General features: G+C 38.5%; 3 protein-coding genes across 10 annotated transcripts in view; 2 read left to right on the plus strand and 1 right to left on the minus strand.

Moving 5' to 3' along the window:
* CLDN25 (claudin 25) overlaps positions 1–2,258 on the minus strand; it is a 2,637-nt gene extending 379 nt beyond the window's left edge. Inside the window, exon 1 of the mRNA XM_007494778.3 lies at positions 1–2,258. This exon is cut by the window's left edge and continues 379 nt beyond it. Within this exon, the coding sequence (XP_007494840.1) occupies positions 1,376–2,065 (690 nt within the window). The 5' untranslated portion in view covers positions 2,066–2,258 and the 3' untranslated portion in view covers positions 1–1,375.
* Positions 2,259–33,116: 30,858 nt separating this feature from the next.
* On the plus strand, positions 33,117–100,970 carry ZW10 (zw10 kinetochore protein). The gene is made up of 16 exons (XM_007494779.3): positions 33,117–33,376; positions 50,394–50,528; positions 60,477–60,578; positions 60,736–60,813; positions 60,951–61,110; positions 63,481–63,630; positions 65,042–65,233; positions 79,244–79,407; positions 79,932–80,114; positions 81,840–82,078; positions 84,106–84,177; positions 93,722–93,891; positions 94,742–94,872; positions 96,486–96,617; positions 97,254–97,456; positions 99,524–100,970. The coding sequence occupies exons 1-16, from the start codon at positions 33,272–33,274 to the stop codon at positions 99,642–99,644; spliced, it is 2,337 nt and encodes a 778-aa protein (XP_007494841.2). The 5' UTR covers positions 33,117–33,271; the 3' UTR covers positions 99,645–100,970.
* A 33,915-nt stretch (positions 100,971–134,885) lies between these two features.
* Positions 134,886–144,179, plus strand: part of TMPRSS5 (transmembrane serine protease 5) — a 14,270-nt gene continuing 4,976 nt past the window's right edge. The window contains exons 1-8 of one of the 8 annotated variants that reach the window (XM_007494783.3): positions 136,173–136,415; positions 137,308–137,413; positions 138,884–138,991; positions 139,465–139,560; positions 139,905–140,040; positions 140,434–140,547; positions 142,925–142,968; positions 143,790–143,952. In XM_007494783.3, coding sequence (XP_007494845.2) covers positions 136,395–136,415; positions 137,308–137,413; positions 138,884–138,991; positions 139,465–139,560; positions 139,905–140,040; positions 140,434–140,547; positions 142,925–142,968; positions 143,790–143,952 — 788 coding nt within the window. In that variant the 5' untranslated portion in view covers positions 136,173–136,394. Of the gene's footprint in view, positions 136,025–136,172; positions 136,416–137,307; positions 138,992–139,464; positions 139,561–139,904; positions 140,041–140,433; positions 140,548–142,924; positions 142,969–143,789; positions 143,953–144,179 lie in introns of those variants that run through there. The other 7 variants (XM_007494781.3, XM_007494780.3, XM_007494782.3 and 4 more) reach the window with 7 other exon arrangements.

Genomic DNA, 144,179 nt, shown 5'->3' on the forward strand with positions numbered 1-144,179 from the left:
ACAAATCTCAGCTGCTGGGGGTTAGGGAGGCAGGGTAGTGGTGATGCTGCAAACATGGGATTAGGATGAGGACTGAAAGGCCCACAGCAGGAACAGGTGAACCACCAGGCAACAAAGACCTTATTTAGGACCCAACACTAATTAGGTTTTTTTCCAAAGGTTGTCTTTTGCTGCTGTTTTTCTCAGTGCTTATTTTCCCTTAGTTGTTTTTTTTTCTATATGTAATCCATCCTGCTGCATTTCTCTAATCCTAGAGATCTGTTAAGGGGCCATTGCTGGGTAAAGAGTGATTTCAGACTTTGATTTTATCAGCTTTCTAGAGCTCACAGTTCCCGATGGGGAGGAATGCAGCAAGTCTCTGCAGCCCTCTGAATATACCCCATTGAGGATGTGGAGAAATTAGTAGTAGGGGCATGTCCTGCTATAACCCAAGAGAGAGGGTGCTGGAGTCCCCCCTGTAGAGAACATTTCCTTTTAGGATTAAGGGTTTTTTCATAGACATGGGGCACTGTTTTTTTAGTGGGGAAAAATGTATTCTCTAATAAGCTATAGCCCACAGGTTTTGAGATGATCACCAAGTTATGTTTCTAAGGAGCAGATGGTTCCCTCCATTAAACATCTCCCCCATGTCCACACTGTGGCCGTCGGCTTAAAACAGACCTTGTTGGGAAACCACTGACATCATTTAGGAGGTCCCAAGGCCTTGCTGGCAAGGTTGGACATAGTTCTGTTGAAGATAGTCTCAGCTGGTTTTTTCATACCAGAAGTGGTCTCAAAATGTAACATAAGATTTTTCTTCTTAAATGTTGAAGCAGCAAAGTCATACTTGGGTCACCACTTCAAATTGTCCATGTTTTAGGTCAAGAGCAAAGAATCACCAATTTAAAGCTAGAAGGAACCTTAGAGCTCATCTAGTTCAACACCTTCATTTTACAAGAGAGAGCTGAGGCCCAGACAAGTTGACTTATCCAAGGTAACAGGTAAAAAATGAGAGAGCTGAGATTTGACTCAGGTCTTGGAACAAATCTGAATGCAAACCCAGCATTTTCCCGCTGTACCATGCTGTCTCACTTACAACTTTAAGAGTTAGGGCAGTTTTTCTTCAAGCTCATCGAGTTATTGGGGCAATATATAACTTCCAGATTGTCTGAAGTATCTGCTTTAGTTTTGTTTTCTACAGAATCCAAAAGAGTTAATCCTTAGTAAATGAGAGAAGCACATGAACACTCCCATCATCACCACCATTACTATTCCCACCACCACCAGAATCAAGGTCAAACCAGTAAGGAGTAATGGAGAGGCAGGGATAAAAAAAAAAAAAGAGTTTTAATTCTTGCATTCTTTATGCTAGCAGGTTTTCTAATAAGATCCAGCCCTAAATTACCAGGTCTCTGTGTCTTGAAGGTGGGTGGCAGAACCTCTCTGGAATCTCAGCTGGACTCCCCGTTGGAAGGGCTAATGGACAGGCATTAGGAGGTGAAAGTGGTTCATCCTTTGCCATCCAGGCTGAGCAGATCAAGAGCAGTCCACCAACTACTAGAAAAACTCCAGCAACCCAGCCCAGAAAGAGGGCTTCTCCAAACTCCCACCGAGGCACAATTTCAGGGATGTGTTCGTCCCAGAAATCCTGGACTGTGCTGTAGGCTACCCAAGAAACAGGGAAAAGAGTTGAGGCTGCCGCCACCTCTGCTAGCACCCCAGCGAAGAATCTTAGCCACTTCTTCAGTCTCCAGCTGACTCCCTGGAGCTGGAAACAATCAGAACCAAGGCTGGAGAGGAGAAGACCTAGGAACCCCAGCCCATTGGAGGCCACCATGAGTATCCTGGATGCTCGGAACTCCTGGGGCAGAGCTAAGAAGGATTCAAAGGTCTTGCATACTATGGCCCCTTCCTCCTGGATAATACAGACCTCCCAGAGTCCCATGCTCCAGTTCTCCATTTCGTTCAATTCCAAGTTGAGATTCTTCCACAGGGGAACAGCTGTAGTGACACAGGAGCAGATCCATCCAAGGAGAGAGAGAAGCAGTGCCCCTAGCTGTATTTTTCCATTAAAATTCCAGGCCATGGTCACTCACCCCCAGAAGGGAGGGAGGGAAGGAGGGAGGAGAGGGTATTGATCTTTGGGATTTCTCTGTGCTGGCCAGCAGGGCAGGGCTCCCCAGGGGCCAGAGCAGAAAGAAGCTGTGCTCATTAACACTTGGGGAACTGCCTGGACTCAGCCTTCCAGGAAACAGCAGAGGCAGGTGGCATAAGCCTGGCAGCTTTGGGGCTAATAGGCGTGCCCAAGGTTATGGGAACAGGTTGGGGTATGAGAAGGGAGGGAATCCCACAAAACGGAAAGAAGCCAAATGGCAAGGGATAGATAGCACTGTGCATGCATTAAACTTTTAAAGGCTAAAACCTCCTTCCTCCCTATATAAATCATTTTTTAAAATCCCCAATATACCCACAACTAAATTCTCCCCACCTAAACTCTTGTCACTTTTTGGGGTATCTATTTGAGGGTGGTGAAGTACCCCCTCCTGCCCCATTCTATCACTTCCTATTTCTGTTTCTATTTGCTGCTGCTGCTTGGGCAAAGAAGCAGTCACTGAGGTAGGAGAAATTCCTCTGACCCCTGTACCTTCCCATCAGTAATCCAGCAAAGGTATATCTGAAACCTCTGAAACATCTCTGAAACAAGTATAAGTAAAAATCTGTAATTTGATGCTGAAAAAAAAGTTAGTTTGACCTGATGGGTTTTATAGATACTTAAAAAAAAGTATGACTATCTCTTTCCAACATCTCCACCCCACCACCAAAGAAAATTGTACCATGTATCAAAGTACAGTCTAGTAAAATAAATCAACACATTGTCTGTTGAAAATAAATGCCTCATTCTGAACCTATAATTCACCACCTCTCTGCTGAGAGGGGACACATACTTCACTATCAGTCCTCTGAAGTCATAGTTGATTCCTGAATTTATTACTCTTTTGAAATCCTTGAGAAGAGGGTCTGTTCCCTCCCTCCCTCCCATTTCTTTGTGTCCTCAGAACTTAGCACAGTCCCTGGCACATAGTGTTTTGTAAATGCTATTCCACTGTCACATGAGTATGGATAGCATGTAAGGTAGTATTCTTCTAGCTCATACATTGATCTTCCCTCAGTTTTTTCCCTCTATAAACTGTGATGTACAAGAAGATAAAGACAAATGCATTGGCTTAATTAGGGAAAGGGAAGAATTAAAGACAAAAGTAGATTAATTGTTATATTGATGGTACTAATATCTATGATCATAAAGATTTAGATCTTGTATGAACTTTAAAGATTCACTGAGGACAGCTAGGTGTCTCAGTAGATAGAAAACCAGTCATGGAGACAGAAGGTCCTGGATTCAAATGTGACTTCAGATGCCTCTTAGCTGTGTGACCCTGGACAACTCACTTAACCCTGATTGCCTAGCCCTTGTGTGAATTTTAAAACTATTCCACCCTAATCAGACCATTCTTTAGAAGATCTGATTTAGATATTTCCTGATCAATAACAATGGAGATACTTGGAATAACAGAATCAGGTCCTGGAAACTCTACATTTTCCACCCTACTCAATTTAACAAGATTTTGAAAGGTCTGCATCAAACTCAAGATTTCATTATCTGAGGAGATGGCCTTCAACAGACGTGCAAAAAAGGACAGACCTCTGGGCTGTCCTAAGCCAAGCTAAGCCCTCATTGGTACAGATGAGATGCAGAAAAATGATTAAAAACAGCCATATAAGGCACGTCACTTCCTGCCTCTTTCTCTTTCCCTGGAGAGACGACTCTGGCTGGCAGCATGCTAAGCATTCTGACATCTTGGAGTGTTAGGTGGTGAGTTTTTCCCTGGAGCTGATTTCAGGTTTGGGCATCTTAGCTGAGCCCCTTTGTTTTATAGTGTCCTGCTGCCTTGTGAGGTCACTTGATTCTAGTTGTTGTATTCTGGTTCTTAAAGACTGGATTTCATCCTTAGTTTTTTAGTCGTCCTTTTCCTTTTGGTCTGATTTTCTTTGGAGGTCATCTTTCATCTTCTTCACCTCATCTTTCATCTGTTTTGCCTCATATTTCATCTCCTTTGCCTCATTTTCCAGCTGGTTGATTTTGGCTTTCAAGACACTATTTTCTTGTTTTAGTTCAAGTGCCTCTGCTTCCAGATGACTTATCTTAGTTTTTAAGTTCTTTTCCCAATTGTCTTCAGCCTCTCTTAATTGTGTTTTGAATTGCATTTGGAGTTCTTCCAAAGCCTGTATTCAATTCGCTGGGATTTCTGATTTTTCCTTTGCTGATCCCTTCCCCTCTGTTTCCTTTGCTCTTTGCTCATTACCTGTGCAGGTGTCTATTGTAATTTCTTTCTTCTTTTTCTGTTGTTTGCTCGGGTTTACCCCTTCTTTGCTCCCCATATTTGTCTGTGCTCTTGCTCCTCTCATTTTTTTTTTGTTGTTTTGGGGCTGTCAGTCTCCCCTCTTGGAGCTTTGTCAGATCTCTTGGTACAGTCTCTAGGGGAGGAATGTTAGCTTCCCTGTCCTCTGGAGGCTTTTGATGGATTAAGTTCCAGGGTGACTCCTGGAAGGCTGGGCCACCAAGGCTCTCTCCAGTTCTCTCCAGCTGCTTCTCCGCTGTCTGCAATGTTCCCCAGTGCCTTTCCCTGCCTCCCTGAGCTCTGAGGAGTCCTGATGGGATTAGGTTCAACTGGATTGGTCTGGATGTGCCCCGAGGCAATGGTGAGACTGGAGCCTGATGGAGGGACCCAGCCACAGCCCTGGTCTCTCCCTGGCTTCCTCCCCACGGTCCACACTGGACAAGCTGAGCCCCTTTGGAGGTCAGACTGATTCCTTCCTCCTTCATACTCCAAACCCTTAATCCCTTATCTCCTGATCTCCCCACCTGATACTAATCCAACAGGGGGAGAGGGAGAGAAAAAATCTACTCCTTCTTTCTTCTTCTTAAATCTTCTCTACTATATCAATTAAATCACCATAAAATTTGGCAGCTGACTTGGGTATTTTATTATTTGGGTTTTTCATTAGGATTTTTTATAAATAAAACCCTTGGTGACCTAAATTAATTATACATTCAGTCTCAGCCATAATTTTACCCTTTACAGTTGCCATTCTTCTGCCTTGGAACTGATATATAATATTCTTTCTAAGACAGAAGAGAGTGGTTTAAAAAAAGGCTAACAGAGGTTAATCAATTCAATAAATATTATTATTAAATACCTATGATGTACAAGTTCACTGTGGTAGACATTAGGCATAGAGAGGCAAAAAATAAAATAGTCTGTGGTTTCAAGCTAATATTTAGGCATCTAGAATACTGCACCTAGAGCCAAGAAAATCTAAGTTTAAATTCTGCCTCATGTACTTCCTAGCTATGTGACCATGGGCAAATCACATCATCTCAGACTGCCTCAGTTTCCTAGTCTGTAAAATAGGAATAATAATTATGCCCATCTCCCAGGGTGGTTGTAAGAATCAAATGAGAATATTTGTGAAGTGCTTTGAAAACCTTACAGCACCTTATAATGCTCACTATTATTATTAGTTGTAATAGTATTAGTAGTAGTCGTCATCGTCGTCATCTAGGTGTATACAATATATACAAGTAAGTATAAACAAAATAATTACAAGATGGAGACAGCTAATAATACCTGGGGTGATCAGGAAAGGACTCTGTATGTAGAACCTGACAAATGAGCTACACTTCAAAGAAAACTAGGCATGGGCAATGAGGTGGTTCAGTGAATAGGTTCGGGCCTAGAGACAGGGGGTCCTAGGTTCAAATCTAACCTCAAACATTTCCTAGCTGTGTGACCCTAGGCAAGTAATTTAACTCCACTTGCCTAGCCCATACTACTCTTCTTGGAATCAATACTTTGTGGTGATTCTAAGAGGGAAGGTAAGAGTTTTTTTTTTTAAAGAGAAAAAAAGAAAACTAGGTATTCTGTGAAGTGGAAATGAGGAAATTCATCACAAGGGGAACCAACTACTTGTGCACTTAGCACAGAGGTGGGAAATGGGATGCTGTCTTGGAAAACAGCTCCAGGCTGGTTTGACTACAGTGGAGAAGGGAATGGGAATAATGGTAATCCCATTGGGAAGTGTGTGAATACTCTCTAGTATATTATATGAGTAATATGAAATAAGAATTGAGAGGTAGATGAGAGATGGATTCTGAAGGGCTTTAAATGCTAGGCTGAAAAGTTTATATTTTATCCTTGAAGTAATGAGAACCACTGAAGCTTTTTGTTGTTGTTCTTGTTAACTTTATTTTATTTATTTTATTTTAAACCCTTACCTTCCATCTTGGAATCAATACTGTGTATTGGTTCCAACGTAGAAAAGTGGTAAGGGCTAGGCAATGGGGGTTAAGTGACAGGATCACACAGCTAGGAAGTGTCTGAGGCCAGATTTGAACCTAGGACCTCCTGTCTCTAGGACTGGCTCTCAATCCACTGAGCTACCCAGCTAACCTATTTGTTAACTTAAAAAAAAAAAAGTTACCTTCTGTCTTAGAATCAAGAGTGTGTATTAGCTCCAAGGCAGAAGATTGGTAAAGGCTAAGAATGGGGGTTAAGCTTAGGATCATACAGGTAGGGAGTGTCTGAGGCCAGATTTTAATTCAGATCCTCCTGATTTCAGGCCTGGCATTGTCTACCCCATACTGTCTAGCTGCCCCTACCTACTAAGCTTATTGAGTAGGGGGGAATCCCCTTGAAGCTTCCTAATTTAAGAAAAATTCATAAAAATAATACAAAAGGGTTTCCTTAACCTTGGAAGATATAGAAATGGGATTAGAAAAGAGATCAAGTGAAAAAGAACCAGAGGACATCTCACTGCTACTGTGTATATCCCCAAAATGTCAAAGATGAAAGAAAAGTCTCTTATATAACAAAATATAGCAACACATTTTGTAGTTGTAAAAATCTGGAAACAAAGTAGATTTCATTGACTTGGAAATGACTAAACAAGTTGTGGTCCATGAATGTCACAGAATGTTATTGCAACATAAGAAACAGTGATGATGATGAATCAGAGAAGCATAGAAAAATTAACATGAAGGGATGCAAAGTGGAGAAACAGAACCAGGAAAATAATATAAACAAAGACTACTGTTGGAAGAAATGGAATGGGATAGAATTATTGTATAGGTAGTGAGATTGACTTTTGTAAGGAGTAAGGCCATTTCTTTGTGTGAGGCGAGGATAAGGACATGGTAACAGAAGGCACCTGAGTGATAGCAGATTAGGAATAGGGGAGAAGAGAGAATTTATGGCAAATGGCTTTAATTTTAAAAAATAAAATATAAGGGAAGGTTCTCAGCTGAGAAGGTGGGAATAACGAAAGGCAGGGAAGAACTGAAGTGATATTAAAAGGTCTAGAAGACTTGCTGTTAAGATTGGAATAGTGAGCTGATATGAGAGGTATAGAAGTTTTGCCTAGCAGCCATGAGGGCTCAGTTGAATCTATACAATATAAAATTCTGGTGGATCCAGTTAGAATTGTTGTGTGATTTTCTCTGCTTTTGATCAACAGCATGTATATATAAGTGAAGATGGTAGGTGGTGGGAATCATCCAAGACTAAGACCTCATTAAAGGAGGAAGGGAAGTGATTTGGAAGCCTGTAGACTACAGCCACCATGGTTTTAATTGAGTAGTCGATGTGGAGGAGAGGTTACTGAAAAGTGGAGAAAGAAGGAGGACATGGAAGTTGCAATAGGTAGCAAAACGTTTTTCCAACTCTACCACCTTGACCAATGGGCCAACAGGAATGAGTGGAGGAGCAGCCAATACTGGAAAGGATGGGAAAGACAGAAAGACTCTCATCAACAGGGATTCAATGATTGCCAGAAGATGGGAAGAGTGGGAGAGGAAAAGATTTAGGAAGAAAGGAAGTCTATAAAACAGGTATTCCAGAAGGCACAGTGGAGAAGGTGAGTGCCCATTCATTTTGTTGGAAGTTTGGGGAGGGATGATTGAAGGGAATGGGAATAAGTAATTGAGAGATAGGAGATAGGGAGTGAAGTTTGGCATCTGACCAACATTCAGAATTACTCGAATGCGTGATATGAGCAGGTCTGAGAATGTTCATCATTGAGTAGGGAAAGTACCACTCCTTTTTGGCTGGAGGTTGGTCAGGAGATAGCAGCCAGAAATGGAAGTTGAACCTGTACAGGAAGAGAGAGAAGTCCAGTTCCTCACCAACTTTCCTCTACTTCCCTCAAGCTTTATGCACAGCAGAAGAAGGAAAGTCATAGGAAAGGTTTTTCCTCCTAGACATGAAGGCTTTCCAAAATCCCTGTGGGAAATCTGGCTAGTAGCAGGTTGTGTCTTGCCTTAGTGTAGGTCCCTAACATTCTTCCCTGCATAAGCAGAAGATGGAAGGCATGTAGTTAAGGTCAGAGGAAGTTCTTGCTCCTCTTCTCACCTAAGACTGGTGATCAGCAGGAGGAAGTCAAATTGGGCTGGAAGTCTGCCAGACCCCTTGCTGCCTTCCCTCAAGAGATTCATGCATTTTAAAAGACTGCCTGCCCTTTGATCTAGCCATATCACTGCTGGGTTTGTACCCCAAAGAGATAACAGGGAAAATATATGTACAAAAATATTCATAGCCGTGTTCTTTGTAATGACAAAAAAACTGGAAAATGAGGGGGTGTCCGTTGATTGGGGAATGGCTGAACAAATTGTTGTATCTGATGGTGATATGATACTATTGTACTGAAAGGAATAATGAACTAAACAATTCCATGTGAACTGGAAAGACCTCCAGGAATTGATGCAGAGTGAAAGGAGCAGAACTAAGAGAATGTTGTACACAGAGACTGATACACTGGCACAATCAAACATAATGGGCTTCTCTACTAGCAGCAATGCAATGACCCAGGATAATTCTGAGGGACTTATGAGACAGAACCCTATCCATATCCAGAGAAAGAACTGTGGGAATAGAAATGCAGAAGGAAAATATATGCTTGATCACATGGTTCATTGGGGATATGATTGGGGATGTTGACTTTAAATGATCATTCTATTGCAAATATTAATGATGTGGAAATAGGTTTTGAACAATGATACATGTAAAACCCAGTGGAATTGCATGTCAGCTCTGGGAGGGTGGAGGGGAGAGGGGAGGAAAAGAATATGAATCATGTAACCATAGAAAAATATTCTAAATTAATTAAATAAAAAATGAAAAATAAAATGAGCCTACTTAAAAAAAGAGAGACTCGTGTAGCAAGAAATGGAAGGCTGTGGTTGAGGAAAGTCTCACTTAATTTGTCATCTAAATCTGGAAAAACAAAAATATAGAAGTAAAAATGTTTTTTTTAAAGAAAAATACCAGCAAAGCAAAAATAGTGTCTTAGTATCAGCAAAAGCCGAAACCACTCTGACTGTCCTTCCAAACTAATCTTTAAAAAGTGCCTCAAAATGACAGGAGTCAAAAACCAATAGCAAGACAGAGTGAGGGAGCTCTCCTGCTCAATACAACTTGTAAGTTCAACAGAAAGAGTTGATTTTCATGGGATAAAGGGGAACTCGAGGCAAAATGACACACAAGGGAGTGCTGGCTGACCATCTCCCACCTAATGCACCATGTTTCATGACTGGGCATAGACTAATTTCGGGATCCTGATATGCAGGCTACACAAACAAAAGAGAGCCACAGACCCATCGCTTGATGTCCCAACCCCAGGCTCTAACCTGTAGTGAGGGATGGAAGCCTATAGTCCACCACAATGCTGGACCACTTCAAGCCTGCACTGCTGCAGTGAAGAGCTAGCCGCAGGCAAAATAGCTCACAGCTGTAAAAATTAAAATTAGCCTCAATAATAAAAATATTATATTTTAGATTTATTAATGATCATTAGAAATCAAGGAATAAAGAGGATACAAAATAAAGACCATGTGCCCATGGCTGATTAGCCATTTCAAAATCCCTGCGCTTAGCTTACCACCTCCACCATGCTGGCTGCGAGCCCTAGAAAAAGACTCAAGAGGACTGCCCACTAGCTAATATCCTCTGTCTACAGGAAGTACATAATGACAGGAAGTCAGTGGACTCTCAGGAAATGTAGTTTTTTAGGGTAACAGATTTTCAATTACACATTCCTGCCAGATGATTATTTGTGGGGGGGCTAGTCTCCCCAATTTGATCATTTAACATAATCAACTTTTAAATTACAGTAATTTGTGAATAAAAGGGAAAAAGAATAAAACCAATGATTGCTAGGTGCATTGACAAAAAACCAGTTGGGGGCAGTCTCCTTCAGCATAAGAGTACACATACAAAACAAATTCATTCAACCCCACACAGTTCAAATCACCACATCCCAAAGTTCACTCTGGATCTTCTGGTGTAGTGTTTGTCTCTGAAGGCATCTTCATGGTGCCTTCTCCAAACAGTTCACTTTCTGGATTTGGAGAGGTAGCATGTTTCTTAAACTAAAATTACTCTCAAAAAGAATTTAAGCTTTGCATTTTAGAATAATAATACATCCCCCCCTGAAGAGGATGTTGAAAAACACAGGGATCACATAGAATTATGGCTGAGTTATGAGGTATATGAATCAATTGGCAAGAGAAATAAAAAACATCAAAAAATCCAAATAAAATAGAAAATCATTTGTGGATGAAATATAGACTATCAAAGTCTTATGTGTAAAAATTCTAAGTAAAAGAAAAATAAATATATAACATGTCCTGACAGGGCCCAACTAAAGTAATTTCTATCCCACAAGTCTGTAGGACAAAATGCAGTAATATTTCGCTTACTCATTTGCAACCAAGACTACAGGAAGTTGCCATACTATAAAAGAGAAAAGGGATTAGATTATAGGAACAAATGGAAGCCAGGATGGAGCCAGAATAATCGATGTCATGTATTTTATATAGAGTGTGTGGTACAAGGAAGACCTGCATTTAATACATGTTAAACAGCTTCAACCTCGAGTCTCACACATGATTAAGTCCTTGAACTCTTTGCGCAGAATGTCATCAATCCATGTAGGATTGGTTTGGTCTCTTTCACTTTGTGCTCTATTGGCACTATGCAAATAGTGCTTCTTTAGCACTGTGCAATGGCTATTTTTGTATTCCCTTCTCCTGGAATCAGACAGAATCATTAATCAAAGTCCCATAAATTTTTTTAAACAATCAATGGTATCATTTTTATAGTCTAAAGCTTTTTGGGTATACATTAATATTAGAACAAATGTATTTTAAACATATTACTGCAAATTCAAAAAAGTTAAAGAAAATCTTAATACTGGGGACATGTAGTTCAAATACAAAAAGGAGAGAAAAATAAAACTGAAATAGTATATTGCACATGCAAGAAAAAAACAATAATAAAAAATAAAAAAATATATAGCTTACAATCATTGACACACTGTGTCAGTTAAGAAAAGGTAGAATGCAAAGGTTTCTCACCCCCAAAACGAGATCCATTTTCTTTTCAAACTTGGCCATGGAGGGGCAGAGTCAAGATAGCGGCTTAGAAGCAACAAAAGTTCAGACCTCTGAAAAGCCTTCCTTACCAATCACAAACTGAATGCTCCTGGAAACTGAAATTCAAACTTAACAACAGGACAGAGGCAGGGAACCCTCCTTCTGGACTCAAATCAAAAGGTACACCCCCCAAAAGCCAGAATCCAAGAACACTCGGGTCTAAGGGGAAAGCAGAGGGAAGGTCCCAGGACCCCTCCCCTCCAACCCAGAGGGCTGAGCCCCCAGCAGCAGCGGGAACTTCTGGGTGGGCAAAGGTGCTAGTTTGGAGGGTCTACCTTGTGAGCAGTGGGGCGCCGAGCTCGGAGCATCCAACGTGGACAGTGGGGAGGAAGCCAGGGAGAGACTAGGGCCATGGCTGGGTCCTTCCATCTGGCTCCAGTCTCACCATTGCCTCAGGGCACATCCAGACCAATCCAGTTGAACCTAATCCCATCAGGACTCCTCAGAGCTCAGGGAGGCCTGGACCCCTCCCCCCCCCAGAGTGCAGGGCCTCCGGCAAGGACAGGAACCTCGGGGTGGGCAAAGGCACTGGGGAACCTTGTGGATAGTGGAGAAGCAGCTGGAGAGAACTGGAGAGAGCCTGGGCGGCCCAGCCTTCCAGGAGTCTTTGGCCTCAGAGCACATACAGCCCAACCCAGTTGAACTTAATCTGATCAAAAGCCTCCAGAGGACAGGGAAGCTAACATTCCTCCCCTAGAGACTGTACCAAGAGAACTGACAAAGCTCCAAGAGGGGAGACTGACAGCCCCAAAACCAAATCAAACTTGGCCAACAGGTAATGCATATTCAAGAAGTATCAAAGTCCTCAAAGTTATAATAGCCCATTTAATGACAATAGCAAACAAACCCACTATCATATTTTACATGAGTCTGCTGTATGGCATTTAAAGCTAATGGATACTTGTCACAGGTTTTTCAGGTGTAGTAAATATTTCAACCTTGGCTGAGATATTTTTAAACAAAGTAAAATTTATTTGGGTCTAGAACATTACTAAGAAATCTAGATTGTTCTGGTGGAAGTAAATTAAACTGAAGAGTTACAAATGAGAGATGCTCCCTCTTAGAAGCCATCCAAGGATACCATGCCCTGGGATCAACTTCTCAGCTCCTTTGGTATGAGACTTATGTCCCATCCATTCACATTTTTACAAATGCAGGAGGTGGGGATTATAACTGTACTTCACTTCAGCTACTAAAATGGACCCTTTAGCTCTTGTTACAAATAACTCAAGAGGTAGGCAAAATGATCAGTTGTTAAAAAAAATCTAAAATTCATGTTTTAAGAACCTTTAAAATAAATTTGAGATATTTAGCTCATTAAAATTTCTAAAGGTTGTTATATAATTGTAATTAGTTTTGATGAAATCAATCCATTATCTATGTGACAATTTACAAAGCCAAAATGGAAGAAAAAGCTGGGTTTTTTTAATGGGCTTTTACAATATTTTGTTCAGTAGTTATATAGTGATATATTCTGTTACTATAACTATAGTTATAGTAACAGAATATATCTAATAGTTAAAACACAGAAAACTAAACTGATTCAGTGTAACACAATAGTACTGAATACATTAATATATGAACTTAAAACAACAGAATTAAATCTTAAAGCAGACAATCAGCAAAATACAATAAAATACAGAGACTTTCATAAAACAATGGAATCTGAAAAGCTTAAATTTTTCACCTCCAATCTCTTTAAAGTTCCTTTCCCGGAATCTCCCATAGTGAGGAAGAACATAGGTTTGAGGAATCCCAAACTGGATGAATCTTAGAGACTGGGCAGGTCCAAATGGCAAAGGGTTGTAGGGAGATGAATTTCTCCCCTGAATCTCAGGCAAGATAAGTAAAAGGATCAGAGCACTCATAAATGGTAGAAGCTGTTTGAAATAGGCAAAGTACTGCTCTTTCATAGAGTACACCATGCTTGTAATTTACTTCCTGTTTGGAAGAGTAACTTCCTTTTTCCCTCCCCCCCCCCCCCCCGAGGTAAAATCCCCCCAGCCATGTGGAGAGGGAGTTGGGAGGCTAATCGTTGCCTAAGGAAAATACACTCCAGTTTTTGCCAGCTAGTTTGTGATTCTGAAGACACAGCTGCAGCTACCAACAGCCCAACAGGACTGGTGCTGGGGCTGGGCTGGGGCCAGAGATCAGGAGGAGGGTTCAGAAGCAGGAGCAGCTGGAGCCAGAGTTCAGGAGGAGGATTCAGGAGTAGGAGCAGGCCGTATCAGCAACAGCAATGACAGAGGCAGTGGTGAGGAACTGAGGAACATGGGCTCAAGCAGATGGGTGAGAGAAGAGGCTTATCTCTTCTTCACCAAAATTCCCCTAGCTAAAAATATCCTGGCTATTAGGGAGGGCAACCAGGAAAAAAAGTCAGGAAAGAAAAAGTCAGCAGCTCCAAAGAGAGGGTGGGTGGGGTGGGCAAAACGCCTTGGCAGGAGAAATGTGGCTTAAAATTTATCTAGGCTATCTTAAGAAGAAAACCTGAGAGTTTTTCTCATCCCTTCTGGTTGCCAAAAACTCTAAAAATTAAAATGAAATCCCAAATAATAAGATATTATATTTTAGGAACTTTATTAAATGATCATTAGAAATAAAGGAATAAAGAGGATACAAAATAAAGACCAAGTGCCCATGGCTGATTAGTCATTTTGAATTTCCTGTGCTTAGCTTACCACTGTCACCATACTGGCTGCAAGCTCAAGAAAAAGACCAAGAGGATCGCCCACTCACTAATATCCTCTGTCTACAGGATGTACATAATAGGAAGTCAGTAGGCTCTCAGGAATTGTTGTTTTTTAGGGTAACAGATTTTCAGTTACACACAGTGCTGATCTCTGCAAGCTAATAGCAGATGTAAAGATTAAAATTTAGGGGAGACTGAGGCAGGTAGAAATTAGTTTCTCTCTGCAAGGAGTATTATATTTTTAGAGGTTTATTAAAAGTTAAGGATTAAAGAAAATACAGGATAAGAAAACACGTGACCAGGCCACAGAGAGGCCTAGACACAACCTCACCTACATTATGAAAAGAGCCACGTCTGCTCCAAAATGGAAGTCCAAAATAGAGCCCTCAAAAGCCTTTGCAATCATCTTAAATATCTTCTTGATCTTGCCCACCTCAGAATTCCGTGAGATTACAAAGCATTTTGGGGAAGTGGAGCAAGGGCTTGTGGGGACTGAAGTCCAGAGTTCAAATCTCAATTTTACATTCAGGAAATAGAATCAACTAGCAGCTTTCAGAATTCCTAGCCCACAGGCAAAAAAAAAAGGCTGGGAAAATGAATAAACAGCAAAAGAAACACTCAACCCTCAAATATTTCTACAGGTGTAAAAATGGAGATTTGAACCCTAGACTTCAATCCCCAGAAGTCCTTGGTATTTCCCAGAATTCCCTATAATCTCACCTGAGTCTACACCTGGGTGAGATCACAATTAGTATTTAAACTGGCAGTAACACCTACCTCGCCCTCTTCTATGCTCTTCTATGCTCATGCTCTCTCTGCTCTTCTATTGCAATGATATAGTAAGTAAGTAAGTAAGTAAGTAAGCTTGGGGATTTTGAATTGGCTAGTCATCCCTAGGCACATGGTTTTCTATTTTATTTTTCTTTATTCTTTGATTTCTAATAATCTTTTTTTTTTTAATATATTTTATTTGATCATTTCCAAGCATTATTCGTTAAAGACATAGATCATTTTCTTTTCCTCCCCCCCACCCCCCATAGCCGACGCGTAAGTCCACTGGGCATTAGATGTTTTCTTGATTTGAACCCATTGCTTTGTTGATAGTATTTGCATTAGAGTGTTCATTTAAAGTCTATCCTCTGTCATGTCCCCTCAACCTCTGTATTCAGGCAGTTGCTTTTTCTCGGTGTTTCCACTCCCATAGTTTATCCTTTGCTTATGAATGGTGTTTTTTTTTCTCCTGGATCCCTGACAGTTGTTCAGGGACATTACACCGCCACTAATGGAGAAGTCCATTACGTTCGATGATACCACAGTGTATTAGTCTCTGTGTACAATGTTCTCCTGGTTCTGCTCCTCTCGCTCTGCATCACTTCCTGGAGGTTGTTCCAGTCTCCATGGAACTTCTCCACTTTATTATTCCTTTGAGCACAATAGTATTCCATCACCAACATATACCACAGTTTGTTCAGCCATTCCCCAATTGATGGGCATCCCCTCGTTTTCCAGTTTTGGGCCACCACAAAGAGCGCAGCTATGAATATTTTTGTACAAGTCTTTGTGTCCATTATCTCTTTGGGGTACAGACCCAGCAGTGCTATGGCTGGGTCAAAGGGTAGATATTCTTTTGTCGCCCTTTGGGCATAGTTCCAAATTGCCCTCCAGAATGGTTGGATCAGTTCACAACTCCACCAGCAATGAATTAATGTCCCTACTTTGCCACATCCCCTCCAGCATTCATTACTTTCCTTTGCTGTTATGTTAGCCAATCTGCTAGGTGTGAGGTGATACCTCAGAGTTGTTTTGATTTGCATCTCTCTGATTATAAGAGATGTAGAACACTTCTTCATGTGCTTGTTAATAGTTTTGATTTCTTTATCTGAGAACTGCCTATCCATTTCCCTTGCCCATTTATCAATTGGAGAATGGCTTGATTTTTTGTACAATTGATTTAGCTCATTATAAATATGAGTAATTAAACCTTTGTCAGAGGTTTCTATGAAGATTTTTTCCCAATTTGTTGTTTCCCTTCTGATTTTAGTTATATTGGTTTTGTTTGTACAAAAGCTTTTTAGTTTGATGTAGTCAAAATTATTTATTTTACATTTTGTGATTCTTTCTATATCTTGCTTGGTTTTAAAGCCTTTCCCCTCCCAAAGGTCTGACATGTATACTATTCTGTGTTTACCCAATTTACTTATGGTTTCCTTCTTTATGTTTAAGTCACTCACCCATTTTGAATTTATCTTGGTGTAGGGTGTGAGGTGTTGATCTATTCCTAGTCTCTCCCACACTGTCTTCCAATTTTCCCAGCAGTTTTTATCGAATAGTGGATTTTTGTCCCAAAAGCTGGGATCTTTGGGTTTATCGTATACTGTCTTGCTGAGGTCGTTTTCCCCCAGTCTATTCCACTGATCTTCCTTTCTGTTTCTTAGCCAGTACCAAATTGTTTTGATGACTGCTGCTTTGTAATATAGTTTGAGGTCTGGGACTGCAAGGCCCCCATCATATGTGTTTTTTTTCATTATTTCCCTGGATATCCTTGATCTTTTGTTCTTCCAAATGAACTTTGTTATGGTTTTTTCTAAATCAGTGAAGAAGTATTTTGGTAGTTCAATGGGTATGGCACTAAATAGATAAATAAGTTTGGGTAGGATGGTCATTTTTATTATATTGGCTTGTCCTATCCATGAGCAGTTAATGTTTTTCCAATTGTTCAAGTCTAGTTTTAGTTGTGTGGCGAGTGTTTTGTAGTTGTGTTCATATAGTTCCTGTGTTTGTCTTGGGAGATAGATTCCTAGGTATTTTATTTTGTCTAAGGTGATTTTGAATGGGATTTCTCTTTCTAGTTCTTGCTGCTGAGCTGTGTTGGAGATATATAGAAAAGCTGATGATTTATGTGGGTTTATTTTGTATCCTGCAACTTTGCTAAAGTTGTTGATTATTTCAATTAGCTTTTTGGTTGAATCTCTAGGATTCTTTAAGTAGACCATCATGTCATCCGCAAAGAGTGATAACTTGGTCTCCTCCTTGCCTATTCTGATGCCTTCAATTTCTTTATCTTCTCTAATTGCTACTGCTAGTGTTTCTAGTACAATGTCAAATAGTAGAGGTGATAATGGGCATCCTTGTTTCACTCCTGATCTTATTGGGAATGCATCTAGTTTATCCCCATTGCAGATGATATTAGCTGTTGGTTTTAGATATATACTGTTTATTATTTTTAGGAATGACCCTTCTATTCCTATGCTTTCTAGTGTTTTTAATAGGAATGGGTGTTGTATTTTATCAAAGGCTTTTTCTGCATCTATTGAGATAATCATGTGGTTCTTGCTAGTTTGCTTGTTGATGTGGTCAATTATGTGGATGGTTTTCCTAATGTTGAACCAGCCCTGCATCCCTGGTATGAATCCTACTTGATCATGGTGAATGATCCTTCTGATCACTTGCTGGAGTCTTTTTGCTAGTATCCTATTTAAAATTTTTGCATCTATATTCATTAGGGAGATTGGTCTATAGTTTTCTTTCTCTGTTTTTGACCTGCCTGGTTTTGGAATCAGTACCATGTTTGTGTCGTAAAAGGAGTTTGGTAGAACTCCCTCTTTGCTTATTATGTCAAATAGTTTGTATAGTATTGGGGTTAACTGTTCTCTGAATGTTTGATAGAATTCACAGGTGAATCCATCAGGCCCTGGGGATTTTTTCTTAGGAAGTTCTTTGATGGCTTGATGGATTTCAATTTCTGATATGGGATTATTTAAGAATTCTATTTCCTCTTCTGTTAGTCTAGGCAGTTTGTATTTTTGTATATATTCATCCATTTCTCCTAAATTGGTGTATTTATTGCCATATAATTGGGCAAAGTAATTTCTAATGATTGCCTTAATTTCCTCCTCATTGGAGGTGCTGTCCCCCTTTTCATCTTTAATGCTGTGAATTTGCTTTTCTTCCTTCCTTTTTTTAATTAGATTGACCAGTACTTTGTCTATTTTGTTTGTTTTTTCAAAGTACCAGCTTCTTGTCTTATTTATTAAATCAATAGTTCTATCACTTTCAATTTTATTAATTTCTCCCTTAATTTTTAGGATTTCTAATTTGGTTTTCTGCTGGGGGTTTTTAATTTGATCGCTTTTGAGTTTTTTCAATTGCATTTCCAATTGATTGATCTCTGCTCTCCCTTGTTTGTTAATATGAGCTTTCAGGGATATGAATTTGCCTCTGATTACCGCTTTGGCTGCATCCCAAAAGGTTTGAAAGGATGTTTCGCCATTGTCATTTTCCTTGATGAAATTATTAATTGTTTCTATGATTTCTTCTTTAGCTAAACGGTTTTGGAGTATCATATTGTTTAATTTCCAATTGGTTTTAGATTTGGTTTTCCATGTACCATTACTAATCATTATTTTTATTGCCTTGTGATCTGAGAAGGCTGCATTCATTATTTCTGCTTTTTTGCATTTGTGTGCTATGTTTCTGTGACCTAATGTATGGTCAATTTTTGTGAATGTGCCATGTGGTGCTGAGAAGAAGGTGTATTCCTTTTTATCCCTATTTATTTTTCTCCATATGTCTATTAATTCTAATTTTTCTAAGATTTCATTCACTTCTTTTACCTCTTTCTTATTTATTTTTTGATTTGATTTATCTAAATTTGATAATGGTTGGTTTAAGTCTCCCACTAGTATGGTTTTATTGTCTATTTCTTCCTTCAATTCTCCTAGTTTCTCCATTAGAAATTTGGGTGCTATATTATTTGGTGCATACATATTGATTAATGATATTTCCTCATTGTCTATAGTCCCTTTTAACAAAATATAATTACCTTCCCAATCCCTTTTGATCAGGTCTATTTTTGCATTGGCTTTATCAGATATCATGATTACCACTCCTGCCTTCTTTCTATCAGTTGAAGCCCAGAAGGTCTTACTCCATCCTTTAATTCTGACCTTGTGGGTGTCAACCCGCCTCATGTGTGTTTCTTGAAGACAACATATGGTAGGGTTTTGGATTCTAATCCATTCTGCTATTCGTCTACATTTTATGGGTGAGTTCATCCCATTCACGTTCAAAGTTATGATTGTCATTTGTGGACTCCCTGGCATTTTGATTGCCTTCCCTAATTCTAACCTTTTCTTCTTCGGCTCTACCTTTTAGTCCAGTGATTTACTTTGAATCAGTCCCCCTTGTCCCCTCCCTTGATGTTTCCCTTTTTAGTCCCTCCCTTTTTGTTCCCTCCCCCTCCCCCCTCTCTTTCCCTCCCTTTTTGTTCTCCCTCTCCCCCTCCCCCCCTTGGTTTTCCCTTCTCCTTACCCTTGTTGGGTAAGATAGAATTCAAGATCCCAATGGATCTGGATGTTTTTCCCTCTCAGAGTTGATTTCCCTGAGATTGAGGTTTAAGTAAACCCCCCCCCCCTCTCTTCCTCTCCTTCTTATAGGAGTTTTCTTCCCCTCCCCTTCCCCTGTGAATCTTTGTGTGAGAACCATTATTCTATTTGGTCTTTCTTTACCCCCTATTTATACATTACATTTTTCCCACATATTAGTATACATAGGTTGATATAAATGTAGTCCTTATAGAAGAGAGTTTGAGTAAAAGAAGATAACATTTTTCCCCTTTCCTTAATATTTACCTTTTCAGGTATTCCTTGCTCTTTGATTTTCGGTATCAAACTTTCCACAGAGCTCTGGTCTTTTCTTTGCAAAAAGTTGGAAGTCTTCTATTTTGTTGAATGCCCATACTTTCCCTTGGAAGTATATAGTCAGTTTTGCTGGGTAGCTGATTCTTGGTTGGAGACCCAGCTCTCTTGCCTTTCTGAAGATCATGTTCCATGCCTTACGATCATTCAGCGTAGAACTTGCAAGGTCTTGTGTGACCCTGATTGGCATTCCTTTATATCTAAATTGTCTTTTTCTGGCTTCCTGTAGGATTTTTTCTTTTGTTTGATAGCTTTGGAATTTGGCAATTACATTCCTGGGAGTTGTCTTTTGGGGGTTTAGTGTAGAAGGTGTTCTGTGAGCTCTGTCAGTGGATGTATTGCCCCCTTGTTCTAGAATCTCTGGGCAATTTTCTTTGATTATATCTTGTATCACCATGTCCAGTTTGGTGTTTATTTCTGGCTTTTCTGGGAGTCCAATTATTCTTAAATTTTCTCTTCTCCCCCTGTTTTCCAGATCTATCACCTTGTCGGTGAGATATTTTATGTTCTCTTCTAATTTCTTGGTGTTTTGGCTTTGCTTTATTAGTTCTTGCTTTAAAGCCTGGTTTTCTTTTACAGTTTGGTCAAACTGGTTTTGTAGATGCGTGAATTTCTTTTGCATCATTTCCCACTTTTCCTCCCAGAGGGCTTCCATCTTTTTGGTCCTTTCTGATTCAAATTCTTCATGGGTTTGTGGAGAGTTTCTATTTCCTTTGGAGGATTTTGGAGAATTTTCTTGTATATCTTCTTCTATCTGCTCTGTATTTTGTATTTTGGCTCCATAGAATGTGTCCAGAGTCGCCCCTTTCTTCTTATTTTTCTTGGTATTTTGGGGCTTCTGTGCTTCTGTGGAGTTTGTCATCTCTGAATGTGGAGGATTAGCTTTTCTTATCTCTGGTGATCCGAGGCTTTAGTCCTGGGCAGATGTTGGTTCTAAGAGCTTTCCCTGGGTTAAACTGAATGTGCCTCACTGGAACTGGAATGGAAGGGTCGGACCACGAGGCCTCACTCTCCCCCTGGCTCGATTTCCGGAAGTTGCCTTCAGAATCCCTGGCCGTGAGGCTGTTTCGTCGGCCTGCTGGGGGATGGGCTGCCGCTTCCCCAAGCTCCAAGAGCACAGACTTTCACTGAGACTTGGATAGCAGGATCCAGCCCGTGAGGCTGTCTTGCCCGCCCTGAGGGTTGCTGTTGTTTTGACCAGCTCTCTGCAGCGGAGGCCCCAGGCAGTAACTTTCACCCGGACCAACCAGCTCTTTGCAGCGGAGGCCCCAGGCAGTAACTTTCACCCGGACTGGGACTTGGGTAGAAGACCCTGAGGGTTGTTGTTCCTCAGACCCTGCTCTCTGAGCCCGGTGCGGCTGCCGCTTCCGGGAGCCTTGGACTCTGCGCTCCTACCCCTGAGGTCCGAGGGATCTCGGGTTCTGGCTTTTAAGGGGAGCCGTACCTTTTGAACCGGGTCCAGGTCCAGGAGGAGGGTTCCCAGGGTCTGTGCTGTTGATCGTTTTGAATTTCGGCGCCTTAGGAGCTTCTAGTTTGAGATCGGTCAGGAAGGGTTTTCCGGAGATCTGAACTTCAGCTTTCTCTAAGCCGCCATCTTAACCGGAAGTCCCGATTTCTAATAATCTTTAATAAACCTCAAAAAATATAATATTTCTATTACTAGAGACTAAAATTAATTTTTACACAGGGAAAAAGAGCAAAGAATGGAATCAACAAGGGATGGTGAGATCCAAGCAACCACATTCAAAACTTTTTTAAAAATGGGAATTGGTCTCAAGCTCTAGAAGAACTCAAAAGGAAATAAAAAATAAAATAGAACAGGTTGAAGAAAAATGGGAAGAAAAATAGGGAAAGAAATGAAAGTAATACAAAAATAAAAATACAAAAAATAGGTTAAGAAGCAAAATTGACTGGTGACTCTTTTTTAAACCCTTACCTTCCATCTTGGAGTCAATACTGTGTATTGGCTCCAAGGCAGAAGAGTGGTAAGGGCTAGGCAATGGGGATCAAGTGACTTGCCCAGGGTCACACAGCTGGGAAGTATCTGAGACCAGATTTGAACCTAGGACCTCCCATCTCTAGGCCTGACTTTCAATCTACTGAACTACCCAGCTGCCCCTTGACTGGTGATTCTTGCTAACGAGACTCTCATGGACTTCTGGCTGGAGATTGGAACCCTGTTGGTGGTGACCTGGATTCCATTAGAACAGCACATAGAATAGTAGGCTAGGCAACTCTGTACCTCTTTCCTACATTTCCCTCTCATTACTATTTCCTACGTTGATGTAATAAAGCTACTAAAGCTACTAACAGTTTCAGAATTTAATTTTAATTATTACAGTACTCAAAATATATATTTGGTACACACACACACACACACACACACACACACACACACATATATATATATATGTATATATATATATATATATACATACATACCAAATGGTATAACATCCAGATTTTTAAAGGAGAAACTAAAGGAGCTTAAGGAGAAAATAGATAGTAAAACTATACTAGTGGAGGATCTCAACCTTCCCCTATCAGAACTAAACAAATCGAACTAAAACATAAATAAGAAAGAAGTAAGGGAAGTGAATGACATTTTAGAAAAGTTAGAGTTAATAGATATCTGGAGAAAACTGAATAGGAATAAAGAGGAATATACTTTCAGCATATGTTACATATACAAAGACTGACCATGTGCTGGGGCATAAAAACTTCACAACCAAATGCAGAAAAGCAAAGATAATGAATGCAACTTTTTCAGATCATAATGCAATAAAATTATTATCAATAAGGGTTCATAGAGAGGCAAATTAAAAATTAATTGGAAACAAAGTAATCTAATTCTTCAAAACAGGTGGATTGAAGAACAAATCATAGGAACAATCACTGATTTCACTGAAGAGAATGACAATTAGGAGACATTGTATCAAAATTTAAGTGACACCGCCAAAGCAGTATTCAGGAGAAAATTTATATCCCTGAGTGCTCATATCAACAAAATAGAGAAAAAGCAGATCAATGAATTGGGCATGCAACTAATAAAACCTACAAAAAGAACAAATTAAAAATCCTTAGTAAACACCAAATAGGATATCCTAAAAATCAAAGGAGAAATTAATAAAATTGAAAGTCAAAGAACTATTGAACTAATAAATGAGACTAAGTGCTGGTTCTATGAAAACAAAAAGAACAAATAAAATAGATAAAATATTGGATAATTGATTTTTAAAGAGAAAGAAGAGATCAAATTACTAGTATCAAAAATGAAAAGGGTTATTTTACTTCTAAAGTCAAAGCAATTATTAGAAGCTATTTTACCCAATTATATGGCAATAAATCTAGTAATCTAGGTGAAATGGATGAATATTTACAAAAATACAAATTGCCTAGATTAACAGACGAATCAAAATACTTAAATAATTCCATCTCAGAAAAAGAAATTGAACAAGCCATCAATAAAATCCCCAGGGCCAGATGGATTCATAAGTGAATTCTATCAAATATTTAAAAAACAATTAATCCCAATTCCATACAAACTATTTGGCAAAAGAAGCAAAGGAGTCCTATCCAATTCTTTTTATGACACTAATAGGATGCTGATACTTAAGACAGGAAGAAGCCAGAGAAAGAAAATTATAGACCAATCTCCTTAATGAATATAGATGCAAAAATCTTAAATAGAATACTAGCAAAACGACTACAGCAATATATAAAAAAGATGATTCATTATGACTATGTGGGATTTATACCATGAATGAAAGGCTGGTTTAATATTAGCAAAACCATCAGCATAATTGACCATATCAATAATCAAACTAACAGCAATCATAGGATTATATGAATAGATGCAGAAAAAACCTTTGACAAAATACAACACCCTTTCCTATTGAAAACACTACAAAATATAGGAATATATTAGGGCCTTTCCTTAGAATAACAAGTATTATCTATTTAAAGCCATCAGCAAGTATCATCTGCAATAGGGATATTAGAAACCTTTCCAAAAACATCAGGAGTGAAGCAAGGATGCCCATTATCACCATTATTTAATATTGTATTAGAAATGTCAGCTTTAGCAATTAGAGAAGAAAAAGAAATGGAAGGAATTAAAAGTAGGCAATAAGGAAACTAAACTATTACTCCTTGCAGATACATGATATTATAGAATCCAAGAAAATTAACTAAAACTGGTTGAAATAATGACTAACAATAGCAAAGTTGCAGGATATAAAATAAATCATCAATTATATATATTTCCAACAAAATTCAGCAGCAAGAGTTAGAAAGAGAAACTACATTTAAAATCACTCTAGACAACATAAAATATTTGGGAATCTATTTACCAAGACAAACACAAGTATTACATGAACACAATTACAAAACACTTTTCACGGAACTATAATTAGATCTAAACAATTGGAAAACTTTAATTGCTCATGGGTAAGCTGAGTTAACATAATAAAAATGATAAAAACACACCTAACTTAATTTACTTATTCAGTGCCATACCTATCAAAATATCAAAAAAAAAATTTATAGAACCAGAAAAAAAAATAAAGTTCATCTGGAAGAACAAAAGATCAAGAATATCAAGGGAACTAATGAAAAAAAAGTGAAGGATGGTGACCTAGTAGTGTCAGATCTTAAACTATACTATAAAGCAGTAATCATCAAAACAATCTAGTACCAGCTAAGAAATAGAAGAGTAGATCAGTGGAATAGACTATAGATAAATGACCTTAGCAATCTAGCCTTTGATAAATCCAAAGATCCCAGCTTTTGGGATAAGAACTCACAATTTGACAAAAACTGCTGGGGAAATTGGAAAACAATATACCAAAATTAGGTTTAGATCAATATTTCACACCCTATACCAAGATAAGGTCAAAATGGGCATATGATTTAAACACAAAGAGTGATAAGTAAAGTAGGAGAATACACCTATTCTAGAGAAGAGAAGGATTTTTGACCACAGAAGAGATAGAGAATATTATGGGATATAAAATGAATAATTTCAATTATGTTAAATTAAAAAGTTTTTTTTTTTTAACAAACAAAACCAATGTAACCACTATCAGAAGGGAAGCAACCAACTGGGGGAAAAAATCCATAACAAATTTCTCAGATACAGGCCTAGTTTCTCAAATATATAAAGAATTAAGTCAAATTTATAAGAATCCAAATCATTTCCCAATAGATAAATGATCAAAGAACATGAACAGGCAGTTTTCAGGTGAAGAAATCAATGGAATTATTCCCAAAGGGATTTAAAAGAATGCATACCTTTTGATCCAGTAGTATCTCTACTAGGTTTGCATCCCAAAGAGATAAAAAAAAAAGCAGGAAAGTACCTGCTTGTACAAAAATATTTACAGCTGTGCTTTTTTGTAGCAAAGAATTGGAAACTAAAGGGATGTTCCTCAATTGGGGAATGATTGAACAAAATGTGGTATAGGATACTGATGCAATAATATTGTACTATTAGGAATGATGAACAAGATTATTTCATAAAGAGTTAGAAAGACCTACATGAACTGATGCTGATTGAAACATTATACATAGTAACTGAAATATTATGGAATGATGAAATGTGATACTTTGCAACTAACTGCAATACAATAATCCAGGACAATTTTGAGGGAATTATGAAAAAGAATTCTATCCACCTCTAGAGAAAAAAAACTAATTGGAGTATAAATGCAGAAGAAAACATGATTTATCACTTGCTCATTTGGGTATATGATTTGGGGTTTTGGTTTCATAAGATTATTCACTTACAAAAATAAACAATATGGAAATATGTTTCGTGTGATAATACATGTATAATCAAGATTGAATTGCTTGTCAACTCCAAGAGAGGGGAAGGAAGGAGGGGAGGAAGACAATATGAATCCTATAACTTTGGAAAACTCATGTAGAAATTTTTTATTAAAATAAAATAAAGATAAAACATTTTTTAAAAAGGAAGAAAAAAAAGACCAGCATGGTTAAATGTACTGTCAGCTCAGTATGTCTCCAGTGTAACATGATAGCTAAATTTATCAAATCAAATCAGAAAACATTTATTGGGACTGTGAGGTGGCATAATTGATAGAATGCTGGGCCTGGAGTCAGGAAGACTTATCTTCTGAGTTCAAATCTGGCCTCAGACACTTATTAGCTGTGTACCTAGGGCAAGATATTTAACTTTGTCTCTCTGTTTCCTCATCTGTAAAATGACCTGGAGAAGGAAATGGAAAACCACTTCAATATCTTTGCCAAGAAAACCTCACATGGGGTTATGAAGAGTCAGACATAGCCGAAATGACTGAACAACACTTAAATCATGTATGAGGCACTGTGGTAGATTGTGGATGTTAGGCTACATTAAGAAGGACATAATATCCAGGAATAATGGGACTGATAGTCATACTGTACTCTGCCCATGTTCAAGTTCTAGGTGTCATATTTTAAGGACAGTGACAAAGTAAAGAAGGTCAAGAACAGAGCACTTAGGATGGTTACAGAACTAGGATCAACTAAAGGAAGTGAGAATGTTTAGCTGGAGAAGAGACCTAATGCCTATCTGAATATTTGAAGGACTGTTGGGAAGGAGGGACCAATTTTATCCTTGAGTGTATAGGACAAAACTGGAAGAAATAAATTAAGGCCATAGAAGATTTTAGCCTAATATATGAAAAAAACTACCCAACATTTAAAGCTACTCACCGAGGGAATGACTTGCATCAAGAAGTTCTTGGTTTCCATTCTGGAAGGCAATTTGGAACTACACCCAAAAGGCATTAAAAGACTGTCTGCCTTTGGATCCAGCCATACCACTGCTGGTTTATGCCCCAAAGAGATAATAAGGAAAAATACTTGAACAAAAATATTTATAGCCTCACTTTTTGTGGTGGCAAAAAATTGGAAAATGAGGGAATGCCCTTCGATTGGGGAATGAATAAATTGTGGTATCTGTTGGTGATGGAATACTATTGTGCTCAAAGGAATAATAAAGTGGAGGAATTCCATGGAGACTGGAACGACCTCCAGGAAATGATGCAGAGTGAAAGGAACAGAACCAGGAGAACATTATACACAGAAACTGATACATTGTGGTACAATCGATTGTAACGTACTTCTCTACTACAGCAATGCAATGATCCAGGACAATTCTGAGGAACTTATGAGAAGAAACACTATCCACATTCAGAGGAAAAACTGTGGGAGCAGAAACACAGAAGAAAAACAACTGCTTGATCACATGGTTCATTGGGGATATGATTGGGGATGTAGATTCTAAAGGATAACTCTAGTGCAAATATTATTTATTAATATGGAACTAGGTCTTGATCAAAATCACATGTAAAACCCAGTGGAATTGCTAGTTGGCTGCAGGAGGGGTGTGTGTGGGGGGAACAGAAAATGATTCATGTAACCATGGGAAAATATTCTAAATTAATTAATTAAATAAACTTTAAAAGAAAAAAAAAGTTCTTGGTTTCCAAGTAAAGCCTGAAGGACATACTACTTATCTGGGATATTATAGAGATAATTTGGTTGGGTTAGGTAGTCTCAGAGGTCTTTTCTAATTCAGAGATTCTGGGCCTCTGTGAGATCAGATTTTAAGTATGTATTTTAAAAATATTCTTGGGTAGAGGGACTTTTTTTTTTAAGATGACCATTCTGGAAAAAGAAAATTCTATTAGATCTAGAATGCTAGCAGACCTTAGATGTCAATTGGTGCTTTTAAAAATGAAATTTAATTTTTTTAATGAACAAAAAAATCTATTTTCTCTCTTACTACTATTCTTTCTCCCCATTAAAAAAGAAAAACAAAATCTTTATAACAAATATTCATAGTCAAACAAAACAAATTTCCATATGAATCACATCCTAAAAAAATGTTTCATTTTGTGTTTGAGTCCCCTACAGTTCTTCCAGGAGGCAGCCAACATGCTTTATCATTGAGCCTCTAGGATCATTGCTTGTCATGGCATTGGGCAGTCTTTGTTCATTGTTATAGAGTAAGTTGTTCTTCTGGCTCTGCTCACTCATTTCATATAAGTCTTGGCAAGTTACTCTCAAATTGCTCTTTTTTGATGTTTCTTTTTATTATTACTATTAGTAGTAAAGACAACAACAACAACATTATTATTATTTCGGAGACTAGATTTTCCCTATCTTGTCCGGGACAGAAGTTATTGGTTCTGTGTTTTTAAAGAGAGCTAATGACATTACAAGTGATGACTTGACTTGTGTGTGACTTAAGGCAGAGTTGCACAAAATCTTCAGCCTCATTCTCTCTTCCAGAGTTATCTAAGTCCATTGGCAAGACAAAAGGCAGGACAACTGTCCATGACTGGCAATGCAGGGGATGATCTTGGCATCTTTGATGTCTGAGCAAGCTCCAAGGGCCCTATAGTGGTTGCTTCAGCCATGACCAAATTATTCTCATCTGTCCAGTCTGCCAGGGGAAGTCTTCACATGCTTGGGGTAGATATCTGCCTAACAGTCTGAGGCCTATTGGTTACCCTCAACCTGGTTGAGCCCATCTGCTGAGATGGTTTTACTGGGGTATTGCTGCTGCTCATGCCACAGCTTCTTGGAGCCACAGGTAAGAGTTAGGTGACAGGTGGACACCAAAGGTGGATGAGCAGCCCTGAAGAGGGCTCAGCAAGCCTTGCACCAGAGGTGTTAGTTCTCTCATATATCAGAAGCACAACAGCCACTCATAGGGGCAATCCCACCATTGATTGGCATAGATTCTTTGAACTGTTCCATTTCAGACCTACACAGGTCTGAAATTTGTATGCAGTCTGGGATGCTCCCTCCCCTTTGTGGTGACTCACTATATATGTTGATGTCAGACTTGGTGTAGACACCACATCAATTTTAGCACTACTGTAGTTCAGAACTCTGGAGCTCTCCACCAGCAAAAATTCCAGGCTGGTCCCAACAGATCCCTTTTTTTATTTCTTATAGCACCAAAGCATTACATTACAAAAAATAACATTCCTTTTCATTTATATACCACAATTTGTACACTCATTCTCTACTTTATAGGCACCTCCTTAGTTTTCAATTCAATTCAATTGCCACTACAAAAAAGAACTGACAAATATTTTTGTACATATGAGTCCCTTTTCTTATTGTTTGCTCTCCTTGGGGAATGGGTCTAATAATGGTATCACTGAATCAAAAGGCAGACATTTTGGTTACTTTTTTGGAAGTTCCTGTTTTCTGGGCTCAGGAAATTATACAGTTTTTAGGTAGCAGATTCTAGCTCCCCCTCCTGGTTATTTAGAAGTGCTGCTTTGTAAGTATCAGCCTATTTTAGTACAGAGCAAACCTTAGATTAAATTTTTAAAAATTACAATAATTTCAGAGCTGGAAGGGACCATAGGAGCCATCTAGTCCACCTCTCTTATTTTATGTCTGAAGAAAATGATTCCGAGACAGATGAAATGACTTTTAAAAAGTCACACAGGTTTAGTAAGTGACAGAGTCAGGATCAAAATTCCAGTTTTTTCATTCCAATTCCAGCTCCCTTCCCTTTATGCCATGACTTTGATATGAAGATGTATTCCATGATGGACCAAGTAATGGCAGGGGTAGGAAAGAAAGAAAGGCATTTAAGTCTAGACCTGGCTTTTCAAGAACATGAATCTACCCAGATTATGGTGAGTTTTTAAGGATGCCTAACCATTTCAAATCATTTATATCCATCTATCAATCACCCATTGTTGAAGAGCAGAATCTCGGAGAGGGAAGATACTTCTGAGGCTGTATAATCTAAGCCTGTATTAGGATAGAAATCACCATACCCAACGAGCAGTCATCCAGCTTTTGCTTAAAGGCCTCCAATGAGGGGCAACATATTATCTCTCAAGGCAGCCCGTTGCACTTTTGGATTGCTCTAATTGTTAGAAAATTTTTGCTTCCACTACAATTAAATTGCCTATTTAGTAATTCCACCAATTGCTCCTATAATATGCCCTCTAGGACCAAGCCAAAGATGTTTGTTTCCTCTTCTACCTGCCCTATTTCTTCTCTCCTCCATCGTCTCAGGCTCTTCATCTGTGCTCATTGACATAACTCAAGGCCTTCTACTAAACAATGTTTCAAAGCAGACTATATCATTATAGTTATACATTGGCTGAAGAGTATAGGGAATATAATATCCCACTATGTTTATTATTTGTTGACGTTTTTATTTGGTAAAATGCTCTCAAAGACTCTCCTCCAACAAGTCGTCTCCTATACATAGTCATGCCAATATTATATCAGATTATTTGAAAGATGTAGAAATGGGGGCAGCTAGGTGGCTCAGTAGATAGAAAGCCAGACCTAAAGATGGAAGGTCCTTTGTTTCAAATGTGACCTCAGACACTTCCTACCTATATAACTCTGGGGCAAGGCATTTAACCTCACTGCCTAGCTCTTACCACTCTTCTGCCTTGGAATGGAAGAAAGAAATATGTAGACACAAAATAACTGTATTACAACCCTCTAATTATTAATATTGAGCAAGACATAAAAATAAGGAAATATATTCTCTCCAAAAGTGATTGCCACTATTTTGGAGGATGTATTCTACTCATGATGTGTGATGGTAAGTCACAAAACACTATAGTCTTTAAATTTGAAGATGAGTATCATCCAAGGGTTAATATAGAGGTGCATGGAAGGAACAACCTGAAACACATTACAAATGAGAAATTAAAAAGGAGAAACAGTATTATAGATTCCATCAAAGAAATGCATGATTAAGAAAGATGGGTTTGAAGCTTGATTAAAGTGAAGGATAATCGGGGACAGTCAGCCTGTTTGCTCTATTGCTAGTTTCTCTCAATGTCAGTAGAACTTGAAGAAGGTCTTCAGCATATTGAGCAGATTCCCTATGGTGAATTTACGGTAGGATATGGATTACAAAAATCACAAAGAGTTAATAGTACTAGGCTGCCGAGGCAGAAGCTGCTTTCTGTATCTATTATGCCCCAATCTTTCACACCCATATTTTCCTCTTTCCCAGCTTTCTCTTTTTTCACTCTACCCTCTTTTTTTATTGGGCCCAAAGGAATCCCCATTTCACAGTTGTTGGTATCATCTTAAAATTGGGCATGGATTTGCTCTTATTTTATTTACTACAGAACATGAATAAGACACAAGGGACTCATAAGGATTGAAGAGGCAATACTGAAATATAAAGCACTCAAATAGTCCCTTAGAGTAGCCCAGAAGGTAGGATATTTTGTGAGAGTATTGAATAAATACCTCCAAATTCACCTCACACCGATGTCTAATCAATTCAAGGCACTAGTCAAGTTAGCAATCGGCACTTATTTAATGAGAAACAATCAACTTCATTGTGCTAAGTGCACACAAGGGCATACAAAAAAAAAAAACAAAACAAAAACCCAACAGTTCTTGCCCTCTGAGACTTCATATTTTAATGGAGGAGACAATAGGCCAACAATCATTGGTTTAAAAGAGAATGTAAAAGTGAACTTAATTCTGCTACTTTTAGTAGAACTACTTTTATTTTTATTTATTTAAAAAATTTTAAATCATATTTTGTCTTTCCTCATTTACATGTAAAATAATTTTAAAACGTTATTTATTATTTTTATTTTTAGATATAACAATATAATAAAATATGTAATATGTGTGATTTGTTATAAATATGTAATAAATTATAATAAATATGCTTATCCAAGAGAAATAAATTCTCACATTAGTTCCTCGTTCTTTTTTCCCCCCTCTCTCTCCTACTCTTCCCTCCCCAAAAAGGCAGGTAATATAATATAGGTTTGTACAAACAGGGAAATACCTATTATATGGCAATATAAGTGACCTATATCATTTAAATTTTTTTTGAGTTCCAAATTCTCTCTCTTTCCTTCCTCCCTGCCCCCCTTCTCTCTTCTTTCTCCTCCCAGAGATAGTAAGCAATCTGCTAGAGATTTTACACATGCAAACATGTAAAACATTTCCTCATATTCATCATTTTGAGGAAGAGATTTCTAAGGACAAAAAAAGAAGAAAGTGAAATATATTTTGGTCTGCATTCAGACTCTATCAAATGCCCCCCATGAACTCTTCTTAGTCCCATAGGAAAAGAAGTTCATTGCTAGCCCTCAATTACCAAACTTCCAATAAATCATGTTGGTCCTTGCTCAACTCCAAAAACCAACATTTCTGGACTTAACCCCATAAGGTCTGTGTACTTCCTTTCCCCTTCTCTTTGTGGTTTTTAACTTTAAAAGCCCCTATAGACATTCCCTTATCATAATACCTGCCTTGTCCCGAGGTTTGCATCCTCTGGTCCCATCCATTACAGACGCAATTTATAGAGACTGATTCCACTGGTTAATTTATTCTGAGTCAAAAATCTGACTTAATTAGACACCAACTCCTCTGGTCTGAGTCGGGAGTCCTGACTCCTCTGGTTTATTTGTTTTGAGTTGGGATTCCTGATTCCTCTCCTAAATCAGGAGAGGATAAAAAAAGACTGTGCACAAGAGATATAATCGCAGAAGGAAGGCAGAGGGTGTGGTAGTGGGGGGGTGGGGGGGGGAGACAGAAAAGCCCCATTGCCGAAAGATTTTAGCTGAGCTTTAAGGAAGCCAGCAGGACCAGGTGAGGAGAGAGAGCCATCGAGGCATGAGTCACTGCCAGGGAAAGGGTATGGAGTTGGGATGAACAGAAAGAAGACCTTTGTCCAATGTGGAGCTCATGAAGGGCAGTAAAGTATAAGAAGATTGGGCTGAACTTCAACAGGCAGTGTTTCTCATCATTGGAGTCTTTAAAGAAGAGGCTAGATGACCATGACTCAAAAATGCTGTCAATTGTTAAAGAGATGACTGTTTAGTAATGAGTTGAGCTAAACAACTTTTGAGGAACTTTTCAGCTCTCAGATTTTGTGAAATAATGAATATTTAATGAAAATCGACGAGGTCTTCAAGATAGATAGTTTGCTCGAGGTTTTAGGAAACAATTGCATTTGGGTATGGAATTAGCTAAATCACAATTCATTAAAAAAAAACAAACAAAAACGAAAAGGGTAGCAGGAACCGCTCAGAGATTTTAAAAAGGTTGACCAGAAAAAGCAAACGCAACGCGTCCTTTTTCTATTTGACTGCAACAGGACACCGTGGAGTACCAAAAGAGCCCCGTGGCGCGTTGCTTCTCGGGAGTTGTAGTTCATTGTCGTACCTAGACTCAGCGCGCTTTGGGAGAGGAAGACTCACTTCCCCAGCAGGCTGTGCGTGGCGACCAAGCGGCGGGACCGAGTCTGTTGCGCTGGCGCGGGAGGCAGTGGCGATCGGTGTTCCTGTCCTGGGGACTATAGTCTGGGGTCCAGGTGAGACGATGTCTTCCTTCGTGACAGAAGTTCTGGCGCATTCGGGACGCCTGGAAAAGGAAGATCTGGGCACCCGGATCGGCCGCTTGACCAGGAGGGTGGAGGAGATCAAGGTGAGGACCGGGCGGGGTAGGGTGAGGACTGATGGGACTGGGGCTGGGAGGGCTGGGGAAAAGTGCCGGTAAGGCGGGGGTAATAATGGGTGGGGAAGAGGTGAAGGTGAGGCCGGGAATGGGTGTTTGGGAGGGGAGGGGGAGAATTTAGCGAAGGTCAAGTTCAGCTAACAAGCATTTATTTAGTGCTGTTTATTCTGTATATTTCTTGCTTTGTGTTTGTTTGCTTGGTGTCTGTCGGATTGTAAATCACCTGAGGGCAGGGACTTCTACTCACTTATTCTAATTTTGCCTTCTGGATCTAGGTGGGATAAATCTCACCCCCCCTTTCAACCCACCTTTCAGATTCTTGGAAACAGCAATCATAACCTCCCTCTATTTTCTCCTTTTTTAGGCTAAACATCCCCCATTCTTTAAACAGATGTTTGGCATGGCCTTTTCTTCCAGTTCTTTCACTATTTTGATTTCCTTTCCTAAAACCTCTACTAATCCTACAGATTTGGTTTGACTAGGGCATTATTTAATAGAAAGATCATCTTTCTCATTCTGGACACTGCACTTTTTTTTTTTTTAAGCAGCCTAAATTTGTAGTAATTGTTGTAAATTTAACTTTTGGGGGCTGGTCATGCTGAAATGCCTACTCAAACTTAGCTTAGTGATCACTTAAATCCCCAGATGTTTTTCTTATGACTAGCCATGCCTCTCCCATCTTGTACTCAAGGAGCTTTTTTTTTTTAAATTAAAGTGTTGAACTTCATAACGCTGTTTTATTGGACCTATGATTTCACTGGTATAGGAAACTCCTACCAGTTAGATACTTTTTTCAGCAGCTTCTAGCCCTAAGGAGTTGTCTGGAGTGCTGAGAAGTTAAGTGACTTGCTACAAGCAGTAGGTGACAGAAGTGGAATTTCCTCCCATTTCTTTCTCACTTAGGGGCCAGCTCTCTGTTCTCTCTAGCACACTGCCTGCCTCTCTCTTAACTTTAATTTTATTAGATCTGGCCTGCCATTCTAGTGTGCTGGGAATTTTTTTGAGTTCGACTGTCTTTACCCATTGTGTTAGTTATTCCTCCCAGCTTTGTGTCAACTGTGTTTTCATCTAAGTTATTCATAAAAACATTGAATAAGACAGATCTCTTATTTAAGTTATTCTAGAAACTTCCTTCAAATTTAATATTGATCCTTTAATAACTCTTCTAGTTATTTTACCAATTCTGAATCCACCAAACTATACTGTCAACTAGACCACATATCGTTCCATCTTTTTAGGATGTACCTATATATAGGCATCTGTGCTATGTCTATACCTGTTATCTACCTACTAGCCTTGTAACCTAATTAAAAAAGAAAATGAGATTTGTTTAGCATACTTGTATTTAAGGAAACTAAGGAAGCTCATAATGATCACTGTTTCCCATTATAAATGCGTACTAGTCACCCCCTTAATAATATATTTCAAGAGTTTTGTTAGGAATTGAAGTCAGGTTCACCAGCCTATTTTTAGAAGATTCTATCCTTTTCTGCCTTAACAAAAGGCACATTTAATCATCCATAACCCTCTGGTACCTCTACTGTTTGCACTGATATTTTAAAAAATCAACAGGTACAACAAATATTTACAGTTTCTTTTGGTAATACTCTATGTACTCTACTGTATGGTTTGCCTGGGCTTATTGTCTCAAAATAGCTGTGATACTGTCTTACTATCTTTTTTGCATATGTTGGAGTTTAATTCTCTGTTTACCATTTTTTTTGGTCTCACTTGAAAGGTTCTTATTTTTTTAAACCTTTATCTTCTGTCTTAGAATCAGTACTAAGTATCTGTTTCAAGGCAGAAGATTTCTCAGTGGGGGCAGCTGGGTGGCTCAGTAGATTGAGAGTCAGGCCCAGAGATAGGTGTTCAAATTTGACCGCAGCCATTTCCTAGCTGTGTGACCCTGGGCAAGTCACTTAACCCCTATTGCCTTAAAGAAAAAAAAAAGATTTCTAAGGGCTGAGAAATTGGAGTTACATTTGCCCAGGATCACGCAGCTAGGAAGTATCTGAGTTCAGATTTGAACCTAAGGACCTATTGTCTCCACTGAACCACCTAGCCACTCCACAAGGTTATTCTTTATCAAGAAAACAAATAAAGTAAGAGTTGTATAATTGAAAATCTGTTACTCTAAAAAAGAACTACATATTGGGAGAGCCCACTGACTTCCTGCCATTATGTACTTCCTGTAGACAGCGGATAAGGGGAATGGGCATTGAGTCTCCTCCTCTCTGATGTAGAATCAGCAGTGATGGTGGTGAGTGGGGATTTTAGAAATGGCTAACCAGCCATGGGCACGTGGTTTTTATTTTATATCCTCTTTATTTTTAATGATCCTTAATAAACCTCATAAAATATTTTTATTATTAGAGATATAATTTTAGATTTTACAGTTCACAACCACTAGTTGGACGAGAACTCAATTTTTTTTTTAAGATAGCCTAGATAGGGGGCAGCTGGGTGGCTCAGTGGATTGAGAGCCAGGCCTAGAGACAGGAGGTCCTAGGTTCAAATCTGGCCTCAGACACTTCCCAACTGTGTGACCCTGGGCAAGTTATTTGACCCCCATTGCCTAGCTCTTACCACTCTTCTGCCTTGGAGCCAATACACAGTATTGACTCCAAGATGGAAGGTAAGGGTTTAAAAAAAAAAGATAGCCTAGATAATTTTTTTTAGCCACATTCCTCCTGCCAAGATTTTTCACCCACCCCACCCACCCATCTACCCTCACAAAACTGCTTCTCCTGATTCAGCTCACTCGTGCTGCTAAATTGCAGTGGCTTGCTTCTACTCCTGCTCCTGCTCCTGCTCCTGCTCCTGCTGCCTGCTCCTGCTCCTGCTGCCTACTCCTGCCTTCAGCCATCCACTCCTAACCTTCTTGACCCAGATTGCTCACCCGGCCCAGGCCCCAGCCTCAAGCCCCAGCAACTCTACTCCCCAGGCCTCCAACCCAGATCGCTTATGCAATCCTAGCCCCAGCCCCAGGACCCAGGCTGCTGGTAGCTGCCACTGTATCTTTGGAATCACAAACCAACTGGTAAAAATTGGGGTGTTCTTTCCTTAGGCAACAATTAACCTCCATGTGGCAGTGTACCTAAGGGGTGGGGGAGGGGGGTGAGGGGAAGGAAGAGACTTTTCCAAACAGGAAGATGATTACAAGCATGTAGGCCAGCCTCCTGCCTAGGAAGAGAAGGGAAAGACCTTTCCTGCTCCAGGATCCTTCTCCCTCTCCACCTCAGTCTTCAGAGGACCAAGGCCTAGCCCAAGCAGCGAGTCAGGAGCCAGAGGGAATGGTCCTTGGAAACAGCAGACCTCTAACCCAGGAGTTGGTGACATTCAAAGATGCAGCCATGGATTTCACCCTGGAGGAGTGGGGTCTGTTAGATGATTATGCTCAGAAAAAGCTGCATAAAAATGTCATGCTGGAGAATGCTCAGAACTTGCTCTCCCTAGAGCTTCTAGTTCTCAGAGAATTTTAGATCTCTCATTTTGAGCCAGAAGGGCTGAGGAACTCCTGTCCAAATGCAGAGGTCAGGTTTGATGTGAAGGAGACAAGTGCAAATCTGAAAACGACCTCATGGGAACAACTCTTCCTAGTATAGTGAATATAGGGCTAGGCTTGCTAAATGTGAAAAAATCCACACTGCAGAGAAACATTGCCAATTCAGTCAGTGCAGAAAAGCTTTCAGAATGGGTTTCAGAGCTGCTAAATATAAAAAAATATATAGTGAAGAGAAACCTTATGAGTATTATGAATGTGGTAGAGTTTTTAGTGTATACTCTCCCTGTGAAACACCAGAGAATCAACACTGAAGAGAAATCTTATGAATGTAATCATTGTGAAAGGGATTTCACACATAGGGCCTATCTTGTTATACATGAGAGAATCCACACTGGAGAGAAACCTTATGAATACTGTCAGTGTGGTAAGGCTTTCAGATGCCCTTCCAATCTTCATAACCATCAGAGAATCCACAGTGCCGAGAAACTTTATAAATGCAATCAGTATGGAAAGTTTTCAGATGGCATTCCAATCTTCATAAACATCAGAGCATCCACATTGGAGAGAAACCTTATGAATGTAATCAATGTGGAAAGGCTTTCTTTTAGATGCAACTCAACTCTTGCTGAGCATCAGAGAATCCACACTGGAGAGAAACTTTATGAATGTAATCAATGTGAAAAAACCTTTGTAAATAAATCCTGTCTTGCTGCACATTAGAGAAGCCACACTGGAGAGAAACCTTATGAATGTAATCAGTGTGGAAAGGCCTTCAGATGTAACTACAATCTCAAAATACATAAGAGAATTCACACTGGAGAGAAACCTTATGAGTACAGTCAGTGTGGAAAGACTTTCACACAACTCCATTTTACTCGTCATCAGAGAATCCACACTGGAGAGAAACCTTACTGAGTTCCTAGAATGTAGTAAAACTTAATATATATTCTTCCCTCACTGAACATCAGAGAAGCCATACTAGAGGAAAAACATTAATACCCAATATGTGAAAAATTGTTCTGCCTAAAGTCATCCCTTATTTCCTATCAGAGAGTTCACATGAAAGAAATCATCTCATTATTTAATGTGGGAATACATTCAAATGTCTTATTAGAACTTACTAGAAATCAGAAAATGCATCTTTGGAACAAGCCTTATTTGAATTCTATTTAAGAAAGTATTTAGCTAGTGTATTTTCATAGAAATCCAAGATTTCGAATTTTTTGTTCGAGAAAGATCTTCAAGGAAAAAAGCTTGCTAACTCCTAAAATCCAGAGAATGAACTGTTTTTGCAGAAAGATGCCTGAAAAAACCTACACTACATCAAGAAGATCCAGAATGAACTTTGGGGGTGGTTGATTGAACTGAAGGTTGATTGAACATTTAATTTGAATGTATACTCTTATGCCAAAAGGGGACTGCCTCCTAATTGGTTTTTGTCAATGCACCCAGCAAAACATTGGTTTTGCTGGCTCTCTCATCTATTCCCTTCTTATCTCTATTGTAGTTTCCTCTTAGAAGGTAAAATTTTGTATGCACCTGTAGTTAGATGATTTAGAGGTACAAGATGATTATGTTTAGTGATCAATTGGGGAGACTAGTCTCCCAAACATCATCAGGGGGGATTGTGAATTTTAGATTTACTCCATCCTGCTTAGTCTTTAGAATTCTAGCAACCAGGAATGTATACACCCCCACTTAAGGATTAACTGTAGGGCAGAATGGTCTGTGACCTGCGTGTGCTAGCAAGTGACAAATCAGAAACAACTGACTGATCCCCTGAGATGTCCTAAGCCAAGTTTAAGCCACCATTGGTACATGTGAGACACAGGAAGTGATGTAAAGAACTGCCTTGATATTTCACATCACTTCCTGTGAGAGAAGCTTTTGCCACTTTAGTGGCTTTTTGCGGTGGTTCTTGACTTGGAGGGCTGGAGTGTGGAGGCCTGAGACTGCTTCCCTTAGTTGACCACTTGGAGTGTTAAGCCTGAATCCTCTTTCCCTGGCTTTTGAAGGCACCAGCCTCCAAGGAGGCCCCTCATCTTGGAGGAGGCCTCATGGCTGGAAGCTGAGCTAGATTTAATCTTCTGGGAATGCCCTTTGGCTGAGGCCTCTGAACTCCTCCTGGCTCAGGCCAAGCTAGAGCAGATCTTCTACCCTCTTTCTCCCTCATTCTTAATTTCTTCCTTCTATTGTAAATAAACCACCATAAAATTCTGTTCTGACTTGAGTATTTCATTGGGATTTAGAATTTAAATCCCTGGCGACCATTAACTAATATATTCAGTCTCAACCCCAAAATTTACCCTTAACACTAGAAATCATCTGTTTACATCAGACGATTCATAGAGGAAAGAAGACTTCCGAATGTGCTCAGTCAGTACCTGCCTTTGCAGGAAGATGGGAGTCACTAGACCTTGCAGTATTCATATTGGAAAGAAACCTTATGAAAAGCAATAATTGTGGGAAGACCTTTACCTGGAACTCAGACTTGAATATACAGGGAAAATATTCCTTGAAATAAAACTGATGGAAGGCCTCTTCCCTTAATAGAAATCTCATTAGACATCACAAATTTCTTCTGTGCACAAAGTGCTAAAAATTGATTAAATCTCCCTAAAATCCCAAGTTTACTCATTATTCTTCTGTAATATTTCATGATATTCCAATACCATCATTTCTCCAGTGGTTGTCTCATTGATGGATACTGTTTATTTTTTTTTTCATGATGTTAGTTTGCCCAATTCTTGGTATAAATATTTTGGTAACTGGTGAACATTTACTTTTGTAATGATTTCTTTAGCCAGTTGGGTGGTGTAGTAGATAGAGGGCTGCCCTGAATCCAAAAGACCCAAGTCCAAATTTAATCTCTGATAATTTCTACCTGTGTGACTCAGGGCAAGCTATTTAACCTAATCCTACCTGAGTTTCTAATTCTGTGCAGTGGACTAGTACTAGCACCTATCTCCCAGGGTCAGCAAAAGGATAAAATGAGGCAATATTTGTAAAATACTTTGGCTGTATTACATCAGTATCTAAACACTAGTTATTATTATTTTCCCCAGATCATTTATCTCAGAGCAAAGTCAGAGGGCTAAAGGGTATGAATAGTTTAATCACTTTGCTTTTTATTTAAATCAATGTTCAGAGCAGTGTAGGTAAAAGCAATATATTGCAAAGGATATGGAACCGAGTTTAGAGTTGGGAAAATGGGTTCAAAATCTTTAGATGCACACTAGCTGTGTAATTACGGGTGAAGAACAATCTCTATTCCACAATTTACTCATCTCAAAAATACAGAAATTGGACTTTTTGGCCTCTGTGTTCCCTTCTGACACATAATCTGCATTCTCATCAAAAGTACATTCATATTTCTCTTTCTAAAGCCTTTTCCAGTATTGTAGTCAGGAGGCCTATAAGGACCAAATCTGAAATTATAGCAGAGAGAGATAGTCACTAAAACTTGTACCAATTACATATGTAATATACCTGTATAATATACAAATGAATCTGGTAACATTGTGGTGGACAAATCCAAAGACCTCAGTTGCCAGGGCTAGATTTTACTAATCATTACAAAATCTTGGGGAAACTGGCAAGCAGTCTGGTAGAAACTAGGTAGAAACTAGATATAATCCAACATCTGTATAGATCAGGATTAGCTCCAAATGAATACATGACTTAGATATGAAAGGCCAACTCAAAGAAATAGAAGAACCTTGGTGAATATTCATTCTGTAAATTATGAAGAGGGGAAGAGTGCATCACCATAGTGGAAAAAATCATACAAAATAAAATGGAGAATTTGTAGCACATGAAGAAACCAAGGTAGCAAAAATATAAAGGGAAGCTGTTAAGATGGGAAATTATTTGCAGTAAGTTTCTCCAATAGCGGTCTCATATTCAAAATATATAAAGAATAGATACAGATTTATATAAAAGAGCCAATCCTCAAACTTATAAAGGAAGATATTCAAGTTTTCAACAACTTAATGAAGAAAAATTGTTCCACCACTGTAATCAGTAATTCAAATCACTAATAATTGGAAAGATTTTCAGATTGGAAAAAGTAATTAAAAATGACAATCACAAATATTGGAACGAATTTACAAATCTGTGTACTGAGAAAAAATGTTCCATCACTGTTCATGTTAAAAAGAAATTCTGTGTTTCATCCTGCACTCTGAATCTTTAATCTCTTTCTCTATGTGGGCTGTTTATTTAATCTTTTTTCCTCTGGAAATAAAGTTGTTCATTGTATTGATCAGTGTTCCTAAGTCTTTATTATTCATACTATTTAATTTTTAAAAATAATTTTAAATAATAATTTCCTGACATTTTCTGATCCATGTTCTGGCCTTCTCAATGTCCCCAAGATGGTGGGTAATGTGACATATGTTGTACATGTGTTGTCATACAATGCATATTTCTAAGTTCATGTTATGACAGAATGAACATATCATTTATACTAGAGAAAAATTCATGGAGGAAATAAAGTTAAGAATGGTATGCTTCAATATGCTTCAATCTGCATCCAGACTCTCAGGTACTTCAATGGCAGTGGATAACCTTTTTTGTAATGAGTCCCTTCGGGTTGTCCTGGATCCTTACATTGCTGAATATAGCCAAGTCAGTCACAGTTGATTATGATATGTAATTACTGTTACTATCTATGTACATGATTCTCCTTATTCTGTTCACTTTGTGTCATTGTATATGTCTTTTCAGGTTTTTTTAATTGATGGTCTTATTTGTCATATCTAATGCTACAGTAGTATTACATTACAATCATGTATCACAACTTGTTCAGCCATTCTCCAATTGATGGACAACCCTTCAGTTTCTAGTTCTTTGCTTCCACAAAAAGAGCTGTTATAAGTATTTTTGTACAAGTAGCTCTTTCCCTGCTGTTTTCCCCTATCTTTGATTTCTTTGGGATACAGACCTAGTAGTATTGTGATGATTAAAATAGTGGGAGTTATAAACTGTGGCAGATAAAAAAGTGGTTGGCTTAAATTGTGACCACAAGATTTGTCCCAAGCTAGATTCTAGTGTTCAGAGAGACACTAGTTCAGCTTTGCCAGCTCCATGTCCAGAGAGAGTACTTCTGAGACCCCGAGAGAGTCCCGAGAGAGTATCCTCAGAGGGAGTTCCAGCAAGAGTTCCCTTGCTCTCAGCTTCTGATCTCCTTTTAAAGGGAATTTTCTCCTATGTCACCTCCCCTAAGTTCTCATATCTACCAATCACAGTAGACATTTTCCAAAGGACAGACCATTCTTAATTCACACCTAAGTAGGCTTAAACCTTTGATTAAGTTCACACCTGAAAAAAATCTCTGAGTAAGTTCTCACCTCTTTGCTCCTTGTAAATTCACAAGTTGCCTGATCTTTATAGGTACTTAGCACCCTTTTGTATTAGATCTAAAAATAGGCACAGCTTAAGAACTTTTGCCTTACTATAAGTATGGGTTTAAATATTTTTCATTGTTCAGCAAGGAGTTTCTTCCCCTAAAGCATGCTTAAGTAGGGGTGGAGTAGAGGTCTCACATTCCTGATCTAAGTTCCTTCATTGTTTAAAATGGGGAATGGTCTTAACCAAATCTTATGAAGTAGGGTCTGAGAATTTTTAAGATTCACAGTATCATTGAGTCAAAGGGCATGCACAGTTTGATGGCCCTTTGGACATGATTCCACATTGCTCTCCAAAATGATTATATCAATTCATAGTTCCACCAGTAATGCATTAGTGTTTCTCTAACATCCTCTCCAACATTTGTTATTTTTCTTTTTTGTCATGTTAGCCAGTCTAATAGGTATGAGGTATGAACTTTAAAAACTACTCCACCTTACTTCAACCTACTTTAGGGGAAGATAAAGTTGTAATCACCTGATTGAACAATGAAGGTACTTAGTTCTCACCATTTTATAGTGAAGCTAGAACTTTAAACTAAGTCTATTTTTAGATCTAATACAAAAAGGTGTTAAGTAACTATAAAGGTTAAATTAAGGTCAAGTAGCTCACAAAAGGTGACTTAACAAAGAAGTGTTAAGTAACTCTAAAGATATAATCAAATCAAAGAAGGTGAGAACTAAAAGTATGGGCAGTCCTGGAGAAAAAGCCTTTAATGTGATTGGTAGATGTGAAAATTTAGAGGAGACACAAGGATGAAAGGTCTATATATTTGAGATTTTTCGTCCCTCAAGGACTCTCTCTTTCCCTGATTGGCGGTAGAGAGTTAGCTGAAAGCTGAGTGCTGAGCCCTTCGACATCTTAGCGTGGCTACAAGCTATTGTCTGGTTCAGTGGTGAGTTTCTGGCTGAATTTCCTCCTTTACTTTCCAACTTTTTCGTCTCAGAAGCCTCTAATCTTCTTCAGAGACCTAGAGACGGGGAGTTTAAAACTCCCCCTGGCATAGGCCAGGTAGGAGAAATCCTATATCCTCTTTCCTTCTCCTTAAATTCCTTCCCTCTATATTAATAAATTACTATAAATTTCCAGACTGACTTGGGAATTTTATTTGGTGACCATTTAAATCTAGATATAAAGTCACAACCCTAAAATTATCTGACAGAAGCAGTACCTCAGAGTTTTAATTTGCATTTCTCTAATTCATGGTGATTTAGAGCATTTTTTCAGATGACTTAAGATAGTTTTAATTTCATATCCTTTGACCATTTGTGAATTGGGGAATGCTTTGTTTTCTTATAAATTTGAGTCCATTTTCTATATATTTGAGAAATGAGACCTTTTTCTGAGACACTTGATATAAAATTTTCCCCCCACTTTTTTGTTTCCCTTCTAATCTTGGTTGCGTTTGTGCAAAATCTTTTTAATTTAATGTAGTCCAATTTGTTTTGCATCTTATAATATTCTCTATGGCTTGTTTGGACATAAATTCTTCCCCTCTCTATAGACCTGATAGGTAAACTATTCTATACTCCCCTAATTTCTTTATAACATCCCCCTTTATTTCTAAATCATGTGTCTATTTTGATTTTACTTTGGTATATGGCATGATGTATTGGTCTGTCCCTAGTTTCTGCAATACTTTTTTCTAGTTTTCCCAGCAGTTTTTATTGAGTTCTTTCAAAAGGTTGGATCTTTGAGTTTGTCAAGCACTGGATTGACTGGTCATTTACTACTGCATGTTGAGTGCCTAATCTATTCCATTGATCCAATACTTTGTTTCTTAGCCAGTACCAGATTGTTTTGATGGTTGCCACTTTATAATACAATTTGAAATCCAGTACAGCTAAGCTACCTTTCTTCATATTTCCCCTCTACTAATTCCCTTGATATTCTTGCCCTTTTGTTCTGGATGAATTTTATTATTTTCTTTCTAGCTTTATGAAATAATTTTTGGGTAGTTTGGGATGGTACTGAATATGTATATTAATTTAGGTATTGCTGTCATTTTTTATTATATGGCTTAGCCTACCCATGAGCAATGAATGTTTTTCCAATATTTGGATCTAACTAAAAAATGTTTTGTAATTGTGATCATACAATTTTTATGTTTGTCTTGGCAGGTAGTCTTCTAAGTATTTTATATTGTCTACAGTTATTTTAATTGGGATTTCTCTTTCTATCTCTTGCTGTTAGACTTTATTGGTAGTATAGAGAAATCCTGATGTGTTTTTTATGTCTTGCAACTTGTGACAAGGAAATCACTTTAAAAGACTGATATATATTAATTTAAGGTCGCCAAGGAATTCAGCTATGTAATTCCTAAATGAAAACTCAAGTCAGCAGTCAAACTTTTATGGAGTTTTTAATTAAAAACAGGAGGAAGAAAGGTATTAGAAAGAGAGAGAGAGAGAGAGAGAGAGAGAGAGAGAGAGAGAGAGAGAGAGAGGGAGGGGAGAGAAGGGAATAGGGCTTAAATACCCCCTCTGTTTAGGCTGGGCCAAAAGGCCCAAGCCCTTAGATAGCTGAGGCAAAGAAAAGAGATCAGTCCCTATCACTCATGTGACCAAAATGGAGAAACAAATGGAGAAACAGTCTCAGGGGCCTCCACTTCCAGCCTCCTTCAGAGCAAGACTTCTCAGAGCACAACCTCTCAGAGCAAAACCTCTCGAACTCCCCCAGTCCTCAGACCCCGCTATCTTTAAGGAAACCATCTAAGTTCCCTCCCCTCAGTTCTCACATCTACCAATCACTGTCCATGTCTTCCCTGTGCCAGTGGTGGCTCTAGCTTAACCCAGGACCGCCCAGAGGTCTGTGGCTTTGCACGTCTGTTGAAGGTCATATACTCAAATAATTAAATCTTGATCCTTTGCTGCAGCCCTTCCTAAATCCTTTTACTCTGAGTAGGGTGGAGATTGTATTTTCCAAGACCTGGTTCTGTCATTCCAAGTATCTCTATTGTATTCTAAAATCAATCATGACTCAAAGAACTTCCTGTTCTATGCTTAAGCATAGGTCAAAGCCCTTTCCATTGTTCAGCAAAAGGTTTCTGTCCTAAAGCAGTCCCAAGTAGGGAGGAGAAGGATCCTCCCATGCCAAGGGGGTTCACATTCCAATAGAGTTCTTACTATAAGTAGGAAATTTTTTCCAAGTATGGAACTTTCCAATGGTGAAATTTCCAACATTCACAAGTCTAAGAAATTTCAAGGTTTACAAACTTTAATAAAGTTAATTGTTTTGTTAAAATTTTGGTTGATTCTTTATGGTTCTCTAAGTATACCATCTTATCCACAAAGAGTAATAGCTTTATTTCCTCATTACCTATTCTAATTCCTTCAATTTCTTCTCTTACTGTGGTAGCTAGCATTTCTAGTGCAATATTGAGGAGGAGTAGTGATAATGGACATCCTTGCTTCACTCCTGATGTTACTGCTTATTACAGATAATGCTTGTGTTATGGTGAAAATCACCTTTAAGATTGTTAAAATATTAATTTATGGTCACCAGGGAATTCAGCTATGTAATTCCCTAAATGAAACACTCAAGTCAGAATGGAGTTTATGGTGGTTTAATCACAACGGGAGTAAGAAAACGGAGAGGGAGAGGAGAGAGGAGGAAAGGGAAAGAGGTTAACTCAACCTTCTGGTAGAGCCAGGGAGTTTTAGGCCTGGAAGGCCAAGGTAGAGAAGGGAACCAGTCTTTGACTCATCTGACCGATCTGAAAGAAGCTGTCTGCGGGCCTCCTCCCTGCTCAAGCTCCTAGCACGAACTAGCGTCTTGCCCTGGCTACAGGAAGTGAGAGAATTCCAGAGGCTGTTCCCTACCTCACTTCCTGTGCCTCACAAGTGCCAATGGTGGCTCTAGCTTGACCTAGGACTGTCCAGAGGTCTGTCCTTTTTTGCACATGTCTGTTGAGGGCCATATTCTCAAATAATTAAATCTTGAGTTTTTGCTGCAGCTCTTCCTAATCTCTACCTGAGTAGGGTGGAGATTGCAGTTTCCAAGACCTGACTCTGTTACTCCAAGTATCTCCATTGTCATTGATCAGGAAATAGCTAAATCCCATCCTCCAAAGAATGGTCTGAACAGGGTGGAGTAGTTTTGAAATTCACACTTGCTGATAGTTTTATATAGATGCTATTTATCATTTTGAGGACTATTCCAATTATTCCATTATTTTTTAGTGTTTTTAAATAGGAATGGATGTTGTATTTTGTCAAAAGCTTTTTTTGCATCTATTGAGAATGGTTTCTCTTGTTTTTGTTATTGGTATGGTTGGTTGTGTTGATGGTTTTCCTAATATTGAACCATCCCTGCATTCCTGATGTAAAACCTATTTAGTCATAGTTTATGATTATTGTGATATAGTGCTATAATAGCTTTGCTAGTATTTTGTTTGAAATTTTGTATCAACATTCATCAGGGAGAATGATTTATAGTTTTCTTTCTCTGTTTTTTCATTTCCTGGTTTAGTTATCAACACCATATTTTTTTAGAATTCCTTCATCAGTTATTTTTCCAAATAGTTTATATAGTATTGGATTTAATTATTTGGTAGAATTCACTTGTGAATCCATTTCAGCCCTGGAGCTTTTTTATTTTTTTATTTTATTTTATTTTTTAAAAATTTATAGTATTTTATTTGATCATTTCCATGCATTATTCATTAAAGACAAAGATCATTTTCTTTTCCTCCCCCCCACCCCCCTGTAGCTGACGCGTGATTCCACTGGGTATCATATGTGTTCTTGATTTGAACCCATTGCCATGTTGTTAATATTTGCATTAGAGTGTTCGTTTAGAGTCTCTCCTCTGTCATGTCCCCTCAACCTCTGTAGTCAGGCAGTTGCTTTTCCTCGGTGTTTCTATTCCCACAGCTTGGACTCTGCTTATGGATAGTGCTTTTTCTCCTTGATCCCTGCAGATTGTTCAGGGACATTACACCGCCACTAATGGAGAAGTCCATTAAGTTCGATTATACCACAGTGTATTAGTCTCTGTGTACAATGTTCTCCTGGTTCTGCTCCTCTCGCTCTGCATCACTTCCTGGAGGTCGTTCCAGTCTCCATGGAATTCCTCCACTTTATTATTCCTTTTTGCACAATAATATTCCATCACCGACATATACCACAATTTGTTCAGCCATTCCCCAATTGATGGGCATCTCGTTTTCCACTTTTTGGCCACCACAAAGAGTGCTGGAGCTTTTTTATTTAGAGAATTCATTGATTGCTTGTTCAATTTCTTTTTCTGAGATATGATTGTTTAAGTATTTCAGTTCCTCTTTTGTTAATCTAGACAATTCATATTTCAAAAATGTTCTCTTATTTCACATATTGTCATATTTATTTGCATATAATTGGGCAAAGTAACTGGTACTAATTGCTTTAATTCCCTCTTCATTTGTGTAAATTCACCCTTTTCATTTTTTGATACTGGTAATTTGGATTTCTTCTTTTTGATCAAATTGATTAATGTTTTATCTATTGTGTGTTTTTTCTCCCATAAAACCAGGTCCTTTTCTGATTTATTAGTTCAGTGGTTTTCTTACTTTCAATTTCATTAATTTCTTCTTTGATTTTCAGGATTTCTAATTTGGAATTAGATTGAGTATTTAAGTTTGTTCTTTCTCTAGTTTCTTTTTAGTTGCATGACCAATTTTTTGATCTGCTCTTAATCTATTTTATTGATGTTAGCATTTAGAAATATACATTTTCTTTTAAGTATTACTTTTACTGTATCCTATAAGTTTTGGTATTGTCTTCTTATTGTCATTCTCTTTAATGAAATTGTTGATTGTTTCTATGATTTGTTTTTGATCCACTCATTCTTTAGGATAAGATTATTTAGTTTCCAATTACTTTTTAGTCTTTTTTTTTCTCCAGCCTTTTGCTGAATAAGTTTTATAGCGTTATGGCCTGAAAAGGGTGCATTTGATGTTTTTGCTTTTCTGCGTCTAGTTATGAGGTTTTTATGTCTTAGTATGTAAACATTGTGAAGATTCTATGTATTGCTGAGAAAAAGGTATATTCCTTTCTATTATTATTCAGTTTTCTCCAGAGGTCTGTTAAATCCAATTTTTCTGAAATTCTTTTCTTCTCCTTAATTTCTTTCTTATTTTGGTTTGATTTATCTAATTCTGAGAGGGGAAGGTTAACGTCCCTTACCAGTGTAATGTTTTTGTCTTTTGTCCTTTTGTAAACTCATGTAACTTCTCCTTAAGAATTTGGATGCTGGGGTAGTTGAGGGGCTCAGTAGATTGAGAGTCAAGTCTAGAGATGGTCTAGGCTCAAATCTGGCTTCAGACACTTCCTAGCTGTGTGATGCATAACTCTTACTATTCTTCTGCTTTAGAATCAATGATTCTAAAACAGAAGGTATGAGTTTGAAAAAAAAAAGGAATTTGGATGCTATACTTTTTGGCGCATATATATTTAATATTGATGTTACATCATCATCTATGGTTCCTTTTATTAATATATAATCTTATCTTTTAAAAAATTAGATCATATTTGCTTTGTCTGAGATCATAAATTAACATCCTCTGATTTTTCAATTTTAATTTAATTTATATTTTTTATAAAAACCCTTACCTTACTTCTTAGAATCAGTATTGTGTATTGTTTCCAAAGCAGAAGAATGGTAAGGGTTAGGCAATAGAGTTAAGTGACTTGCTCAGGATCACAGAGCTAGGAGGTATCTAAGGGCAGATTTGGACCTAGAATCTCCCATCTCTATATCTGGATTTTAATCCACTGAGCCACCTAGTTTCCCCTACTCTGTTTTTTAAAATTTTCACTGAAGCATAATAGATTTTGCTTCAGCTCTTTACCTTTACCTTTGTGTGTCTTCCTATTGTATTGTAGAATTCTGGATACTTAAATCTTTCATTACCATATTGTTATTTGTAAGGTGTTCTGGTTTGGATTCCTTTGTTTTTCATTAGTTTATATTGTCCTTCACATGTTTGTCTGTAACCCTCACAATCATCGTTCTTCTAGTACATCATATTTCATCACATTAATGGAAATGACAAAATTTTGGGGAATTTATTTTCCTTGTCTTGTTTTATTAGTTTTGTGAGTCTGAAGAAGATTAGATCAGAGTGGAAGAAAATGAATGTTAACTTAAAAATTAAAATCTAAAACCATGAATCTTATGTGCCTAAATTTGCTAATAATTATAAACACTTAAATTAATTCACTTTTGGTGAAGGCATGAAACCCCAAAAGTAAAACCTCTTGACCCAGTGACATCACTAGGATGTATGTGTATATTCCCTTAAGTCAAAGTGAAAAGAAAAGGATCCAACTGTACAAAAATATTTTTAACAGCTTCTTTTATTATGACAAAGAACTGGAAACTCAGGTGAGATCTCTAACTATAGTGCAATAGCTGAAGAAAAATTGGTATATAATTGGGATTGAGCACAAATATGCTCTCAAAGATAGACAATTTCATTGAAAACTCAAATCATCTGAACTGCAGTGACCTGAAAAATAATAAGGAAATAATTGATAACAATAATATTGCTAGAGGCTTAGAATTTTGAAAGATGTTGAAACTGATCATTTTAATGATTAACTACTATTCCAGAATATATGTAAAGAAGATCTGTGCTACCTATATACTGACCAAAAGGTGATGGATTAAAGATGTTGAATAAAGAGTATATTTGTGGTTTTGGAAAGAAAACTCATTGTTTCTGTGTCCTCTTTTCCATGAACATATGCATAATTGAAAATTGGTTTTTATTTGAGTGTGTTTAATTGAAAATAAGGCCATTTTGATATGATTCTTTTTTTAACCTCTTTTTTGCACCTTCCCCAAATGTTTAGATAAGTTCTGGGCAACATTAGGAGTCAGTGACCCTTTTGGGTAGAGCTGAGCTCCAGTGATTCCATCTTTCCCGTTTATCCCTGAAAGTTTAGCTTTGGGAGATGTTGGCCTGAAAGAGAAAGGCATAATTGATTGTCTGGCAGTCTCCAGGATGAGAGAGATTGTGATGGAAGGTAATTCTTTTAGAAATCCTAACTCCTCAGTAATCCACAATGATCTTCTCATTTTGAATTGCAGGGAGAAGTGTGCAGTATGATCAATAAGAAGTACAATGAATTCTTGCCTAGCATGCAGAGTGCCCAGGACTTGGTAACTCAGGTGGATGAACTGTGTGATGACATTGACCTGCTGAAATCCAGGGTGGAGAGTGAGGTAAGGCCAGTAAATGCACCAACTGAACACTTGGTGGTATAGTTGATAATGGGCTCAGACCAGTACTTTAGTCAGGAAAATGAATTCAGATCAACTGTGGACACTTCTGAGCTGTGCAACAAGTCTTCTGGGCAAGTCTTGTTGGCCTACCTCAGTTTCCTCAACTTCAAAAAAGGGATAAAAATAGCACCTAGCTCCCAGGGTCTCAGTATCATCTACTGAGATGATAATAATTATAAAGCACTTAGCATAGTGCCTGGCACATAGTAGGTGCTTAAATGCTTCTTCCTTCATTTAAGGACAAAAGTGCTTTTCCTGATGCATTCTCAAAGTAAGTTTGAAAATGGAATAAATAATATTTTGCTTTTATATGGTGCTTTTCTTTTGTTGTTTTTTTTAAAACCATAACTTGTCTTAGAATTGATACCAAATATTGGTTCCAAGGCAGAAGTGTGGTAAAGGCTTGGCATTGAGGGTTAAGTGTTTTGCCCAAGGTCACATGGCTAGGAAGTGCCTGAGGCCAGATTTATATCCAGGAACTCCCATTTCTCCATCTGGCTCTCCATACACTGAGTTACCTAACTGCCCCTGCCCTTGAAATAGGCAAAGAACAAGAAACTAAATAAGTAATCCCTCCTATGATATTATGTGTTTTGTGGTCAGTACTGATTTATAAAAACACAGCTCTCCAAGTTGGAAGGGACCTCAGGAAAACTAATTTGTGAATAAGAATCTCCACAACAGTGTATCCAGCAAGTGCTCAGCATTTGCTTGAAGTTCCCTTGTGAGAAAGTGCCCACTATTTCCTAAGACTGCCCACTTTATTTTTGGATAGTTCTGAGGGTTGGCAAGTTTTCCCTTAGATCTAGCCATAATCATCTTTTTTATGTGTTCATCCATTATTCCCAGTTCTACCCACTCAGATCAAGCAAAACAAGCCTAATCTTGTCTAATGCTTTAATATAGTTGTCATGTTCCCCCTTAGGGTTTATCTTTTCCATGCTAAACAACTCCATTTCCTTTCAACTAATACTCATAGTATGATTTTTAGGTCCTTCACCATCATAGTTGCCTCCTTCTGAATAATCTTTAGCTTATTAGTCAGTCTTCCAGATGTCATCTGACCAGGGCAGAATATATAGCAAGACTGTCACCTCTCTTGTTCTACATATTCTTCCTCTTTTAATGTAGCCCATGGCTTCCATAGCATACTCCTGGGGGATACCAAACTTATAGTTCAACAAAACACCCAAGTCTTTTCAGTCAAACTGCTGTGTAGCCATGGGGATTTTGTACTTGTGGAGTCCCGCCTCTCCCCTCCCTCCCCCCCTTCTGTCCCTATTCCCTTCCCCTGCCCCAAGTGTAAGATTTTATATTCATTCCATTTACTTTTCATTCTATTACACTTGGCTCCATGTCCTAGCATATCAAGATCTTTTGGGATTCTAATTCTCCCATCCAATATGTTCGCTGTCTGTCTCAGCTTAATGTTTTGTGTAAATTTGACAGACATACCCACTTAGGTCTTTATGAAAAGAATTGATAAATATTAAGTGCACCTGACAGGGTCAAGCAAAGATCCCTGGGATACTCCTCTAGATACCCTGTTCCAGGTTAACCTTGAGTCATTATTAATAAAGGTTTGGGTCCTTTGAAGGTCAGTTCAGTTAGGACCTTATGCAATCTCTGCTAAGAAAGGGAAAACTTTAGGGGTTCTGAATCCAATGAGTTATACTATTGTCTGGCTGATGACTCCCTTTTTTGTCAAAAAGATTAGCATGAATTACTTTATGAAATGCCATGTTGAAATTTAGGTAAGCAGTATTTAAAGTATTCCCCTGATCAACTAGTTGAGCAACCCTTTTCAGAAAGAAATGAGGCTAGTCCATCATGATCTGTTTTTTTTTTTTAGTTTTTAAAAACATTTTAAAACATTATTTTATTTGGTCATTTTCATACATTATTCATTGGAAACAGATCATTTACCTTTCCTCCCCCCCCTAATATTGAACCATCCTTGCATTCCTGGTATGAATCCTACCTGATCATAGTGGATAACCCTTGTGATGACTTGCTAGAGTCTTTTTGCTAGTATCCTATTTAAGATTTTTGCATCTATATTCATTAGGGAGATTGGCCTATAGTTTTCTTTCTCTGTTTTTAACCTGCCTGGTTTTGGGATCAGTACCATGTTTGTGTCGTAAAAAGAATTTGGTAGAACCCCTTCTTGGCTTATTCTGTTGAACAGTTTGTATAGTATTGGGGTTAGCTGTTCTTTGAATGTTTGATAGAATTCATTTGTGAATCCGTCTGGACCTGGGGATATTTTCTTAGGGAGTTCTTTGATGGCTTGTTCAATTTCTTTTTCTGATATGGGGTTGTTTAGGTAATTTATTTCTTCTTCTTTTAGTCTAGGCAATTTATATTTTTGTAAGTATTCATCCATATCACTTAGATTGCCATATTTTTTGCCATATAATTAGGCATAGTAGTTTTTAATGATTGCCTTGATTTCCTCTTCATTAGAGGTGAGGTCTCCCTTTTCATCTTGAATACTGTCAATTTGGTTTTTTCTTTCCTTTTTTTAATTAGACTGACTAGTACTTTGTCTATTTTATTTGTTTTTTCAAAGTACCAGCTTCTAGTCTTATTTATTAAGTCAATAGTTCTTTGACTTTCAATTTTATTAATTTCTCCTTTGATTTTTAGGATTTCTAATTTAGTCTTCATCTGAGGATTTTTAATTTGTTCACTCTTTAGTTTTTTAATTTGCATTTCCAATTCATTGACCTCTGCCCTTCTTATGATCTGTTCTTGATGAAGCTGTACTAGATCTTTGTGATGAGTACTTGGGGTATTTTTTTTTGTTGTTGTTGTTCACTAATGATACCTTTTAATAGTATTATTTACTCTTTATTTTATTTTTTTTAACCAGGAATTTCAGCAGGAATCAAAGTCAGCTTTATTTGCCTGTAGTTTGCAGATTCTGTTCTCTATTCTTTTTGAAAATATTTATTAGTCTTTCTCCCATTATTTGATATGGCTTCTATTCTCATCTTTCAGAGACTGTTGGCAGTGACTAAGTAAACACATTTGTCATTTTTTCTTAGTACCTTAGGAGGTGTTTTTTCTGGGGTTGGAGACTTGAACTTATCAAGGGCAACCAAATATTTTATCACCATAAAGTTAGCAAACATTTATTAAGTGTCTTTGTTTTATAAGGTGCTGAGCCTGACTGGGAAAACGGAGATAGAAGGAAAAATAGCCCTTTCCCTTAAGAAGCTTATATCCCAGAGTGAGAGACAGAGTACAAATACATAACTAAGAGTAAGATGACCTGAGGAGTGAGAAAGCACTCAGAAGACTGAGTGAAGCTTTGTGAATAAGGTGGTATCTGAGTTGATTCTTTTTTGGAAAATTTTATTTAATTAATTTAGGATATTTTTCCATGGTTACAAGATTCATGTTCTTTCCCTGCCCTCTCTCAACCCCCCTCCCGTAGCTGACGTGCAATTCCTCTGGGTTTTTACCCAGAGGATCAATTTCATTGATCAACACCCCTTTCTATATCATTAATATTTGCACCAGTGTGATTATTTTGAGCAAGGGTCCCCAAACTTTACACAGGGGACCAGTTCACTGTCCCTCAGACATTTGGAGGGCCGGACTATAAACACCTAACCCAAACCCTAACGCTAACTGGGCAGCAGTATACATAGTGTGGATTCCCCTCCCCCAGATCGCCTCTCACTATGCTGACATCTTCCATTGTGCAGCCACATACTCCTTTGCGTGGTGCCTCATTCTAAGGTGCCATGCAAAGGATTGTCACCAGAAGTAGTACTGTTTGTGAGTGACGCTGGGCTTTGTGGCTCTGTCACATACAGTGCTCTTCTCACTGACCACCAATAGAAGAGGTGCCCCTTCTGAAAGTGTGGTGGGGGCCAGATACATGGCCTCGGGGAGGCCACAGTTTGGGGACCCCCTATTTAGAGTCTATATCCCCAATCATATCCCTATCAACCCTTGTGATCGAGCAATTGTTTTTCTTCTGTGTTTCTATTCCCACAGTTCTTCCTCTGACTGTAGATAGCATTCTTTCTCATAAGTCTATCTGAGTTGATTCTTGAAAGCTCAGGATTAAGAAATGAAAGAAGGGAGAGGAACCCAGGCCTGGTGGAGACTCTGTGCAAAGGGATTGTGCTGAGGTCAGGGGGCAGCAGAGTTTTCCATTCTCTCTTATAACATAAAGGTTTTTTGTAATTTCCAATCCAAACATTCACCTTGGAAGAAAAAACAGAAGCAATGAATTGGTCGGCCTTGTCTTCATTCTTCATCTATGATCATTGGATGATCTTTCCAATCTAAGTAGTAATCCTATCCCTCCCTTGAGCTCCTCTTTCCTCAGTCCTGGCCCTCCTTGACCTCCTCTTTCCCCAACATTTCTTCCTTGTACTCTTTTTTGACTTTAATGTTCTTTGACAATCTCCCCTTCTTCTGTGCTTTCATACCTTTTATGTTATTTTTACATTGTTTCTTATTTGCAGCTTTTGCCTTCAGTTGTTAGGAGTGACATAAAGCATCACCTGTACCCCTAAGGTCTTCAGTTTCTTGTTCTAGACTTCAAATTTCTTTAGCAATGCTTTCTAGATTCCTTATGATATAGTATCATTTTTGCCCTAGTGAATTCCCAGAAGTAATCATCTTGTTTGACAAGTCTTGGGAGGTTCTTTGTCACACCTTAGATGTTCTGGGAAGACAAGAGGCCCTTTTCTTTATTAATTCTTGCTGCCTTGTGAGATCATTAACTTCTTGCCCAATTCTAGTCTTTAAAGACTGGTTTTCACCTATGATCTTTTGATTTTCCTTTTCGGTTCAGTCTATCTTGCTTTTCATAGCTTCCAGCAGATCAATTCTAGTCTTCAAGTTGTTTATCATTTCATTTGATTTCTGGGCATCTTTTTCCAAGTGGAAGATTCTATCTTTTAAACTGCTATTTTCTTTTTTGAACTATTTTCTACTTTTCTTGCCAAGTTTGTTCTTTCTTCCCTGGTTCTCCACCTCCATTCTGATTTCCTGGAGGGCTTATGACCAATTTTCATTTGTTTTTTTTGTTGAAAGTTTGGATGTGTTTTCTTGTTTGTTGCCCTCTGCTGTCTCTTCTGTAAATTATTGTTTTTCTCCATAGAATTTATCCAGGGTCAAATTTTTTTCTTTTTTTTCTTTTCTTTTTGGTGGTTGTAGGTTGTAGTTTTGGGGTGTTGGTGGCCATTGTTGTGTTAGTTTTTCCTTCCCTTCCTAGTCAGAAATCTGAATGAGGAGGGTAGAGCAGGTCTCTGTGTATCAAGCTAAGGAGTGATTTTTGCCCTGAGGCTATTTTTCTGCTGTGGGCAGTCCTTTTCTGCCCTATCTCTGTGCCCAAGCTCTGCATTCCTCAGCCTCCTGGGGTCCCAAGTCTCATTGCTCTTAGGGATAAATCTGTGGTGCCCTCGGCTATCCCCCAAGAACCTAGAGTTTGCCCCTTGCTTTCTCTCATTCTGATGCGGTAGGTAGAGTGGGAAGGAGTGATCAGCTCATGCTTTAGAAGGAGTAATTTTACTCTTTATAGCATGGAAATGCCCAACCCTGACCTACCTTCAAGGCTGCACCCTACAGTAGAGCCCCTTCACTCATCTGATTTTGTTTTTTGTCCTTTTGAGGTGTTTTATATTGATAGGTGGTGAGAAGACCCTTACTTCTTTTTTTTTTTTAGATTATAAGAGTTCTTTTTTTTTTTAAAATATATTTTGTTTGATCATTTCCAAGCATTATTCATTAAAGACATAGATCATTTTCTTTTCCTCCCCCCCCCACCCCCCATAGCCGACGCGTAAGTCCACTGAAGACCCTTACTTCTACTCTGCGGCCATCTTAGTCTGGACTTCCCCCTTTTCTTGTAAATAGCTTGACCAATAGCTTGCCTTTCTAGCACTCAGTAGGAAGTGTCCAACTCCCATAACTCATTTGTTTTTCTTCTGACTTTTTTTGGATTATGTCTCATCTGACCTCACCTGGGAATCCATATTATCATTCCCCAGAAGTCAAAGAGCTGCTTTCTCCTCACACAGGTCAGGGGCCTTCCCCCTCAGAAAGAGTCCTATTGCTATTACTTAGCTCCAAGTGTTCAGTGCTCCTTTCTCTTTCTCTTTCTATGTGACATTTTCTCACCCTCCATCCTCCTGATACAGGTTAAAATCCCTTTTCCATTTTGATATTGATGCCCTTATTTCATTTGTAAAAAAATCATTCTCCTTGAGAACCCAAAGAGTAGATGACAGGTATTTCTTGAGCTCCTTTACTTTTCTCTCCTAGGAAGAAGATCCAGCTGAGTTTTGAGTTTTAATTAGTAGATTAAATTGTATCTCTACTCTCCATACCTGCTATAAGTAAAGTCTACAGCCTTTTTTTTATTTTTTTATTTTTTTATTGTAGCCAGTAGCTCTGCTGGAAGACTGTGACAAATTCCCTGGGAAGGTCTTCAATTACAAGTTGTTTCTTCCACCCTAATTTTGTTGACACCTGGACAGCTACACCCAAGCTCCTTTCTCTTGTTTTAACACTAAATTATTTTATTTTTAAAACTCTTTCTTCTGAGGGGCAGCTGGTGTCTCAGTATATAGAGAGTCAGGACCTAGAGGTAGGCATCCTGGCTTCAAGTATGATCTCAGATACTTCCAAGCTGTGGGATCTTGGGCAAATCACTTAACCCCGATTCTCTAACTCTTACCATTCTTCTGCCTTGGAACCAATACATAGTATAGATTCTAAGATGGAAGGTAAGGGTTTTTAAAAAAGCTCAAACTTTCTTCTCTCTTAGAATTCATTATTGGCACTTGTGATTAAGTGACTTGCCTGGGGTCATATAGCTAGGAAGTGTCTCCTTGTGAATTTTAGATTTTCTCCACCCTGATTAAATATTTAAAATCCTAACAAACAGGAATGTCTACCTACATCCCTACTTAAGGATTAAGTGTTGAGGAAGATGGCCTATGACAGACATGTGCTAGCAAGTGACAAATAAGAAACAATTGACAAACCCCTTGGGCTGTCCTAAATCAAGATTAAGCTACCATTGGTACATGAGAGATGCAGGAAGTGATGTAAAAAACAGTCTATATATTTTGCATCACTTCCTCTCTCTGGGCACTCTCATGGAGATGTGGCTTTTACTCTGGCTGGTGTGGCTCATGGTAGCGTGCTGGGAATCTTGGCGGTTTGACAGGTTGTGGCTTGCTGGTGAGGTAACTGGGAGAAGCTCTATAGTGTAGGTTAGGTGAGGCATCTTCTCTGAGTGACCTGGGCGAGTGTTTAGGCTGATTCCTTTTTCCTTTACCTCCTAAAACACTATCCTCCTAGGAGACCCTTCATCTCAGAGGAGGCCTCATGGCTGGAAGCAGAGCTAGATTAAATCTTCTGCGGAGACCTTGTGGCTGAGTTCTCTGAACTTCCCTTGGCTTAGGCTAGGCTGGAGAAATCTTATACCCCTTTCTCTCTCTCTTCTTCCTAATTCCTTTCCTCTATGTTAATTAAAACACCATTAAATTCCCAAACTCACTTGAGTATTTTATTGGGATTTAATTTAATCCCTGGTGACCACTAGTATAATATATTCAGTCAAAACCCTCTAAATTTACCCCTTACATCCTTGAAAGTTGGATTTGAACTCAGTCCTTTCAAACTCTTGGCTCAGCATTCCATCCATTGTGCCACTTAACTGCCCTAAAAAATGAACTGAACAAATATCAGATTGGAGAGATGAAGCTAGACAGAAATTAATGTCATATTCGATTAATAAAAGCATAGAATCCTGAGTGAGGAAGGATAGTCTCTCTCTGAATAATGTGATGCTGTCCAGACCACATCACCAATATTATTCTAAGTACATGTTCATTATTTGTTTTAAACACATTTTATTTTTATTCTGAACTTACCAAATCTCAAATAAAGTGGGTATTTCCATTTATATACCAGAACGGAGAAAGAGGAATCATGTGAAGCTGCATATCTTTTATGTATAGCTTGCATTTTCTTTTAAGTATATAATAAATTCATCCTCTATCTTTCAAAACTGGCCTGCTTATCTGTTCCTTTTTCTGCATTTTTGTTCTCATCTTTTCATTTAAAAAAATGCCTTGAGGAATATGGAGATATGTATTGCATGACAGAACTGGTATAATCTGTATCAAACTATTTACTGCCTCAGGGAGGGAGGAAGGGAAGGAAAGGAAGGAGAGAAACTGAACTGCAAAGTGTCAGATAACAATTGTTAAAAATTGTTTCTACATGTAACTAAAAAAAATTAATGGTTTTAAAAAAACATGCTTTAATGATCTTTGTTTTCCCCCTTTATTACCCTTTTCCTCCCCCTACTCTTTTTGCAAAACCAAACTAACACAAAGCCCTTGAAACAAATATTTCATAGTCAAGCAAAATGATCTCAAATTGTATCTAAAAATATGTTTTTTTGCATCTTGAGTCCATTACTTCTCTGTCAAAGCAGGTACACCACATTTTGAAAATACATTGATAAATTGGAGAGTGAGTAGTAGATGAGGGCAGTCATCATGAGATAGAACTCAAAATGATGTTATAAGGGGATCCAGTGAAGTAGTTGGGGAAGAAGAGATTTCTTGGAAGTTAGGAATAGAGAGGCATGATATCTATCTTCATGTATTTGAAATGTTACCTTTTATAAAAGAAGAAAAATTTTTTTTCTTGACAGAAGAGAGATCTAGGGCCAATGGTGGGAATTACTTAAAAATGAGTTTGGGCTTAATGTGAAGTAGAACTTCTTGATAATTAGAGTTGCCCAAAATGGAATGATCTGCCTTCAGAATAGTGATTTCTTCTTCTCTGAGGGTGGGTAAGAGGAAGCTAGATAACTACCTGTCAGGGCTGTCAGAGAGTATTCATGCTTCAAGAAGGGCTTGGATTAGATGACCTCTGAAGTCCTCTTCAAGCTCTAATATTTTGTAATTCTTCGTTTATTATATAAAAATCATCAATGATCAGACTTATGACCTCGCAATACTAGAGAATTTTTAATCCTTTCAGAGATTAGTTATCCTCAGTTTTGCATAGCAGGAAATGAAACAGGTACATTTTAGAAAGATTTTTAACAATATGTGAAATGAAATTTGTTTTGGTAACTCAGCTAATTAGAAAATTGATTTAACAAGGGGCAGCTTGGGTAGCACAAGGGATAGAGTGCCAGGCCTAGAGTCAGGAGGACCTGGGTTTAAATGTGGCTTCAGATATTCCCTAACTGTATGCCTGAGCAAGTCACTTGATCCCAATTGCTTAGTCTTTGCCACTCTTCTGTTTTAGAATTGATACTAAGGCATAAGATAAAGGTTTAAAAAAATTGACTTAACAATACTTATTCAGTAAACTTTTATTAGTGCTTCAAAAGATCTGTGAATTCACTGATATATTTTCTTTATCAGTGCAATTAACTAATCTTCCATGCTTTAATAGATAATTTTGTGGATTTTTGTGGCCAAAAATAGTAATCATCTCTTGACCACATTTCTGATGATTAAATAGCTGGGCAAATCCTCTAACTTGCAGTCTAGTGGACTTCTTGAAGGCTTTCTAGTTTGCTAGGTTGGATAATTGCTTCTGCCTAGCTGGCAAAGCCTATAAGACCTCAAATTCACCAGCATACCATGATGAAACATTCAATTTACTGGTTAAAATGAGTTTTTAATAAAATATAGACTTTTCTATAATCCTTAGCACAATTCAGGTAATGTTACTGAAACACATTATCGTATCTACCTTATCAAAAGTATCAACATTAATACATTCATAAAGTTTTCATTACAAATCGGTTAAACATTTCATATGCATTGTTATACTGGTGATGGCACATTATAAAAGGAAATGTATTTTTGATATGCTAATTAGGTACAACAAGACCTTCATGTGTCCATTGCAGAATTTACACAACTGAAACAGCAGCTGGAAAGAGACACAGTTGTCCTGAGCATGCTTAAACAACTACAAGAGGTCAGTGTTCAGACTGAATTTTGTGGGGAAGTAGAGGTCTTCATTCATTTAATAAACCTCATTGTTGAGGGAGCCTTTTTGGTGTTTTGAATTCTTTCCTATAAAGCCAAAAGGGGCTAAATGCTTAGTTACTCATATAAGTTTTGTATTTTCTCAGTTTTCTACTGCCATCGAAGAATATAATTGTGCCTTATCAGAGAAGAAGTATGTTGCTGCTGCTCAACAGCTGAAAAAGGTACTAACGGGTTTCTCCAGAAAATTGGCAATAATGTCATTCTTTTTAATTTGCTTTGTTCTATCAATATAGAATGAATGTGTTAACTTCTCTGAGGCCAAACTATATATTAACAACAGCGTCTATTTCACCACCAGGCACAGAACTGCTTGAAGTTGTTAAAATCCAGGAAAGGATTTGAATTACAGATTTTCAAATCCCTCAGTGTAGAGCTCACAATCCAGAAGCAGAACATACTCTACCACCTTGGGGAAGAGTGGCAGAAGCTAGCTGTGTGGAAGCTTCCTCCATCCAAAGGTAACACTCTTCTTCTGGGGCTAGCTTTGCTTCCATTTTGCCATGAACATGTGCTCTTTGTTTTTTTTTTTAATATTAAAGGCAGTGAAACATTTACTCCATCCAAATTGTTTATTGAGTACTTGATTTGTGTTTAGCCCCTGACATTGATGGGGGTGAGGCTAGAAGGCACTGATTAGAATCAGATACTCTGGATTATAGTCCCAGCTCTACCTGCCATTTACTGGTGGTGTGACCATGGGCAGATCAGTCCTCCTCCACTCCCACCCCTTAGTTCTTAGCTTCAGGATGCTTCTTTACAGAATACAACATGTTATCCTTACTCTGCCTACTTGACAGGGTTATTGTGAGGTTAAAACGAGATAAGATAGGTGAAAATGTTTTGGACTATTAAGTATCCTATAACGTGAGTTATTGTGTGAAAGAAATTATAATCCTACATCCTTTACCCACTCTTTTTTGCCCTCCCCCTCAAAAGAGACTTACAGTGGAACTGAGCAGACTAGGCAGATCCATAAGGAAGGGTTAAGTGACCATGCAAAGGAGATTACCAATCAACAAATTAGTCAGCAAGTTTTATTGAACACTAACTCTATGCAAGGTCCTGGTTTAGGCAGTATAGACAGTAGACATACTAAGGGAATCTTTTATACAGGTAAAAGATCCCTACCAATGAGGAGCTTATTGTGTCATTTAGGAGATAATTCAGTAGGCAGTTGAAGAGCCTGGATAAGGAGTAAAAATACTGAAGACCAGAAGAGAAGGTAGAGATCACTGAGATCAAATGATACCATATATGTAAAGTACCTTTAAAACCTTAAAAGTATCATGTGATTATCAATTGTTCTTAATATTATTATAGGTTGGCTTGAGTTGGCCTTTGAAGAATGGGTAGGATATGGGCGGAGTGGAGATGGAGTGATATTCTTCCTGGGAACAATAATATATGCAAGTGCTTATTCAGAAGTAACCATAGGATCATTTAACTGGAGCTGGATGTTCCTAGATATCATCTAGTGCATACTCCACATTTTACAGATAAATTGAGGCCCAGGAAGTCTTAAGTTCATACCTTACAGGTACTTAATAGTAGAGCTGGGATTTGAATTCCTGTGATCCACTTATGTGACCTTGGACAAGTCACTCAGTCTTCTTGGCCCTTAGTTTCTTCATCTGTAAAATGACAGGGCTAGACTAAATGGCTTCTAAGGTCCTTTCTAGCTCTGAATTGATTATCCTTTGATTTAAGGAAAGAAATATTAGGAACAGAGATTGATAATAGTTTGGGCATGAGGGTCATAGCAAATCCTAGGATTTAGAGTTGGAAAGGACCTTAACAATCTTGTCCAACACATTTTACAGATGAGGAAACTGAGTCTCATCCAGAATTAGGTAGGAAGTAACAGTGCCAGGCCTTTATCACTTGTTAAAAGTAAGTTGAAAAAAAAAAGGTAAGTTGGTATGGTGTCAGATTGTGAAGTGTTTTCAGTTTGCAACTTTTTAAATAGTACTTGAGCTTTTATGGAAAATTCTTTTACATAAGAGTTTTTTCCTGTATCTAAATTATTTATGTTAAATTAAGTCACCATTTTTTAGAGAAAAGTTTACTATTTTTCTTATCATTACTTCTCCAAAATGTTTCCCATTTAGTTTGTACCAGATATTTTGAAGAGAGAGTATCTTGGTAAGTTTTTATGTCTTGTCTGCTGAGTAGGTTCATCAGAAGATGAGATGAGCTGGCTTGAATTTTTAGTAACACACCATACCAGCACAGGTTGTTTTATAGGTTATCATGATAGGGAACAACATAAAGGAGATATCAAAAACAATTGAGGCTTAGAGTTCTATTTTCTTCATTCATTGAACAACATTTATAATGTTATATGTTATATACATAGGTTCATCTTTTAGCTCTCAATTGGTATTATAAAATCCCTCTGTTTGAAATGTCAAAAATTTGGGATGTTCTGGACTGCCAAGAACAGAATGATCACCTTTGTATTTCTTGCTTTGTTTCATGGCTTTCCCTATATCTTGGACAGATCATTGCTGAACTAAAAAATAATCTCCAGTAGTGTTACTCTGAGTTTGTAACTTAGGATCCTGGAACCAGTGTTTTGCTGCTAGAAAGGTACTTAGAGTTCATTTAGAATACCTTGCTTTGGTCATTCACCTAGAGAGCTAAGAGCAGGTCTTTGACCTTTCTTCAGTACTCTTTCCATTATATTGTTCTCCTTTCTCATGGCATAGTTCTTGTCAAAAAGGAACCACATGGATACATTTTAGTCCTCTCTAGGGCATGTGAATTTGGAAGTATTTGGTGATTGTATCTATGTGACAGTTAATGATGATTTGCTTTTTCCTTTGAAGTTAGCAGCTTGGAATCTGCCTTGCAGACAGAACTTCACTTGTGTACCAAACCATCCCAGAAAGAAGATGAGACCCCGGGCCCCCCTCTCAGCTCTGTACTCTTGGCATTTGCTCTTATTGGCGAGCTGCACCCCAAACTTAAGTCCTTCAGTAAGTTGGCTTCTTTGTTTCATGTGAATGAAATCTCAGAAAGCCTTAACAGAAGAAAGAAGAAGGTGGAAACTGAAAGTGATTCTCTATGATGGGTCTGTACTGTGGATCATGGGACCCTGGGATTCATAAAGGTAGAATTGTCCTAAAGTGATTGTCTCTTTCATTGAGGCCACCTAGGTCTTTTGTCACTGGCTTCTGCAAATTGATTTTGTTGATTATCAACAGTTACACTTCAGGGGCAGTGATGTGGCTCAGTAGATAGGGTGTCAGGCCTGGAGTTGGGAGGACCTGGGTTCAAATTTGATCTCAGAAACTTCCTAGCTGTGTGATCTTAGGAAAATCACTTTACCGCAGTTGCCTAGCTCTTACCCTAAGACAGAAGGTAAGGGTTTAAGAAAAAAAAAAGTTATACTTTAATATTTCAATGTGAATGTATTAGTGTGAGTATTCCCTCTATTAATACAGATTGCTAGTCTTCCATGCTTTTTTGGACTGTTTAGTGCACTGTTGGAGCAGTAAGAGTGTGGTGGTGAGCTTCTTTGAACCTAATTAGGGCTCCCCTTTGATGCCCAATGGACAGTTCATCATGAGGCCTGAACTCGTTCATGTTGGACCTGCTAGAGCTTGTACTCTTGTAACAGTTAAATTAGTTTCTCTACTAAAAGTATTATATTTTTAGATGTTTATTAAAGATTATTAGAAATCAAGGATAAAGAAATACAAAATAGAAAAAAAACCTAGGGCTGGTAAGCCCATTCAATTTCACTTACTACATCTTGGCGTGTTCTTAGAAGCAGAAGCAGAGAGATCCAAGTAGGCATTATAGTCAGTTTAAATACAGATGCTCACACTTAGGTGAGGACTCAGGTGAGATTATAGGGCATTCTGGGAAGTGCCAAGTTCTTCTGGGGATTGAAGTCTGGGGTTTAAATCTCCATTTTTACACTCTATTAGTATAGCCTTTGTGAGAACCCAGGGTCACTTCGATGCCACTCCAATGAAGCATTGGATCTGGACCTAGGAAGACCTGAGTTCAAATCCAGGCACTTATTTAGTTGTGTGACTTTGGGCAAGTCATTTAACTTATCTGCCTCAGTTTCTTTTATAAAATGTCACCTTCCTTAAAGAGTGGTTGTGAGGAACAAAGGAGATAACATGTACAGTGCTTTTCACAAGAACTGTATATATGCTATTGTTATTATTGCACTTAAAAATCAGTAGATTGTCTAAGAAACTCCAGTAGATAGTTCCCTGTAATAATAGGGAATTATAGTAGTATTTGTATATGGTAGTACTTGTCTTCATATAATTGTAGATCTGGCTTTGGAGATGTTATCATTTTTATAAGTCTCTTTTAGTGATTTAAAAATTTCATGACTTTTAAAACTTTTTTGTATTTTATTTTTAGGCCAGTTGCTACTCAAATACATCATTAGGCCTCTGGTCTCCTATCCATCCCTCCATGCCCTTATTGATACTCATCTAGATACAGTTGTCTTTCGATTTGAATCTGTGGCAACAGACTTGGAACATTCATCTCCACCCGAGGTTTTTACAAAGATCAGGCTGGTGTTAGAAGTTCTTCAGAAGCATCTGTTGGGTATGTAACCTGGAAACATTATGTCTTTGCTTTGGAACAGTGATGCTTGGGGTCAGTCAGGTGGCACAGTGCATAGAGAACTGGACCAGGATTCAAGAAGATCTGACCTGACCTCAAACACTTACTAGCTTTATGACTCTGGGCAACTAATGAAACCTGTTTGCCTCAGTTTCCTCATCTGTACAATGGAGATAATAGCACCTATGTGTTCCTTCCCAGTAGCTCCTAGCATCATATGAATGCTAGCTATTATTGTTTCTATAGATTCCTTGTTTCTAAACTTGTACACATATCAGGAGTCTGACTGTTCAGAGGGCCTGAGAATGTGTGTAGGAAAGGGGAGGGGTGAAGGGGTGATGGAGAAGAAGAGCATAATAATTGTGCTTCTGGAGTAGAATAACCTGTGCTTCCCTTCCTGCGTCACAGAATTATCAGTACCAAAAATAGCAGATCTCTAGCAGTGAGCAGTGTCTTGCGTATACAATGCAATTATAATCTATAGTAATGGCATTCATTAGTTCTAGGTAAACATGAAATTAGGTGAAATAGCATTATCAATCAGTAGACATTAAATGCCCATTCTGTGCAAAGCACTTGTGAAATACAAATGCAGGCAGTATTTTATAAGAAAAATTTAATAGATCATACACTAGGTCACAGAAACATGGCATTCAAATGCAGAAAAGCAGAAATAATAAATGCAGCCTTTTCAGATCACAAGGCAATAAAAATATTGATCGGTAAGGGTACATGGAGAGCCAAATCAAAAATTAATTGGAAATTAAATAATATGATACTCCAAAATCGGATAGTTAGAGAAGAAATCATAGAAACAATTAATAATTTTGTTGAGGAAAATGACAACGGCGAGACATCCTTTCAAACCTTATGGGATGCAGCCAAGGCAGTACTTAGAGGAAAATTCATATCGCTGAGTGCATATATTAACAAACTAGGGAGGACAGAGATCAAGGAATTGGAAATGCAAATCAAAAAACTTGAGAACAAACAAATTAAAAACCCCCAGAAGAAAACCAAACTAGAGATCCTAAAAATTAAGGGAGAAATTAATAAAATCAAAAGTGACAGAACTATTGAGCTAATAAACAAGACTAGAAGCTGGTACTTTGAAAAAACAGAAAAAATAGATAAAGTACTGGTCAATCTAATTAAAAAAAGGAAAGAAGAAAGGCAAATTAACAGCATCAAGGATGAAAAGGGGGATCTCACCTCCAATGAAGAGGAAATTAAGGCAATCATTAAAAACTACTTTGCCCAACTATATGGCAATAAATATACCAACCTAGGTGATATGGATGAATATTTACAAAAATATAAATTGCCTAGACTAACAGAAGAAGAAATAGATTTCTTAAATAATCCCATATCAGAAAAAGAAATCCAGCAGGCCATCAAAGAACTTCCTAAGAAAAAATCCCCAGGGCCTGATGGATTCACCAGTGAATTTTATCAAACATTCAAAGAGCAGCTAACTCCAATACTATACAAACTATTTGACATAATAAGCAAAGAGGGAGTTCTACCAAACTCCTTTTATGAAACAAACATGGTACTAATTCCAAAGCCAGGCAGGCCAAAAACAGAGAAAGAAAATTATAGACCAATCTCCCTAATGAATATAGATGCAAAAATCTTAAATAGGATACTAGCAAAAAGACTCCAGCAAGTGATCAGAAGGGTCATCCACCATGATCAAGTAGGATTTATACCAGGGATGCAGGGCTGGTTCAATATTAGGAAAACTATCCACATAATTGACCACATCAACAAGTAAACCAACAAGAACCACATGATTATCTCAATAGATGCAGAAAAAGCCTTTGATAAAATACAACACCCATTCCTACTAAAAGCACTAGAAAGCATAGGAATAGAAGGGTCGTTCCTAAAAATAATAAACAGTATATATCTAAAACCATCAACTAATATCATCCACAATGGGGATAAACTAAATCAATTCCCATTAAGATCAGGAGTAAAACAAGGATGCCCATTATCACCTCTATTATTTGACATTGTATTAGAAACACTAGCAGTAGCAATTAGAGAAGAAAAAGAAATTGAAGGCATTAAAATAGACAAGGAGGAGACCAAATCATCGCTCTTTGCAGATGATATGATGGTCTACTTAAAGAATCCTAGAGATTCAACCAAAAAGCTAATCGAAATAATCAACAACTTTAGCAAAGTTGCAGGATACAAAATAAACCCACATAAGTCATCAGCATTTCTATATAATCCCAACACAGCTCAGCAGCTAGAACTAGAAAGAGAAATCCCATTCAAAATTACTTTAGACAAAATAAAATACTTAGGAATCTATCTCCCGAGACAAACACAGGAACTATATGAACACAACTACAAAACACTTTCCACACAACTAAAACTAGACTTGAACAATTGGAAGAACATTAACTGTTCATGGGTAGGATGAGCCAATATAATAAAAATGACCATTCTACCCAAACTCATCTATCTATTTAGTGCCATACCCATGGAACTTCCAAAAAATTTTTTTACTGATTTAGAAAAAACCATAACAAAGTTCATTTGGAAGAACAAAAGATCAAGGATATCTAGGCAAATAATGAAAAAAAATACAAAGGAAGGGGGCCTTGCAGTCCCAGATCTCAGACTATATTATAAAGCAGCTGTCATCAAAACAATTTGGTACTGGCTAAGAGACAGAAAGGAGGATCAGTGGAATAGACTGGGGGCAAGCGACCTCAGCAAGACAGTATATGACAAACCCAAAGATCCCAGCTTTTGGGACAAAAATACACTATTTCATAAAAACTGCTGGGAAAATTGGAGGACAGTGTGGGAAAGATTAGGTTTAGATCAACACCTCACACCCTACACCAAGACAAATTCAAAATGGGTGAAAGACTTGAACTAGAAGGAAACTATAAGAAAATTAGGCGAACACAGAATAGCATACACGTCAGACCTTTGGGAAGGGAAAGACTTCAAAACCAAGCAAGACTTAGAAAGAGTTACAAAATGCAAAATAAATAATCTGGAATACATCAAATTAAAAAGTTTTTGTACAAACAAAACCAATGTAACCAAAATCAGAAGGGTAGCAACAAATTGGGAAACAATCTTCATAAAAACCTCTGACAAAGGTTTAATTACTCAAATTTACAAAGAACTAAATCAATTGTACAAAAAATCAAGCCATTCTCCAATTGATAAATGGGCAAGGGACATGAACAGGCAGTTCTCAGCCAAAGAAATCAAAACTATTAATAAGCACATGAAAAAGTGCTCTACATCTCTTATAATCAGAGAGATGCAAATCAAAACAACTCTGAGGTATCACCTCACACCTAGCAGATTGGCTAACATGACAGCTATGGAAAGTAATGAATGCTGGAGGGGATGTGGCAAAGTGGGGACACTAATTCATTGCTGGTGGAGTTGTGAATTGATCCAGCCATTCTGGAGGGCAATTTGGAACTATGCTCAAAGGGTGATAAAAGACTGTCTGCCCTTTGATCCAGCTATAGCACTGCTGGGTTTGTACCCCAAAGAGATAATAAGGAAAAAGACTTGTACAAGAATATTCATAGCTGTACTCTTTGTGGTGGCCCAAAATTGGAAAACGAGGGGATGCCCATCAATTAGGGAATGGCTGAACAAATTGTGGTATATATTGGTGATGGAATACTATTGTGCTAAAAGGAATAATAAAGTAGAGGAATTCCATGGAGACTGGAACAACCTCCAGGAAGTGATTCAGAGGGAAAGGAGCAGAACCAGGAGAACATTGTACACAGAGACTGATACATTGTGGTACAATTGAAGGTGATGGACTTCTCCATTAGTGGCAATGCAATGTCCCTGAACAATCTGCGGGGATCTAAAAAATACTATCCACAAGCAGAAGATAAACGGTGGGAGTAAAAACACCGATGAAAAGCAACTGCTTGACTACAGGGGTTGAGGTGATATGACTGAGGAGAGATTCTAAATGAACACTCTAATGCAAATACCAACAACAGGGAAATGGGTTCGAGTCAAGAACACATGTGATAACCAGTGGAATCGTGCGTCGGCTATGGGAGAGGGAAAGGTGGTGGGTGGGGGTGGGGAGGAAAAGAAAATGATCTTTGTTTCCAGTGAATAATGTTTGGAAATGACCAAATAAAATAATTAAAATTTAAAAAAAAAGAAAAAAAGAAAAATTTAAGGGGCTAGTAGGTGGTACAGTGAACTGAGTTCCAGTCTTGGAGTAGGGAGGACCTGGGTTCAAATCTGACCTTAGATACATTCCTTTTTTTTTTTTTTTAAATAACTGTTATCTTTCATCTTAGAATCAGTACTGTGTTTTGGTTCTTAGACAGATGAGTGGTAAGGATTAGGTAATGGGGATTAAGTGACTTGTCCAGGATCTGAAGCCAGATTTAAAGCTAGGACCAGCTTTAAATCTGTCCTGTCCACTGAGCCACCTACTAGCCCCTGCCTTAGTCACTTTATAGCTTTGTGACCTTGTGTAAGTCACTTAACCTCGTTTGCCTAGCCCTTTTCATTCTTTTGTCTTAGAATTGTTACTAAGACAGAAAGTAAGGGTTTAAAAAAAAAGAAAAATGGTCATTTGGGAATTTGCTGCATTCTGTGTATTTGTTATGAGGTTTTAGTTTATTATATAGTTGAAGAGGAGGGGAAGGACAGCTAATAAATGGGGGAAAAAAGGGTGGGATAAAAAAAGGGGACGATTGTGGAAAGGAAATTAGACTGACAGTTTGTGGGGGAAGGGGCCAACTGGGAGTGGCAGTTGGGTTTTGTGACTAGCACTCTCTTCCTGCCGGGGTGGAACTTGCTTCCTGCTGTTGGAGGAGAGAGGAGCTTGTTCAGCCCATTCTGGTGTGGTGTGCCGCCTCTTCTTGATTGAGCCCTAAGATTCAGGCCCAATCACTTCTGAAGGTTAGACATGTTCTTGTTTGCTTTTTGTCTACTGCTAAGATTCTGAATTATACAAAACTGGACTGATATAGAGTAGATGGGAGTGGGAGAACCCTCCGCCAGCCTCTGGGGCCTGGCCTCAGGTCTGAAGCTGAGAAAAAACTCCAATCCCAACTGGTTATTAAACTTTCTATTATTTGAATTCGCAGTCAGATAAGTGAACTATCTTTTCTGGTCATAGAGGGAGCTAAACTTCAGTTATTCCAGGACAAACAGGCCTTATCGGACCCCTGCTGCTTCCTCTCAGCAGGGGGCATCTCCCTCCTTTGCCTCACCAAGCAATATACCCTCTCTCCCCTCTCTCCTCCATACCCTGCTACAAACCTCCCATTATTCCATTTTCCAATCTTCCTATTTCCTTTCCCAATAAATATTACAGACCAAACGGAGAAAGCAATTCTTTATGATAGTTTTCACTCTGGTTTATAGGTTTTGGCCCTACAATTTATAGAAGTTGAATTGCCTTGAATTACTTATCTCTTTATTGAGCTAGCTTTGTTTTTTGACTTTTAGTTCCTGAAGATTATTTTGTAGTTATTGTGGCAGGCTTTGATTATAACACATTCACGATGGTTGGGGTAGTAGTATGTGGAAAAATCTTTTCTATTATATTTAGTTGTTAAGTAACACTTAATATTTTATGGCTCATTCATCATAGTCAGACTCCTGTTTTAACTGCAAGGGAAAATGGGAAATGAAGTGTCCATAAAAATGGTGATGAAGAATGGGATAAATAAATGGATTGTTCCAGTGAGGAAAAGCACGATCACATTAAGAGCTATGTGCTTGAGACCCAGAAAGTCATTCTGTTATCTTGTTTTTTATCAGCAACATTGGTATAACACTGATTATGTCTGTAACTCAGATTTTACATGGTATAATTCAGAAGCATACTTGAAGCAATCCTTGCCACTTGTGTGTCCTGATCATCATACTGCCCCAAAAAATCTTACTTTGGGATATTTTGCTTTCCTTCTTCTTTACCTTTTGTCTTTTAAAAAAAAATTATATCTAAATTGTTTTGTTGAATAATGAAACACTTTTAGCTGTGAATTGAAAAGGATAAAAAAAGATAGCTGATATACTTAGAATTTGCCTTTCTGGAAGTAATAAACTGTTAGTTCTTGTGAAAACAATATCCATAAGGTTCCTATCTCATAGTTTTGCTAGTGCACAAAAGAGAAAAAAAAAGGCAAAGACTTTCAGAAATTGCAGTCTCTCTGTGAGGATTCCTTGTCTTCATTGTCCATTCTTAAAAAGAGAAGAGCATCCATTTATCTTAAAAAAATTAAAAAAAAATTTTTTTAAACCCATACCTTCCATCTTAGAATCAGTCCTGTGTATTGGTCCCAAGGCCAAATAGTAGTAAGGGCTAGGCAAGGGGGGTTAAATGACTTACCCAGTGTCATACATCCTGGACGTCTGAAGCCAGATTTGAACCTAGGACTTCTCATTTCTAAGCTTGGCTTTTTATGTTCTGGGCCACCTAACTGCCTCTTACTTTTAAAATATGAACCACACTCTTCCCAGATGATTCTGTCCTTGAAGGATTTTTTTCATGATATTACCATTTCTTGGTTTTATTCTAATTTGTCTGACTGTTCTTTGCTGTATGTCACCCAGATCCTATTTCCTAATTGTGGGTATATTCCAGGGCTCTGTCCTGAGGCTTTTTCTTCTCTTTACTTTCAGAAGTTTTCATGAGTTCACCTATCATCCCTATGCAGATGACTCCCAAATCCAGTCTCATTGTCTTTTCTGACCTCCAGTTCTGTGTCACCTACTGCCCATCAGACATTTTTAACTGGATATCCCATCAGCATTTCAAAATCAACATGTTCAAGACAGAATTCATCTTTTCCCAAATTTGCCCTTTTTTCAGGCTCATGTGTTCACAATTGTGGAGTTATCTTGACTCTTCACTTTTCTTCACTCCACATATCCAGTCATTTGTCAAGTTTTACCATTTAAAAAAAATATCTACAACATTTGCTTCCTCTTTTCTCACATACTACACTTCTAGTTTAGGCCCTAAGTAATTTCTCACCTAAATTATTGTAATATCTGTCTAATGGTTTTCCTGCCCATAGCTTCTCTTTTCTCCAGTCCATCTTCTATACAACTGCCAAAGTGATTTTTGCAAAGTGTAAGTCTGACTGTGACAGTCAGCTTACTCATCAGCATCCCTCTCCTCGACCCTAGTTACCTCAAAGTCAAATATATGCTCTTTTTTTTTGGCATCTAAAGCCTTTTACAGGTTGATTTTAGCCTACCTTTTAGCCTTATTTTACATTATTCTCCTTCACATTGTGGTCCAAAAAAATGGCTTTTTGTTCTTCACAAAGGATGCTCCACCACATGATGCCTTTTCTGCACCTCCAACCCCTGGGCTTGTACTGGTTTCTTTCTCCTCTGTATTATGTTTATTTTGTATTGTATATACTTATATATTTTGTGTATATATACTGATGGTGTAAGGGGTAAATTTAGGAGTTTTTGACTGAAATATAAATTTAATTGGTCGCCAGGGATTAATTCAAATCCCAATAAAAATATTCAAGTCAGGTTGGGAATTTTATGGTGATTTAATTGATATAGAGGGAAGGAATTAAGAAGAAGAGAGAGGGAAAAGGGTATAAGATTTCTCTGGCTTAGCCTGAGCCAAAGGGAGTTCAGAGACCTTCCAGCCACAAGGCCTCTTCCGAGATGAGGGGTCTCCTAGGAGGATGGCGTTTTTAGGAAAGGTAAAGGAAAAAGGAATCAGCCTAAACTCTGAGAGATCTCAGGGAAGACACCTCACCTGAACTGTGTTACTAAGCTTCTCTCAGTTTTGTATCAAGGACGCTCACTGCCAAATCTGGACAATAGCTGTAGCCATGCCAAGATGCCCAGCATGCTGCCACCAGCCACCTCTCTGCCAACAGAGCCAGAGCCACCTTTCCCCAAAAAGAGCCCGGAGAGAGGAAGTGACGCGAAATATATAGACTGTTTTTTACATCACGTCCTGCCTCTCACATGTACCAATTGTAGCTTAAGCTTGACTTAGGAGAGCTCAGGGGGTCTGTCAGTTGTTTCTGATTTGACATTTGCTAGCTCATGTCTGTCACAGGCCATCCTTCTCAACATTTAATCCTTAAGTAGGGGTGTAGACATTCCTGTTTTGTTAGACTAAGCAGGGTGGAATAATTCTAAAATTCACAATGGTATCTGTTTATACATATATACACATATATCTTAAATACATATGTATCTGTTTACATATATGTGTGCAGACATATACACTCATGTGAATGTGTATTTGTCTCCCATGATAGAATATTAACTACTTGAAATGAAAGCCATAAATATAGGAAATTATCCTGGGAAAAGTGGTTCAGGGGGCAGCTGGGTAGCTCAGTGGATTGAGAGTCAGGCCTAGAGCTGGGAGGTCCTGGGTTCAAATATGTATTCTGACACATCCTAGCTGTGTGACCCTGGGCAAGTCATTTACCCCCATTGCCTATCCCTTACTACTCTTCTGCCTTAGAACCAATACCTAAGACAGAAGGTAAGGGTTTAAAAAAAGTGGTTCAAAGCAGTTCTCTTTGGATGTTTTGTTGTATGTTTTTTATTTTAAGGGATAAAATCCAGAATTTTTCTTTAGTGAAAAGTACTTTCCCTTCCTTCATTTTACTAGCAGCAGTTACCATAGTTTTTGACATTTGGTATTTTCAGATATGATATTTGACTGATTTATTAGAGTTTCTCTCCTAAAATATGCAGTCCTAAAAGTTTGCTACAATTTTAAATGCAAATATAATTTTTAAAACTGTCTTTGGATTATTTTTAAATTGGGACATTTTTTTTTCCTGAAATTATAGTACGATGTAATGGAAAACATTCTGTTTAAAGAAATTTGTGGTGCTTTAATTATTCACATTTATTTTGCTTTTTACAATCCTATGAGAAAGCCTGTGCAAGTATTTTTCTTTTTTTATTATTTATGAACTCAAAAAATTTCAACAAATATGAATATTTCATTATACAAAGAAGATTGGAAAAAAGAGAAGACTATATACGAAGCTGTAAATCTCCCACTATGTATAGCTTAGTTTTGTTTGACTATTTCACATTTAACATGGTGACTCTAACATTGTCTTTATTGTCTGTGTCTGTTTCTGAATTTCTTTCTTCTCTCTTCTGTTTATTTTTAAAACCGATTCCTTGATTCGCTTTTCTTTCTTTTCATATAGTATTATTATTCTCTCTCCTATGTCTCTGTCCAAAAAACCCAAAACCTCTTCATGTTTACATGTAAGTGTAGTTATGCATTGTAAAAAAAAAATACTACATTGTTCCTGTCTGAAAATAGACGTCTTGTTTTTACCTCTAGTCCACTATCTTTCTGTTCTGATAAGGTAAACATGATTTATCTGAGTCTTAAGTCTTGACTGGTCATTATATTGATCTTTTTAAACCTTTCACAGTTGTTTTCCTTTACATTGTTGTTGTTACTGCATAAATTGTTCTTTTATTTTGGCTTATTTCACTTCATTCCAGTTCATATATGTTCTCTCAGGATTCTCTGAATTTGTCCCTTTAAATTATAATATTCCATTACATTCATATGTCATAATTTTTCCAGCCATTCTCCAGCTGGTCGACATTGATTTTGTTTCTAGTTCTTTGCTAAAGCAAAAAAGTGTTGGTAGAGATATGTTTGAACATATGGGTTCTTTCCTCTTCCTTCAGTCTCTTTGGGATCTAAAATGGGGTTAGAGTCCCAACTGTGCAATTCTTTGGGTAGTTCCATAGTTGAAGAACATAATTTAATTATCGCTCATTACTAGGACTGATTCTAAATAATAGAATAAAACAAAGCCAGAGAATGCTGGATGTGGTGAAACATGAGAATGAATACCATATTTGCTCCACATTGACATTTTAAAACTCTTTGTAACTTTTCAGTATTAAAACATAGTTCCATAAGCTATTGAAAATTACTGAAACATTAGGAGTGATTTCTAAATGGATGAATTCACTCAATAAACATTTATTAAGTGCTTACTACAAAAAGCTTCAGAGATTAATAGAAATTGTAATTGTTGTTCTTATTATTACTACTTATATAGGACACTGTGCTAGGTCCCAGAGGATCCTCACAAGAAGAGCTGAACAAATGCAGGTGAATACATCTAGTGAAAGGTTATGTCATTGTGATAGATATGGACTCAGAAAAGAGACAATTATTGGAGATATAAATGCAGGGGGTGAAACAGAAATATCTAGGTTTACTGTGATTAAGAAGGATTTATCACATAAAAGTTAAAGGAAAGCTTATAAAACCACTGAGTTTTGGCATGAAGGCAATAATAAAAATTTAAATAGCTGCACCAAGATTATGGCAAGGAAGACATTTGTACTTGCAGTTTTAAGTTTCTTACTATTGTGAAATTATATAAACCTAAAAGTATGTAACATCAAAGTGTTAATGACCAAGTACTGTAGCTGCAATAAAAAGGGAGTAGTTTTCTTTGTACATCCTCCTCCACCACCCCCTCCCAATTTTGAGAAGAAAATCAAGAAAATTAATATCCTGTGTATGCTCACCCCCACTTGGCACACATACCTTTTATTCTTCTTCTAAAGAGCAGCTCCTGCTTTAGAATAGGCTACTTTAAGCAAAATGAGCTTTCCTATTGCCTGGGTAGGATTAAAAGAAAGGCTTCTACTGTGGTTAAGAAAAATGGTAAAAGTAATCACTATGCATTCTCTTGTCACCTCCTTGTTTATCTTTGCCACCTTAGACTCTTACCAGGGTTAGGAATATAGGATTCTTGCTTTCTTGTATCACACCTCCTTCAAATCTTCTGATCATTGTACTCTTGTAACTTTTAAATTTGAAAGGAAAGAACATCTTAAGCATAGTCAGTAGTCAGTAAACATAAGTGCCTACTGAACCAGGCACTGTGCTGAGTGCTGGGGATAAAAAAAGAAAAAAAAAAGGACAGTCCCTGCCCTTAAGAGATTATGGGGGAAAACAACATATAAGAAAGCTGAAAAAATGGGGGTTCGGGGGGGTAAAACATAAATGTTATGGAAAGTTGTAGATTTGTTTGGTTCTGTCAGGTAGTTCAGCTGTTAAATGGAAATCATTAAGAGACAGATTTCTACACAATATGAAGAAAATCATCTTGTTTAAAAATGGAATGGCCTCCTAATGAGGAAATGAATACAGTCTGATTAAATATCTTCTACTGGATAATGACTTGTTATGAATGTTATAGAGGCAATTTCATGTTTTTTTGTAGGGGCTAGCACCCTGAGACCTCTTCCCACTTTAATGCTATGATTTCAGTCCCTTTTATGTGCATATCTTATCATATAGTAGGTGCTAAATAAGGGTTCATTGAGGATTCTCTTAACTTTCTAATAGCTAGAGCTATCATACAATACCATATGGATTAGATCATGAGTTTCTTATCTCAACACACTTAAGAGACTACATAGCCATGTGCCAGAGATGTTACAAAAAACATTGGATATTGGATAAGAAGTTAGATTTAACTTCCAAGGTTATTTCCAACTTTGACTCCCTAATTTCCTATTCAGATTATATAATAAATTACAAGATCATAAACCTTTTATTTTACAGAAGAAGAAACTGATGCTTAGTTTAAATAACCTGCTCAAGATCACATGAGTAGCAGGTGGGGTTTTGAACTGAAATTTGATCCTCTGATTTCAAATCTAGTATACTGCCACTATACCACACTGACCCATCCTTCTTTCTTTCCCTTATGCACAATTTCGCATGAATTAATGTTTTGCCCTTAAATGAAGAATTGCTGTAGGAAGGGAGAAATATTAGGAGATTTAGGTTATTTTTTCCTCCTGTTAGTGTGGATCTGGTGTTCTTAAGTTAAAAAGGCTGAAAATCTCTGTCTGAGAGACTTGCCTCAGTGCTGAATAGACCTCTTCACATCATTTCAACCAATTATATTGTCTAATTCATGGCCAGCAAAGATTTTTTGTTTTTGCCTGAGATTTACATATATTTTTTATAACAATTTAGAATTGAGTGATTAAATCTTATCATCGGCGCTCACCTGGACTATTATAATAGTTTCCTATTTGGCCTCCTGCCTATAGTCTCTTTCTAGTTCAAGCCATCCTTTGTACAGTTGCCCAAGTGATTTATCACTCCCCTACTTAGTAAACTTCATTGACTCCCTGTTGTCTCTAGGATAAAATATAAATTTCTCTGTTTGGGTTTTAAAACCCAACAACCTAGCAGTCTCTTTTTCTGCTTCATTGTTTATTATTCCCATGAGTGACATGATTTGGGTAGATGTCCGAGTGTCTCATTAAAGGTATTATTGGTATTAAAGGTTTTAAATGGTTTATTTCATTCCAACAAACACTGGCATTAGTTAGAACAGTGTAAAATGATAACAGAGATGCCAGGGTTATAGTAGTCTGATAGTCTCCTTCCTGCATGCTAATGTTCTGTCAAGTAGACTTCATGTCTCATACATGACACCCCATATTCTGTTTCTTTATTTTGCTGTGACTGCCCTCTATGCCTATAATCTATTCCCTTTTCATTCCTTTACTTAGAAGGGCCTTGTTTCTTTTAAGATTGTGGTTATACACTTCCTATTACATCTGTCCTTCCTGATTTGCCCAGCTGCTAATGCCCTCTCTCACCAAAGTACTCAAAATTTATTTTGAATATGTTCAATTTGTACTTCTTCATATGTATATATTTTCTCCCATGATAGAATGTAATTTTTGTATTTTATCTCTGGCACAATACCTGTCACATAGAAAATTGTTTTAAAAACCTTTGTTGATTGATTATCACAGCATACATTATGAGAACTTGATTTACCATCTTAAATGACATATGGCATCTAGGGAAACAATAGATCTTGGATCAACTTTTATTTTTAGTTCTGAGTAGGGATAGGTAGGAGCCTGTTAGCAGAATGAGTAAAAAATGGGAATGAAGAAAATGTGGGAAGGGAAGACAGAGAAAAGAAATAGCTATATTTGGTAGAGTTGAAAAATTTTCTTGATGATCATTTTAGACATTACTAAGTACTCTGGAACTCATTAAATTTGAAGACGCACTCATTATTGTGAATCCCAATAATTCTGCAAAGATTTTATTATATTTTTATTATTTTAAAATTTTATTTAGTCAATTTAGAATATTATTCCTTGGTTACAAGAATCATATTCTTTCCCTCCCTACCCTCCTCCCACCTTTCCCATAGCCAACGCACAATTCATGTGTCCTTGATTAGAACCTTTTTCTGCAAAGATTTTATGTTATACATTAACCAGTTGTCTCCCAAATGTAAGTTAAAAGATTAACACTATAATGCGTATAAGAATGTGAAAACGTTAGAAAACATCCACTTAAAAAGTTATCAGGATAGAGTTATAGATTGGGTGAATGGACTATGTTCAGTAAATCTGATATTGGACTTTTGATAAATTAACGAATAAGTGGTGCTTATTGATAGTGTTCAATTAAGATACATTAAGAAATTATTTAGGGGGTAGATGAGCAACAGCTTTGGCAGAGGTGTTAAAATGGATGTGGAAATGAGGGATATTTTGGTAAATAAAATTTATCATCTGAACAACTGGAGAGCAAATGTCATCAAGTACCTGGGTATCAACTTAAATAGCAGCACTTATATATACTTGTGGGACCAAATTACAGTTCAGTGGTAGATGATTATGATGTAGTTGGCTAATGTCTTATTTTTAGTTATGCTGTTTGAAGGACGGATTTCTCTGGTAATAATAATAGTAATTGTGGAAAATACATTGTCCATCACAGTATGTCTAGATGGTGGTAGAATTGCCTGAACTGTTTCCTTCTACATTCACCTCCCACCATCTTAACTTGGAAGATTCTTGAAGACTAGAGGAGATGATATAAAAAGAAAAAACAATAACTTGGAATATTTTAATTCCTTGCTATGAAATTTGCTTATTAAGATAAACCCTTTTCTTTGAATTTAGACTTGCATCTTGGTGATGATTTGGAAGATGAAAAAGTATCTAACATTGTGTTGGCAGAGATTGTGGGTGACATGATCTGGGAAGATATGTCTGAGTGTCTCATTAAAGATTGTTTGGTTTATTCCATTCCTACAAACAGCAGCAAGTTAGAACAGTATGAAGAGGTAAGAACAGAGATGCCAGGAAGGTTGAGGTTGACTGTTAGTTGCTATAGATATGTTTTCTTTAATAGTTTATTGCAAATTATGAGGATCTTTAAGTGAATTAAGTCACTAATTATGAGCAGAGAAAAATTTCTTAAGATATTTTTTCCTGTCCCTATTGGACATATATTTTTCTAGTAATAGGGTTATTAGTCAAATCCTTTAAAATTCTGATCATTTTGAATGTTTGAGAGTTGTGAAATACCTATTGATTTCTTCTTTTTATTTTCTAGAATGCCAAAATGCACATAACACATTTTAAAGATCTTTTCAACCTTGGAATTAATTAGAAATTTCTATTTAGAATGTTCATAAATGATTCAGTTCTGGGAAAAAAGCTCTAATATGACCAGGCCTATGAGATCAGATATTCTTTTCCTGTTCTGAGTCATTCCTTTCTGCAGCATTGTTATTTTGAAATGAAATTCTTTTTTATTTTATTATTTCATTTCTTTTAACCTGTCTCTGTCCTTTCTTTCTCTTAGGTGATACAATCCACTGAAGAATTTGAAAATGCTCTTAAGAGTATGAGATTTTTAAAAGGAGATACTACTGATTTGTTGAAATATGCCCGGAATATCAATTCTCATTTTGCTAACAAGAAATGCCAAGATGTGATTGTGGCAGCCCGAAACCTAATGACCTCAGAGATTCACAACACTGTAAAGGTGACCATGTTAGCGTTTTTTATGGTATATTTGGGAAACAGCTAATTGGGGAAAGAAGTCAGTTTACAACTCTTAAGTTTTTGCTTAGACTGGTATGATGTTTAGCACTTTATTTTAGTATACACACCTGACAGATATGCATAGGCCTTACACAGTTATGAAGTCCCATGATTGCAGCATTTTTGAATAAACAAGCTTTATCATCAGTCAGGTTTATGACTGTTCAAAAGAAATTTATGAGTTTTTTTTCATTTTTTATTTTTTATGCAAGGTACTAAAAAGTATCTTCAAAGAACCTTAGGAAATTTAACTTGCATTCAAGGTCACTTAGCTCCTTGACATCCTGCACATTTTTTCTAGTTTTAATTTTTTAATCAAATATCTGTTGAGTGCCTACTTATGTACAAGGTACTTTTAAAGCCAATTTTGATAAAACATAGCTTAGAAAAGAGAGGAGTTTCTTTTGGTTAGATTCATTTCTAGTTGGTTAGTTTCCATTTCTACTATCTATGTGACTGAGGTCTTTTACATGTCTATGGTTCTTCAGTCTTTATTACCCATTCCTTTTTTTGTTACTACACTCCCACTATGTCTTCTCTTAGCATAAAATACACAGCAAATTATTTTATTACCATGTGAGGGTATGAATTATAGAAAAAAACAGGATGATAGGTTGCAGGTATGAAGTTGTGTTAGCTTTCCATGGATTCACATAGATCAAGTTTTTTATGGTTGTTTTACCTAATCACAAAATGTAAAGTCTTTTCCTTCTGGACCTCAGGTACACCTTTCAGTCCCTGGTCAAAACTACTATCCTTGAAACCCCCTCTGAGTTCCTCTGAACTAGGCTGTCTTTTCTCAGGGGACAGAGTCCCTAGTTTTAATTCTCCAGAGTTGTTTCCATTGAAATAACCCTTTATCCTTTCTGTATAAGCTTCTTTAGTCTTCTTGTCTTTCTTGACTTTGTTCTAACATTCTTTCCCTTTTACATTTCTGTTTTCCCTGAAAAATATGTTTAGAACTTAGCTCCATGCTCATCAATTCATGGAGTTTCCATTCTCAGATCCCTTTATATCCCCTTATGCCTTTCTCAGACTTGACTTTTTCAGATGCATGTTTCCTAATCTAGTTTCTCAAAATTAATCATATTTCATTTACTCTAGCTCTGATTGTACTGGAGTTTCTCAATCTACATATTAGTTGAGGATGTGGTAGTGCAAATAAGAAATTTCTTAGTTGAAAATACCATACAGTTGAGGAATAGTTCATATAAATACTTTGGAAAATTAATGTGATTAGATCCTCCAAGAATCAAGTGAATACAAGATTCTACAAAATGACTAATAATTAATAAAACTTTAGGCAAACTATGACTTTAATGACCTAGCAAGATGATTCCTGAAGATTCTATCCTCATATATAGGGACAGAATATCCTTCATGTTAAAGCTGAAACAGTTTCATAGCTTAGCTTTCTTAAATCATTACAGATAAGAACCGTCTATTCTGTACTGCAAATGGGTTTGCTTTTTTTTTTTTTAAAGATGACAGCTTCTGCCCTATGATTGATAGTCATTAAGGCTCTACCATACTTATTCAGATCTGAAAACTACCCTGTAGAATCATGACTTTTCTGACAGAGAAGTAAGCTGTGTGGGACACTCCCACATTATGTTTCTTTCTGAATTGCTTTGTAGAAACTAAATATGTTATGTTTCAATCTTAGATCAGTCCAGAGTCTAAGATAGCTCTGCCAGACTTACCAGCCCCTGATGAGGGTAACAGACTCAAAATACAGAAAGTGCCCAAAAGCCTACCCAATGAAATGATGAATTTAGACCCTGAAAATAAACTGGGTGAGCATTCTTTCTCTTTGCCAACATGCCGGATCAGCGAATCTGTGGAGAAACTGATGGAACTGGCCTATCAGACTTTATTGGAGGCAACAGCTAGCAGTGACCAGTGGTAAGAATTCTGAATTTTTTGCAGTAGTCTTTGACTTGTTTGAAACTGATATCTAAGCCAGAAGTATATTAAAAAGAAAGTTAATTGGCATTTTGTACTTGTGGCCAAATTGAAGTCTCTCCCTTACTTAAGGTTGGTCTCCTGGGACCCCAGCCATTGACCACATGAACTTCTTTCTCCATTGACATTGCCTAGCATTTCTCTCTGAAGAGAAATTTTCACTTGTCCCTACCCAGGCCTGCCAGTATTTCTATTCACTCTTCTGCCTCCTTTCTCTGGGCTCCATCATCCTAGAGGATTTATGAGAGAAGAAAGATGGTAGTGAGTGACCTGGAAGCTAGTCATGACAAGGAAGTGACTCTACACTGTCCAAGGTGTCTACCCCTATATAGCCAGTTACCAGGCAATTGGATAGAGTACTAGACCAAGAGTCAGGAAGATCTGAGTTAAAATCTGACTTGATATACTTATTAGCCATGTGACTCTGGGCAAGTCACATTAATCTCTCCTTGCCTTAGTTTCCTCCATTGTAAAATGGGGATAATAATAGCACATAACTTCCAGGATTATTGTATTAAATAATAGAATTATTTGTAAAAATTCTTAGCACAGTTCCTGGCACATAGCTACTTAAGAAATGATTATTGAATTGGAAAAAATTAGTCCAGTTGCATTTATATCCTAACTTTGGGAACACAGGGGTGTTTTAATATGTAAACACAACTAGAGTTGTTTCTGACCCATTAGTTCACTTTTTAAACTGTATTTTAAAAGGAATAAATGTTGATTGATAAGGTTAAAAAGCAGGTGAGATCTATACCTTGTTGTCAAGGGCACTAGTTCCCATCATTCTCTATTCAAAACATCCTAAAACATGTTCCACATTTACCACCAAATTTCTTAGTTTATATTTACTTATCGTTTAAGCTAAAGAGTAGAAGTAGTGACTCAGTCCAAATTGCTAATTTAAATTAATAATAAGTTAAATTTAAAAAAGCTTGAATTCGTGTGTTCTTATTACTGTTGCTTTTTAAAAAAAAATTGTTACCTCCTCTTCCGTCCCCCCAGGTGGAGTAGGGCATTATTGCTGCTTTTTATACAAATGGTAAAAATCTATTTTTGATTACGGCTTGGCTTTATCAGTGTGTTGTTACTCATGGGCTTCTATTTCAAAATCTTTTGTGTGTTGGCATTCCCTATCCGTGTGCTTCTCTAGAATGCACACACCTACCAAAGTGTAGGCAACTACTTATTAATGAACCTTGTGCTTTGCTCCAGTTTGGTAGGAAGAGAGAGTGCAGCATCTGATCTGTCTATATATCAAAGCTTATTTGTTTACATTTCTTTAACATAACAGTGTCTGTGATATCCCTAGACCCTTTCTAGAATCCATATCTCATTTGTTGGGAAGGAGGGAGGTGTGGAACTTTGTTCTAATCTGGTAACATACAAAGCTGAACATTGCCCTTTTTATGAATTTTAATAATGGTTTGAAATTGAAGGAGAGAAGAGGATCCAGAGTCCATTTTGGAAATGTTAGTTTGTACTTTTGCATTGTGGGAAGAGGGGGAAAAATGAATGCTGAAAATCAGTCTGTTGATGAGAGAGCCAAACAAATGCCTTTATTGATGCTTTGCCCTTTACAGTTAGCATCAGTGTGAAAGTGACATTTGCTTGAGGCTTAGCCCATTTATTACTAAAGAGATACTCTGGTTGCCAGAGGACACAGAATGATGGAGAGAAAGGATGTTTTGGGTCTCTAATGCATCTGTTGAAATTGTTCGCCAACTAAGGTTAGTTAGTAAGATACGACTAGCAGTTTATATCCAACTAGGTTAGCTATGCTTCCCAACTGTATTGAGTCAAATATTCTTTGCAGTTGGAGTTTTCCCTGGGCTGATGACTGTTGCTTCAGATACATGTTATTCCTATTCTTCTTCTTATCAACATGTTGGATTCCATTTTCCTTGAAATGATTGCATTTGGAAAAATTGCCTTTCATTTAAATCAATCTTTTCTCTCTCTAGTGCTGTTCAGCTTTTCTACTCAGTGAGGAATATCTTTCATTTGTTCCATGATGTTGTGCCAACATATCACAAGTAAGTGCCAAACAGGAAATGTGTTATAAGCTTCATTTTGCACTGTATGTATACATCTGAAAAGTTTGCTGTGGACATGTTTTTGTAGGACATGTTTTCTCTTTTCTCCTTGACACAGATCATTTCAGGTATGTATTCTTACTGACAAGATTGTTGTTCTTAGGCTTTATTAAAAAAAAAATATACTGGGGGCAGCTGGGTAGCTCAGTGGATTGAGAGCCAGGCCTAGAGACGGGAGGTCCTAGGTTCAAATCTGACCTCAGACACTTCCTAGTTGTGTGACCCTGGGCAAGTCACTTGACCCCCATTGCCTAGCCCTTACCACTCTTCTGCCTTGGAGCCAATACACAGTATTGACTCCAAGATGGAAGGTAAGGGTTTTAAAAAAAATATATCATACTCCACAAACAGTTTGAAAACACACACTTAAAAGAAAAGTGAACAAACTTGGTATATGTCTGATAGCTTTAGGCATCATAAATGAGTTGTTCAGGCTCCTGTAGTAGATAATTTTACTAGGGGAATTATGGTAATGGGGAAATGTTAGAGAGGTAACACCAGGAAGCAAGCCATGGAAAGGACTGGATCTTGAACCCCTCCTTTACACTACTTCCTGTTTCAGCTGTCTTAGAAATGATGTTCTCACTGATGGTAAGTTGAAAATTTCCCCTAATAACCAAATCCCACAATCAAATCCTTCAACTAAAAGGTCTTTTATTCTTTTGGGTAGAGGAGCGGTAAGAAGAAGGGAGGGGTTAGAGGAAATTAGGTCTCCCTAAATTTTCCAAGTTATCCTGTTGATTGAAGAATTGATCTATTCATATTCAGGAAACAAAATTATCTTTCCCTAAGGGGAGATATTGACAGCAATGCTGACAGGTTTCTTCTGGGTTAAAACCCAAATGTCTTTTCAGCTCACAGTCTTATTATGGATAAGGCAATGGCTTAGAGAGTAGATTTTTTTTATGTAAGATCGGGGCAACCCTGCAATGTGAATAATCAGGGAATATATACCTGCATTTACCCAAACATTCTTTAAAGCATTATCCATTGATATATCTGGAGCAACTGGAGGAAAAACCAGAGCAAATACAAACATTAACATCATTGTATGACATACCAGACATACCACAAGGGTTTTTTGTAAAACATCAGAATGATGTTGGTAGAATAAAATCAGTTGCACCAGTAAAGGTAGAAGTCAGGGATGGTGTACCTCCTAAGATACCTCAATACAAACTGAGCAAAGAAGCTATAGAAGGCATAACACCAATTATTAACAGCTTGCAAGAACAAGGCATTTTAAGACCTACAGTGTCTGAATTTAATAGTTCAATTTTGGCTATTAAGAAAAACAAGCTAAATGCCAAAGGGACACAATGTTGGTGATTTGTGCAGGATCTTAGGGCAGTAAACGACTTTATAAAGAAGACATACACAGTGATACCTTCTCCAAATGATATTATCACACAGATTCCACCAGATGCCTAGTGGTACACTGTGATAGATCTGAGCAATGCATATTTCACCATACCATTGCACCCTGACTTCCAAAACATTTTTGCTTTCCAATGGGGACAAAATCAGCCCTGCTGGACGAGGCTTGTTCAGGGATGTTGTGAGTCAGCTTCTATATTCTGTTAGCTACTTCAGAGAGACCTAGCAAATATCACTTTCAAGCACAGCAAGTTGGTGCATTATGTGGATGATTTACTTTTAGCATCACCAGATCCAAAATCGGGCTTGGAAGATTCAAAACGGCTACTGATAGAGCTTTAGAAGAGAGGACACAAGGTCTCTGGGAAGAAGATTCAATGGTTACTCCCCACAGTAGAATATCTTGGATTTATCCTGGAAGAGGGCAACAGGAAAATTTCAAAGGATAAAAGGATAGCTGATACACAGAAGCTAGACATCTCTAGTACCAAGAAACAACTCAGGGCATTCCTAGGGGTTGCTGGTTTCTCAAGACAGTATATCATGAAATATGGGTATTCCCATATTTCAAAGTGTTTGACTGACTTGACAAAGAATGAGGTTAAAGAACCCTCACAACTAACTAAGGAACATCTACATGCTTTGTCAAAGTTGAAACAAACCATTCTAACAGCTCCAGCTTTAGGGATACCAAACTACAAAAAGGAGTTCCACTTACATGTACATGAAGCCAGAGGCATCACTTCAGGGGTTTTGGCACAATATTTTGGGTTGAATTTAAGACCTGTTGCATTTTACAGTTCTATCCTAGACCTGGTCGCACAAGGAATGGTACATTGCCTGAGAAGCATTGTTGTAATTGCTCTCATGGTAAAGAAAGCAAATGATATTGTCTTGGATTGCAAGCTACATGTGCATTCTGCACATCAAATTGAAAAACTATTATGATCACAGAATATTCATGCTTTTACAAATGCAAGGATATCTAAGTATGAAATCATTTTGCTGGGTAATATAACATAACCATTCATAGGTGTGCACCATTGAATCCAGCTACTCTGATTCCAGATTTGCCAATGGGTGGAGAACCACTGCATGATTGTAACCAAGTGGTAGAAATGATATATAAGCCTAGAGAAGATCTCAAAGACACACCTTTTAGTGATCCTGATATGGAGTTATACACTGATGGATCCTCATATATCTTTAAAGGTCACAGGGTTATAGGGGCAGCTATAGTAAATAATGACAAAATGCTTTGGCATGCATCATTACCAAGTCATGTTAGTGCCCAGAGAGCCAAGTTAAAAGCTTTGCTTGAAGCCCTGAAAATGGCAAAAGGCAAAAAAATGAATATATTCACTGATTCTGCTTACCTTTTCTCTGTGATACATGCCACAGATTTTATTTGGAAGAACAGAGGTTTTATAACAACAGCTGGAAAACCAATTGCATATAACGGACTTATTCACAGTCTCATAAAAGCTGCAGAATTGCCAAAAGAGTTAGCCGTGATCCATTGCAAGGCACATACTCATGGCAAGGACAGGATATCCCTTGGAAACCAAAGAGCAGATGTAACAGCAAAATATGCAGCGAGATTTGGTCCCTACCATGTGCTGAATCCTTTCTTGGTGGAAAAGCATGATGTTACCGAAGCTTACCATGGGGATGAGGTTCAATCATGGACAGCTAGGGCTAGATTAGTTAAAGGCGTCTGGGTAGCTCAAGGAGGAAAACCAATTCTCCCCAGAAAATTATACTAACATCTATGTAATGTGATTCATTCCAAAGCTCATTATGGAGTGCAATCCATTCTATATGTGGTACAAAGATTCTGGATGGCTCCAGGGATTGTGACATATGTAGGAAATTTAATCAAGGACATTTTAAGAACATAACATTAGAAGGCAGACTTCTAAGTTATATGCCTTTCCAATGTCTACAAGTAGACTACATAAACATGCCTAAAGACAAAGGATTCAAATATGCATTGTTTATTGTGGATATACTGACAAGATGGGTAGAGGCATATCCAGCTAAGAAAAATGACACAGCCACAGTAGTGAGATCTTTACTGAAAGACATAATTCCTAGGTATGGCATTCCTGATACCATAGATGCAGATAGAGGGACTTGTTTCACTTCTCAGATTTTGCAAGAAATATATAAGAACCTGGGTATTAAAAGCAGTCTCCATGATGTATATAGACCACAGAGTTCAGGCCAAGTTGAATGAGTGAATAAAGAATTAAAAACATTAATAGGAAAACTCTGTTCAGAAACCCATTTGAAATGGACAGATGTTATTCCTCTAGCATTGTTTCAACTAAGAACAAGACCCAGAAGTGACTTGCATGTATCCCATTCCAGATGTTATATGGTCAACCTTTATGGCATGGTAAGACTGCAAAACCATCATATTTATCTATGCTAAACGGAGAATGTATACTTCATCCATACCTAGTTGAAATACAAAATAGGTTAGAAGAATTAAGGAAACTAGGATTGTTAGTACAAAGAGTACCATTGGATTTCTCATTACATAAAATAAAACAGGGAGATAAAGCATATGTGAAAATTTTTAATAGAGAAACATCTATAGAACCAAGATGGATAGGTCCTCTAGAAGTGATTATGGTTACTCCTACATCTAAGTATCTGAGAATGATCCATGGTATCGTGCCTCATGTAAAACAATATTATTCCCTAATATTACCAGTGATATAGAAGAACAAGAAGTAACAGCATAAAGGAAATGCATAAGAAAAATCTGAAATATGGCCAATAGCCCCAACAATATCTTAACAATTGTCCCTATAAATGGAAATCATTACATGAGAGTAAGAGAAGGATAAAAATGAAAGCACTGCACATAACAACACGAGAACAACAATAACACGAATGAGAGACACGAGAGTACAAGTTACAACAAAAATAAGCACTGGAAAAGCAATGATGAAATAGCCCCGTATATGAAGATTATAGCTCCAATAAGAAAAGATCTCTACTTACAACAATGACGACACTAAAAATGTAAGAAGGTTACTTAACTAAGAAGACACATCTCTGCAAAACACAGTACATCATGTATAATTCTACCTATACCAACAAGAAAATAAGAACTATAGAGTAAAGGAAAATTCTATCTCCAAGAAAAATTCAAAAGTCAAAATAATCTCCTAATATAAACATATCAGAGAAGCCAAATCTACATGAAATAAAACACCTTGAAAAATTAAACATCAAGTGATATCAGACAATATCACATTTCAAAATCATAAAATATATCTTAAAAATCTACTCAGTACAACATACTACATACACCCACACATGAAGATTATCACATGGGAAAGCATATATCCATGCATGAAGAATCAAACCATTTAAAAACTGACAGGCACTCATGAAGAATTCAAACTTACTTCTATGCACAAGCAAACAAGGAAAATTCAATCTTACCCACAGACATATGAAGAGCTTACATGCCTGCATGTTCCTGTATATTAACACGAGACTTCAATTCAGTTGAGACGACAGACATGTGTAAGCTGCACAGATGAAAAAACCCAAGACATGTATGTTTACTACAATCAACACCAAAGACATGGAAAGACTTTGAAATCTAGAACTGATGGTGATGAGGTCACGTAAGAATTCATCATACATGTTAACTTCACACATAGGTACATGCACATATATAATCACACATAAGCACAATGTGGAAAGGCATCCCATGAATTGGGTAAGTATGTAACATCTCATAATTGGAGCATACAAAATTCATACTGATATAATTGTGAGTTTCTGTGAAAACATTCAAACAGAAAAAGGAAATTTTCTTATCTGCATGACTGATCAGAACTCACATACAAAATGTATCATAATTGTACTTATGTGAAATTTGTATAGATGCTTCTCAATTCTTCCATTTGGGCCTTGCCCACTTCATGGCCATTTCCTGGCTTCCATGCTGTGCTTCCTTTAATGGGAAGATACAGAAAGAAGAGACAAAACTTAGGTCTCAACTATTGCTTGGACATTTATAATTGAGAAGAATGGAGTTGAAATTCTTGGTTAGTCCTGCTGAAACTTTTGTTTCTGTTGTAGCAACAATGTGCTTTGGCCATGATGCTTTTTGATTTCTAAGGGTCTTGGATGAGCCTAACTCGTTTAGGAAGAGTGAGATGATTTCCTTATAGCTCTTTGTATTCCTACAGTGTTATTTTCTATGGAGATCAAAATATTTTTTATTTGTTCCTGAGAAAGTATTAACAACTACATGGAGAGAGGAAACATTATGTAAATATTCATTCACATTGTTATGAATCAGAATACACAACAGGGGTTCCAGAATGGGGTCAGGCTTTCAGGAACATTGGCAAGTTTATCTTGTCAATTAAGATTTACTCTGGGCCTCAGGTTCTTTATCTGTAAAATGTTGGCTTTGTACTAAGTGGCTTTTAAGAGCCTTTCCGGTTGTAAATCTTCATTTGGGAAATGTGCCAGCTGAATTAGACTGGGTAACCACTTTTCAGACTTGTTAGCTAGATTCATGGTTTTGGTACAAGGTAGATTAGATAACCTTCAAAATCCTGTTCCATCTCTTAAATTTTTCCAATTGTGTGTGTTTTTTTTAAATCCTTACAAAGTACTAATCCTACTAAGTCCAAGGTAGAAGAGCTGTAAGGTCTCGGGTAATTGAAGTTGATTGACTTGCCCAGGGTCACACAGCTAGGAAGTATTTGAGACAAGATTTGAACCCAGGACCTCTTGTTTCCAATCCTGGTGCTTTATATAATGAGCCACTTATCTGCCTCAAAATCTTGTAGTCCATTTGGGTGAAGCAGTTGAAGTGGTCAAAGGAAAGCACTTATTCATTTGAAGGTGTTCAGTAAATTCAAGTTAGGATGTCTGTGGAGAAGCAGGATGGTAGAGGGGAAAGAGCACTAGCCATGAAGTCAGAAGACTTCACTTCAGATACTTCTTTGCTTTTAAGCCCCAGAGAAAGCATTTAACTTTGTTGATTCTCAGTTTCCTTATTTGTAGAATAGATATTACTTGCCTGATCTAGCTAACAGATTTGTCGTAGGTAAGGCACTTTGTAAACCTGTTGGCTCTTGTATAAATGGGGACTATTACTACTGTCAACAGTGATTAATTGTGATTTTTTCAGATATCTTGTTTCTCTCATTCTGACCTTCATTTTATCTTGTCTAATTTTTTAGAGGGTACCACCATCCTTCCACTTAGCAGATTCACAACCATAGACTCATCCTTACCTCTTGTTTCTCCTTCAATTCCTATCTTTAATCATTTGCTAAATCTTGTTATTTCTACCCCACAGGGTCTCTCACAACCATCTCCTCCTGCAGTTATATGGCTGCCCCCATAATTCAGGTTCTTGTACCCTCTTGTTTGGAATATTGTGATTGTCTCCCCTTGTACCCCATATCTCATGTCTTTTCCTCTAGTGTGTCTTTCACATAGCTTTCAAAGTGACATTACTTAAGTGTAGGCCTGATTGTGTAACTTCTACACTAAAAAAGCTTCAGTGGCTCTTCTTTGCCTCTATAATAAAATACACATTTCTCTCTTTGATATTTAAATCCCTTCACAACCTGACTTCATGGTCTTTTCAGAATGCTCTGATAGTATTCTTCAAATTTTCCGTGTTCCACCTGTCTTGGACTAGATTTTGCTTAATGCCATTCCATCTCTTTTCCTCTGTGCAAGGGCTGCCTCCCTGCCCCAGATTTTGTCTCTCAGTAACCTTGCCTTGTAATCCTTAACTGACTTCAAGGCTCAATTCAAGTGCCATATCCTATACCAAGCTTCATGTCTTGTTCCCAGTTGTTAGTTCTCTCCCCTTCCTGAGTTATTTTGCATTTATACACACAAAGAGATATAGAGCTGGAAGGGACCTTAGAGATCATTGGGAATAATTGTTCCCTACCATTCTCCCAATTTACAGATGAAACTTAGGCCCTCTCTAAGTTAAGTGACTTGCCCAACATCATTTAGGTAGTAATTGCCAGTGGCAGGATTTGAATCCGATTTCCTGACTATATAGATAGTATCTCCTTTCATTCTTAGCCATGAGGGGCAGCTTCAGGTCTCAGCTTTAATTCTGGCCAAGTTGCTTCCCTCAGAAAGTATTTGTGGAGACTAGAGGAGCTGGTATAGGACCTCACACTGTGAGTACATGCTGTGTCTTTAGGTTGGTACCTAAAAAATGCTCACTGATGCCCAGTAAATAAATTTCACTTTGAAGGTCCCCTTGTGCCCCCCCCCTCCCCTTTATAGATTCACTATTTTAAGATCTTTCTTGGAAACTTGCCATATTTGGCCTCCCATTCTTTATAGTTGTCTCAGTATTTTTTAATGGTTGGTGTAAATAAATCATTCTTGTTTATCTGAGATTCACCCGTTAGAAAAATGTCAGAATAAATAAAAAAATACAAAAATAATTCTCATTGCGTCAGCCACTTAATCATTTGAATGAAAAGATAGGAAAACCTTTGGTTTAGCTAAAAATCATATCTCCGGATATTTGCCCAGATATTTGATCTTGAAAATATTGCTGTAGGCAGAAATATTCTGTGCTCTTCAAATGTATTGAATTTCCCTCTATCTTCTGGTTTCATGATATTTGGAATATTTCCTAGATTGTTGATTTCTGACTCTTAAGCCTTTTTGTACTTTAGACTTATAGTCAATTGAGAGTTAATTCATTGAGTGTCTGCTGTTGTGGGAAATACAATGGAAGTTTGATATTAATTTCTGCCCTCAAAAAGCCAACAATCTAGTTGAAGTGATGAGAAACAGTTATTGACCAATTAAATGTTAAGCCATGCTAAATTGACTATTATTGAAAAAAGTTCAAAGAAGAGAGAAGTCAACTTGCATCCACAATTACATTCATGCTATTAAATTGTAAAGGTCATCATATATGACTTTGCTGCATTCTTTTTATTTTAGTTAAATTTTACTTTTTTTCAGTGAATAAATATTTACCTTCTTTTCTCCCCACCTCTTCCTTCGCCATTGAAAAAGAAAAATTAAATCTTTATAGTAAATATGCAAAGTCAATCAATAAAGATTCCCATATTATCCGTGTCCAAAAAATATACCCAGTGTACATCCTGAAAATGGAGAGAGAGAGAGAGAGAGAGAGAGAGAGAGAGAGAGAGAGAGAGAGAGAGTGAGTTCTTCCCTACATCTTTTATTCTTCGTACCCCTACATCCTGCTCTGTACACATGCAAACATGGGATCTGAGGTAGGACAAACTTAGAGAGTGGTTTCTATCATCACACTTCCCACATTTTTAGACTAGTTCACAGCTCTACCAGTTCTACACTAAATACCTGTTTTTCTTTAGAGCAATGATGGTACACCTATGGTACAGGTGCTAAAGATAACACACAGAGCATGCTGTTTGGGCACCTGGCTATGTCCCCCCCTCTACCCCCACCCCCCACCCCCATTACTAGAAAAGCAGAGAGACTAGGGTGGAGCTGCTCCCCTCCCTCTCTCACATCCTCCACCATCTGCCTAGCAGCCCAATGGGAATGCACAGGGGGTCAGGTGGGCAACTTGCAGGCTGCAGAGCTGGATGAGAGCAGAGTGTTTGGGTCCCCTCCTCCCCCCCCCCCCCCATTTATTGAGGACATTCCTCACTTCCCCTGCCCTTCTACCCAGCAGCCCAATGGGAGTGCTTCCTCCCTCCCCTTCCTGGGGTAAGGAGTGGGACAGGGCATGCCTGGCACTGGGTCTGGTGGGTAGAGTGGGAGCGAGTACAGCACTTCATCTTGAAAAGGCTTGCCATTACTGCCCTAGACCTTCCAGTATTTGTCATTTTCCTTTTTTATCACCTTTGCCAATCTGATGGGTGTGTGAAACGGAACCTTAGAGTTGTTTTTAATTTATGTTTCTCTAATTGTTAGTGATTTAGAGGGTTTAAACTGCTTTTCATGTCTTTTGACCATTTGTCAATTCAAAACTCATCATACAATTTGTGCAGTGGTCAAGGAATTTGCTTTCTTTTATCATTTAACCTTATTAGGCTAATAGTTGGTTTCTTTCTTCTCTCTTACTTTTGCTCAGGGAGAACCTTCAAAAACTTCCCCAACTGGCTGCCATTCACCACAACAACTGCATGTACATTGCTCATCATTTGTTGACTCTTGGGCACCAGTTCAAGTTACGCCTTGCCCCTGTTCTTTGTGATGGCACCACTACTTTTGTGGATCTTGTACCAGGCTTCAGGAGACTAGGTAATTTAAGTCTTTAATATCAGAAGGCATGATTGATGTAAATCATACCTCAGCCCACCGTCTTTGTAAATTATGAATGAGAGGGTTGGAAATGGGTTGGTGGTCCTAAGATAGTGTTTGGTGATTTAATTTGCAAGTGTGAGTGGTTATTTAATTGTACAAAGTGATGGGAACCTTTGTACCAGTATACTTTTCATGACATGATTTCATAGTACATTAGAGTTCCAAACTTCATTGCAGGTGTGCAGTGAATATATCAGACCAGAGTTATAGCAGCAGAATGACATGTAATGAGATTTATATTGTGACAATTCCGTTAGCATTGTTGGTAATGGCACTATAATGTCAGAGCTTGTTCTACTGCAAAACCCAGAAGAGCTTTCCCTCCAACCCCTTAAGCTGTTTTTGAGATTATTAAGAATCAAAAGAAATGAAATGTGGTATAAACTAATATATTTGCTATAATGATAGCCTGACAAAAGCAGAAAATCTATACAGATCACTTAGTCTTTCAATTCCTGACTTTTCCCTTAGGTGGTGTAGAGTTATCAGAATAATGTGTAGCCTTCCCTGATGTAGAAGGGGGACTTGAGTAGTGATTTTTCTTTGCTGATTCTGTCTCTGGGCAAACTACTGCTGATGGATTATTTATTGTACTGGGAGAAAGTGGCTAATGTATTAGAAGTTAATATTTTGGTGAACATCTTGGTAGATTTATAATACTGTCTAGCATTTGTCTCCAGATAGACAGGATAGGTCCTTAGCACTTCTCTTCCCTTCCTACTTTGTTTTGAAACATGCAATTAAGCAGCATCCGGGGTCCTCCTTTGTGTCTTCTTTCTTGTCACAGGGACGGAATGTTTTTTGGCCCAGATGAGAGCACAGAAGGGAGAGCTTCTGGAACGACTGTCAAGTGCTAGGAACTTTTCAAACATGGATGATGAAGATAATTATTCTGCAGCAAGCAGAGCAGTTCGGCAGGTAGGAGACTTCATAGCTAGTTACTTTCTTGCCCTCCTAGGGCCTTTTTTGTTTAACAAAAGATGTGAAAACCAGATTATTTGGTGAATCTTCATGCATTTTGTAATCACATTTAAGGCTTCTCCCTTTATCTTGTTGTCCCATAAGGCCAATGAGATAGAGTAATTTATTTTTATCCAGGAGGGTGACTAATATGTGCAAGTCAGTAACTGAATATTTGAAGGTTGTATCATGGTTTAAAGAATCTAGAATCATTAGCTTCTAGTTGTGATCCATCCTCTTCCCCTCTCCCAGAGATTTAAGATTTTTTATAATAGTTTTCTCATCTGTAACATGGGGCTCCTTTTTAGGCAGCAGAAGTACATGGAGTTTAAATATTTAACATTTTTTAACATGTTTTTAAAAAACAATTTAATTAAATTAGAATATTTTTTCATGGTTACATGATTCATATTCTTCCCCCCCCCTTCTCCCCCAGGCAATGAGCAATTCCACTGGGTTTTACATGTATCATCTTGCAAAATCTATTTGCATATTATTAATATTTATAATAGGGCGATCATTTAAAGTCAATATCCCCAATCATATACCCATTGAACCATGTGTCATGTTTTTCTTCTGCGTTTCTACTCCTGCATTTCTTTCTCTGGATGTGGATAGGGTTCTTTCTCATAAATCCCTCAGAATAGTCTTGGATCATTGCATTGCTGCTAGTAGAGAAGTCTATTACGTTTGATTGTGCCACATTATATCTGTCTCTGTGTATAATGTTCTCCTGGTTCTGCTCCTTTCACTCTGCATCATTTCCTGGAGGTCATTCCAGTTCACATGGAATTCCTCCAGTTCATTGTTCCTTTGAGCATAATAGTAATCCATCACCATCAGATACTACAGTTTGTTCAGCCATTCTTCAATCAATGGACACCCCCTCATTTTCCAGTTTTTTGCCACTACAAAGAGGGAAGCTATAAATATTCTTGTACACATATTTTTCTCTATTATCTCTTTGGGGCATAAAAACCCAACAGTGGTATGGCTGGATCAAAGGGCAGGCAGTCTTTTAAAGCCCTTTGGGCATAGTTCCAAATTGCTTTCCAGAATGGTTGAATCAATTCACAACTCCACCAGCAATGCATTAGTGTTCCAATTTTGTCACAACTCTTTCAACATTTATTACTTCCCTTTGCTGTAATATTGGCCAATCTGCTAGGTATGAGGTGGTACCTCAGAGTTGTTTTGATTTGCATTTCTCTAATTATGAGAGATTTAGAACACATTTTCATGTGCTTATTGATAGTTTTGATTTATTTATCTGAAAACTGTCTATTCATGTCCCTTGCCCATTCATCAATTGGGGAATGGCTTGATTTTTTTTTGTACAATTGATTTAGCTCCTTATAAATTTGAGAAATTAGACTTTTATCAGAGGTTTTTGTCATAAAGATTTTTTCCCAATTTGTTGCTTGCCTTCTAATTTTGATTGCATTAGTTTGAAACATGTGCTCTTGATTACTTCTTTCTCTAGCTATATGAAGGTGAGGCCTTTCAAAATATTTTTAATTTCAATCTGAAAAAAATATGAATATCAAAAAAATAAATGTGTCCTACACCAGGTACTACATCAGTTGAAAAGACTTGGAGTTGTATGGCAAGATGTACTTCCAGTAAATATATACTGCAAGGCTATGGGGACTTTACTTAACACAGCCATTGCTGAGATCATTGGCAGAATCACTGCCCTAGAGGTAAGTGCCATGTTCCAGCTCACCAGGCGTCCAGATGACGTAAGCTCTCCTTCCACACTGTCATTTTGCCAAGGATATGTGACTCTATGAGCAATATATATATGTTCCATCACTTAGCCAGTAAAAATTACTACATGTCTTACATCTGCCCACATAGGTGATTTTTTTCCTTTGTTTTAGTTTTCTATTTGACCCTCACCCCCCAAAGGATGCCTATTCCATACTGTGTAGCAGTTTGAATTGTATGGATATCTCTACAGGAAAATTGCTTTGACCCTGCCAGCTGATGCTACTGAAACATAAATTGCCTAAACTCTTATTTGTAGTAATGTTCCCTGCTTTGCAGCAAGCTGCGCCACATTCTACTGAAGAAATAGGCTTTTTCAGGCAGGCAAAATAAATTGTTGACAATCTGTTGAAATGTATTTACATGTCATTCTAACTTAGGAATAGTGTCAGGAAGCTGATGAAATCTACTGTCTGACATGGTGTGCTAAAATTGGTTGGAATGAGGTATTGTTTCAGCTACCATACTTGGGTAGTACAAAGCAAAGATTCATCAAAGCTTTTTCCTCTACCTTGAACATGACCCACTTCTTTCCTTTTTCTTTACATTCCCTTTTTGTTTTATGCCAGGACATCTCTACCCAAGATGGCGACAGATTATACTCTTTGTGTAGAACAATAGTAGAAGAAGGACCCCAGGTGTTTACACCATTACCTGAAGAAAATGAAAATAAGAAGTTTCAAGAAGAGGTTCCCGTCTATGTGCCAAAATGGATGCCATTCAAAGAGTTGATGCTGCTGCTGCAGGCAAGTCTACAAGAAATTGGAGATCGGTATGTATAACTCTTCTTTGAAGGAATGTGCTTTATATTAATTCCATTAGGCATAGTGATTTACTTTGCTCCTTGACTTTATAAAGACTTGAAAGCTTTTCCTTTTAGATAATACTAGTTGAGTTCTTTCCTTTGGTAACTAATGTCCTCTATTTCTTTGTTGCAATCACTTTCTTACATTTGGTGACTTGCATCCTCGCTTTAATATTCTTTTGGTTTACTAAATATATGAGAATCTGACCTGTGAAGGTAATGGAATTTTTAATTCAGCCTCCTGAAACTTGAATGGAAATGACTATTCCTTTGAATCAATTACAAGTTCTCATCATAAGTACAATTTATGTATGTAGTTTGCAACCTGCCTCCCAGAAATTCCATGAAAGTTTTTCTGCATGAGGTTCAGTAGCTTTCAAGATATAAGCACTATATAGATAACCTTCTAGAAGAAGATTCACAGTTTATTTAATTCTGAGAAAGGGAGTAGCAAAAGACAACTTTCTCCGCTGTTTCCTTTTCGTCACCATCATTTAGTCTTGGTATGTCCACTATAGTGTATGTTGTTATACAGGAGCCCTGTACAGCCACAAATTATTTTGCTGTCCTGTTTGCAATTTCTATAGGTATGTGTGTTACCTACCTCTGTTGCTAGATATCATATTGATTGTCTAAAGAGGTTATATCTCTGGTGTAATGGGATATAGCTTGTGATTTGAGTTGATTTTAGAGTCTTGTCCTTGTAACTAAGATTTAAATTAATATGCAATAACTCCAAGTATTATGCTTTATAAAGTTTATTAATAATCACTTGAAGTAGAAAGGAAATAAACTAAAAAAGATAGAGGTTCAAAACTAATTATCTAACAAAAAGTAAACCCACGTGAGTGAAGTGTCCAGCCTGCTTCTGCCTCTGAGATCAAGGGAAAAGAGTGAGAGAGGTGGGGCTACACAAAATTTACATCCTCCCTATGCCAGTAGATAAGGTGAGAAGGAAAGTGGGATTCTGGGAATTGAAGTTCTGGGGAGTAGATTCTAATTACACATATCTGAACTGATTTCCTTAGATTTTCTGTAATAGAAAAATATAAATGAAATTCCTGCTTATTGTGTTAAAGAATTTTTGATTAAACACTTTACTTGGCAAAAAGTTTTGACCTTTAAATATCATTTGTTATTTACCAGCCCTTTCTGGAAGTAAAAGATGACTTGGGTGGACATGAACTCCTTCCTATGTAGACTTTTAGGGGTGTAAAATCCTCTGATAGCATCTGAAAAGACAGTATTCTCCTCTAGACCAAAAAAAACCAAAAACCCAAAAACTCTTAAACATTTTAGAAATTGTCATTGTTATGTTTTGATCGGAAGAGTTGAAACGGTTTTCCCTCCTCTTGATAGCTTTTTTCTTTCCTCTTGCTGTCTTCATTTTGTCCATGCAAAAATTTTTTCCCATATAATTAAAATTGTCTGTTTTGCCTTTGCTGTCTCCTCTGGCCTTTGTTTAGTTATGTATTCTTCCTGTACTTATGAAGGATTTATCTCTTCCCCTCTTAATTTTTTTCTGATGTGACCTTTTACATATAGGTTGAGTATCCAATTTGTAGTATGCAGTGTACACTGTTGATCTAAATCTGTTTTCTGTCATACTGTTTTACATAGCTATTCTTGTCAAATAGTCCTTCTGTTGGTGTTCTGTATTCTTGAGCTTATTAAATATAAATACTTAACTATTGTGTTCATTTGCTTCAAGGTTTTACCTATTTCTAGTTTGTTTTTTAAAAACAGTAGATTCCTAGGCATGAGAATTGAGTCATCATAAACAAGTTCAGATACACTGAGTGATTTCAGAGTAAGAATTACATGATTTGTTGACCCTTTCCCCCTTTTTTCTAGTAATATCCTTACTTGCTTTAGCCCTCCTTGTTTTTGACACTTCTTAGAAATGGTTAGGTTGATCAATAGATGCCCCTGTTCTAGTTAAAATATGCCTGGAATGAAACAAAGAAAAAATTTTCAATTCTCCTTATCTTTTTTATCCAGTATGAAATCATCTATTTCTCTTTTGCTTTCCAGGTGGGCTGATGGGAAGGGGCCCTTGGCAACTGCCTTCTCCTCTGGTGAGGTGAAGGCATTAATCCGGGCCTTGTTCCAGAACACAGAAAGAAGAGCTACTGCCCTTTCTAAGATTAAATAGCCCTGTCTTGCTGTGTAAGTCATGTCATCATTGTAAGGAATCTTCCAGCATAATTTCTTATGCCATTTTCTGGAAATTTCTATTGATTTTGATGAAGCTTCCTGCCAGAATATCAAGGAATTTGACTTTATATAAAGACTGCCCTATGTCCCTGACCTGAAAATGTGCCACATCAGCAGGACGAGATGGAGTGGATCAGGGCACCTCAGGGGCCTTCTCATTACCTACAGGAAAATATCATTTCCTTCTATTTCCAGTGCCTTCTGGGAGCTTTGTTCCAGGAGGAAGTGGCCCCTGATTCCAGATCAAGAAATTGGGGACACTAACTTTAGTGGGGGACCTGGCAGCCACTTCCCTGTGGGAAGGATAGTTTTTGGAGGGAGTTCACAGCATCTTAGTTGACCTACCAGTTACTACTAAGTGGACTTCCTGTATATCATCTTTCTAATAAATGATACTTTTAAGAATCATGGAAGTAGTGTATTTTGATGGCAGAAAGCCTTTGAGGAGAAGGACCAAGAGACTTCCTGAGCCACTATGTAACAGGAAATCCTTTATTAAAATAGAGGAGCCACACAGGGATATTTGGTGATCTGTCATTTTTTTTTCACTTATGCTAATTTGGGATTCTATTATCCTTTAAGCTGTCCAACATTGGATGTTGAGAACTATACATTTCTTTAATTTGTTTTTTCCCTCCTTAAGAATCCTTAGCTGTGGCATTTTTAGAAATCTCTCATCCCATTCTAGGAATTTTGAGTTGAATTCTGAATGTTTACATGATGGGAGCCTAAGTAAGCTGGATTTTAGGACTCGATCCTTGTTCCTATGAACCTTATTTGTATTCATCTTTCTCTGTGTTATACTTTAGAAGTGCCTTTGGCATCCATCCAAAAGGCAGTGCGATTGTTCAGGGAACTCAGAACCTATGGGGAGCAGTTGAAGGAATTAGGGCACATTTATACTGTCAAAGAGGCCTTAGTGAGAACACAGTAACTGTCTTCAGATATTTGAAGAGTTTCCATGTGAAGGAAAGATTAAACACAGTGTGACTCCACAGGGACAATTGTGACAGTAGTTAAAACTTTCTGGACATGAATGACCTGCCTTATGGGATAATGAGTTCCCTGTCATTGGTGGTGTTCAAGTAGAGACTGGACAATCACTTCTGGGGATGTTGTAGAGGAGATTCCTTCATTGGGTGGGAGGTTGCTCTAGGTGACTTTTAAGGTACTTTCCAACTCTGAAATTCTGTGTTGTGTCATCAGTGTGAAAGTTGAACTTTTACGGTCTAGTAATTAAAAAAAAATTTTTTTTTTAAACCTTTACCTTCCGTCTTGGAGTCATTACTGTGTATCCCTAGGACCTCCCTTCTCTAGGCCTGAGTCTCAATCCACTCATCTATCCAGATGCTCCCAGTCTAGTAATTTTTGTTTATTAATGACCAGGAATATGTTATAAAGAGATATTTACAGACCTCTTTAGGATTGTAATTTTGTCCATTCTCTTTTTCAAGGTGGTACTAGAAGTAAAATTGGCTTTTACTTCTCATCTTGACTGAGATACACAGATAATTAAAGATTTTTTTTTCTTCCCTCACCCTTCCATTTAGTGTTTACTTATCCCAGTGTCTAGCACATACTAGGTGCTTAATAAATGCTGGGTTGATTTGATTTCTACTATTTTGTGTTATGTAGAGAGATTTTTCTTACTGTAATTCTTTCTCCCATCGCTCAACAACCATTCTCTCAGTTCTTAGTACAGACTACTCCTTTCTCTTCCTTCAGTCCTGTCCTCCTAGGTGGGGCAGTTCTTTCTCTTAGTAAACCCTTTCATGTACACAGCTGGCTCAGCCCCTTTCTCAACCAGTGATTCTGACTTTCTTTGCTTTCTTTTCTTACTCAGCAGTCAGAGAGTATCAGAAATAAGAGAGGATCTGGTTTCTCATAGGATAGTAGCCAGCTGTAATTAACTAGGAATACTTGTCAGGACCACATTTTGAGATCCTATTTTGAGATCATTGTAATTCAAAGAAAAAAATTCTCTGAACTAACTTAGTACCTCACAAGCTATCTAGCCATCTTCTTAAAGAGAAAGAAAAGATCAGTTTCACATTTTGGGAAAAAATGTTTTCACTTTTGAAAGAAAATGTAGTCAGGAAACATTATTATCTTAAGGAATTGAAAGAATGGGCTACAAAAGGCAGAACTTAAAGCAATGCCTCTCAGGCCTGTTGTAGCACACTGTGGATTTATTTTGGTTAGAAGTTATATCTGCTATATGACAGGTACAGTGCTTTGGAGGAGGAATCCCTCATGGCTGAAAAGCACACTCCACCTCTGTTAACATAGGAACTGACAAGATAGTGTTTCTTGTTCTCAGTAGGACTTGGCACCATCATTCTGTTATTCCCCAGTGAATCTTTTTGTGTCTTATGGTGTATAGGCTAGGCAAGACTTACCTTCTTGTCTATATCCCCTTTTTTTCCATGGCTAAAACAGGTGATTTGACAGCAGGTGAGATACATAGAAGTTTTATTCTACCACCAGTCAGAAGAGTGACCTACCCTGAATGAATGATTAGGAACTTTGTTGGGGGAAAGGTTTGGAACCAAATCTGTTAACAGGATTACTAAAGGGAAGAAGACTTTTAAAAGAGGTTTGAGTTATGTAGTGCCTTGGGAAGAAATCAGACCCTCTTATAGAGATTGAACATGAGTTTGAGAAAGGGTGTGCAAGGAAGGGTTCCTACAAGGAAAAGAGGAGAGACTGAAAAGGATTATAGTAAAATGACTATGGAATTGAGAGTCAGGAGACCTGACTTCGAGGCTTGCTATTAGCTTACTTATTCAATTTACTTATTTGTATTTCGGTTCTTTTACTGAAAGTAAGGAGGTTGGCTGAGATGACTTCTCACAGTCCTTTTTAGCTCTTAATTTTGAGACTGGGATCTGCAGAAATGAGGCATTAATGCTTTGATTTAAAAATGTGGCAAGCCTGTAATGTAAATTAATAAAATAATTTGTAAAGAAGGATCTTATCAGTGTTATTCTTGAGTTCTAATGCCGTCTTCTCAGTTGGAGGTACACCATAACCCCAGAGTAGCAAGGCCCAGGCATCCTAATACTCTCTGATTTCTAGAAGATGCCATTCAGAAGTTGAGGAGAGTTTGGGTGCACCAGTGGCAGCCTCCAGGTGGCGCTATTTCCTCAGCTCTGGAAGCCTTCTGCACCCTAGCTCTGTAGGCACAGCAGGCCTGGCTTCCAGTTATGGAGGTAGGCCCCAAGCTTTCTTTTGCTCCCAACTTCAAGGTACCTTCTCTGTATACATATTTTGAAAATGGCACCAAGAAGAGGCTACTTGGCTAACTGAATGCTGTTTGGTTGTTTTGGGCAAAGTCCTTAAGTGATTCTCCCTGCTCCTTTGTGAAATAGTTATTTTAAGCAATGGTTTTCGAATGGATGCCATTGTTAGCCCATTGGATTGCCCCTGTGTCAGTGTGTGTGGGAGGTTTGTGAGCCTTTACAGAAAGCTAACTTGGGGGTGTCATTGGGTCAGGGGTATGACTTGGGTCCTTGAAGGCTCTATCAGTCCGGTAACCAGAAAATCAATATTGAAAACTAGAAGGGGTTTGTAGGTAGGCCTGGTGACAAGATGTCTTTGCTGTTAAAAGGTTGCCCACTGGGTGATGAATTTTGCCCACAGTAACTCATGAAAGTGCCCCTGTGGGCACTGAAGGGTTGCAGACTACTTCAGCTAAGGGGAGGGTCTACCCTCATGGAATCATGGAGCTTTTAAAGTATTTGAATGGATGAAAAAGCATTTCTGTTAAGCACTAGCTCTGTACCAGTCTCTATGCTAAGTGCTGGGCATGCAGATAGACCCTATTTGCAAGGAGCTTATATTCTAATTGGAAGAAACAACACATAGAAAAGATTCTGTTGCTGAGCTTATTGAAAGGTGGCAGGTTCCACCAGAAGGGCAGATGAAAAGGTCCAAAGCTCCTTAGGGTACATCTGCCAGGCACATGCAATCTCTTTGGGTCTGTGAGGCACCCAGGCAGGGTAGGTTAAGGCTACTGGGCTACTGGGAGGGTTTAAGTTTAACGATGGCCAGCTTATCTAAGAGGTATATGTACTTAAAGGTAGGAATCCAAACTCCTCATTTTATAGATAAGAAAGCAGGACAAACTGGGGAAGCGACTTCCCCAGAACCACAGAGGTAAAGTGAAGGGCTTGAATGAGAAACAAGTAACCGTGAGACTTACTTACCTAAAGTAGAAGGAATTAGCAGATATGTCACAGGTAACTGAATGAATGCTAACCTATCCCTTATTAAGACTAAAAAATACAGCAAGAAACCAGTTGGAAATTGCCTCATGCATAGTGTCAAGGCACAGAATAAGTTTTCTAAATTGGAGTTTGAAGCTTAGATTCTCCTTATAGTATTACTGTTTCTCAAAAATTAGTTTTTGACACTTTCTAAAGTATGCTTTGTCAGAATTGTTTCCTAAAGCTATTGCTTTGGCTACTTTTTTTAGATAAAATTAATTTTGTTCTGAGGTGGAATTTTTTTTGGGGGGGTAAGAATTATGATACCCAATGGCATGATTGGTGTTGCCTGTTGCAAAAAGACCCATTTCATAAGATGTCAGGAAAAAGAAATGATTATACCCTAAACTGTCTCTTTTATAGCCAAACTCCTAGTTAAAAATCTAGTCAACTCTCTTTCCTCCCACTTTTCAGCCTCTTTAGACCTCAATACTCCATTCTCTCCAAAGTTACCCATGCTTTCTTACTTACCAAGTCTAATGCCCCCCCCCCCCCCATGCCATTTTTCTTTTTAAACCCTTACCTATACTATGTATTGATTCTAAGACAGAAAAACAGCAAGAGCCAGGCAATGGGGCTGAAATGACTTGTGCAGGGTCACCCAGCCAGGAAATCTCTGAGGCTGGATTTGAACCCAATAACCTCCTGTTTCTAGACCTGACTCTCCATCCTCAGCCATATCTGCCCGGTCTCTAGTCTTTTCAATCCACATCTGTTGCATTTGACACGGTAGACCACCATCTCTTAGATATTCTCCCCTTTTTGTGTTTTCCTGCCACTGCCCTCCTGATGGGGGAAGCTAGAGAGGGAGAGGTGCCCAGGGGTTCTGCAGGAGGAAAGGGGGGGGTTCAGCCAGAAAAGTCAGATCTCTGCCTTCTCTAAGGGAAGGTTTTGGGGGGCCCCATCCCCCCAGCCCTCTCAAAAGTCAGAGGAGGCTGAAAGAGTTGGGGAGATTCTCAGGATCTATGACTGAATTAAACCACCTGATGACGGGATTCTGGGAGATCAGCTCATCCAATCCTGATATCTTGGTATCCTGGTCTTCATTCCTGATATTTTCAGTCTCTGCCTTTGCCCAGTGTTCCTCCCATCACTTCCTAAAATCCCTAATTGCCTTAAGCTTGGCTCAGGTTCCACTTCCTGCAAGAAGCCTCTCCTGACCCCCCCTCCCCCACTTCCTAGGGCCCTAATCCCCCAATTTGTTCTTCCTTAGAATATGCCTTATCCTTATTTTTTACATGTACATCATTCTTTGCCTGCCATCTCACCCCTTAGTCTGAGCACCTTGAGAGCATGGCATTTTACCTCTCTGAATCCCTAGCACTTAGCACAGTGCCAGGCACAGAGTAGCCACTTAACCTCCCCCACAAACCCTTACCTTCCGTTTTAGAATCCAGACTGTGTATTGTAGAGGCTAGGCAGTGCCGCTGAAGTGACTTGTCCAGGGTCACTTAGGGCTCTAGACTTGGCTCTCAATCCCCCGAACCCCCTAGTGGCCCCCATGTAAGCATTTTTCCTTTTTTTTTTAAGTTTATTTAATTACTTAATTTAGAATATTTTTCCATGGTTACATGATTCGTGTTCTTCCCCAGCCAACGAGCAATTCCACTGTGTTGTCATGTAAGCATTTAATAAATGTTTTTTGATTGACTAACTGCATTTCCCCTAGTAGAATGCAAGTTTATTTGAGGACAAATCCTTTTTCAATTGTTGACTTTGCCTTCATATCTGTAGCACAGTGCCTGGGACATAGGAGATGCTTACGCATTAAATGGTTAGTTTATTTGAATTAGATAGAAGCTTTTGACTATTTAGAAGAAATCTGGAAGCCAGGCTATTTTGGTTTAAAGTACAGGCTAGAGGGAGTGGCTGGGTGGCTCAGTAGATTAAGAGCCAGGCCTAGAGATGGATTCCAATCTGGTCTCAGACACTTCCCAGCTGTGTGACCCTGGGTAAGTCACTTGACCCTCATTGCCTAGCCCTGACCACTCTTCTGCCTTGGAATCAATACATGGTATTGACTCTAAGACAGAAGGTAAGGGATAAAAAAAATAATAATAAAGTAAGGGTTAGAAGGAGGCAAGTGTCCTATTTCTTTGAGTATTTGAGACCCAGTGGTCCTGAGGGATAGAGATTCTGATCCTAACCTAGGGTCATAGCTCTAGTTCAGGAAGGGACTTTAGAGGCCATTGAGATCAATACTCTCATTGTACAGACCCAGAGACACTATGTGATTTTCCCAAGATCACCCAGGTAGTTAAGTGTAAGTGTCTGAGATAGGATTTGAACTCAGGTCTTTCATTTCCGTGACCATTCCAACTTCTGTTCACATAAATAACTTACAGGGTTTAGAGCTGGAAGGGACTTTAGAGGTCATTTATTCCAACCTTCTTGCTTTTAAAAATGGATTCAGGAATAACTTCAGAAAAATTATGTGGAAATTTGTTATTAAAATAAAAAAAAGATTACGCTAATAGAGTTTGTTTACTTATCCAAGGTAATGTGGGTAGTGAGCAGAAGTGTGATTTGAATTTACAAATCTATTACTCTTTCCACTCTGCCATGTGACTTTATGATTTTTGTTTGTTTGTATGTTTCCATCCTACAGGATTTGTTTACAATTGTTGAAAATTAGAGAGGACACAGTTTGGGAGCCATCTGTTTATTTATCCTTTCTAGAATTTTTTTGAGGACTGACGTCAAGCTTACTTATCTGTCATGTCCCATATGTACCTTTTTCTCCTTTGTGAATATCAGGACATTTGCTTGTCTCCAATCTTCCTGAACCTTTCTTACCGCTTTCCTTTTCTACAGTTTCTCAAAAATCACTGTCAGTGATTCAGCAGGCCCTTCTGCACATTCTGTAGGAACACTGGAAAGTGATTCATCTGAGCTTAGAGACTTAAACTCCTGGAAAGAAGCAAGGACTTGGTGTTTTCCTATTTCCCCACTCAACTTGAGCTTCAGTTTCCTCTTTGCTCTGTTTTCCTACCCTTTGTAATTTGAACAACATTCCCTTAGATGCAAAAGCTGGAAGCAAAAATCATTCTAGTAGTTCTTTGTTATTAATTATTTTTTTATGCCAGGAGCCTTTCATACAACAGAACTCTTTTCTTTTTTTTTTTCTGTGCTTTAACTAAACTCCATGACATTTTATTTTTAAAATTTTACTTATTTAATAGTATTTATTTCCAGGTGTCTCAGACCCTACTTCCCCTCTCTGCACCATAGAAGGTATCTAACACCTGACAAAAATATTTATGAAGATATATATAGAGAGATAATTAGATGGTTAAGTGGTTAGATAGGGGGGGGGAGAGAGAGAGGGAGAGAGAGAGACAGTGAGGGGGGAAAGAGAGAGAGAGAGAGAGAGAGAGAGAGAGAGAGAGAGAGAGAGAGAGAGAGAGAGAGAGAAGAGAGAGAGAATCTTGTTTCATTCTCTGAAGGTGGACATTCACAAGTTATTCTTCAAATTTTAATTTTGTAGCTAAACTTAATTTTTTTGGTTCTACTAGTTTCATTTTTCATTATTTCATCGAGAACTTTTTAAGTTTTAAAAAAATAACCTGCTCATTGTTTCTTATTCCATCAGTAATATTCTCTCCTCACCATATACCATAATTTGTCCAGCCATTCCCCAACTGATGGACATCTCAATTTCCAGGTCCTTGCCACCACAAAAACTGCTATAAATACCTTGGAGCATATAGGTTCTTTTCCTTTTCTCCTTATCTCCTTGGAAAGCAAACTCAGTAATGGTCTTGTTGGGTTTAAGAGTATACTCAGTTTTATAATTCTGGGTATAATTCCAAATTGCTTTCCAAAATGGTTGGATCAATTTGCAGTTCCACCAACAATGTATTATGTTCCCTGTGTCAAGGAAGTTCATTTCCTCCCCTTTCAGAGTAGCCTGACCTGTCTGTCAACATTTCTCACCTAACACAGGCCACGTTTTACGCCTGTGTATGTGTTGTACGTCAATAAAAAGTGAGGGGGCAGTGACTGAGGGGGGCTTTTAGGCTTTTGACCTTTGGCTTTTGGAACAGGCATGGGAACAGAGCAGGCAGTTAAGGGGGAAGGAGGAAGAGACTGGCAGGCTAGGCAACATGTGGTCAGGTTACTTAGAGGAAGAATGATGATATTTAAAACTAGGATTGCCTACCCTTTCTAATAAACTTTTGTAAAATATCTATCTGAGTAGAAATATTAATTCAATTATTACACCCCATTTCCCACATCCCTTCCAACATTTGTCATTTTCCTCTTTTTAAAAACATTTTAGCCAATCTGATAGGTATGAAATGATATCTCAGAATTGCTTTGATTTTCATTTCTTGAATCAGTATTGATTTAGAGCATTTTTTCATATACTTATTGGCTTTGATCTTCATCCAAAAGCTATCTGCTCTTGTCTTTTGCTCATTTATTCCTTGAGGGATAGCTCTTATTTTTATAAGTTTGACAAAGTCCTCCATATATTTTAGACATAAGACTTCCATCTGTGAAACTGTCTATGAAATCCCCACTCCCCAAATTTTCTGCTTTCTTTTTGATCTTGGTTACATTAGTTGACATTTTTTATTTGAAAAATTTTATTTAATTACTTACTTTAGAATATTTTTCCATGGTTCCATGATTCATGTTCTTTCTCTCCCCCACTCCCATCCCCTCCCGTAGCCAACAAGCAATTCCACTGGATTTTACATGTAGTTGACATTATTTTTTAGGGCTCTGTGCCACTCTTTCATACTCTCCATTTGTTATGAGCCCTCCTACCCTCTGTACCTTCCCTTTTAAAGTAGATGGCATCAGTATATTCTTTAGATATATTGGTGTCTTTTGATCCTAGGATGATAGATTTAAAGATGGAATGGACTTTCAAGGTCATCAGATCCACCTCCTCATTTTCTGGTTGAGGAAACCAAAGCCCAAAGTAGTTAAATGGCATGCAAAAAATAGCAGAGCAAGGATTATTGGTTAAGATTCTCCTCTTTCCAAATTTAGCCTTCTTCCTATTGTATTGTTCTGCCTCCATGGCTCCTTGGTCTTTTTTTTTTGTCTTTATTCTCAGTGCCCCAACATAGAGTAGGCACTTAATGCATACTTACTGATTGGTTGATCATTTGCTATTCTGCTTTCAGAAAGCCAGGGATTATATACTTTAAAAAGCAAAACTCTGATGGCACCTTTAGGAGTCTAGGTCACAGGATTGTTCCCTTCTTTTCCTTGAATGTTTTGAAATCTTTTCCTAACGTCTAAGGTACATATCTGTTTATATTCAATTTTTCCCTTTTTTTGATTGCTAGAAACTTTAGAATGACATGGTTACTTCCACTTGAATTTCCTGTTACTTCCATATCACCTTGGCCTTGGATCACTCCCACCATTTGCTACTTTTGTTCCTGCTACTGAACAAAAGTGGAGAAAAATCACACAACTGTTTTGACTGGGTCCATTACAAATTTATATTATTCAGTCTCAACCATGCCCTTACTGCTGTTGGCAATCCTACTATATCTCCCTTATCAACTCACTCTCTTCTTCTCCACAATAGCTCTTCCAAAGCTTTTCATCCCTCAGCTGAGAATCTTGTCTCATATTTTACAGAAAAGTTGGGGCCATTTGTCATGAACTCCTTCTTTCCTCTTGCTTTCAGCCCTCTCTCTTTCACTGTCTCACATGATGAAGTGACCTTACTTCTTAATATAACTAACAGAGCCCTCTTCTTATTCAAGCAATCCCATTCCACCCTGTCTCTTCCAACAGATAACTCCCTTTGTCATCCCCACTTTGTCACTTCTTTTCATTCTCCCCCTCTCTACTGGCTCATTCCTACTGCCTATAAATATGCCCATGTTTCCTGTATCTTGAAAAAAAACCCTCACTTGATCCTTCCATCTCTGCTAACTATAGTCCTAATTCTTTTCTGCTCCTTGTAGCTAAAGCCCTTGAAAAGGCTATCTACAATAGGGGCCTCCACTTTCTCTTCTCCAATTCTTCTTAACCCATTATAAGCCAGCTTCTGATGAAACTTTCAGTTTCAGTTGAAACTATTCTCTCCAAAATCACCAGAGATCTCTTAATTGCCAAATCCAATGGCCTTTTCTCAGTTCTCATCCTTCTTAATCTTTCCTGCAGTCTTTGACACTGAAGATCACTCTTCTTAGATATTCTCTTATCTCTAGGTTTTTGGAATACTATCCTCTCCTGAATTTCCTTATATTTATTTGCCCACTTATTAATCTCCTTTGCTGAATCCTCATCCAGGTCATACCCTCCAGCTATAGGTGTTTCAAACATATAGGTTCTGTGCCTGGGCCAACTTCTCTTTCCCCTATCTACTATTTTACTCAATAATCTCATCAGCTCCCATTAATTTAATTAATATCTTTATGCTGATGATTCTTTTAAAAATTAGTTTTCCAAATTATATGTAATAATTTTCAACATACATTTTGTGAAATTATAAGATATAAATTGACTCCCTGTCTCCCTTTCCTCCCCTTTTCCTAAGATGGAAAGCAAGTTAAGTTATACATATATGATCTGTATGATCATACAAAACATATTTCCAATTGGTCATTGTTGTGAGAGAATACTCATATAAAACCAAAACTTCCAAATAAAAATAAAATATAATAAAGTGAAAAATTCTATGCTCTGATTTGCATTTAGACTCCATCAGTTTTTTCTCTGGAGGTGCAGAGTATTCTTTGCTCTAAGTCCTTCAGAATTGTCTTGGATTATTGTGTTACTGAGAATAGCTAAATTTTTCACAATTGATCATTGTACAATATTGCTATTCCTATGTATAATGTTTTCCTGGTTCTGCTTACTTCATTCTGAATCAGATTATGTAGGTCTTTCCAGTTTTTTTCTGAAATCATCCTGCTCATTATTTCTTATATGCAATAATATTCCATCACAATCATATACCACAATTTGTTCAGCCATTCCCTAACTGATGGACATCCCTTCGATTTCCCATTCTTTGCCATCACAAAAAGAGCTGCTATACATCTTTTTTATACAAATAAGGCCTTTTTCTCTTAAATTTTAGGATACCTCTTTAGGATACCAAGTAGTATTAACTGGATCCAAGGGTATGCTCAGTTTTTACAGCCCTTTGAGTTTAGTTCCAAACTGCCTTCCAGAATGGTCATATTGGTTCATAACAGACCAACAATGCATTAGTGTCCCAATTTGCCACTTTCCTTTATAGTCATATCAGCCAATCTGCTAGGTTTGATGCAGTACTTCAGAGTTGTTTTAGTTTGAATTTCTCAAATCAATAGTAATTCAGAACATTTTTATATGATTATATATAGCTTTGATTTCTTCATCTGAAAACTGCCTGTTCATATACTTTGACCATTTGCCTTGATGATTCTTAAAGATACCTTCCCTGCCTCAAATTCTCTACTGACCTCCAATCTCACATCTCTCCCTACCTTTCAGCCATCTCTAGCTCTCTTTCAGACATCTAGAACTGGATGTCCAGTAGACATCTTAAATTCAATATGTCCACAGCTGAACTCATTATCTTTCTCCCTAAACATTCCCTTTCCCTCCAAACTTCCCTATTACTGTTGAGGGCATCAGCATCCTTCCAGGTCTCTCAGGCTTGCAACTTCAGTGTCATCCTCATTCCTCTCACCCCATAAATTTAGTCTGTTGCCTACACCCACCATTTTTAGATTTTATCTTTGCAACATTGCTTAATATCCCACTTTCTGTCCTCTGGTACTACCATCATCTTGGTTCAGGGCTTGTCACCTCATGCTAGTGAGTTGGCCTGTCTCTAGCCTCTCTCCATTTCAATCCATCCTCAAACTGTCAAGTTATTCTCCTAAGGTATATCATATCACCCCTTTACTGAATGAATTCCAGTGGCTCCTATCACTCCTAGGACCAAATATAAAATATTCTTTATTTGGCACTAGGGAAGAAATTCCCTAGAAATCTTCACCCTTGTTCTGGGAGGGTGCTTCAAGTTACAACACTTTCCAGGAGAAGCCCTGGAACAAGATGGTATTTATGGAGGGCATTCTGATGCCTTAACTAGTCCAAATCCTCCAGAGGTTCAATAAGTCAGCTCTTGGCCCTCGAGTTCAGTTTGTTGAAAATAGAAAGCAGCATGCTTGAGTTAGAACTAGGGAGAGTCAGCTTTATGCAGATTTCTTCTCACTCATTAGCTATTTCTGTTCTATCTATCTTATGCCCCTGAGGCCAGTCTACTGAAAATAGTAAGAAAAACATTAAAAGTAGAACTTTGTATACACGTAGCCCCAAAATCCTCCAGAAACTTATAGCCTGTCATCTATAGACCTTGTAAGATCTTCTTAAACTGCCTTGTAAAATGGCATCCAAGTTCAATAATTAGTCTGCAGGAAGAGAAACCCAAATTCTAGGTGCCTCTCACTTTTCTCCATCTCTTCAAACCCTGTCAAGACTCAGGACCGCTCCTTGAAGACACCATTAGCCAACAGTACCTTTTTTGGATTCATGCCCTATTTCAAATACAGCTACTTGTAGCTTCCAACCTTGGTCATAGTTCTCCCTCTGGAGACTTAGAATCATTTCTATCCCCTTTTTCACAATGTTAAAAGCCCCTATTTGTGTTTTCACTAGATTCTCTTTTATTGAATAAATGAACCCTGTTCATTTCACTGACTCTCAGGACTTGACTTCCTGTCTTCTCATCATTCTAGACCAGTGATGGCGGACCTTTTAGAGACTGAGTGCTCAAACTGCAGGCTCACACTGTATGTGGGCAACCTCCTTACCTTAGATGGGGAGGGAGGAAGCTCTCCCATTGGCTGCTGGGCAGAGGGGAAGGTGATGGGAGAAATGTCATCTGGCACATGAGGAGAGGGGAAGAGGAGCAGCCCCCTCCAGCTCACATGGGAAAGATTTGCCAACATGGTTCTAGATTGTCTGGTTTTGTTCTCTTTCTTCCAGGGTTGTTTCTTCAACTAGATAATAAGCTTGTTGAGCACAGGAAGAAGTATGCTTCTTATCTCCCATAAGGCTTAGCCCAGGCCCAGGCCCAAAGTAGGTCCAATAAATGCTTCTTGATTGATTAGCATACAAACTAAAGAGGAAGTCCAATAGAGAAGAAACAACACTGGATATTGAATTGGAGGATGTTGGTTCAAGATTAAGCAGGATACTTATTCACCTTAGGCTTGTCACTCAGCAGCTCTTAAAAACCCCATTTTCCAACTCCCCCCCCCCAAAAAAAAACAGAGCGCAGAACCTCTAAATTCCTCTCTAGCTTTAAATCCTAGAATCCATTTTTCCATAATTTATGCAACAGTGTGCCCCAGAGAAAGGAAAATAAGGGAAGCCCCCAAGGTCAGTGAAGACCCTGGCAAAGTCTTAAGCCAGAATCAGTCAATAACAATAGTCAATAAACAATTATTAAGAGCCTACTAGCACTGAGCTAAACCTGGGAATGGAAAAAAAATGCAGTAGTTTAGTTTGCCTTTGGAATATTAATGATCACCTTTGCCACAATTCTGTGATTTTACTTTGGATACAAGGGAGGCTTCTTTACTTAGCTGCTTATTTGTATAAACACACACACACAGAGCAAACTCATGTTTATCTAGACTAGAATCTACAGAATCTAAAAGCTCTAATAACTCCACATATTTTTACAGTGCTGTTCTGTGATAATTGCTGTTCGTAATAGGGTCCCTGAGGCACTGTGAAATATGGCAAGCTTTCTGAGTCATCAGATGAAATTATGTTCAGGGTAGTTGGCATTTAATGTATTTTATTATGTTCTAATTCTTTGCAAATTGGTACTCCTTCCATACATGATAACGCTCTTAAGTAGAATATTCAATTAGTCAGAACACCCTATTTCCCACCTTTCAGGATAATTCTGTAGTGAATTATTATTATTATTTATAATTGACATTATTACTGGGGGAGGAGGGCCAGGAAGGGATTAAATTATAAAACAATTTTTTGTGCTTGCAGGCAAAATTGCCAAGGTAGCATGGCTGATGCACTTCTGAAGGCCTGCTCATTCCTGAGGGTGATTGGGTAGACACCAGGTGCTGGGTCTGATCCTCCTGCAGCCTTCCATGAGGAGTAGCCTCTCTCCAGAATCAGGCTTGACAACTGGAGCACTTTAGTTAAAGGAACAAGGTGGGAAAATCTCTTTAGGACAAGGATTTGTGGATGCAGTTGGGGAGAAAAGAGCTTTCTGACTAGAGAGAGAAGAGAGCATGTGATAAGCTCAATGGGGCAGAAAGAGTCTAAGAGCAGAAACATTTGTCATAATGTCACGGTCCCACCAGGGGAGTGCCAATATCAAGCTAATGTGCCATTTTGTAGTTGTTTAAAAAGCAATTCGCCATCATTATCATAGGTTATCTGTCATGGGCAGCCAGTACCTCGGGTTCCCTAAAGAAAGTGTGGTGATGTGATTTGCTACAAGTCACAGCCTGCTTTAATGGGAGGCAAACTGGTGTTAGTGAGCTGGAGCCTGAAGACCCAAGTTTGAGTCCTGGTTCGGAGGTTTCTAGCTCTGCAGCAAGGCCTTAGTTTCCTCATCTGTAAAATACAGATAATCCATCTCCAAGGGTTATTGTGAATATATTGCTTTATAAGGTGCTATGGAAAGTAAGCTTTTATTACTAACACATTAAGGAGCTATCTTCATTAGTGCCAGCACTTCCTCAAATGCAGACGGGCAGCCCTCCTCTAGAATGAGATGATTCTGAGATTGGTGGTAGAGGAATCCAGTCCCCTCCAGCCACCATGGAGGAGTGAGCCTTTCAGAACTTAAATAGGCAGACGTCATTGAGCCTATATTGAGAGCCTTTCCAGGTTGCTGGTACAGGGAAGAACTTGTGCTCTATTGGCACTGCCTTCAAGAGCCCAGTGCCATCTCCACACCATAGATAAGGCATTGAAATAGGACCACACAGGAGACATGATGATTCCCCTGTATCACTTGCAAAATGAAAGGTTTTCTAGTAGAGCAAATAGAAGTATTACTTGCCTTAAGAGCTCTTCCATTCCTTTACCCTTCTCTTTACTTCCCCTTTGAGCTCCATCCCTAGAACATCCTTTTTCTATGGCTGCTTAGTACTATCTTCATTAAGGCCTTGGCTGCCATGGACTCTACTCTTGACAGTGAACAAAATTTTCTGCCCTACTAGGGGAAAAAAAGTATACCAGGAGGTAGTGTGCTTTATCTTATTTACAAAACCCAAGTGGTCTCCCCTAGTGTTAAGTGTGGTGGTTTCATACCTCCCTACAGAGAAACAGGGAGCCACTCAAAGAGGCTGAGACTCACGGTTAGCCTTCCTGTCTCCCGATGTACCCATCCTTCTTTTTTAAAATGATTTTTTTTTCACTTTCTTTTTTTGAAAATTTTATTTAATTAATCAGTTTAGAATATTTTTCCTTGGTTACAAGAATCATGTTTTTTCCCTCCCCTCCCCCCCTCCTTCCCATAGCTGACACACAATTCCACTGGGTTTTAGATGTGTCCTTGATCAAAACTTATTTTCATTTTGTTGATGTTTACACTAGGATGATCATTTGGAATCTACATCCCCAGTCATATCCCCATCGACCCATGTGATCAAGCAGTTGTTTTTCTTTTGTGTTTCTATTCCCACAGTTCTTCCTCTGGATGTGGACAGTGTTTTTTCTCACAGATCTCTCAGAATTTTCCTGGGTCATTGCATTGCTGCTAGCAGAGAAGTCCATTACGTTTGATTTTACCACAGTGTATCTATCAGTCTCTGTGTATGATGTTCTCTTGGTTCTGCTCCTTTCACTCTGCATCAATTCCTGGAGGTCGTTCCAGTTCACATGGAATTCCTCCAGTTCATTCTTCCTTTGGGCATAATAGTATTCCATCACCAACATATATCACAGTTTGTTCAGCCATTCCCCAATTGACGGGCATCCCCTCATTTTCCAAATTTTTGCCACCACAAAGAGCTCAGCTATGAATATTCTTGTACAAATCTTTTTCCTTATTATCTCTTTGGGGCATAAACACAGCAGTTCTATGGCTGGATCAAAGGGCAGATAATCTTTTAGCGCCCTTTGGGCATAGTTCCAAATTGCCCTCCAGAATGGTTGAATCAATTCAAAACTCCACCAGCAAAGCATTAATGTCCCAATTTTGCCACATCTCCTCCAACATTCATTACTTACTTTTCTTTGCTGTCATGTTAGCCAATCTGCTGGGTGTGAGGTAGTACCTCAGAGTTGTTTTGATTTACATCTCTGTTTATAAGAGATTTAGAACACTTTTTCATGTCCTTATTAATAGTTTTGATTTCTTTAACTCTAAATTGCCTATTCATGTCCCTTGCCCATTTATCAGTTGGGGAATGGCTTCATTTTTTGAACAATTAATTTAGCTCTTTATAAATTTGAGTAATTAGATCTTTGTCAGAGGTTTTTGTTATGAAGATTTTTTCTCAATTTGTTGCTTCCCTTCTAATTTTGGTGGCATTGGTTTTATTTTTACAAGAACTTTTTAATTTAATGTAACAAAATTATTTATTTTATATTTTGTGATTTTTTCTAACTCTTGTTTGGTCTTAAAATCTTTCCTTTCCCAAAGATCTGACAAATATACTATTCTGTGTTCGCCTAATTTACTTACAGTTTCCTTCTTTATAGTCAAATCATTCACCCATTCTGAGTTTATCTTGGTGTAGGGTGTGAGATGTTGATACAAACCTAATCTCTCCCATACTGTCTTCCAATTTTCCCAGCAGTTTTTTTTTTTTAAATCAAATAGTGGGTTTTGGTCCTAAAAGCAGGAATCTTTGGGCTTATCATAGACTGTCTTGCATTTACCCCACGTCTATTCCACTGATCCTCCTTTCTGTCTCTTAGCCGGTACCATATTGTTTTGATGACCACTGCTTTATAGTATAGTTTGAGATCTGGTACTGCTAGGCCACCTTCCTTCACATTTTTTTTTCATTATTTCCCTTGATATCTTTGATCTTTTGTTCTTCCAAATGAACTTTGTTAGGTTTTTTTCTAATTCAGTAAAAAAGTTTTTTTTGTAGTTCAATGGGTATGGCACTAAACAGGTAAAAAAGTTTGGGTAGGATTGTCATTTTTATTAAGTTAGCAAGTTCTACCCACAAGTAATTAATGTTTTTCCAATTGTACCCATCCTTCTTGATCTTTGTGGTGATTTACAGACCTGGTTGAGTCAGATTCTGTGGGGCTTAGCTCTGATTTTGGCTTCCTGACCAGGTGGCCTGTTTTGGAATCTGAATCTCAATCCACAGATTTGGACTGAGTCATTGGTTCTTTATTGTCCTTTGATATTTAGGTCAGCTTCCTGACAGTGCCCCTGTAGTTATTTCTAGATTATAAATCCTTGCAAAAATGAATCCTATGCTTATTTGCATACCAAACATATTCAAAATATAGAACATATACTTAATAAAAACATAGTAAATAAATGATTAAATGAATATTTTGCTTTTTTTTCTCATTTCCTAAGGAGTACATACATTCAGGGTAGGTGTTGTCAACATGAAAATCTAGAGATCCCCAGTTTATTTAGTTTGAGTGTAGAAACCCCAGGTTTTGACCTTGTGGCTGGGAGAGGTTTCCCCCTGAGGGAAGGTCCCACTTCACCAGACAATAGATATCCACTTCAGGCTTGGCGCAGTGGTAGCGCATCAGTCATGTAAGCTAAAGGTCCTGAGTTCGATGTGTGATGTACTGGGAAAGGCTTCTGGAGACAAAAGAGCTTCTTGGCTTTAGATGGGATCTGCCTCCCACCTGAAGTGGATATCTATTATCTGGTGAAGTGGGACCTTCCCTCAAGGGGAAACCTCTTCCAGCCACAAGGTCAAAACCTGAGGTTTTTACATTCAAACTAAATAAACTGGGGATCTCTAGATATCTATGTTGACAGTGTGAATGATCTCTTCCTGTCCTGTTGTTTTGTTCAGTCATTTTCAGTCCAACTTTTCATGATACCATTTAGGGTTTTCTTGGCAAAGATCCTGGAATGGTTTGACGTTTCCTCCTCTAGCTCATTTTACAGAGGAAGAAACTGAGGCAAACAGGTTTAAGTGTTGCCCAAGATCATATAGTTAGTAAGTGTCTGAGGTCAGATTTGAACTCAGGAAGATGAGTCTTCCTGACTTGAGCCCCAGCACTCTATCCATTGCACCACCTAGCTGCCCGTCCCTTTTGTCTGCAAGTGGCAATATGGCATAAGTAGAAAGAACCTACAAGACTGTGTTCATCAACACTTATTAGCTGTGTGACCTTGAGCCATTAATTTCATCTCAAAATTTTTAAGACCTTCCACAATTTGATTCTAGCTTTCTTTCTAGGCTTCTTTCATATTACTTCCCTTTACTATATATATTCCAGGGAAAATGGACTACTAGCTATTCCCCAATATTGATATACTATCCTCTTCCTTTGTACATTTGCATAGGCACTCTTCTATGTTTGGAATGTATTCCTTGTTCATCTTTTCCTTTCAGAATCCTTTTCTTCTTTTGAGATTCTGCTCTACTACCTCCTCCATTAAACTTTCCCTGATCCTTGTGGCTGTCCATTGAATCTCAGAGTTTCAGAATTGGAAGTATCCATTCTTCCAACTCCCACTCTACAAAGAATCCCCACTACAACACACCCAACAATTGGTGTTTCACTTGCAGGCCCTCAATTAGGAGGAACCTACTACCTCCCCAAACAGCCCATTCCATAGCAGGATAGTGCTAATCATTAGGAAGTTTTTCCTTAAATTATTTTTAATTTTTAATTAAATTAAAAAATTTAAATTTCCTTATTTATTCATTCATTCGTTTGTTTGTTTATTTATTTGCATTTTACATCTGCTACTCCCAATTCTGACCTCTGAGGTCATACAGCTACTTGAAGACAACTAGCCATCATGTAACCCCCAAGCCTTCTCTTCCCCAGTCTGACCATCCTTGTAGATCCTTTTCTTATCCTCATGTAAATGGACTCCAGTCCCTTAACCCCAATTAGAATTGACCTCCTTTACATACTTCTCCAACTTGTTAATGACCTTTCCTAAATGTGTTGCTCAGAACTGCATATGGGCAAAAATATTGAAACTGTCATTTTCTGAGTCCTGAAAGTTGTGCCTCTCTCTTTTTGCCTTTTAAAAAAAGTCTTACCTTTTGTATTAGAACCAATACTACGCATCTGTTCTAAGGCAGAAGGGCAGTAAGGGTTAGGCAATGGGGGTTAAGTGACTTGCCCAGGGTCACATAGCTAGGAAGTGTCTGAGGTCAGATTTGAATCCTAGTCCTCCCATCTCTAGGCCTGGCTCTCCATCCACTATGTCACCTAGCTGGCTGCATCGTGCCTCTCTCAATGTAGCCTAGGATCACATTAGCTTTTCGATGTGGGAAGGGGCCTTCCATATTGCACTGTTCACTCACACTGAACTTAAAATCTACTAAAAGCACCAGCTCCTTTTTCAGACATACTACGTGTAACCTCACCTCCACTATCTTGTATTTGTGAATCTGGTTTCTCAAACCTGAGAGTGAGACTTCCCACACCGTTACTATTTACCTTATGAGGTTTAGCATGATCCTGTTAAAATCCTTTTGGATCCAAATGGTCGCTTAGCATGTTAGCCAACCCTTCTATCCGCTCTTTCCTTTCTTAAATATTCCTAGAGTACTTTGATCTCTCCTCTGCCCTCTTTACTCCACAACCTACAATACACTCATCTCTATACCCGTTTTTTTTCCCCCTCTAGTAAAAAGTAAATTCCTTAAGGACAGGGACTGGTTCTTTTCTGTTTTTCTTTTCCACTAGAGGGCAGCTGGATGGCCCCATCAGGAAGACCAAATTCAAATACAGTCTCAGATGCTTACCAGCTAGCTGGGTGACCCTGGCCAAGTCACTTAATTCAATTTGCCTCAGTTTCCTCATCTGTGAAATGAGAAGAGAGAAGGAAATGGCAAACCAGTCCAGTAAATTTGCTAAGAAAACCCCTAATGGGGGGCAGCTGGGTAGCTCAGTGGATTGAGAGCCAGGCCTAGAGATGGGAGATTCTAGGTTCCAATCTGGCCTCAGACACTGCCTAGCTGTGTGACCCTGGGCAAGTCACTTGACCCCCATTGCCTAGCCCTTACCACTCTTCTGCCTTGGAGCCAATACACAGTATTAACTCCAAGATGGAAGGTAAGGGTTAAAAAAAAAAAAAGAAAACCCATAATGGGGTCAAAAAAAGTTGGACATGACTGAAAGCAACAACAAAAATTCCCACTAGATCATGCCTAAATAAAGGCTGAATTGAATTGAGTCAAAAGGGGGAAGGAATAATATCTGCATGAAACAATATTTGTGAAGACCTATATAAATGTGAGGTTTATGAATTTTATTTTTTTAAACCCCTTGCTCCTTTTCTAGGACTGAAAAAATTAAATATTGTTCATGGCTCTCATTCATAGTCAAGGTCCCGCCAGATACATATTTTTACTCTTTTCCAGCCAGATCCTACAGTTTGCCCCACCTTATCTGAGTGCTCTAAATGCTTCATTTATATTTAATTGAACTTTTCCTGTTGTGCCTTATTGTCCATGTCCATTTACTTTCGATCTGTGTAATGAATAGTAGTGATGGACCAATCTTCCAACTGGTGTCTGCTAAATGGAGTAAAACTTGGGTCAATAGACCACTGCTTGGTTCTGATTTAATTAGCAAAGTTTGCTGTAGCTACTGCTTAGCAATATTAGCTGATAGATTATGGCTCCAGTGTTTTAGTGAATCCGTGTGTGGTCAATGACGCAGCATAGTGGGGTTAACAAGACATGCCCTCTCATCTCCTGTGTGCTTCTTGTCCATGTCTTTCTGTCCATCCTTCCTAGAGGATTGATTTATGATCCTAGATCTTTTAATATTTTATTGACATGAATCCAGTACTTAAGCATCCTAAGAAACTGTATTAGTCTGGTAGTTGCATTTTAGACACATGGCTTTTTAATTTTTCCAGTGTCACCAGACATCATTGAGGACATGTTTGACTAGAAAAGGAGCAAACTAGTCAGGAAGAAAGAATAAAGAGTAATTGATCATTTTTGTCCTGATTTTGGATTTAAATATTTGGGACCAGAAAGAAAGATCTAGTGTTGTGTGCCCTACAGCTTTTATCATTAATTGTCCCCTTGAGAAACTATAGAAAAGAGCAAATTCTTATAACTGGAATTTTCCTGTATTTTGTCCCTTCTGTCTTGTATCTACCACACTGTCTCCTTCAAAAAAATTCCCTTTATCTAGGAAACTTTCCTGGATTTCATTCAGCTGCAAGGAAAAGGTCTTTTTCTCAGTGCTTTTGTTTGTATTTATAGTGTTTAGCATAGTGCCCGATGCCTAGTAGGGACTTAATGTATATCTGACAATGGCAGGAATGCTAACTGAGTCCTCTAGCTTGTGCCTCCTCCCCTGTAGTTTTTCTGACCTGTCCTTGAATCTTATTTTTTAAAAAAATCAAGGCACTTTGTATAGCAGGGTGCTTGTAGGAGTGGGAGGGCATGATGGGAACTGAAAAGACCAAAAAAAGTGATGCATATGTTTATCTCCAACTTCAGAGAGATATATCAAACTAGATTATAAGGACATAAAGTAAAGAACTATATACACTGTGCCTTTTTTAAAAAAGAAGTTTGGAGAGGAGAAGAAGGGAGATATAGGATAATAACTTCAGAGGATGGTAGGGTTAATTCTTTTGGTTAGCTGAGACCTGACCACTTTTGTAGGATGAAGAATAAGCTAGTAGGATGGGAAAGATGGAAGTTGTGTGGGAGTAGGGAACAGATCAGAGGATTTATAATTAGAAGGGATATTAGAGGCAGATCATCTAGACCAACCTCTGACTTTTGCAGATGAGAATGACTTATGGAATAAGGTCCTAAAAGAGATGGAAGAAAATGGAATACAGGTCTAGGCAAAGGGTTGGTTTTGGCAAGGAAGAGGGCAATGTCATCCTCTCAGACTGAAGAAGGCTAAGATTTTGAGAAGTTAAGAGAGTCAGATACCTGTGGTCTTCTAAGTTAAATCTGAAGCAAGTTCTGAGAATGAAGAGTGAAGGCAGGAGTTCTTTTCATTTAAAAAATTTATCTTTATTCCAATAACAAATTTACACACAAGTTTTCCAAAGTTACATGATTCATGTTGTCTTGTTCCCCTCTTCCCTTCCTTTCCTGGAGTTGATGAGCAATTCCACTGGATTATACATGTCTTATCACTTAAAGTCTGTTTCCATGTTATTCATTTTTGTAAGTGAATAATCTTATAAAATGAAAATTCCAGATCATATACCCAAATAAACAAGTGATAAATCATATGTTTCCATCTGCATTTCTACTCCCACAGTTCTTCCTCTGAATGTGGATAGTGTTCTTTTTCACGAGTCCCTCAGGATTGTCCTGGGTCATTGCATTGCTGTTAGTAGCAATCTCTATCACATTTGATCATCCCACAATATTTCAGTTATCATGAATAATGTTGTCCTGGTTCTGCTTATTTCACTCAGCATCAGTTCATGGAGGTCTTTCCAGCTCTCTCTGAAATCATCCTGTTCTTCATTCCTTACAGCACAATAGTATTCCATCACCTTCATATACCACAATTTGTTTATCCATTCCCCAAATGAGAGACAATCCCTTTCATTTCCAATTCTTTGCCAACACAAAAAGTGCAGCTATGAATATTTTTGTACAAATGTGTTCTTTTCCATTAAAAAAAATCTCTTTGAGATACCGGCCTAGTATTGGTAGTGCTGGATCAAAAGGTGTGCATTCTCTTTGGGCATAATTCCAAATTGAAGGCAGGAGTTCTGACAGTGGAGATGAGAGTTTGAGGAGAAAAGAGTTAACAGCAGCTATTGTGGAAAATATGACAGTCATTAAAAAAATGAATAAATGGGTTACTGTGCAATAGTGTAGACCCCGTAGAAGTTAGGTAATATATGTATAGTAATATCATTGCTCAGGGGCAGCTCTGTGACTTATCTTCCTAAGTTCAAATCTGACCTCAGACACTAGCTGTGTGACCCGGTGTACTCACTAAGCCTTTATCAGCCTCAGTTTCCTCATCTGTTAAATGAGTTGGAGAAAGAGATGGCAAACTACTCCATCCTCTTTGCCAAGAACACTCCAAATGGGGTCACAGAGGGTCGGAGATGACTGAAAAATGACCAAAAAATATCATTGCTCAAAGAACTGACTGCTTCCACTGTTCCCATGCTGTTGGGTCATAGAATTCTTTGAATATCTCCTTTGCTGTTAAATTCTGAAGTACATTCCCACGTAATTAATTATTATTGAATAATAATAACAGTTACCTTTGTATATAGTTTACAAAGCATTTTCATGTACTTTGATACTTGATCTTCACAACAGGTAGGTAAGACATCTAATATTGCGCTCATTTAACAAATGAGAAAATGGAGCCTCAGAGAGGTTGTTACTTGCCTAAGGTCACACAGCTTATAAATGACAGTGGCCTTACTTCATTGCTGCCTTACGGTTAAGTCATGAATTATTTATTCATCTTTCATGTATTGCTTTCATGAGTCTATGGTATTCAGACCTCTACGGGGTCTATACTATTGCACAAACTCATGGCATGAGTTCTGAGAGGGATGGATTTTTTTTACAATGCCCAGCACTGCACCCTATGTAATTATGTATATAATGAGGGGTTTGGGGTGATTGATGAAGGCCAGCCTAGGAGGATTAATGAGGAGCTGGCAAGGAGAAGATGATAAAAAAGGAGGATGGGAGAAATTTTATTGGAAAAGGGGAAAGGAAAATTATCTCAGAATTGTCTCATCACCCTGCCCACATGAGACATTGATTTAACCAGTTCTCTTGATGTTGCAGACCAAAAGCAAATGTTTCTAAAGAATTATTTTATCATCAGAAAGATTGATATTTCCCAACTCCTCCATGTCTTAATTAAAACAGATGAAAAATGACCTTTGTGTACAAAGATGACACGATTGACCCACGATGTGGTGAATTATTCCCACTGTCAATTGCAATAGAGAATTTTGCAAATTTAAATGACTCCAAGATAAATTAGAGTTTTATCAAGCAGGAAAAGAACATTTGCATAAAGTAACTCATGTCAAATTGTAGTTCAGGAAAGAGTCCTGGATGGGAAGTCAAGAGATCTGGGATCTAAGATTTAGTCTCAGGTTGGTCACCAACTAGTTATGTGACTTTGGCCAAATCCTATTCTTGGGCCTCAGTTCCTTTCTCTTTAAAAGGATGCGGTTTGACTAGAGCAGAGGTCCTTAATCAGGGGTCTGTTAACTTGTTTTAGAAATACTTTCATAATTGAATTTCAATATAAGTTGTTATCTATAGTCTATGTATCTAATTTTATGCATTTAAAAACAGTATTCTAAGAAATCCATACTGCCAAAGGGATCCATGACACTCTTGACTGGATCATGCCCAATGTCTCTTTCAAGCTGACTCCAAATATTGAGCAAGATGAATTGGCACCCCCTCTCCTAGGGTTACTCTTGCCTCAAGGCAGAGGTGGGCTGCCTTTCCTCATGACTAAACCCCCTTGATGCTCCAGTGTTGGGTTGTCATAGAGCTCTTCCTGAGGCTTCTTTAGCACTGGAGTCCCTCCACAAAACCATCTCTTGTGAGCAATTGCAGCCCCTTTCCAAGGACCAAGGTAAAGAGATTTCATTCTTCTTTAAGGGAAGGAGACCTTCCTACTACCCCAGTGTCATCTCTTAGCCACTACTGTCCAAAACTGGGACAATCTGAGGTTGTTCAGGGAGCAAATATGGCTTCTCTAAAGGCCTGAGAAAGTTCTGGCTACACCAGTCCACTTCCTCTAGCACTCCTCCCACTTGTTAATCTCTTGGCCACATTAAAAAGTATACCAAAGAAGGAGGAGAAAAAGTAATAAAATAATGGAGAGCATAAAAAGACCAACAAAAAAGAAGAGGACGGATAAATTAAACCCAGGAGAAGCTGTCAGGAATAGCTATGGACAAACCATTGTTCTTATTGTATTGAACTACTTTGAGCCTCATTTTCCTCATTTGTAATGATGGGTTGGGATAGGTAGGTGGTGAAGCAGATAGAGTGTCAAGCCTGAAGTTAGGAAGACCTGAATTTAAATCCAAACTAGCTATGTGACCCTGGGGTGAGTCACTTAATTGTTTGCCTCAGTTTCTCATATGTAAAAATTAGTTGGAGAAGGAAATGGCAAACCAGTCCAGTATCTTTGCCAAGAAAACCCAAAAGAGATCAAGAATAGTCAGACTAACAACAACAACAGTTAATGGAATGAGTTAGATAACCTCCAGGGCAAATGTCCCAAATCTCAAGGCAGGAATGAAGGTAAGATTTGCAAGCCAGGGACTAATAAGCTTGACTTCAACACCTGGCAAGATTCTGGAATAAGCATTTTATAAAAAGGTAGTATTTAGAAATAGTGATTTCTAAGATCTGGCATAACTTCATAAAAATAGACCATACTAGAACATTGTACATGGTAATAACAATATCATAACAGTAATCACCCATGAAAGACTTAGCTACTCTGATCAATAAAATGATCCACAACAATTCCAAAGTACTTAGGGATGAAAAATGCTACCTACCTAAGAGAATTCATGAACTCTGAATGCAGATAGAAGCATTTTTTAAACGTTATTTTTCTTGCTTTTAATTTTATTCTTGCAACATGGCTAATGTGGAAATATGTTTTGCAAGACTTTGCATGTATAACGAGTATCATATCGCTTGCCTTCTCAGTGAGTTGGGGAGGGATTCAAGGGATGGATAGAATTCAGAATTCAAAAAAATGGTTGTTAAAAATAAGAATAGGTCATGCCACAGTTGCAGTATTGATTGACTTTGTCTAATTTTTTTTTGTTATTGGAAGGGGCTAGTGGAGTAGGGAACCGCTGTTAAGGCGAAAACCAATACAACTATTTAAAATAATTTTAAAAAAAGAGCAAAGCGCTGTTTTTGATAAAGTTCTAAGATCAGTAGAGTGTTATAGGTACAATCATTCTAGATTTCAACAAAGCACTGGAGAAAGATTTCTCAAGGCATCCTCTGGTCTAGGTAAAGAGACATCTGGTGATAAGTGACAGTAATTAGGTCAATTTGGACCTGGTTGATTCTTTGTTAGAAAAGAGCTGTCATGGGGTTACTGTTATCTTGGAAGGAAGTCTTTAGTGGAGTGTCCCCAGGGACTTGCCCTTGGTTCTGTACTTTTTAAACAAATTTATCAATGACTAAGTTAAAAGTACAAATTATCAAAGTTTTAGACTGATAAGGATAGGTAACATGTTGGATAACAGATCCAGAATCTAAAAAAATGTTTCTTTGTTTTGATGATAGTCCAACTCAATTAAGATGAAATGTTAATAGAAAAAATCTTTTTTGAGTCTTTCAGCTAGTTGAAAACCCCACTTCAGCAAACATCAGAAGCACAAGATAAGAGAGGCCTGACTGGCGACAGAGTTCTTTTGCTCAAAATATAACTCAGGCAACATCTTCAGCATGAAACCATTCAGATTCCCTAAATGCTAGTATCTTCCCTCCCAAACTACCTTGTATTTAACTATTTTGTATAATTTGTTTTTATTCACTTTATATTTATGCTATATACCTAAATGTCTATATATCCTTATTATCATTCTTTCCCATTAGAATGAACACTCTTTTTCTATTAGAGATTATTTCATTCCTTATACTAATATCCTTAGCACTCAGTCCAGTATCTGGCACCTAAAAGGTGCTTAATAAATACTTGGACTGATTGATAAAAGATCAGGGAGGGGGATGGAGTTAGTAGATTGCCAATGATTCAACATGGCAGCCAAAATACTAATATAATATTGGACTATAGTAAGTGAATGAATGAATGAATAAAAAAAGTATTTATTAAATGCCAGATACCATGCTAATTGAGAGGCACACAGTACAGAACAAGAGATGAATCCTTCTGTACTCTTCCCTTATCAGATCACTTTTGGCTCCAGAGGGAAGAATTAGGAGCAATGGGTAAGTTGTACAAAGGACAATTTAGGCTTGATGAATGGAAAAAAACCCAAACCCCAAACAAAACTTCCTAATGATTAGATTTTTATCCCAAAATGTAAGGAATTTCTTTGGGAGGTGGTGAGTTTCTACTGAAAGACTTCAAATGAAGGTTGAATGACCACTTGTTAGGGACTGTGAATCTTAAAATTTCTCAGACTTGTGAATGTTAAAAATTCTCTGACTCTACCTTAGAACATTTGGTTAAGACCATTCCCCATTTTAAACAATGCAGGTACTTGATCAAGAATGTGAGAACTCTAACATTACTCCACCCATACTTAAGCATACTTTAGGGGAAGATAAAGTTGTAAACTCCTTACTGAACAATGAAAAAGTACTTAACCCATACTTATAGTGAGGCAAAAGCCCTTAAGCTAGGTCTATTTTTAGATCTAATACAAAAGGGTGCTAACTACCTATGAAGGTCAAATTAATCACTAAAAGGTCAGGCAACTTGCAAACTTGCAAGGAGCAAAGAGGTGTGAACTTACTCAGAAATTTTAGTCTACCCAGAGAAGTTGAGAACTAAAGAAGATGTGAATTAAGAATGATCAGTCCTGTGAAAACATCTACTGTGATTGGTAGATGTGAGAACTTAAGGGAGGTGGCATAGGAGAAAATTCCCTTTAGAAGGAGGTCAGAAAGGCCTCTGAAAGAGTGAGCTTGCCAAAGCTGAATTGAAGGGCTTGGTGGCTGAACTTAGTTGAGCTGAGGAGCTGAACCAGTGGGTCTTTCTGAACACTAGAATCTTGCTTGGGACAAATCTTGTGGTGAGTGGATTAAGGACTGACTGATCTCTCTCTTAAGGCTTAAGCCTAGGCTGGCCTAGCCCTTTTCTCATTATTTCATCTTACTCTCTCTCTCCCTTTCATTAATTCCTTAATTTGTATTAATTAAAATCTCTATAAAACCCAGCTGACTTGGGTATATTTAATATTTGGGAATTTTCCCATGGCGACCACTATATTTTTGATTTGAAACCATATTTTTGCAGCCACAGTTTAAGGCAAACACTCTTTTGACTGCAACAGGACACAATATAAATATTGTTACTATAATAATTAAAATTAAATTATGAGGCTGCTAGTAGCTTTATTATATCAACGTAGTAATAATAAAGAGAGGGAAATGTAGGAAAGAGGTAAAGAATTTATTAGCTTACTACCCTATATGCTGTTTGATGGACTGAAAGCTCACCACCAACAGGGGTTCTTTAAGGTTCCAATCTCCAGCCAGAAGTGTGCAGGAGAGAGAGAGCAGTGCCTTGGTCTCACCTTATAAGCACTTTTCTCCACCCACTAGTTCTCCCACTTCACATCTCAGGAACCAATCCTTAATTGGCCTGGTATTGCCTAGGTGGGGCAGTACCTGTGAGATCAGTTTCCTGTCTCATTGGTTTCAACTTCCTTTCTCTGAGGGTCTGTCTATACTTGTACAGCTCAATGGTAAAGGATCTTTAGGTCCCTGGTTGATGATGTCAAACAAATGATATAATGGGGAGGGAAATTCCCTTCCCACATTACTATTTGTGTCTAGGTTGGACTAGATATGACCACTAGGGGCCCTTCCAATTCTGAGATTCTGGGACTCTTGGAATATTTTTATTCAACACCTCCAATTTAGCAGGCATTTATTAATTGCCTATTATTTGCAGAAGGGTGTCCAGAGTGTTCAGGGAAGATTAATACTCCTGGTATGAGGGCATACTGAGGCTTTTTTCAAGGCTACTTTCCTCCTTTGATGTCTACTTGCTACCTAGCTCTCACCTATGGTACCAAGAAGCTGTAGCATGCACAGTGACCACACTCTGGTAATGCAAGCAAGCTAAAACAGGTTGAGGGGTAACTGGCAGGCCTCAAAACCATCAGTAAGTTATGGTAGTATCTACTCCAGGCATGTGAAGACTTCCTCCAGCCAGTGGGGCAAAGGAAACAGGTGCTGTGGAGTGCTTAGAGCTTGCCAAGGTCATCCACTTTATATGGAACTATCTCCAGTCATCTTAACTTTTGTCTTTCTATTGGACTTGGATAACCCTGTAAGGGAGAATGATGCTGAAAATTTTTTGCAATTCTGCCTCATTTAAATCTGATTTATGCTCAAAAGAAATCACTCATATCATTTTACCATTTTACTATTTCACTATCACATTTTTTTTATTAAAGGAAGATCATGGCAAAATTTGGTTGCCTGGAGAAGTTTATCAGTATTGTATTTCGGTTCCATGATGGCATGCTTGCATGGGTTCTAGATAGTGGACAAGACTCTCGTGCTTTCTCAGTTACCAGAGAAGTGAAGCAGGGCTGTGTGCCTGTTCCCATGCTTTTTGGCATAATATTTTCAGCAATGTTGCCAGATGTCTTAAATGAGGATGAAAACAGCATCAAGGTTAGCACTGATGATAAATTAATTTGAAAAGGCTATAAACCAAGACTAAAGTGAAGAGAGTGTTGGTGAACGGATTTTCTGTTCTCATATGATTGTGCACTCAGTGCAGCTTTGAGACTGAGATGCAGCAGAGTATAGATTATTCTCTGCCACTCATGCTAATTTTGGCCTGTCAATGAACACCAACTCCAATGGGCTGGCCACTTTGGATCCTAATGTATGTTTGTCTAAAAGAATATTTTATGGAGAACTTATACAAGGGAAGTGCTCACACAGAAGTCAGAAGGAGTGAGATGAGAACACTCCCAAGGTCTCTAGGAAGAACTTTGGGATCGATTATGAAACATGGAAGCAGAACTGCAATGACTTAAAAGAAACCTAATGTTCAAATTTATTTTTTTTATTTTTTGTTTTTTAATAACCCTTACCTTCCGTCTTGGAGTCAATACTGTGTATTGGCTCCAAGGCAGAAGAGTGGTAAGGACTAGGCAATGGGGGGTCAAGTGACTTGCCCAGGGTCACACAGTTGGGAAGTGCCTGAGGCCATATTTGAACCTAGGACCTCCCGTCTCTAGGCCTGACTCTCAATCCACTGAGCCATCCAGCTGCCCCCCTGATGTTCAAATTTAGAGGCATCTCCATCTTCAAATGTTCATGCGGTTATTCATGCCTGATCTATGGTAGACCATTGAGCCATGGTCAAACACACTATACATTGATCCCAATGTAGTGATGCCATTTTGGTTCTGTTTGAGTATGGAGAACAACAACCAGTCATTCTGAGCACTGTGGCAGGTCCTCAGGATACAAATATAGGCATAGCATAGACCCTATCCATAGGAATTTACTACTTAGTGGGAGAAGGGGGACGCAGAAAGACACGGATATCTATAATATAGGAGAGTGAGATAACTGCCAACAATGAAACTATTACAAATAAATCCCATGGATTCTAATCTCCTTGGAAAAATATTTGATAAATAAAATGGGACCTGCCCAGGCTTAGACAGTTTCTTCCCCTATCTAGTATGCAGGTCAGGTTATCCAAGAAAACATTTAGAAATGGAAATTTAAGTGATTAAAGAGCTGATTGCTACATTGAGAGAGAACACTTTTTATTTCATTAAACATAAACTTGGGGATATTTTTACCCATTTCTGTTCATTCAAAAGAGAGTGAAATGGTAATATGCACTTTGGGTTATTTTTATACAGTAATGAGCTTGGAATAAGTTAATTGGATATATCATGTTTCAACCTAATTTTCCCAATTTTTACTCATTATCACTACCAATTTATTTGACTCAGCTCTTCTGTGAGAAAAATCATCCCCAACTAGAGTCTCAGACAAAGCTGAGTGTCAAAGGGTTTCTTCCTTGGTGAGGTAGGCTGGTGTGGGTGTCCCTTGTCCTCAATCCCAGCTGCAGGGAATCCTGATAATTGAAGGAGATAAGAAAGGTTATGGTTGGGGGCTGGGGCTAGGAAGTGTGGCTGAATCAGTATGTTATGTTATATAGGTAGGGAATTGATGGGGATAAAGGGATTCATTGTTTAGAGAAATTATGTCAATAGGGATAGGGTAGCAAAATGGGATGAGGAATTCATTGCCTATGAAGATTGTGACCTACTTATCTCTGGTTTTTCACTACTGGATTCTCCCCATACCCACTGCTTCCTTTTGTCTTCTCCACCTGGAGTTCATCTTTCTCAAGGGTAATGATACATCTTGTCCTGGAATCCCAGGTGTGCTGGACTGTGGAAAAACAGCACAACCTTTGTATGGGTGATGGAATAGAAATGAATTGAGGAAAGGCATGTAAAGTTCTTTGTAAAACTTAAAGCCTGTGCAAAACTTAGCTGCTTTTATTATTATTGTTGTTATCAAAAAAAGTCACAAAAAGCAGCCCGAAATCCATTTTTAAAGGCAGCTTTAATGAGGGGTGGAATCTTTTCAACAGAGACTCTGGGGATATTGGAACTCAGCATGCTAGAATCTATGGGAGGAGAGACATTGGAACACCATCTCTGGAAGGAAGCAAGAGAGACCCAAAGATCTGGGAGGTTCCTTTGTGTGGGGAGAAAACAGGCCAGGTTGTGGAGAAGTTCATCTGGGATGTGACTGGGGTGAAGGAAGTCGTCATTTCCTATCTTCTAATTTTAACAGACTATTCTTGCTAATTTTAGGAAACAATGATTTTCTTGGAAACCAAGGAACATATTTTAAGTATCAATATTCTACTGGAGTTTGTTGAGTGAGTATAATACATGGAACACAGTGGTCTTTGAAGAACTGAAAATTAGTGTCTCCTCTGGGGCAGCAGAGAGGTCCTCATGGGCATGCACAACCTGCCACAGATAACCAGTGAGGAGCCTGGAAGAATAGGAATATAAGATAACATTAGGGAAAGATATTATAGGAAGGGGAGGTGGGTTGGACAGGGAGATGGCTGGAAAGCTCCACTACTATTTTTTGAACATCAAGAGAAAGTAAAGACCTCTATAGTCTTTAGGTGTTGAACTTATGAGAGGACATGATCAAGATTCACAGGATGGACAGGCATGGATGGGTTTGTGATCAATTGGAGAAGATATCCAGATTGTTGAGATTACACACCCACTTGAGTATATTTTTTGCTGAAAGATAAACTTAGTTATTTCTAACTGTTGGAGGATTAGAAATGCTGTCAGCTCCCTCTAAACCTCCATATTGTAGACTCAATTCTCATTCTTGTTGTGAAGTAACCTCTCTTGTACTCAAGACAACTAGCTCGGGCAGTCTTTTAGCAACTTGTGACTAGAGTGAGGCACAAGAAAGGTCATGGAACAGAGATATGTTCTAGAGGCCAGTGGTCCCCATGATGTTGTCCCCAAGTCCTTGGGTGGTAGCAGTTTAAAGCATTAAAGCAAAGGGAAGGGACTTTGTACTTTTGTCCCACAACTCTCCTAAATTCCTTGATCTCTTCAAAGGAAAAGAGGAAAGGAGAAATCTGATGTAAGATAATCTGAATCTTTTTTTAAACTAAGGTTTGTCCACGTGTATTTGGCATGGTACAGATCAAGAGAAACTAGAAAGTAGACAACAACCAAGCCAGTTGTTGAATATATATCTTCTCTTGATCTTTGAGGAGTGGTGGGACCTTGGCTGTTTAGTAGGGAGCTAGTTGAGAGAATGTTAAATGGAAATGTCAAGATTAAGCAGTCAAGGTGAAGGTACCACAGACAAAGTCTAGGACTCAGATGGAGAGGGTATGTGCCATACCTATTGACTACTGGAAACTAGACTCAAAGACCTCAAGATGACAGAGAGACTCTTGGGGGGGGGGGGATGGCAATAAGATCTCCATAGGGACCAGTCATTGAGTTCACTCCCCCTACCCATATAAATAAGAAACAGTTGGAAATCCCTGTCAGTGGAGAACTCTGAATGGAAAGGCATTGGCTATAGGATCTTCAATTCACACCCAGTCCCGAGGGTCTAAGCCCTAGATCCAGAATATTTGGATCTTCATCTAATGACCATCCCTACTGGCATGAGTTGACTATCATTTGGGAACTGTGATGTATCATCTATATATTGTTGTCTGATTTCAAGAGGAGCAGCCTGGGGTGGTAGTAGGTGGAGAAATAGATTTAGGCAAATTGAACTGTCTAGGAGTGTTCCAGAGCCAGATTGTACCGGCTTGAGAGAGTTTATTGTTAAATTTTGATTGTGAGCGTGTTTATGCCTTGAAATGGCAATCGTTACAAATCATGACTTGATTTATTGTTTTGTTGATTTTTTAGAGTTAAGAAACAGATGGAGAAAATGTTAATAATGTAAGTTAAACTTAAAAAGAGAGTTATATATAAATTTTTTTCCTGGGTGGTTGGTTGCTAGTTTTTCGTAGGACTGCTTAGGTTGGCCTAAGTTCTTCGTCGGAGTTCCCTTTTCTCAGACCTACCTGAGTCTGGAAGAAGCAATGGGTATGTATTACTTTATTACTTTTGTTATTTCTGTGCCAAGCACTACATATACTTAAGCATGTTGTATCTATTCCTTGGGCAGTCAGGTGGTATAGTGGGTAGAATTCTGTGCTTGGAGTCAGAAAAACATCTTCTGGAGTTCAAATCCAGCCTCAGCTACTTACCAGCTGTATGGCCCAGGGTAGGTGACCTCACTCTGTTTACCTCAGTTTCCTCATCTGTCAAATGAGCTGGAGAAGGAAAAGACAAACTACTACAGTCTCTGTCAAGAAAACCCCAAATGGGGTCATGAAGAGTCAGATATGACTGAACTGAACATTCATTGTCTATTCCTAGTCAGTTGACAAGCACTTATTAAGCCTTTATTATGTGCCAGGCACTGTGTAAGCTCTGGAGACAAAAGAAAGGCAAAACTTGAGCCTGCTTCCGAGGAAGTACATTCTAATGGGGAAGACAGCATCCAAATACAAGGTAGATGTGAGATGTATACGTAATAGATGGAAGGCAGTCTGAGAGGAGGAGGCATCAGCAGCTCAGGGGCACCTTAAAAGACTTCTGGCAGAAAGTGGGATTTGACCTGTATTGAAGGAAGTCATGGAAACTAAAGAGGCAGAGATGAGAGCATTCCAGGGGTAGGAGATAGTCAATGCAAAGGCATGTAGATAGGATGTGTTCTTGGGGTTAAGGAACTGCAGGTAAACCAGTATTGTTGGGTCACAGAGCACTGGCAGGGAACAGAGGGTTCAAGTTATAAAGAGCTTTAAATGTCAAACTGAGGACTTTATATTTGATCCTCAATGATGATCCTAAGGCTTGGAAAGGCATTTCATAAGGGCAGTACCTGGAAATTCTCTTAGAAAACCTGCCCCCCCCATAAATGTCTTAATCCTTTCCCCCCATTTCCAGTGTGGTGCAGTAGAGAGAGAACATGGGGTTTGGAGTATGAGGTCTTTTTTAACTTTAAAATGAAGGGGCTATAATTAACTCTATTTTACAGATGAGGAAACTGAGGCAGACAGAGACTACATGACTTGCTCAGGATCACACTAGTTAGTGTCTGAACTGAATTTGAATTCAAGCCTTCCTGACTCCAGACCCAGCTTTCTGTTTATAATGCCATCCATGGGGAGGGGTAGCATTTCTTTGCTGCCCTGTTTGTAGGATTTGATCCTACAGGTCTCCTGAGATTGTTTTCTGGGTCCATTTATAGGCCATTGATCTGAACGAAGCCAATGAGAGATGATGAGTCCCATAGATCTACCTGCTCTTTCCTCCTCAATTTGGTGGTAGGTTATCAGGCTGAAGGCCCTGGTCTTGACCCTAAACACTGTTGTCTTTTTCAAAGCTTCCACCCATTTTTCTTAGTTTTGCACTTTGGGACCAAATAGAATAAGCTAATCCCTCCTCTACATTATAGCTTTTTAAATATATATTATTTATTTTTAATGTTAATTTCTAAACATGAGTTCCAAATTATCTCCCCCCTTCCAACTCCTCCCATTCATTGAGAAGGCAAAGCAATATGATAACCATATCTTTCTCTCAGCTTGGCAGAGCCTAATCCTTATCACATACTTATTCAAAAAAACCATGTCTCTCTTAATGTATCCCAAATTCATGGTTTTCTGTCATATCCCACTGTTGACTCAAACTGAGCTGCTTGACCAGTAGGAGCCCCAGATTTTTTTCAGACAAATTGCTCTCCGACCATGCATTTCCCATTTCATACTTGTGAAATCCATTTCTTGAACTCAAGCATAAGATTTTATATATGTCTCTATTATATTTCATCTTGTTAGATTTAGCCCAATTTTCTAGCCTGTCAAAAAAAATTTTTTTTGGGGTCCTATCAGCCCTGCTGGGTTTGGATCATTTGTAGATGTGATCAGCTAGTTATCATAAAAAAGTCATATATCAGGAAAGATAATCACAAAAGGGAAGTTATTGTTGAGCTGGGTCTGACTCTTCCTGACCTCATTTGCTGTTTTCTTGGCATAGATACTGTTGTCCTTTGCCATTTCCTTCTCCAGCTCATTTTACAGATGAGGAACTGAGGCCAACAGGGTTAAGTGTCTGAGACCAGATTTGAGCTCAGGTAGATGATGAGTCTTCCTGATTCCAGACTTGGGATCCTATCTATTGTGCCACCTAGATGCTGTAGGACTAGGTTCACTTCCTCTCTTTGTCTATCCTGTTTGTATCTCTCACTCTTGCTGTCTCTCTCTGTTTCTGTCTGTCTCTATGTGACTCTCTGTCTGTCTCTGTTGTCTCTGTCTCTCCCTGTTTCTGTCTGTCTGTCTGTCTGTCTCTGTCTCTGTCTCTCTGTGTGTCTATCTCTTTGCCTGTCTATATCTCTCACTCTTGCTACCTTTATCTCTGTCTCTCCTGTCTGTCTCTCTGTGACTCTCTGCCTCTGCGTGTCTCTGTCTCCCTGTCTCTGGCTCTCTGTCTTTCTGTCTGTGTGTCTGAGCATCTTTGGGACCCTCCGGTCCTCTCCTTAGGTGAAGCTGAACTCCTCCATGTTTACTTGGCGGCCGGAGCCCCGAACCTATCCCAGATCTGAAGCTGATCTCCTTTGCGTGGGCTTCCTCTAATGGGCAGGTACAGACTGCTTTCTCTTCCTGTTCTATAGTCTCAGGCCCCCTTTCCGTTTCTCTCAAAATTCCCCCTCGCCAAGCTGGGAGATGCCGGCCCTCAGCTCTGCGCTCATTGGCAGAGGGATGACGGACACGCCCCGAACCTCTCCATCGGCTCCTCCCCCTCCCTCCAAGTCTCCTCTGAGAAGCGGAGTGGGCGTGGGCTCCTGGGGCTGTTCGAGGAAACTGGCACTTCCCATTTACAATGGAGGGAATCCCTCCAGAACTTTAGTTGTGCCTTGCTAGAAAGAGTAGGCGCTCTTGACAGGAAAGGAAGGCTCTAGTTCCAGGAGGCCTGGCCATGTTTGTAAGTGCAGAGGATAAAGGCAGAAGACATGGACGGAGGATCGGCCAAGGTGGGGAGGGGTGGGAGGGGCAGGAGGGACAGTTAGCCCAGGAGAGAGAGGGAGGAAGCATTAGAGGACGGGTGAGGGGACGAACAAACGCTGGGGCGGAGGGCAGGGTCAGTTAAGGGGTTGGATGGTGCTCTGCACGTTCCCCAGAGACCAGGAGGCCGAGCCATCTGCTCGAAGAGTGAGGAGTGTTGTGGGGCTGGGGTTCTGGGGTGGCGGAAAGTGCTTGCAGCTATGCTGAAGCAGACGGGAAGAAAAGGATTGCCAAACGGAAACCCAGGATTTAGGGGCATTTAAGACTCCTTGGGGTTATTAACTGGGGTATGTGCGCCCTGGACCTGTTTTTAAAATATTTTGATAAGAGTTATATCTGAGGTAGCAACAATAGAGCATTAGACCTGGAGTCACAAAGTCACAAAGACCTGAATTCAAATCTAGTCTCTGACATTTAATAGTTATGTGATTCCAGGCAAGTCACTTAACCTCTGTCACAGTTTTCTCATCTGTAAAATGAGGTTAATTATAGCACTTCTCTTGTGGGGTTGCTGTGAAGAACAATGAAATAATATTTGTAAATTTGAAATCCTTAAAGTGTTATTTACTAGCTATTATGATTAACATTATATTTATTATATATTTGGAATATATTTGTGTTATAGATTAAATGTATATACATACATAACATACTGTTATGATAAGAATAATTATTAATATAATTGTTTTCTTTTATAATCTTCTGTATTTTATTTTATAAATTGGAAAATATTATTCTGAGAAGGGGTCAGTATATATAGGCTTCACCAGGCTTCAAGAGTCTGAGACTGATAATGGAGGGAGGGAATTCTGTGTATCTCTCAATGATTTTTCTTCCTCGAACCTGCATCTGTGTGACCAGAGTGATTTGGAAGAGCATCCTGAAGAGGAAGCCAGTTCAAAGGAAGAAATCCTTGAAAAGCATCCTGAAAATGGGCCACAGATAATTGAGAACCCAGAAGAATTTGGTGAGGACAGGATGAGAGGATTGTGGGAAATTAAAGGATCACTGGTGGAAAGTGTCATGTTCTTTAGGAGCCTCTCATAAATAGGGAAGGAAGCCTCGGGGAGAGGAGGGTGACAGGCCTATATAGTGTGTGAGCCATCCTTGCCTGACCCAAAAGCTATCAGTTATTGGATGTGGGCTACGCAGATCTTTGGGGTTTCTCTCTCCCTCTTCCTCCATAATGAGGCACTTCTATGACCTTTTAAAGCTTACTAAGCACTTCTATTCAATTAAGCAAGTATTATACATTTATGCTGTAGAACTCTGAATCCTAGGTGCTGGTGATATAGAGTCAATAAATGAAATAGCCTCTGCTCTCAAGAAACTCACATTCTAATAAAAAAAATAACAAGTATGCACACCAAAAGCTGAATATACAATGTATATTCAAAGTAAATACTAGGTAATTTCGAAGTTAGTGGTGTCTTTAGGCAAAGACACAAGTTGGCTGATTTTGGTTGTGATAGGCTGCACGACAGAGAATAGTGTGAGATTACTGCAGAAAGAAAGGCCAGAGTCAGATTGTGAAGGGCTTTAAATGCCAAGCAGAAATATCTGTATTTTATCCTAAAGCTAATAGTGAGACACTGATAATTCTCCAGTGTTGGAGTGACGTGATCAAATTATGCTTTAAGGATGTTGATTTGAGGGGGGCAGCTGGGTGGCTCACAGAGACTCAGGCCCAGAGACAGGAGGCTCTGGGTTTCAAATCTGGCCTCAGATAAACTTCCTGGGCAAGTCACTTAACCCCCATTGCCTAGCCCTTACCATTCTTCTTTGGAACTAATACTTACTATTGATTCTAAAGTGGAAGGTAAGGGTTAAAAAAAAAAAGGATATCAATTTGTCACCTATGAGAAGAATGGATTGACTCGTGAGGAGACTGGAGTCAGGAGGTCCTGCTAGAGGCTATTGCTGCAGTTTAGGGGGGAGGTGCTGCGGCCTTGAACTTGGACGGGAGCCCTATGAGCAGAGAGCAGGGAGCAGATAAGAGATATGTAAAAGCAGGATTCATACAACTTGTCTTCTGATTGTCTATGGGGCTGGCAGCACAAGCACAGTCAAGGGAGACCTGGGAAGTTTCAGAGTTGAGTATTTGAAAGGAGGGTGGTGACCTCAAGAGAAACAGGAAAGGCAGAAAGAGAGATGGGTTTGGAGAGAAAGAGCGCGACTTCTGTTTTGGGTATATTGGGTTCAGGATACCTCTGGGACATCCAGGTGGGCGGGATGATGTGAGCCTGAAACTTGGGAGAGAGACGAGCACCAGGTAGCTAGTTAATCTGCATTGAGAGGACCACAGAGCCCCTGGGAGGAATGAAATCACCAAAAGAGAGGCAGAGGGGGCAGGAAGAACCTGGGGATGGAGCACTTACAGGATGGATTGGGCTTACAGGGTCCTGGGATCCCAGGTTCTCTATGTTCCTCTTTACAGGCTTCCCGGACGGTTGCTGGGCTTTTCCAACTTGGGGAAGGCGTGGATATGCCTTGATCATGTCCACTGTGCTGGTGGTTGGGATAGGTGCTGGGATCTGGCTTCTAGGTCAGTGATATGGTAATTAATAGGACTCTGGGACCAAGGACACTGAGCTATATAGATTGTCACATGCTTTCCCAGGCTTAAAAAATCACTTACTGACCCATTGGGAAGACTATGATGATAGGGGCAAAGGAACAGGTTCCTGAGATGGGTGGAGGTTTGAAATGAAAGGTTGGGATTACTAAGTGACTCAGTGGATGGAGGGCCAGATCTAGAGGTGGGATGTCCTGGGTTCAAATCTGCCTTCAGACACTTCCTAGCTGTGTGACCCTAGGTAAGTCACTTAACCTCCATCGCCCAGCCCTCACTGCCCTTCTGCCTTGGACTCAATATACAAGTTTTGATTCTAAGACAGAAATAAGGGCTAAAAAAAAAAAGAATTCTCTATAGTGGTCATTATTGGGCCCCTCTGGAACAAATTTACTCCCCTAATCTTCTCTCCATTCCTGGCCTTCCTGTCTCCCCTCTTTCTTTAGTCCTACTTTTCAAGGCATATTCCTTGGCAAAGTTCAAACAACAAAAAACCATGGACTGCACAGAAAAACCTCCCATCCCAATAGCCTTCAAGTCAGGTGGGTGACCTCTTCCCCAGCACATTCAGGGTTCTGGCTGTGTCGTCCAGAGAATTCTGGGTCATGTGGAATATTTGGCTCAAACTGGAGCAAGGATCTGGAGCTTGGGGATCTGGATTTTCTCTAATTTGTGTATTTTGCTTTCTCTTTGGAAATGACTTCTACCTGTTCCTGTCCAGAAAAACCCAGATATCTGTACCCAGGCCTTTCTTCCCAAACCCAATAAACCCCAAATTGCCCAGACTCCTAGAGTACCCTTTGGGTTCCAAGGATCCTAGGCTTTCCTGCCTTCTGAGAGCTGGTGGGCACAGGGGACCTTGTGGTTTTTCATGCTGTGGTTTCAGTATCTTTCAGAATAAATACCAGAAACTTCTTACTGGAAGTCCAAGTGGGAGCCCAGCCAGGCTGGCTTCTGGCATGCCAGGAGGGCTGGAGTCCTGCTCTAGGGACTCAGATTTGTAGACACCTTGGACATCTCAGGTAGGTTGGTCGGAATGGGAGTGAGGGAGGGGTGGGAAACTAGAGGGAGGAAGAGAGAGGAGGGGGAAGTAAGGGGGGGATTCCTCTATTTGGTCCACATTTGCATTATTCTCAGAGACAATTCCCAATGTAAAGACATGTAGGCTCTTCTCTTGCCTGAACTGAAGGAAACAGTTCAGCCCAGACTTTTGAGAATCTGTGTTGTTTTCAACAAAGACAACAAAAAGACTTCAAGAGAGGAAGAATATATTTCTTTCCTCACTCAGCCATCCATTTCAATGCTTCCCCGTTAGAAATGTCTACTTTTTATGTAACCCATATTACTTCTGTTGAAATTTAAACCCCATTTCTTATTTCTGTACTATGGCTTCTTCTTTATTTTTTTTTGTCAAGATTCACTCACTATAAAGTAGTGAACCTGACTGATATCAAGGTCAGCAATTCTCAGAAGTATGCTCAGCTTTTTCCCAGATTGGGGGTTCGCCTGGAGGAGATGTGGAAGCCCAGGTAGGGGAGCAGAGTTTGGGATGAGATCAGCAGAAGTGATCTTTCCCATTTCCTCATGACATATTAGGCACAAATCCTCCTTTTTCTGCAAGGGGGAGGGAATGGTGCCAGACCACCAGGGGCATCTAGGGATGAGGCAGAGAGTTTTTTTCTGACCAGAAATTGCAAAGGAGGGGGAAGCTAGGTAGCTCAGTGGATTGAGAGCCAGGCCTAGAGATAGGAGGTCCTGGGTTCAAATCTGGCCTCAGACACTTCCCAGCTGTGTGACCCTGGGCAAGTCACTTCACTCCCATTGTCTAGCCCTTACCACTCTTCTGCCTTGGAACCAATACACAGTATTGATTCCAAGATGGAAGGTAAGGGTTTAAAAACAACAATAATAAAAAAGAAATTGCAAATCAAGAAAGAGACAAATCCCCCTATCCTGGTCACGATCAGTGGACTGCCCAGAGGAGAAAAAAATACTAGGCCTGGAAGATTTTCTCCCAATGAAACATCCTAGATGTTGTGATTGATAGATCTCTGGGCCTGAAGAAAGGTGGACTCCTCTTCCTTGAGTTCAAATCCAACTTCAAATTCTTGCTGAGCAAGTCACTTAACTCTTTTGGCCTGAGTTTCCTCATCTGTAAAATGAATTAAAGAAGGAAATGGCAAACTACTCCAGGATCTTTGCTGAGAAAACCTAAATTGGGGTCATAAGGAATTGTATATAGCTGAAAATGATTAAACAACAACAATAAACTGTAAACAGATCTATGAGGTCATAGATTCACAGCCTTAGAGATAACCTTAGAGGCTATTGAGACTCCAATTCCCTCATTTTACAAATGGGCAAATTGAATCACATAGAGGCTAAGTGACTTGCTTAAGGCCATACAGTTAGTAAGTGTCTGAGGCAGGATTCAAGTTCAAATCTTTTTTTCCCTGAAATTCCATTTTTCATTCTTTTGATTTTGTTTTATTGTTTCTTGATGTCTTGTGAAGTCATTAGCTTCTATTTGCCCAGTTCTAATTTTTAAAAACTGAATTTCCTCCATGACCTTTTGATCCTCTTTTTCCATTCAGTCCATTCTACTTTTCATGTTACTCTTTCCTTCATTGGATTTTTGCGCTTGTTTCTCCAGTTGACCAATTTTGATTTTTAACCTGATATTTTCTTTTTGCATTACTTTCATTTCTTTTTCTCATTTTTCTTTGAGCTGTCTCATTTGAGTTTTGAATTCCTTTTTAAGTTCTTCCAACACTTTAAAACAATTTCCATTTTTCTTTGAAGTTTTGCATGTAGTTGCTTGGCTCTCACTGTCCACTGTTGATTCTGTACTCTGTTCTTTGTTGCCATGGAAACTTCCTAGGGTTAGGAGTTTCTTTTGCTATTTGCTCACTTTCCCAGCCATTTTTTGCTTTTAAGGGCCTGGGATTTCTGAAAGCTGATGATTGTCTCCTCTGCTGCTGGCTTGCTGGGCTTTACATTGTGAGCTATTTTGTCTTCCCTATAGCAGTGGAGACTTGAAAGGGCCCAGTGCTATGGACTTCTGGGCCTTACTGTGGGCTGGTGCCAGGGCCAGGGACTTCAAAGGGTGGGTTCGGGGTGCTTTTTTTTTGGTGAAGCCTGTGTACTAGGATCCCTAAGTTGGCCTATACCCAGTTGTGGAACCTGGTGTGGTGGTGGTGGTGGGATGGAGGTCAGTTAGCTCTCCTCTATGTGCAGTTTTGCTTCTGGTTCCTCCTTATCCCATGAAAAGCAATTCTCTCTGCCTACCTTTCAAATTGTCTTCAGTAGGAGAGCCCCCTCATTCTGTCTTGCTGTTGTTTTTTGACTCCTGTTGTTCTGAGGTGCTTTGTAAAGATTGATTTGGAAGGATAGTCAGAACAAATTCAGCTTTTGCTGCTACAAAGTTGTCATTTTGGCTTCACCTTGAAAAACACCTGACTTTAATTCTAGCTGAGGTCTGCCCTTGCTCTAATAGTGGATTTTGCATAAGTGATGAAGACTGAACTGGCAGGGCAGCTTGGTAGCTCAGTAGATTGAGAGACAGACCTTGGAGACAGGAAGTCCTGTGTTTAGATCTGGCCTCAGGCACTTGTTGACCCTGAGCAAGTAACTTAACTCCCATTGCCCAGCCCTTACTACTCTTGCCTTGGAACCAATACATAGTATTGATTTTAAGATGGAAGATAAGGATTAAAAAAAAAGAGCTAATACTGAATTGAAGTAGTGTGACCATTCGGATGCCCTTCTCTAAGGAGGGAAATGTGTTTAGACAGTGCCCCAAATTCCCTAAGTGGTAGCTATGAGATGGAGGTACTCCAAGCCTTTGGGTAGGAGCAAGAGGATCCAACATTAATTCTTCCTCTTCTTATACCCACTGCTTTATAGGAGCAGCTGTGCCTTGGGCCAGGTTATTGCCCTCAAATGCTCAGGTGAGTTACATTTCATGCCCCTCAACTCAAAATAAGTTTTTAAGGCATCTACAATATGCCAGTCACTGCTTGGAGCTGAGGAAAACTCAAAACAAACCAAACTAAAACATTCCTGTCCTCAAGGAGCCTACATGTTACTGTGGGGAGGGGATAGGACAAGCGTACAAGAATCCTAACCTTAGGAAGTGAAAATAGATGGCCTTGGCAGGACCCCTCTCTACACTTAGTGGCCCAGCTGGGGATTAGGGGTATAGTTTAAACCCTTCAATATATAGAATTCACCAAATATTTATTAATCTCTGCTGTGTACAGAGCCCTAGGTTAGGCAATGGGAAAACTCCTTTTCCATCATTTGTAGAAGGTATAAAACATATGGGTATCAACTGTTTATTGGGGAGATAGTTGTGTTTCACTTCTGTATATATTTGGTGACTATTTGTGCATCCTTGTTCACCAGGCTCTCACAACTCCTGATTCCTCAAAAAAGATCCTGTTGTATTTGTGACCAATTCTCCATTATCTGTTGATTCTATTCCTTATTTTAATAATCCATGGGGGAAGTGAGAAAAGGGGTGAGATGTGGTCAGGAAGAAATATGGCAGCCCAGAAAGGGAAGCTAAGTTTGGACTTGGTAGATGGGGATGAAGAAGCTTTTCCATTTCCCTGGAGACACCAGCACCCTCAGAATAATTGAGAGTCGGCTATGCCCACTCTATTATCCTATAGGCCTAGGCCATTTTCTCCAAGGGGCTCAGTGAGAATACTAACACCAACCTTAGCCTCTCTCTTCCTTTTTCTCCACCCCAACCAACTGTGGCCAGAGTGTGGATTTCAGCACCCGACTTTCCGGATTATTGGTGGGACTCCCGCTGTCCTTGGGCGCTGGCCCTGGCAGGTCAGCATGTTCCATGGTCCGCAGTACTCATGTGGAGGCTCTGTGCTGGCCCCAAGTTGGGTGGTTACTGCAGCCCACTGTATGTCCAGGTATGTCTCCTCCAGAGGCTTCCCCACCTTAATGAGCTTTTGCCTTAGCACATGGAAGTGGATGGATGTCATGCTTCTCTGTCTTTATGTCCTATATAGATATGTCTGAAACCGATGATAAACTTCTAGCGGGTAGAGTAGATATTTACAAAGTCTTGTTTTGTGCTGTTTTGTGTTTTGTGGCCTTGGCAGGACCCCTCTCTGGGCCACATGCAGTTTTTAGTATG

This window comes from Monodelphis domestica, chromosome 4 (genome assembly GCF_027887165.1).
Source record: "Monodelphis domestica isolate mMonDom1 chromosome 4, mMonDom1.pri, whole genome shotgun sequence".
In the NCBI taxonomy this organism is placed as follows: domain Eukaryota; kingdom Metazoa; phylum Chordata; class Mammalia; order Didelphimorphia; family Didelphidae; genus Monodelphis; species Monodelphis domestica.

What these genes read in the sequence shown, in the direction of transcription:
- ZW10 (XM_007494779.3), top strand. Translation starts at nt 33,272, where the DNA reads ATGTCTTCCTTCGTGACAGAAGTTCTGGCGCATTCGGGACGCCTGGAA. An exon ending in ACAGCTAGCAGTGACCAGTG is followed by an intron (nt 82,079 to 84,105) that starts GTAAGAATTCTG and finishes TTCTCTCTCTAG; the next exon opens with TGCTGTTCAGCTTTTCTACT. An exon ending in CAAGCAGAGCAGTTCGGCAG is followed by an intron (nt 94,873 to 96,485) that starts GTAGGAGACTTC and finishes GTCCTACACCAG; the next exon opens with GTACTACATCAGTTGAAAAG.